The sequence below is a fragment of the Acomys russatus genome, chromosome 24 (assembly GCF_903995435.1).
Source record: "Acomys russatus chromosome 24, mAcoRus1.1, whole genome shotgun sequence".
Lineage (NCBI taxonomy): Eukaryota > Metazoa > Chordata > Mammalia > Rodentia > Muridae > Acomys > Acomys russatus.
Window position 1 is genome coordinate 14,892,392 of NC_067160.1, and position 144,179 is coordinate 15,036,570.

General features: G+C 45.7%; 1 protein-coding gene across 2 annotated transcripts; it reads right to left on the reverse strand.

The window, feature by feature from the left end:
• Positions 1-8,087: 8,087 nt before the first annotated feature.
• Itga6 (integrin subunit alpha 6) lies at positions 8,088-78,731 on the reverse strand. 2 transcript variants are annotated; one of them, XM_051167130.1, is made up of 25 exons: positions 78,507-78,731; positions 48,928-49,052; positions 47,236-47,315; positions 44,716-44,971; positions 42,394-42,525; positions 39,162-39,372; positions 38,053-38,246; positions 37,822-37,910; positions 36,774-36,892; positions 29,422-29,520; positions 29,100-29,161; positions 24,863-25,023; positions 24,564-24,707; positions 22,561-22,676; positions 22,272-22,461; positions 22,103-22,186; positions 21,908-21,987; positions 21,689-21,766; positions 21,499-21,601; positions 20,082-20,255; positions 17,692-17,790; positions 17,488-17,598; positions 17,293-17,391; positions 14,109-14,234; positions 8,088-8,515 (listed from the first exon to the last, which is right to left on the reverse strand). In XM_051167130.1, the coding sequence occupies exons 1-25, from the start codon at positions 78,686-78,688 to the stop codon at positions 8,354-8,356; spliced, it is 3,276 nt and encodes a 1,091-aa protein (XP_051023087.1). In that variant the 5' UTR covers positions 78,689-78,731; the 3' UTR covers positions 8,088-8,353. The 2 variants fall into 2 exon arrangements, with proteins under 2 accessions (XP_051023087.1, XP_051023088.1); XM_051167131.1 differs by lacking the exon at positions 8,088-8,515 and adding an exon at positions 10,926-11,206.
• Positions 78,732-144,179: the final 65,448 nt, after the last annotated feature.

A 144,179-nucleotide genomic window follows, 5' to 3' on the forward strand; every position in this document is an offset into this window, starting at 1 on the left:
CAACAAAGAAGAAACACACACACCTACCTTAAGGTTTTGGCTGTGTAAATGTTGTTAAATCCGAGGTTTGGTTTGCACAGATTTTTATTTCTTCTTTTTCATTGAGTGAGTTCTGTATTAGTTACTTTTCTCACTGCTGTGACCAAGGACCGGACAGATTTCTTTTGGGTCGTGATTTCAGACAATCACAGTTTACCAAGGCAGCAAGGTGAAGGGGCTGAGTTTGAGGTGGTGGCGGCTTCCTCACGTAGTGGCAGACAGAATCGATGACAGCTGCAACCACCAGGGCATCTCCTCCACATCCTCAAGCTCTCACAACTTCCCGGGGACCCAGCATCCAGAACACGGCAGCTGAGAGCACTGTGCATTCAAACAGTAGCAGTCCCTAGTTGCTTGTTTCTGTAATCCACTCCCTCAAGAGCTTTCTTAGGCCATGCCATCGAGACAGAGCAGAGACCCAGCGCTTAGGGTATTTGACTAGGAGTTAACTGCTAAAGAGTGCTTGCTGCTCATCCAGAGGACCTGAGTTTGGTACCCAGCACCCACATCAGGTGGCTCACTACCACCTGTGAGGGTATCCAACATCAGGGGATGTTCTCTTCTTGCCTGAGAGCACACGCGTGAGACATACACTCACAAAGACACATGCATAAAAATAAATCTAATTTTTTTAATATAAAAGGATTCTTAAAAGATTTATTATTTATGCACGTATGAGTGTTTTGTCTGCATGTATAATATATGTATACCGCATGAGTGTCTGATGCCCTCAGAGGCCATGTTGGAACTCGTAGAACTAGAGTTATAAATGGTTGTAAGCCACCATATAGGTTCTAGGAAGCAGCAAGTGTTCTTAACCCCTATACCATCTCTCTGGCCCATTTAAAAAAAAAAAAAATCTTAAAAAACAAACTTCATCAAGCATGCAAAAAGGCATTTTAAAAATACATTTCTATCTCAGAAAAAAAGAAAGCAGGAAGAATCAGCCACGGCAACCCAACCCAGGCATGATTATCCTGGCACACTGACTGTCATGCATACCCAGAGCCTAACCAAGACACACATTATGGCCACTATCTCAATGGAAAGGTCAATATTGATGTTCAAACTGACTTACATTGATAAGTTTGAAAAAGAAGCTCCTGGTTACCTTTTTTTTCTTTCTTTCTTTTTGAGATCGATTTTCCTTATATTGCTCAAGATGGCCTTGAATTCCTACACTCAAGGGCTCCTCTTGCTCAGCCTCTCCCATAGCTAGGATTATAGGCGTGGACCACCGCATTGGCTCAAGTGTGATTTTTAGATAGTGGAAGGCACCTGGGTTTGTGGGTCAGAGCTTCCACAGTCAAGGGTAAATCATGGGTTGATGAGGAGGAGACAAAAGGCTCTAGTAATAAAAACTAGCAGTGTCTCCCCATCTGAAAAGTGACACACATTTACCTTTCCTTCCTACTTGAGCATTTCAATTCTGCACAATATAAAGTGTAAGGAATAGTTAGGCAGAATTAATAAGCACTTCCAAATGGCCACACTTCCTGTAAGGACCTCTGATAGGAACTCTTATCAATTTTACAGAGGGAATAACAAGAGCCCGGACCTATGACTACAACCCCACCCAGAGGCACACTGTAGGAGGTGAAGCTGACTCACCCCAAGTCCGGGCTCTCAGGTGCCACCCACCCGTCGGCACTGAGGGTGGAGCTCAGCCTTACGAAACAAACAAGAGGTACTTTTATTCCACTTGCAGAGTGCTGTTTGGTTTTTTTTTGTTGTTGTTTTGTTTTGAGACAGGGTTTCTCTGTATAGCTCTAGCTGTCCTGGACTCACTATGTAGACCAGGTTGGCCTCAAACTCACAGTGATCCACCTGCCTCTGCCTCCCTGATTGCTGGGATTAAAGGCGTGCGCCACCAACGCCCCAGTGCTCTGAATATACAGAGCACACAGTGCTCTTTAAGGCAGCTCCCACTGTGGCTTGAATTTAAAACATTTGCAGGCTGGGATTACTCCACCCAGAAAGGTGCCAGGCAAATTAACCTTATTCAATTCAACTGCCACTATCTTCACTCAGGGCTTTAACTCTGCTAATTATAAAGTTAGTTCAGGGCTGAGATTGAAGCACAATTGATAGGACGCTCGCATAGCAAACATGGAGACCCACACTGAGTAAAACAGTGTAGCAGGCATATGCCACTTGTCCGAGCACTAGGGCTATGGGGACACTCGTGAACGTTCATGATCGAATGTTTGTGCCATCCTTGGTTACCTAGTACATTCAATGCCAACCTGGCTCCATGAGACCCCATCACAAAACACAAAACAGCCAGCTCCCTTACATTTACTATCTTTTTGTTGTTGTTTTGAGGCAAGGTCTGGTTTGGAACTCTCGATGTCATGCAGTCTGGCCCAGAACTCAAGAGATCCACCTTTGTGTCTCCTGAGGGCTGGCATTAAAGGGGTGCCACCATATCTGCCTAATACCATCTGTCTTAGCTGATATTTCCTATAAAGTGTCAGAGAAAACCCTTAAGTGTAGGCTAGACTACATGGTAAGATCCCATCAGAAAGGTGGAGGTGGGGCCGGTAATAAAGAACAGGAAAAAAAAAGTCCTTTGGAAAGGTCAGAGTCAGGGGTTATTTCTGTGTATATCCTAGAGCCTAATTTAACATCCTCGTACACTGAAAGAAAGAACAAAACAAAGAAAGAAAGAAAGAAAACAAAAACAAAACCCAAGAAACCAAAAAACCCAAACCTTTCAGCTGGCAAATGATGGACCTTAATATAACACCCACCTAAATCTATCTACTGATTATTGGTGAATTGAACACTTATCACCAGGTCCTGAGATAACAAAAGCAGTACATTCTGACCCTATGGTTGAGGATTTGGGGCAGATATTTTAGAAGGACAGAGTGAGAAATTGTTATCTGACCTCTCCTCGCCTGGTCTGTTTCCTCGCCCTGGCAGAGCCAGCGGCACCGATGCATCAGGCCAGAGAAGCAAGATGAGGCACTTACGCTCTGCTCACAGCTGCAAAATTGCACTTGACTCCTTCACTCCTGCGTAACCACCACCCATTACCTGCTTAGTTTTGCCCTTTGAGTGGCCAGTGGCAGAGGAGTTAGGCCAGACCCAACTCTCTCGGTCTGAATTTTTTGTTTTGTTTATTTAACAGCTTATGTTCAGAGTACTTAGCCATGCATCTCCTTATGAATTTCCTTCTAGATGGGTCCATTGCCAACACCTCTACAGAGTTGGCCTCAGATCCTCATCAAGGGCACTCCCTACAAATAAAAAAAAATTTTTTTTAAAGGGCCAGCCATTTGTAGAAGAAGGGGCTGGGTGGGGTTGTTCCCAGCACTTTCCTCAGGTGACTCATAGCAACTGTAACCCGACAGACAGACAGACAGACAGACACACACACACACACACACACACACACACACACACACACACACACACACACAGAAGGTGCTTTGTCTCTGACCAGAATCAGGACCGGGGGAAGAACAGACTCCTACTAGCTTTGCAGAGCCACTTCTGAAGCCATCGGAAGTCTAGTCACACACTCTGAACAGTCTCTTCCTCACCGATAGGCCCGATCCTTTGGTTTTCAGGAACTGTCTTTAGATCATTTTTATGCTACCCTGGTGACTTGTCATCCTAGCCCCGAGAACACATGAGCTAGGATCTCGCCATCTCCAGCATTTCACTGCCCCTTTAAGACCCAGCTCTCTCTGAACTGTCTTCTCACACTGCCCTTTTGTGGGTGACAGTTGCGTTAAGACATTTCATTTTTTAGAAGCTTGATCTTAGCCCTGCTTTCCTGGTCTGGAGAGTTGAAAGTACCTCCCACCTACTTTCTCCCCACATCCATGCTGGAATACTAACACTTAGCTACAAGGGCACAGCATATAAACCATGGCTGTACGATGCATGACATCTGGGGCAAGCAATTTGCCACACAAACGAAGCGTTCCTGCTTGCAACGTTACCTCTGTGACTCCCTCTGTGGCAGAGAACCCTGCAATAGCTCTGTTGTTCATGGGCATTCCTGTGTGACATCAGGACCTCTATTCCATGTCACCCGTATCACAGAGCTAGTGACACCAGAGCTAATGACCGACTCAACGGCTACGCTGATTGCCTATTGCTATGGTAGGTAAGGGTGGAATATCCACAGATCGGATATGTGAATTGAGGTTATGAAAATGCACTGGCACCTGTTGTTTTCAAAGACCCAAGAAGGGCAAGACTCAATACATAACAACTGCAATGGAAAAGTTCCTCAATAGGGCAGCAAACAATATACATGAGATTGGAAGTGCATTCAGGCCAAGTTTGCCATGTTGTCTAGACACTATGAATGCACTTCATCTTCTTGTATTGATTTTGATAATCCAGCTAGACAAGCTTTAGAAAACTGCTTAAATCTAAATGAAACGCCTTGCTCAAGAAAGTATTTTCTGACTGGTGGACTCTGTCAAACCAGCCCCGGGCATTAACTGACTGTGATGTCATAGCCGGACTATTCTCACATTCACCCTGTAGTCTAAGAAGGAAGCAACATGGCAAACCAGTCACTGGGCAAAATGCCATTGTTTCAGCCACTGACAGGATTCTGCCTAAAAATGGGCAAGCTTGGATGCAGGCAGAGTCGACGGGCAAACTCTGCCAAGTCCTCAACAGTTCCTGCCTCACAAATATGTCTGTCAGATATACTAGGCCAGAAAGCTGAAGATGATGCTCCACCATTATAGAGTTTTGGGTGACTGTTCAGGCAGCAAACTGTCCCTGACATTTTTTTCACTTTGGAAGCTGCTAACCTGTACTTTTGGTTTACTCGGGTAATTAGTTTTATTCCTTCTCAAGTCTCTGATATAGTTGAAGACCAGATAGTTTAGTTTTACAATTAAGCTTAGCTGTTTAGGGGTTAAGATGTTTTTAGGTCTAGATAGATGTTTTAAGTTGATAAAGATGAGATATGATAGATACTGATTTACATTCAGAATTTTAGGTGCACCGAGATAGGAAAGATGTTTTCTTCAAGGCTGCCAAATACAAACAGCCAAAACACTAAGAATGTAACATTTATATAATTCTTGATTGTTTCATGGTTCTTCTTGCTGTAGGTAGTTTATTATATATGTGTAATAATATAAATGTATATGTAAATAAACAAACAAAATCTTCATTTTTGCCAGGCATGGTGACTCACTCCTTTAATCCCAGCACTCAGAAGGCAGAAGCAGAAGGATCTTTGTGAGTTCAAGCCAGTCTTGTCTACAGAGTGAGCTCCAGTACAGCCAGGGCTATTACACAGAAAAATCCTGTCTCAAAATAAAACAAAACAAAACAAAACAAAACAAAAAACCAAGAATCATTTTTAAGCCGTAGTATTATTGCTTAAGTTTTTGAAGTGGGGTATCAATGAAAAGAGACAGCTCCCAGTTTGTAGGTATCTTGACTAAACCATCTAAAAGACTTGTTAAAAAAAAAAAAAAAAGACATGCCATTAGCTAAATAAGAGATTCAAAAGAAGATTAAAAACAACGGCATCCTCAAACAACTCCAGGGCCAGTGAGATGGCTTGGCTGGCACTTGCTGTCAAGCCCAAGAACCCGAGCTTGATGTGTGTGGGTAGCACATAGTAGGACAGAGAACCAACTCCCAGAAGCTGTCCTGTGACCTCAGCATGCACTGCAGCACATGTGCACTCACACACATGCAAGCATACACATTAAATCAATAAAATTAGAACCCTTCAATCACATTTATATTGTATCATTGTAGGCGCCTTTGGCTCTTCTGAAATTATATGGGACACAAAAAAATATTGAAAAGTTTACTTTGGCTTGATGAAATACAAACAAAGGCAACCCAGGTCGTCATTTATAATTTTAGAGTTTGGTTTCACATACACAAGGCTGTGTTACAAGCTATGGACATGTTCATAAAAAATTTATTTCACACTTTTATACAAATATCCACAGGTATTTTCTAATTATGAAATAATTTTACAATGCTAGTTAGTATAAAAATCCATCGAATGCAAACAGACCAGTGACTTGACTTGAGATGACATTTTAAACAACTATAAATTGAAACAACATGACATTCTTGTTTCTTTGTTGTTGAACTCTCTCTCAACCCTTTCCAGGACATTCAGTTTTTACAACAAAGGTCTACAAATACTGTCAAGCTATCAGCTTTCTTGCTGTCTTCTTTCAAGCCAGTGTGCTAGGCTCCAAGTTACCTAAGCAAGAAACTGAGACTTTAAACACTATTAGGACCTGTGCTGGAGAACTCGTTGTAAACAAGGTATCATTTGTAAAATTATTTTCGAGTGAAAATGCTGATGCAGAACCAGGATAAAAGTCTTTAATATCTTAAGGGCATAATGTTTAATAGGGTGGTGGTGATTAAAACTCCAAAGCAACAATGGCACATTTAGCAATGTTTTCTATCTTTTAAAACACAGAGAAGTGGTTGGGATCTAGTTCAATTGGTAGAGTGCTGGTCTACCTAGCATGCACAAAGCCTGGGGTCCGTCCAAAGCACTGGAATAAAACTGAGCGTGGCGGCACACACCTGCAATCCTAGCCCTCGGGTGGAGAGGCAGGAGAACCAATCAGAAGTTCAAAGCTATCACAAGCTACCTAAGGAGTGCAAGGCCAGCCTGGGTTACTTGAGACCCAGTCTTAAAAAAAAGATAAGAGGACTAACTGCTTATACAATATCCAGCCAAATTAGCACCTGTTTGCTATCGCTACCCATATAACTTAATTATATTAAAGCACAATTAAAAGCTCAGCTTTGATGATATGTTCAATCCTTGTATTTCTACAAACAAACAAACAAACAAACAAAAACCAAGGCTGGCCCGGGCATGTTAGGCAAGCACTCTAAGCAATGAGCTAACCCTCCTGCTCCAGGCCTAAAGGTCTTGTCAAAGTAGTCACAGGCCATGTGAAAGAATTTAGATTGGGGTGAACAATTAAAAAAAAAAAAATCAAACATGGGCTCGCTGGTTGAATGGTTCCGGTGATATTTAAAGAGCTAAGCGCCGCGGCACTCTGTCTGTGCCTTTCTGGTGTGGCCACATTGGCGGCTGATGTTCTTCAGTAGTCTCAAAAACTGGATTGATCTGGATTGGTCCGGATCCACAGAGGTACTCACTTCAAGTCCTGAACATGCAGTGTTGGCAGCGGGGAGTACACAGATCGCGGAGTTCAGTGAGCAAACTCACTGCCTCTCAGAGTTCTGAAAGTTACAGCACGAAGTTCAGAAGTTTTCACACAGGGCTCAAAACCATTAAACACCCAATGCTGGGTAAAGATGAAACACATCTTACAGTTTAACCCCCTTCGTCAATCTTTCTGAGCTGGGGGAGGGCCTCCAGAAAGGAGATGGTCTCACTAACAGATAGGTTTAAGTTATTAAGACGACCCTTGCATGTTTATAAAGAACTTTTCTTTTTGTGGTAAATAATTAAGGTCAGAACAAAGCAACGACAACACCAACGACAACACCAACACACACACACACACACACACACACACACCAAAAAAAACCAAAACAACATCAACAAGAAAAACCCAAAAATCTGACCTTCCAGGCTCGCATTTTGATTTCTTAAACCAACCTGAAGCATCTTTGGCCTATTAGTCAACAGCAAGATGGCTTGAGGAGCAAAGTAAATATCCTATATAAACACTTGTAACTAGCATTCAAGTCTGTGGCACCTGTGCTTTAGCGACGAGGGAGAAGGGAACCTCTGTGCATCTGGCATCAGCAAGGATCCTCACTTCTAGGAATCGGAGAGAGAAGGCAGAATGGCAACGTCGCCTTCTATTGCACATTTAAGACACAACGTTCAACAGAGACATAGCAATCCAATGGCAGAGTCTTGAGCCAAGGGGCGATCAACCTGCAGGTTCTCCAATCTTAAGAGATGGATGCTTGTCAGGGCAGGCTGGGATGGGCAGTCTATTAGCACAGGTGATGGTGGGGGGACCTCCCTCCAGTTGTGCTATTAGGAGAGATTGTCCCAGCAGTACAGATGGGCAGGCCCCAGCCCCAGCATGCCAAGTCAGGCAGCCACACCAAAAAGCAAAGGCAATCCGGAAAGTTAAATTAAGGCAGTTAAAGAAAAATCCACTCTACTAGTCTGAATTTGGCTGTGCAAAACAGGAGCCTTAGGTGTAACAATATCCACAGTTGAAACTGTCGGTCCGTTATGTGTCGCCAGTCTGAATCCTTTCCAGGGGCCGAGCAGGCTTCGAAGCCACCTGGGTTTCTGAACTGGGAAAGATAGAAGGGACTGGGTGGTATGAGGCTCGCCTGCGCCCCTCTATGAGTAACTTTCATTTGCATTCCACTTTGTGATCCACTGTTTTTTTTCGAGGTTGTCATTGTGTTTTTCATCTTTGATCTCGCGCTCTTCTTTCCGGATGCGCACAGCATGGTATCGGGGAACACTGTCATCGTACCTTGAGCGCTTAAAGAATCCACACTGGAGAAGGGGGTACAGAGACAGAAGATGGACGTTAGTTCATCTAAAGACCAGACATCACTAGTTCATCTAAAGACCAGACATCGCTAGTTCATCTAAAGACCAGACATCACTAGTTCATCTAAAGACCAGACATTGCATCAAGTGTTCAGTTCAGCCAGGTCTACCTCTGGAGTGCTGGGAGGACACTGCTTTCTTTCAGGGGGAAAAAAAAAAAGCCAGTGGGACTAGTGGAAAAGTCAATTGTCATTTTACAACTTCGGCTATTTCTTGATTAACAATTTAAGAATTCTGTAAGACAGTGCTTTAAGTTTTTTGTTTTTTGTTTTTAAGTAAAAGATGTAATTTTCATATTATTAGATCATTATAAAACAACTTGTATGTGTGTGTGTGTGTGTGTGTGTGTGTAAGAAACAGGAGCTTGGCCAGGCGGTTGTGGCGCACGCTTTTAATCCCAGCACTCAGGAGGCAAAGGCGGGTGGATCCCTGTGAGTTTGAGGCCAGCGTGGTCTACAATGCGAGTCCAGGAAAGCCAAGGCTACACAGAGAGACCCTGTCTCGAAAAAAAAAAAACAAAAAATAAAAAGAAAGAAAGAAAGAAAAACAGGAGCTTGCTAAGTAGCCAAGGCTTGCCTCAAAGGCAACATCCTTCTGCCTGAAACTCCATAGTGCTGGGTAATAGGCATGTGCAGACCACACTCAGCTTAAGTAGCGTTTCTCTAAGGGTATAAAGAAAAAAAATTACTTTCCATTCCTTCCCCATTAATAAACTGCAAATAAGATCTCAAGTAATTTTACAATACTATTGGCATGCCGTATTCTTTATACATTTAATTTTTTTTTAATTTTATGTGCATTGGTGTTTTGCCTGAAGGTCTGTCTATGAGAAGGTGTCAGATCTTGGAGTTACAGACAGCTGTGAGCTACCATGTAGGTGCTGGGAATTGAACCTGGGTCCTTTGGAAGAGCAGTCAGTGCTCTTGACCACTGAGCCATCTCTTCAGCCCCAGCATGCCGTGTTCTAATGGGCCCGTTTAAGACTAGTCTCTCCTCCCAGAACTCTACATCAATGCACTGGGTAGATGTGCTGGGGTGCTTCCAATTAAGCTGTTTTGCTAATGAGTTACAGAGTAATTGTGTTATGCAATAAAATCAGCCAGCCAGTCATGAACCTCATAGGACTCTGGGTAGTTTCATCATACTCAATTTTGGAGCATACCCCATTTCTTTGTTTGAAAACAAGAAGGAAAGAAAACAGGAGGGACATTGGGGAGGGAGGGGAAAAGTGGAGAAGCCAAATTACTGAACCAAAGTACATTTTTAAAATATACCTAAAAATTTTGAACCAGGTGAAAATTATAAACAAGAATGTACATGCTTTTCTTCTTCTTTTCTTTTTTTAAGGGAAAATTTCAAATTTAGAAATGCAGTTTAGAAGAGAGAGCTATGTGTAATGGTCAGTTAATGTCTTTATTTTCTGACAGCAACAGGAACCAAATATTTATACTAAATGTCATGTTATAAAAATAACATAAGGCAAGACAAAAATCACAAGTCCAATAGCCCAAATGGGCCTAGAGTTCTGTTTAGGCCATTTCTCTGTGGACTCACTTGTTATTCTATGTGGAAAAAGTCAATACACTTTTTATAAACTATGACTGCTCTCTGCTCCATTTGAAAACAGAAAGAAATGAAATTTGACATGTAAAATCAAAATGGCCATGCTGGGATCACTGTGTCAGCGCCATGGAAAAGAACTGTAGCAATAATTGGATCTCCTCTTGCCCATAGAAAAGAAAGAGGCATCACCAGCAATTCCTGCTTCTGTGGGCTACAAATTGTAGGAGAAAAACAAGAACTGAGAAGAACCAAGTTGAGATAAAGTGGCATTGAATGCGAAACACAGCCAAACTCCATTGCAACGTGTTGAGGTATAAATTACCCCAACACTTTGGTACTAGACTTTTTTGCATGCTGACAGTGGTCTTTGCGTGCTTAGCGTAGAACCCCGAGCCTGCCCCATCACTCTAGAGCAAGGACGACAAAATGACTACAAGCGGAAGAAGCCCTCTTCCCAGCAGAGACACGGGGTCTCTCGCATGCAACAGGTTAAGTGCAGTCGACAGAGCTTCTATCCCTGGGAAATTCCAAAGTGGACGAGAAATCTGGGCTGATCTCTCATGCACCTTTGAAATTCCGAGTGGGACATGACATAACAACACATGGCAAACTGGGCTGCTATGGAGCTCTTACAGCCTAATTAGACAAACGGTGTGACTGTATTCTTTGCTGTGGTGTTGTTTAACAAGAGCACAAAATAACTCACCTGCAATGGAAGAGTCAACCAAAAAAAAAACAAAAAAAACAAACAAAAACAAATCAAAACAAACCAATTGAGCTTTCAAGTGAAATAAATAAAATAAATCCAAGCAAGGCAAGCCAGTGGGAACACTTAGAAACAGCTGTTAATGGGACACACACAGCAAGCTATCGCTCTTAAGTTAGCCACCACAACCACAGCAGGTCCCACAGCTAGCAATGCAAAACACTGATCAATTACCAATTATGGAAGGTAGCTCAATACTAGGCATCGGAAGTAAGCCTCTCTTTATCAGATGGCTGAGCATGGATCTCAGCCTTGTGATAGGTGGCATCGTAATGCGCTTTCTTATTTCTCTTGAAGAAACCACACTACAAGGAAGCAAGGTATTTAGTCAACATTACACTTCTGTGTTGAAAAGCTGAAGAAAAGAACACTTCAGATTTTAGCCTAAGTGAGCGGTCACTGCACTGTCACTCTGTGCCAGCATAACATAGTCTGTCACTCTGTGTCCCTGGATGAAGATGACACACACCGACTCATTGACTTTTCTATTTGTAGCAGAAATATCATCCTAAAGGGAGAATGCACACACAACTGATTGGAACTTCAGGTGGTTTTTTTTTTCTTCCTGTAGAACAGACTCTAAAGAGTCAAAACATTCACCTCTGTAGTCTAGTGAGACAAAGGATGGAAAATAAATTCTGTAAAATTCAGCACGAGTTAAAATAAGACATAGATATAATGTAGTTGTCTGCTTTTAGAGTAAATTTTATGGAACAATATTCTTTGCTGGACACCTCTGGACCAACGGGTAGGGTAAATCGCTGAATAAACTTAAATGAAGGAACAGTTGCTGTTGTTTTCCCTGAATTCTGAACCATCATGCAACCCTTAAGTAAAAGGAACCTATGTTCCCCAAATTTGGTCACTGTAAATGAGTATAAAAGTGTAATTCCACTTTTTGCTATTATTCATTCAGCAATGGAGAACTTTTCCTTTTTCCTTTCATCTAGTTCACCGGCTGTGGGGAACTATCTTTTGAAATTACACTTGGTCAAATAAAACTCCTGGCAAGATCATGCCTCTTAAGTCTAGCAACTCATAAAGCAAAGAGATCTAGATCTGCCTGTCCCAAGGAGGGGGCCACCAGCTAAACCTGGTGATGTGAATTTAGACACATTTAAATTGAAAATGCAACTCTTTCCACTGTACCAGGCAAAGGTGACTCCTGGTTATCAGGGGACGGTGCCATTCCAGGACACTTCCATTATTACAGAACTCTGGAGTGGGATGCACTGACATAGCCTATTTTCTCTGTGCAGTCTGACTGTCCTGGAACTCACTCTGTAGACCAGGCTGGCCTTGAACTCAAGAGATCAAACTGCCTTGGCTTCCCAAGTGCTGGGATTAAAGCCAACACCGCCCAGCAAAAATGAATAGTTCTAAAATTCCCGAGGACTTTTGTCTTTTACTTCTAAAATAACTCCTGTGGTAAAGCCATTATTTAAGAAGCAGGTAAAGGCAAGATTCCTGTGGCTAAAGCGGAGCTCTCCATTGTAGCCTTTGACACCAATGCAGATGGATGGAGCTCAATTTAAAGACTGAACTAGAATCCACCCATCCTCCCTCCCTCCTTTTCTTCCTCCCACAGTGCTGGACCCAGAGCCCCACATATAGTATAAAGCTGCCTTACTGCTATGCTATACCCCTAAACCCTAGAATCCTTTCTGATCCCAAAATTCCATATTTTAAATACAAATAACTTTGTTTACAAAGAAGAGCACGAAGTAACAAGATTGTCTTCCATTTAGAGGTTACAGAAGATTTCCGATCATTTTAGAATCGACCTCGGGGTCTGTAAATTAGAACCCAGTGAGATCTTTCAGTCTGATCCCATTACTCAGCAACTGAGTCCCAGGGGGATGAAATGATCTGCCCAACATTATACACAGCTCAGGTATCTTGATCCTGCATCTACTGCCATAACTACACAAGGATTCAAAACTACCAGTAAGATGCTCTCAGACAAGACTGACCTTGTGACCTCTTCCAGAGAGTGTAAGACCATCCTCAAGTATCAAAACCCGAAATTAAGTTTTCAATATCAAATAACTGTACCAAGATCTCTAATATTGATTGGCTGTATTTGCCAGTCGAACCTACTGCTTGAGACACAGTTGAGTATAATATTAAAATCCATGCATCAGGAAGGCTACTGGTATGGACAGATACCAACTCTCGCATTCTCTCAGTCTGGCAAAAGGCAGAATGGTGGGGGGCTGGGAGGAGACTGACTCCAAGTTGGAAAGTCAGAGCATCCTTTGTGTGGCAGATTTTAGGAAACAATGGAAGGAAAAGGGCAGTTTGACCCTAGCACCTTCTTACTTCACCCCAAACCCTGTGGAATAGACACATCTGGGAAGTGTTATACACATAATGGCACTGCAATAAGAATGCTGGTGCTTCTGCAGCGCAACTCATGAAATAAAACAGCGAGATGTAGATATTGTCTCTCCACATCATACTCAGTTCTACTGAGTCAGTCACCTAGCTTCCAGTTTCCAGAGATTTCTGTAATATGGAGTTACAGGTAAGGACAGTGGACCTCCACTATCCCCTGGGACTCACATAAGACCAACAGAGGCTGTGATCTCTATAAACATACAGAGGTTGACAAAAGTTCCTAACTATCTCCTACCCAGCCCTTTGAGGACACAGACTCTTTAAAGCAGGGCAAGATTATCGCACAGTGCGCACAGTCAGAAGAGCATAGTCTAATGGTGTCACTCTGAGCCCGGACGTTTGTCATGTTTGTCACAGGCTGAGAAACGCTGAGATGGAGTATCTATCACATCGTGTTTTTCTGCTCCTGATCTAGATATAAGGGCGAGGGTTCCCAGTGACTGTCAGGGAGGATTCGTTATCAAGGGAGAAATTAGCAGGGATTTATGTCCAGATTAAACTGCTATCTGTCAATTTGGCTTAGACTTAGAGTTTGATCTTAGGTACAGAAAATGCTAAAGTAGTAAAATTCAAATTGTTATTTGCCAAACAAGCTGAATTACGTGTAAGTATAAATAAAGAACCTTTAAATATAAATTATTAGGTAGATATACAGGTTTTTGTTGTAAAACTCAAGAGTTGCTGTCTATTTCATGATAAAATGTTGGAAAAAAGAAACAATAAAAAAAGAAAATGCAAACATGTGTCAGTCTCAATCCTCATTTTTTTTTTTAAATGTGTAGTTTACTTCCAAAATTCATGACTTACCTTCCAGAGTAAAAACACTAGTAGAGCCAGCATGAAAATCCCGGCCAGGACAGCCAGGAGGATGATCCACCACGCAATCCCTGAATACTGAGCCACTGTCTTGGAGGGAAACACCGTCACTCGAACCTGCAGAGCACAGAAGAGAGACCACTGTAAACCAGGTGTCCTCTCACATCAGGCATCGATGGCTTCAGTCCTGCTCAAAAGCACATGGACAGACAAGTCGCTTTCCTGTCACAGCTAGTCCCTTTCTCTCAATAACAGAATACTGCTTCAACAGGCTCCCCCCCCCAAAAGGCCTGGGTTATATTTCTTCGCTAATTTAACTCTTAAATTATGGGGCGGGGTGGGTGTGTTGTTGTTGTTGTTTAGAAAAGCAGAGAAAAATATACACTGAATCACCAAGCATCCATCGTGCCCCTTTAAGTCTGAACTACCAGCAGCCAATCGAGTTTCATGATTACTTATTTTCTGTTTTGCTTTGTTTTGTTATTTTAATCTTGCAGTGCTGGGGTCAACACACACAGTAAACACCCTACTTCCGAGCTCCACCTCCAGCCTCTAACTTGTATCCTTTTGGGAATCATCTCCATCCCTTTTCGTCAGTTTTCAGCAATGGAAAAGAAAGGGTCAGTTCGGGTGCAATTGCTCTACGAACCTCGGATTTCAAAGATGCTAGAAAATAGGGGCGAGCCTCGTAACGGAGAGGGGCCATTTACCTTTTTTCCTTAGGCTATCAAACTAAAGACCCTCCTAACAAGACAATTTCCTAAAACAATTGTTTCCATGCCCTAAACAAACACATTTAAACCCAAACCAAAAACCACTCGGGATACAGAGGCCAGGCAGATCTCTGTGAGTTTGAGGCCAGCCTGGTCTATAAACAGAGTGCCAGCCCAGAGAAACCCTGCCTCAAAAAACCTAAAAATAAATAAACAAATAAAATGTATGGACAAATCAGGTTCCTTCAGATGCATCTTAGACCTCAAGCCACAGCAATGAGAAGTTTAAATTCTAAGCATTTGATCCCTGGCAAACACCCATGAAAAACGTGTCTACCCTCAAACCTAAAACCTTGCCTCAGCAATCTTTAAAAACTCAAAGGAAGTGTCTCTAGAACTCTTAACAGTCCTAACAACCTTTTCCTTTGATTTCATTAAATGTTATGCATTTCCCTGGAGGTAGCTTTGCACAGGTACCTCACTCATCATGGGCAAAGGCAGGAAGGGCTCTCGGTCTACCGGTATATAGTTCATCACCAGTGATCAGCACGGAAAGCACCTCAGCTTGACAGCCACTTTTGCTTCCGGCACCATAGTACAGGGACGGCACCATGTTTGAACAGGTGCTTGTCTGCCACGTGGATTTAATTTAACTGATATCAAAATACAATCATCTTACCTGGCTCAATTGTGTGATTTCTGCTTTTGCTTGTTATGACACTGTCTAGATTTAAAAGGGCCTTGTTGAATGGCAAACACTAAGCTCTTGAAATTGGGCAATAAATAAACACAAGATTTTTTTTCTAGTTTTCTTTCTTTCTCTCGGCAGGATTAGAGTATAAAAAAAAAAAAAAGACTGAATTACACAATCTATCTTGCTTCTATTGCCAAAGAAAATGGTCCTCAGACTAGAAAGAAAGGAAAAACTGAGATGAGGACCAAAGTGTAACCTATAATAAGCGAGGGGACGAAGAAGGAAGGCCTGATGCTCAAATTAAGCTCCAATATTCAGGCTGAAACACTGCACCTTCAGATACACAAGGAAAGTACCAGCCCGAGGCCTGAGCTGTTTGTTGTAGCCCAGAAATCCCAAAAAATAGGAGGCAGTGACAGACTAGTGATAAGAAAATGTCTCCATGTTCAAAAGAAGTGGGTTCTACATAGAATCCTTCAGCCATTCACAAAGGGCTAAGCCAAGCAGGACCATGTAGAGACTCCATCTCTGCCAGGAGACTGGACAAGATAAACGCACAAGACGAGGACCTTTCTCTGTAAACGGGCAACCGGACTTGGTATCAGGCCCTCAGTTCTACCACCTTGCAGAAAAAGAAGATCTGGTCTCAGCTCTCTGGATGGTCATGGGACAGTTAGGGAGAGACCACCTTCATCTACAGCTGTCCAAGCAGACAGGACAGTTCCTCTGTCATTAGAAAGGCTGCTACTTGGCCAAGGCTTGTTCCAAGGGACACATCAGGGCCGTATTTTTAAAAAGTCAATTCTAGACTAATGGACAGATTGATTCACTCATTCACAGGGATTTTCAGATAGGGTCTCACTGTGGTCTGTCTTAACCTGGGCCTCACTATGTAGCTCAGGTGGCCTCAGAACTTGCGGCAATCCTTCTGCTTCAGCTCCCTAAGTGCTGAGTTTATACATGTTGCTTGGCTTGGCTTCTCAATTCTAGATGTGTCAATATCTTTTCTGGTAACGGCCATTGGCCACACCCAGCACCGGCATTCTGAGAGTGGCTGCAGCATCAGGGGCGTGTCGACTTCATTCTCCACTGTAAGCTCAATCCCTATTGCATGGCTCCCCAGTGCTCACCCTGACCGTAGCTCTGCTGAACGGCGGACCCTAGGCCTCCTTTTGAAGGTATGTGTGCAGCACACGGGATTGACCGGAGGGCCTTGTGCGGCGGCAGAAAGCATGGGCTATGCATTAGCCTCTTTTAAACTTTTTTATTTGGAATAGGACTTCACTAAATTGCTTAGGCTGGCCTTGAACTTGCTCTGAAGTCCAGACAGTCTAAATTAGTAATCCTCTTCAGCAGCTTCCTGAGTAGCTAACAGATCAACAGGCCTGTATTACTAGGCCAGCCTCAGGTTTACTTTTTTCTGTTTTTTTTCTTTCTTTCAAGATTTGTTTATGTATATGAGTGCTCTGCTGCATGTACAGGCCAGAAGAGGGCATCAGATCACACTACAGATGGCTGTGAGCCACTGCAGACAGTGCTCTTATCTGCTGAGCCACTCTCCAGCCCTTTTATTTTCAACAGTTGTATTAAAATACACCTTCATGTGGCAGCACCTCAGGCTGTCTTTTAAGGAGCAATAGGTCCTGAGGGGTGTGAGAAACAAAGAATGACCTCAGGTTCTGGCCATGGTGTAGAGAAGTGGCCAGCTCTGAAGTCTGAGGGAACCAGGAAGTGACCAGGTCTGAAGTCTGAGGGAACCAGATCTCACCTGAGTGCCTGCGTGAGGGAGCTTGATGTTCTGAGCGGCAGCAGTGACATCAATGGACGCCCGCATGAGAATGTCCAAGTAGTTCATTTTGGAATACTCCTGTGGAAGACAAGAGGTGAGTTAGCAAAGTGACCAATGTCCTTGGCGGTAGCAAATTCTGCCGGGGAGGGGGGGGGGGGGGGCGCAAAACCATACCTCTAGAAACGTGCTGTTCCACAGCCTGGAGCGTAGAACAAGAGAGGCCTTGCTGTCTAGTCCTTGCAGTGGACACCTGATGTTCACACAGTGCACGTTGACACTGCAGTTCTGAGGAGGAGAGTGGTGGTCAGGACCCATTGCTCTGAGAAGCCACTCCCTGATTACACACGGAGCACATCCACAGCCCAGAAAAATACTCACGAGGGTCTGGTATTTCCTCTCAGAAAATAAAGAAAACTTCCTGCTGTCGTCTATCTGTTTTTCAGGAATTTCCCGTTTCCTTCTTGAGTTGTGAGACTCCTAAAACACGATACCCAAAACAGACGAAGAGTTTGTGTAAATTCATCACTGGCATAAGCCTCCCCAATAAAGCCAAATTTACATCATCAATAAATATTCACTTTCTGTCTTAGCTTCTTTTTCTTTTTCTGTCCTGTGATAAGACACCCTGACATGACCAACTCACAGGGAAGGGGCTTATTTTGGTTCATAGTTCCTTCACGGTGGGGGTCGGGTGAAAGCTGAGGAGCTGAAGGCAGCTGGTCACGTGGCTGGTCACATGGCATCCACAGTCAAGAAGCAGAGAGCAATGAATGCCTGTGTGTGCTCAGCTCGTCTGCTCCTTTCTATAGAGTCCAGGATCCCGGCCCAGGGATTGGCACCGCCTACTTTTAGTGTGGGTCTTCCCATCTCAAGAAACCTTATCAAAATAATCCTTCACAGCTATGGCCAGAGGCTAGACAATCCCTCTGGGCGTGCTTGGGGGTCCCTGAGGTTCCAAATTCTGCCAAGGCTACAGTTAACCATCACACCTTCTCTCCCACCACCAAAGCAGAGAAAGACAAAGCCGACAGGTATCTCGGCCATTTTAAGTATGTCTCAGTTGACTCATACGTAAGTCATTTATTCCTAGCGTGATACTGAAACCCATGGAAAGAGTTTCTTGTGTCTCTACTGAACCATGAGCACCCGGCATCAAACTGCCAGTCTCCAGAGACACAGAGCGCTTGGCTCAGTGTCTAAGGCATGGGGGATGGGGGACAGCTAGCCCATATGGAATGATGAGATGACCCAAAGAACGCCAGGGAAGCATGAGACCCTTTTTACGATCAGCTCCGAAAGGAACATGGAAAACCGAAGGCAGGTAAGAGCTTTTACTATCACGTCTTCCTGATATGGGTTGAGTCTCACTTATTAGACATGTGCTTGAGGCTTTAGAGCATTTTGGATACAGGATTACTGGAAAGGGATGGTCATCTGGCCCTTAAGAGTAGTAGTAACGGTCCATCGGGCTTTCCAATGCTGGTGAGTCAAGGAGCGTGCTGTAAGCCTTCAACTGTGAACACCCATAATACCCAGAGGGCTAAGGATGCAACTGCACTGGCAGAATGGTTGCCTAGCATATATGAAGCCCTTGGTTTGAGCCTAGCATTGTCTAGCATGTACCAGGTGTGGCAGCACATGCTGCCAATGACAGCACTTGTGAAATAGTGGTTGGAGGATCAAGACTTAAGGTCATTTCTGGTTACCCTGAGTTCAAGGCTAGCCTGGGCTACATAAGACCTGCCTCAAGCCAGGCGTGGTGGCACACACCTTTAATCCCAGCACTCGGGAGGCAGAGGCAGATGGATCGACCTGAGTTTGAGGCCAGCCTGGTCTACAAAGGGAGTCCAGGATAGCCAAGGCTACACAGAGAAACCCTGTCTCAAAAAACAAAAACAAACAAACAAAACATCTGCCTCGAAAATAAACAGCCAAAGCTAGGCACAGTGGCGCACACCTGTAATCCCAGAACTTTGGAAGGCAGAGGAAGGCCAATCGCTGTGAGTTCGAGGCCAGTCTGGTCTACAAAACGAGCCCAGGACAGCCAAGGCTACACAGAGAAATCCTGTCTCAAAACAACAACAAAAACCCCGAACAACAAGAGCAAACCCCTAAGAATTTAAAAGAAAACTAACAAGCATACATGGACAATGCAGCCATTCTTAACATTGGAACTCAAGTCATCTAGTTATGTAAGTGTGTTGCAGGCTTTGAAATCAGTGGGAGCTCAAGTGCAGAATTTTCCACCTCTTAACAGCTGGGCCATTTTGAGAAGGTCACTATGTCTCTGATTATAGAGCCGGGGATAATAAAAATTATCTCACAAGACTGTCAAGAGAATGCACACAGTGCTTAGTCCAGTACTGACACAGTGAGGAACTCTATGAGCACTTACTATTAATAAGAATGAAAGTGTTCCAGGTCATTTGCCTTGGTACAAAGGCCTTTGTAGGCGCCTTCCTGAAGCTCCTTGCAGTCTATGCCCGCTGGTTCATCCCCAGGGGAAATCTTCCAGTTTTCCTTACATATCTTAGTGGGTTACAACACTTTAGAAAATGTCCTTCTCAGCGAGTGGACGCTCCTTAATGGTCATTTCTCATCAAAGATGCCTTACCCTGACCAAGTTACTCAGTTATGAATGAGAAAACTGTGACCACCACAGGAAAAGTCAGCGGGCCACAGTACAGCTTCCCAGCAGAGGCAAGTGTAACCCCAAAATGCAGCAGCTCACACTCACCCGGGGGAGGGCAGGAAACCCATCGACATACCTTCAACTTCAGGTAGTTTATTTCCTCGAGAGGCTCACAAGCGATCTGCTCCAAGCCTTTGGATTCTACTTTCACCAGATAGAGCAACCATTTGCCATTGCTAATTTCCTTGGGCCACTGTATATTCAAGGTCGCTGTGCCGAGGTTTTTAAGAGGTTTCCCTAGGTTAATCACCTGTCAGAAAAAAACAACACATAACCGCTACAATATAATCCTTTTAAGGCAAAAAATTAAGTAGCACTTCCTACTGCCAACAGGCTGACTGCTCAGCCAAATCCTCCAACAGGAGCACAAATCCCCTGAACGGATCAGGAATAGGGTGTGCAAAAAAGACAGTTGTGCTTAGAAGATTCTTGTCATAAAAATAGGAGGAGGAAAGAAAAAAAAAAGGTCAAAAAGAAAAGACTGCTAGTTCAGCGCCAAAGTACTGTATGTAACCAACCCTATAGAACAGGCACAGAATGTTCCCGGCAGCACAGAGACAGTCCTGGGTGCAGTTGTGTAGTGTCCAGCGAGCACCCCGCCTGACAGATGACAAAGCCTCTGCTATGGCAGCAGCAGCCATATATCTCCTGCTTCTGGAAAACCTCCCTACTGTGAAAACGAAGTTGACTCTGCCAGGAGCTACACAGGGAAGGCTGGAGAGCCACACAGCGGCTCAGGGGGTTAGTGCTGGGAGCAGAGTAGCTTTGTACAACGGGGCCGAAGAGTGAGAAAGCAGAGCGGCCTGCCTGCACTACGGAGCACGACTCTAGAACCTCAGCTGACTGACACACAGAGCTCGTGCCAGCCGGCCAACATTTCCTGAGAGAACTCGCCTCTTTAGAGTGCTGTATTAGGGCCAAGTCCGTTCTTGTCATTTTAGGCTGCAATCTCAATGCTCACCAGCATTTTAGGAACTCAATTTGCAATGTGGGCCCAAACCCATGAGGTGTAAGTGTGTAAGGTATAAACATCACAGTCCACGTTCGAGTTTGTTACACTGGACCCAGAGTGGCTGTGGTCGCCTACCGTGAGCCCATCGTCTATCTGCCTCCTTTGCTGGCAGACAGTTTCTAACAAAGAAAGGAATGAATTACACATTCTAAGGTCAGCCACAAAGAACTCATAGCTTTTTGTTTTATAGGCTCTGAGGAAAAAAAATAAATTATTACTTTGTATCTATACTACCCGTACTTTACAGTTCCATAAGAAGAGCAAGCAGAACTCCACTTAGAGCCAAAAGTCTCTGCTGAGTGACAGTTGTTCGTTACTTTGGAGGATAAAGTTTCCACTGTTAAAAACCAGAAAGCGTTTTCAACTAAGTATTTCCTTAAGATGTTTGTGACTGATCGATTAACAGGACACTGTTCATCAATAGTCAGTCACAAATCTTGACATATCAAGACTGGATCTAGGAACTGCCGCTCTGACTTACCCTGAATTCATACTCTATTAAACTCCCTACGTCATCTTCAGATTTCATAGCTTGCTCACCAACAACTGCACCTCCAAAATACACCTGCGAAGGTTTAGCGACTCTGTCAAATTAAAAAAACACCCGTTTTAGTGAGAATTATAAACGGTTCTTTCAAACGTTGATTTGTTATGCCAAACACAACACTTACCCAGAGACCGATAAAAGCAATTCAATAACCACTTTTGCTTTCGCTGTAATTGGAGCCAAATTATCCTGATTGCTTGTTCTGAAAATGAACGGGGGAAACAATGGGGTTTTATCTGAACAGTCAGTTTTCTCATTACAATTACATTTCTTTTATGAGTTAGATCAGTGCCGATTCAGTGACTCTAGGGTTCTCATGAAATACATCTGAAGTTCCTCTTACGTTTCCAACTTTAGATTAATATCCAGATCTGTGGTGTCAAAGGTGACCTCAGTTGTACTTAAAATCAGATAAAAAGTAACCTAAAAAAAAAAAAAAAAAAAAAAAAAAGATACATATGAACAATTGTCACCAAGGGCCAGGTCTCTGGGCACTGGTATTCAGAGCAGGAAGACAGAGTGCAGAGGCATCACCTACACTGGAATTTCTCTTGAAAGGATTTCCGAGCTCACAGTCAGCTTGGGAGCCGTTCTGGTTGGCGACACAGCTCAGCTGCTTCTCCTGTGGCAGAAAAGGCATCGGGTCACAGTTTGTTCACGGGCTCTCTTGGTCTTTCCCTCCCCGCTGGTTTCTCCGACATACTCACAGGGAATGCCCTCAGTTCTCTGTAGGCGGAGTACGTCAGCGTGTCTGGAAACGTCGCGATGAGTTTGGCTTCGTGAGCATCGTCGCCATCTTTCCTGGGGTTCCTTGGATCAGAAGGGCCGTTGGTCACTGTTATTTCCAGAGCTATATCCTTCTGATCTTTTAGGACTAATTCTGGGACGCCTTTTTGACTATTACAAAAGAAGGAAGGAAGGGAGAATCTCAATACATGTTTGGTTCCCTTGGCAACCAAAGCCTGGAGGACAGTTACTTTTGCTTGTGAGTCTTACATTGGAAGGTAAGAGAATTTGTCTTGATTTCCTTCTCGGGTACAAAACTTATATTCTAGCTTAAGGTTGCTGTTACAGACATTGTCGTCTCCACATCCCTCCTTTAAGAAGTGTACCTGCGAGGAACCAAACGCAGACGGGTCAGATCCTAAAGGTCTTCACTTCCCTGTGCTCTAGCACCCTCCTTGGCCGCACACTAGCCTCCTGCTCTATCAAAGTGACTCGGACCAGGTCAAGGCAGTAGGTTCCGTGCAGCCGGAGTGTTGAGCCCTGAAGCCACGGAGAATCCGAGTTCCAAACCTGCCTCTGACATTTGCTTAGCTGTGTGGCACTAGATAGACAAGGCACTTAACTTTTCACTTTAGCTCGGTTTCGTCACGGTCTCGTGTACAAGAGCACCGCTTTACTACCAGGGCAGCTTCCGTAGTGGCCTGTGTTACCTAAAATGCTTCAGGGGATTTTAACTCACTTACCCCTCAGAGCAGTCTGGGGAGAACCTATCGTATTGAGCCCCACTGGACAGATGATGAAAGCTCAAGATCTCCATTCCTGTTACATTTAACTTGGCTCAGGTGTTGGGATTGTACACAAGGATTAGTAACACAGTAACAATGCATGATGTCACAGTATAGGAAACCATGACTGATTCCAGCTGCTGAGTAAAACAACTGACAAAGCAGAGTTAAACTGAAAGCGGCAGGTTCTTCCTCTTGCAAAGCCACCTGTACAGCACCGCACCAGGAGCCTCAGACTGATCGCTCCATCCACTGCTGGATTTGTTTCCCGGGTTTTGTGAAGATAGGATGTCAGGTAGCTCAGGCTGGCTCAACGATGGCCTTGAATTTCTGATCCTCCTGTCCCTGCGTCCCAAGTGTTGGCGCCAGGGGCATGCCCACCTTGTTATTTTTATGTGGGGCTGGGGACCGAAGTCAGGGTTCTGCACATGCTAGGCAGGCACTCTACCAACTCAACCACATCCACACCCCACGCACTGGACTGTGACAGCTAGTGTGTAGTGTCAGCTCGAAAACATGGAAGCCTTTGTGAGGCCCTGGATCTAATTCATAGCACCAAACAGTAATCAAGATAGTAATCATAGCCGGGCTGTGGCGGTGCGCATCTTTAATCCCAGTACTTGGGAGAAGGAGACAGGTGGATCTCTGAGTTTGAGGTCAGCCTGATTTATAGAGCAAGTTCTAGGACAGTTAAGGCTACAAAGAGAGATCCTATCTCCAAAAAAGAAAAAAAAAAAAAGTAATGCCAGATCAAGATATCACACATCGGCCTCACATGGCCCCAACAGGCCATAGAATACACATTTTCTTCCTACAATGACCCAAGCTGCATTACCACTCAAGCATTCTACTGTGGGGGAAAAAAAAAAAAAAAAAAAAAAATATATATATATATATATATATATATGTATATATATAAATATATATATATATATATATATAAATAAATATATATATATATAGCTAAGTTTTACTAGTCCTTGATTTTAGTGTTTTAATAACATATTTATCACACTGTGTTGTTCTCTGTGGTAAAATAAAGTATGTCAACTACAGGAAAAACAATAGGAGAATGAAGTTTGGCTAATTAATAGTCTCAGTAAGGGGTGGGGAAACAGAGATAATGACAAATAACTCCTGGCCCCTAAATCCCATCTCATAGGTTTCTCTCTTTACTGCTAATTTGAGAAACAACTTTTCAGAGGCGAACTATGTATAAAGAAATACATAGTACTTTTTTTTTTTTTCGGTTGGTTTTTTTCTTAGACAGAGTCTCACCTTAAAATCTGGTTGGCCTAGAACTTGCTGTGCAGACCAAACTGGCTTTGAACTCACAGATATCCTCCTGCCTCTGTCCCCTGAGTGCTAGAACGAAAGGCGTGCACAACACTACTATACACAGCCATAAGGAAGTGGTCTTCAGGGACAATTCAGTTCAGCATACAGATATGGCAAACCCTTGCAAAACAGAAGCCCAGGAAAGCTTACATCGGTCTGGACTGTTTTGGCTTCGTTCGAATTCAAGATGGGAAGAATTTCGGGAAGGGAATTCACCCTCCGGCGAGAGCTGGGCTCCTGGATCTCCACAGAGGCCGTGATGGGGATGGGGCGCAGCTTGTCTCTGATGTTGTCCTGTGGAGTGTGCGGCAACACAGGTAAGTGTGGTCCAAACGCAAGTGGGTCTCCAAAGCGATGACAGTGCAGTGCTGTTCAGAAGCCTAGGCACCCACCAAGGCCACCCACGTCCTGGTCTCGTCACCATGGAGATGACGGGGCTGCACACTCACCTGCAGCCAGAGGGTCTCCTCCATGCATGCTCGCTGCTTCTGCCTGTTCAGGGTTAGCTCCTGAGTAGACTTCGGCTCAGAACCTTGGTTTCGAAACTGAACTCGTGAGGACAACCCAGACTTTCTTCTTTCTTTTTCAGCTTCAAGTATACCCAAAATTGCTGGGTTGAAATGAACAAGATCGTGTTAGCTTAAAGTGTATCTTCTTCACAAACCCTGAGCTACAAATAGGTTTTCTCTTGCAGTATTTTAAACTGCACACAAGAGCACTCTGGCCCATAACCTTTGTTTCTTTTCATATTTCCTGGTAGGGGACCTTCTACTGACTGAGAGGAGGGTTTTTTTTTTATCCAATTGTTCTTCCCAATGCTGTTACTATTTTAAAGTTAAATTCTCACTGGACCACCTGGGGGAGCTCGAGAACAAGCTAGAACCTTCTGCAGCAGCTAGGAATCAATATCTAGCGGAATTTCAGGAACCCAGAGTACTAAAGACAACTAGAAATGCCCAATGCTCCTGCCTTGGGCCTCTGTCAGCCTGTGCCTCATGACCTGAAGTCCTTGTTATTTGAAAAGGTGTCTGGGAAAGCAGGCTCCTGCAGCTGAGCTGCTATTTACATTTTAGCATTGCTACGGAAAGGAGGCGCATACATTAAAGAGAAGTCCTTGAGGACAGGGCAAGAGATAGGTGTAATCCCTGCTCTTGGGAGCAAAGGGAAGAAGGATTGCTATGGATACGAACGAACCTAGCTTCAGCTACAGTGTGAGTCTGTCTGAAAAACCACATAGATAGACGGACAGACGGATGGACAGACAGGCAGGCAGACAGGTGTATGGGTGATAGATAGGTGGCAGAAGAAAAACAGACACATTTGACTGACATTTCTTTCAGTAGCTGGAAGCCAGTTGGTCAGCCTAACACAGCTCTTATACATAAGTCTCCAGCCTGCAGCAGAGGTGGCTGGCTGCTCACTGCCTCTGCTAACGCAGCTTGGAGGCAGGCCAGGGTGTGGACCAGAGAAGCTCACATCTAGACTCTGGGATGCGTTCTTCACTGGGTCACTGGATGGGGCTGCGCACTGCTTTTCATGGGCCAGTACTTAAATTACTTACATTCATTAAGCACTCCTTAAAACCTAAAACTGAGAGGAAAGAAAGCATGTGAGCATGCGCAGAGGGTGGGGGGAAGCTCTGCTCAGGGAAATGCAGAAAACAAGCAACTTATAGTCTATAACTATTCATGCTACGGTGTGAAAGAAATGTTCGTTTAAGACAGATTTCTTTTTTTGTTTGTTTGTTTGTTTGTTTTTTCGAGACAGGGTCTCTCTCTGTGTTAGCCTTGGCTGTCCTGGAGTTGCTTTGTAGACCAAGTTGGCCTCCAACTCACAGGGATCCACCTGCCTCTGCCTCCCGAGTACTGGGATTAAAGGTGTGTGCCACCACACCTGGCCTTGAGACAGATATCATGTAGCCCAGGTTGCCTGCAACTGGCTAGGAAGTAGAGATGTTCTGAGCGGATTCTCCTGCTTGCACTTCCTGAGTGCCAGGACCACAGGCACACACCTGGTTTTATACAGTGCTATAACCGAACCGGTGCTTTGTAATTACATGGCACTGGGATTACACCAGGACTTTGTGCATACTAGGCAAGCACTGTACTAAATGCAGCTACCCACACCCCTAGCCATGAGGACGTGTGCTTTAATGTGCTCTTTCCAAATGAGCACACAGCAAGGGACAGAAGCCTCAACAGCTCTAAGTCTCCACCTGAAACACAGAAGCCGGCCGCTTTGTACAGATGCTTAGATGCCACGTCTCACTGCCCCTCCCACGCTGTGCTGGCCCCTCCCTTCCTCCTTCCCATCCTCCCCAGTTCTGCTTAACTAAACCCTGTTCCCTATTCAGATCTTGACCCAGACATCACTTTATAGAAAGCCTCACCTGGATCCTCCTGAGCCACTGAGAAAATTCCATCTCTAAACCCTCAGAGGCTACTGCACTAGCACTGCCTGGCTCCCACAGTGTAGAGGAACTCAGGGCAAAGACTGCATCACTCCTGTGCACCACTGGATCACTCACTACCCACCACCATGGCACGTGATAGAAATAGCATCCACAGGACAGATGAACTGGCTCCACGTCACTGTATGCACAGTGTGATGCGTGTGCATCTGCACACACAGTTGATGTAATTTTTGCACTGAAATGGTAGTTGTCCAGATACATAAGACCAGAATTTAGAAGCACTGATGGTCCCAATAGCAATTTCTCTGTCCGTCTGAAATATTCTTGAATGTCGGAGCTGCCAAATGGAACGCTCCTCATGTTTGGCCTTCTGTAGCCTTGCTACCATGCATTTATCAGTGACCTGCTAACTTCCCAATGAACCAGATGAAGGCTCCCATGCTGGGTGACCCTTATGGGCAGAAGTACAGGAGGATATGGGTACATTAAAACCGCTCATCTACCAAACCCACACTGACCTTCTGTAACCTCCAGACAACTCACATCATCTTAAAATCCTTGCAGGTCACCTGTGCTGACCTTCTGAGGATCAAGCCAAGAATACTCATTAGGGCTCAATTATAAATATCTGTGTGCCTGCAACATCGCATTAGAGGGCTGCCAAGTTAAAAACACCAGGGTCCAACAATAAGCTCTCCTGTGGGATGCTGGGAGATGTGTTACGCTGAGGCAGTTTTGTGGACATTCTGTCTTATTTCATTTTAAAGTTCCTACTACTGTGGAAGTGCTAAGAAAGAGTTCTTCAAAGTGAAGAGGCCCACTCATCTCAGGCATCAATAAATATTGGAGTAATGGAGTGGTTACGTGCTATAAAGGAGATACACATAGCACCAGACGTTGCATTAAAGCTGGGAGAAAGCTCTCTCTATAGAGGTAGTAGTTGGATGGAGCACACCAATGGGATCTGACACCTATTGTCAAACAATGGTTTGGGGAGAAAATGCAGACAGAACAAAAGATGTTTTCTCATTTCTTCTCTCTGCCCAAGAATCCAGTTTATTTTCTATTGTTTGAATTCGTAACAATTACAAGTAAAAGGCACCCAGGTGAGGGAGGTGTGTGTTTTCTTCTCATTAAATACCATGTAACAAGGGGTTGGATGAATGGCTCAGCTTATCAAGAGCCATGAAAACATGAGGAATGCGGACCAGTTGAGTTTCCAGACTGTGAATTTTAAAAAGCCAGGCATGGTGATCTGCCTGTCATCCCAGCACTAGGGAGGGAGAGATGGCTCAGTCCATAAAGCGCCTACTGTACAAAGCTGAGGAAGTGAGTTTGGATCCCCAGCGTCCACATGAAAAAAAGTCAAGGAAGCATGGCAGCCTGTGCGTGAAAGCCCAGCCCTGGAGCTCACTGGGCAGCCAGCCATGTAAGGAAAACACCTGCAAATGACTTCTGACTTCTACACATAGATGCATGTGCGCGTGCACCCACACTCATTTTAACAAGTGTGTGCACGTACCCATGCACATACATACACGCGTGCATGGAAATTCTGCTTTGTGTCCCAGAAAAAGAAAGTGGAATGATAATTTAAAAGGCTAGGAGCCTTCTGTTTGGCTTTCTCCTTGATCAGCTTCACAACCCTAGACAGTGATGGCGTAGAGGCACTCCTTTATTTGATAGGAAAACTAAACTCAAAGCCCAAAAAGACTCTTCCTTTGCTGCGGGCCAACCAGAGCTATGCTGAAGCCAAGAGCAGCAGCCAGGTCTGGGTCTGTCTGGACCAGCCTTGGGGTGCTCCAGGTCATGTACTTGGGAGCACAGCTTAGGCGATGGGGCTGGAGCCTAGTGGGGGAGGGGTGGAGTTGGGTGGGGTGCAAGGGCCAGCTGCAGCTGTGCTCTGGCTCCCGGAGCTGTCTTTCCACAACCGCCACCCACCACCTCACGACCTCACAACAACAGTTTTCCAAAAGGGAAGTTTCCCGAAAGGGAAGAAGCTGTTGTGACAGCAGAAAAGTGCTTTTCCAAGGCATTCTGTCCCAAACCATCTGCTCTGGAAAATTCAAGTGGGGCCCAAGTGGGCAGCCTTCATTCTCTCATGACGTTGTGGCCCCCTGATTAAAGGGGAGACCAGGATAAACGTCATCCCCTAGACAAGAATTTACGAGCTCACTTTGGCCACAGTGGTTTTGTTTTCCTGTTATTTATGCAGAACTTCCAACCTGGTGGAGAGAAAACGTTTTTTGTTTCTTAATGTACTAGGTACTTACTTATTGGAGGGTTATAACCAGCGGGTTTCGCAGTATATTCAAAACAGGCTTTAACCTTGAGGCTGCATGAAATCAAACACATTATTTCTTAAAAAATGCGTTGTGTCGGTAGAAATACCCCTGCCCCCTCATCCCCGTCCCCTCACCCTCTAATATCCCCACTGCCCACTGGTGAGGAAATAATATGTTCACTCAACAGCATCTCCACTCAGCCATTTCTCCAGAACATCCTTACCATTCCCTATGGCTCATCAGGTCAAAGTGAGTCATCATCATAGAGCTGAGAACTGAGCCAGCCCCACGAACCGCACAAGGGACTCACCATATCCCACTAGGTGACCCACACAGGGATTTCTGGCGGAGGTCAATCCTGCTAGGGTTCACTGTGATGGTTTTCTGAATGTTAATCACTGGCCGGGATCTGAAGACAAAAGGAGTGACGAACAGCCTGAGCCTTTTGCCATCTTTTGGGTCATTCACACAGTGGACACTATTTACAACAGCCCACTACATCTTAAAAGCCACAGGAGAATGAATGTGTGTAGGCGTGACTTCTTCCCCTACTGTGGGAGCAAATCAAACAGCTAATGGATATAAACTTAAATTATGCAATATTTAAAGCTGTACTATATTTAGAAACCAACAGACTTAATACATGCCATGTCTTCAAGCAAATGCTCTCTCCACCGTAACACACCCACACCCAACTCATCTTGTATGTGCCTTTCAGACACATTATCTGTCTATGTTTCTGTTACAAACACCACCTACTGTCAAATATAAATACGCAGTTTCAACTAAACAGGGGATTTTTATGTTAACTGTTCTGTGTAGAGGTATGTCTCATTTCTTAACCCTTGGGGGGTCTCCTCCTATCACATAAACATGATTTATTACCCTTCACTTCTGGGGATCTTCAACTCTAACCACACGATGGCCTCTATGGAATCAATATCACCAGCAGTCATGCTAACAACACTGTACGGAAACCTGTGTTCATGCTTGAGTTTACTTAAGAATAAATCCCCAGCTTCCAAGTCAAAGAACATGTGCATTCAAAACAGTATTGTGTTCAGGACACAGAGGCAGGAGGGTTGCTGTAAACTCAAGGCTCATCTGGCCTATATATGGAGTTCCAGCCCAGCTAAAGTTACACAGCAAAAACATGCCTCACTACATAAACAAATAGTCTTTGTCTTACTTAAATTTTTTTAAAACATTTTTTATTATGTATACAGTATTCTGCCTGCAGGCCAGAAGAGGGCATCAGATCACATTATAGATGGTTGTGAGTCACCATGTGGTTGCTGGGAATTGAACTCAGAACCTTTGGAAGAACAGGCTCTTAACCTCTGAGCCATCTCTCTAGCCCATTTTACTTAAATTTTAAAAACCGATACATACACATATAAAAAGTATACAAAACAGCCAGGCATAATGGTGCATGCCTGTAATCCTAGCACGTGAGAAGCTGAAGGCAGAGAACCACAAATTTTACGACTTCCTAGAGTATACAGCCAGTGCCTCATAGTGAGACCCTGTCTCAAACAGTATATAAATAAAATACATTGTGCACCCCATCTTGGTGGCACAGTCCTAGGTACTCTGGAGGAAAATTGCAACCTTAAAGCTTGCTTCAACCCAGTGTAAGAATACAATCAGCAGAAGCCAGTTATCTCACTGCAAGCACCCCTGGACACCCTAACTCAACAGAAACGTAAACTGGGGAAATGCTGGAGATGGAAAACTTAGGGAAGAAAACAAGAACTTCAGAGGTAAGCATCACCAAAAAAATACAAGAGATAGAAAAAGAATCTCAGGTGTAGAAGATACAATTGAAGAAACTGATATATCTGTCAAAGAAAATGTTAAATCTAAAAAAAAAACCTCAAACAAACAAACAAACAACACCACCACCCTGATACAAAACATTCAATAAATCAAGGATAATATAAAAAGATGAAACATAAGATTAATAGGGATAGCTGGGCGTGGTGGCGCATGCCTTTAATCCCAGCCCTTGGAAGGCAGAGGCAGGTGGATTGCTGTGAGTTCAAGGCCAGCCTGGTCTACAAAGTGAGTCCAGGACAGCCAAGGCTACACAGAGAAACCCTGTCTCAAAAACAAAAACAAAAACAAAAAAACAAAACAAACAAAAACAACAAACAAAAACTAATAGGGATAAAAGAGATTTCAAGCTCCAAGGCCCAGAAAATATTTAATAAAATCATAGAAAATTTCCCCAACCTAAAGAGATGCCTATAAACATACAAGAGGCCTATAGATTAGACCAAAAACCAAACAAACAAAAAACAAAAAACAAACAAACAAAACCCCTGCCACATAATAATCAAACTCAGGGCTGAAATCAATAACTTAGAAACAAAGAGAATAATATAACGACTCAATGAAACCAAGAGCTGTTTCTCTGGGAAAAAAAAAAAATCAACAAGATAGACAACCATTTTGGAAATCAATCCGGCAAGTTCTCAGAAAATTGAAAATAGTATTACCTTAAGACTGAGCTATACCACACTTCTGGGCATATACCTGAAAGATGCTCCACCATACTGCAAAGACATTGCTCAACTATGTTTACTAGTGGCTTTATTCATAACAGCTAGAATCTGGAAACAGCCTGCATGTCCTTCAGCCAAAGAATAAAGGAAATATGGTGCATTTACACAATGGAATACTACTCAGCTATTTTTTTTAAAAAGGGGGTGGGGTGGGGGGGGGGAGAACCATGAAATTTGCAGGCAAATGGGCAGAACTAGAAAGGATCATACTGAGCAAAGAATTCAGACCCAGAAAGACACACATGGTATATACTTACTTATAAGTGGATATCAGCCATACAGTACAGGACAACCATACTATAAATCACGGACTCAAAGAAGCTAAGTAACAAGGAGGTCTCAAGGGAGGCCCTCCTTGAATCTCACTTAGATCGAGAAATAGACTAGACGGTGGAAGCGGAAGCAGAGAGGGAACTAGACAGGAGAGGGCATCGGGAGAGAAAACGAAGGGAGGGGTGGGGGAGCAGACGTGAGGAGAGCCGGGAGGGGAGCTTTGAGTGCCTGGAGAGAAAAGGCAAACTGAAGGTGAGGCATCACTGAGACAAGCTGGGGACCTGTGACGGGGTAGGCCACAGGGAGGATACAGGGATGTCTCTAGCTGAGTCTCCTAGGAGTGGGAACAGGAGACTGAGGAGGCCACCTGCTAGTCAAGCAGGACCTATAGTGTTGGGAGGAGAACACCAGCCTACCTACAAAACCTTCAACCCAAATTTTAACCCGCCTACAAGATGTGTAGAGATAAAGATGGAGCAGAGACTGAGGGACTGACCCACCAATGCCTGGCCCAATCTGAGACCCAAGCCCAAGGGAGAAAATCAGCCCCTGACATCACATCGCTTTCCAAGATGGCCGAATGGATTTAAATTCCCACCAACACAAGCATTCCCTTTTCTCTACCTCCTTGCCAGTACTCATCGCCTCGGTCTTTCTGGTAAAAGCTATTCATACCAGAGTACGGCAATGAGTCCATTTTAATTCTAAATATTTTAATGGTAAATAATAACTTCCATAGACTTATACCAAGAGACACCTAACACTTGGCTGTTTTCAGGTGTCTTCCCTGCATGTCAATTTTAGGAAGACTGTCAGTCGATTAAGTCTCCATCTTACAAACATTTGACCTTCTTTATCTGTTGGGATCTTTCATTCCCAACTCTAAGAACAGACTAACATCTGGGTACGGTGGCACACACCTGGCATCTTAGCAACTGGAAGGCTGAGGCAGAAGGATTATGAGTTTGAAGACACCTGGGGCACAAAGTGGGTAAATAAGCCCCACAATATCCCTGCACACAGGACCGATTTCCCATCTCTGCCATGCTCCAAGGCCACAAACACTAGCCTAAGTCCTATCCTTTGGCACTGCTGAATGCATGACCACATCTTTTCTCTCCTTATGTTGTCCCCAGGCTGTGGGGCAGACAAAAAGACACCAGAGGCCTTTGTCTGAGCCTGTCATAGCCACAAGGAACCCTAGGACCAGGCAGCTGTGTGCTTGGGGGTAAGGGAGGCATGATGGAGAGATGCCAGCTCACCTCTCACCTTCACTGCTCCCTTCTAGAACTAAGAGGAGTGTACAGCTTCACCACCACGAGGAAGTCAGGACTTTGGTGAGCTTGTGGTAAACACTGACAAGGATGCCATGCATTTAATAGGAAAATGCCTCCCAAATCTCACACAGCTATCTTAACCTTCTGGAATCAATCTACTGGTAGCTGGAGAGGGTACACGATCATCCATGGGGAAGGCAGTCACAGTCGCCCTTTCTTCACTTTCCTTAATGACTGCACCTATTCTCCTGTTTCTGCTGTATATCCAGACAGCTGTGGGTTTCCAGGACACTAAGTGCATCATCCTCAGGAAGTTAAAAATCTCTGTCTTTGTCTTCCCACTCCTCCTTTCATCCTGGGCTCTGTGGAATCTAACTGGGCATAGTAATGTCGCCCCTGACCCTGTCCTGTGTCCTGCTTGAGAACTCCTTTGGGTTCCAGTTTCTCTGACAGAGGGAGGTAAAGCCCTCACTCAGCACCTAAGTACCTGGATACCTAACCTGGACCTTACTTAAAAAGAGAGCAGCCTGGGCTGGAGAGATGGCTTAACGGTTGGTAAGGGCACTGCCTACTCTTTCAGAGGACCTGAGTCCAGTTCCCAGCACCCCCATGGCGGCTCATAACTGTAACTCCAGCTTTTCCAGAGAATCTGGCACCCTCACACATACATGCAGGCAGAACACCAATGCACATAAAAATAAGTAAATCTTTTGACACCTGGGACCTCTTTGACCAAGAATAAAAAAGGAGGTTTTCCATGCCTAGCACTGAAGTTTTTGGTAGTCTTAAGATCTTGAAAGAAGTATTACCATCCCATGCGATATAATACATAAATAATATGCATATACACACATACATGTATATAACATACATGTATGTATACATACACATTATATATAGATAAGTCACATATTCACACTTCTTCATGGTACGCTTCTTTCTGTTTTTTTGTTTTTTTAAGAAAAGGTTTCTCCCTGGCTGTCCTGAATTTACTCTGTAGACCACGCTGGCCTCAAACTCAGAGATCCACCTGACTCTGCCTCTCAAATGCTGGGATTAAAAGTGTGCATACCGTGCCTGGCTTTCAAAACGTTCATTTTCAAATTAATGTAAATTTAATCAAAAGGTTAAGATCACTTATCTAGCAAAAATTAGATTCATCGTATTTAATACTGAGAAGTCTGTGAAAAAAATAACCTCTCGATGAATACGTATTAATGCAAGTAGTTGCTAGCCTATATCCCATGAACTCTAATTTTCCTTTTAAAAACATCATCTAGGGACGTATACAATGGTCCATATACTATCGTTTCTAATAAAAATTGGACACATTTTTTCATTAGTTTAAAAAATTAATTTAGCAGCCAGGCGGTGGTGGCGCACACCTTTAATCCCAGCACTCGGGAGGCGGGGGCAGGCAGATCGCTGTGAGTTTGAGGCCGGCCTCAGCTACAAAGTGAGTCCAGGACAGCCAAAGCTACACAGAGAAACCCTGTCTTGAAAAACCAAAACCAAACCAACAAAAATTAACTGAGCATGCTTATAACAGGCTAGTATTAAGCCATATTGCGGCACACATGTAGAGGTCAGAGGACAACTTGTTCAGGTTGATTCTCCTGTGCTTCACCACAGAGGACCCAGGGATGGTCCTCAACTTGCCAGGCTTGGTGGCGACTGCTTTGTAGGCCTAGTTGGCCTAGAATCTACTACATAAATCAGCCTGGCCTCAACCTCCCAAGTACTGAGGCTACAGGCATGATCCACCACACCTGGCTAGACATTAAATTTTTACAGAGCAGACTAAGGAACAGCAATGCCTGTGGTCTTTTACTGGCCCAAAAGTAACAGTGGACGTTGTTTTGAGGGAGACCAGAAGATTTAGGAACTTCATTTTCTATAAATTTGAATTAACATTAACAACAACAAAATCCCAAGATTCTTCTACTTAAAAATCAAACTTTCTAAGCCAGGCAGGCGTGGTGGCACATGCCTGTAATCCCAGCACTTGGGAGGGCCGGGCAGGCAAATCAATGTGAGTTTGAGGCTAGCCTGGTCTACTAAGTAAGTCCAAGATAGCCAAGGCTACACAGAGAAGCTTTGTCTCAAAAAACCAAAATACATAAATACATAATAATAACCAATAAATACATAAATAAATAAGACTTTCTAAGATGGTGATTGCCAAGAGTGACAGAGACAGCTAAAGAGACTCCAAGGCCCATTTTGCCTGGCTGCAGCCTTTCTGGGGGGTCTCTGAGTGACCCCAAATCAAGTCTTTAAATGCATATAGCAACTTAATCTCAGAAACTTATACTGTACGGAGCAGACTGTGGGGATGCACACCAGGAGGACTGCTACAGAAACTTACTGTCAGGAAACGGTCGAGAGCATTTTTGTACTATGGGTTGGAGGGAGGGTACACACTTTAAACTACCAACGACAATATGGAAGTGCATTAGGTAAAACTCTAAGTCATGGGGTTGGAGAGACGGCTCAGAGGCTGAGGGCACTGACTACGCCTCCAGGGGTCCTGAGTTCAATTCCCAGCGACCACAATGGTGGCTCACAACCATCTATAATGTGATCTGATGCCTTCTTCTGGCCTGCAGGTTTATGTGCAGGCAGAGTACTGAATACATAATAATAAATTTTTTTTAAAAATCCTAAACAAAACAAAACCCCACTAAGTCATTTATCCACAGCTTGTCACCTTCCATCTCAGAAAAGCATTCAGTGGCACAGACAAGCCTCCTAAGACCACACATGGACCAAAGCAGTTTACAAACAATTTGTACATCATGAGGTATTTGTGTATAAGCACGGGATATACAAGACCAAAACATTAAGAAAAAAAATTCAAAATTTGGAGTTTAATAATGGATAGTAAAATGAATTGAAACAAAAGGAAAAAAAATATGGTGAATAATAAAAGACTTTCTTCTTTATGTGTTCTGCTTTTTCATCCAAAGGAAAGCTTCTTTTAAAAACTATCTTTGCTTCTTTTCATGCGCATGTGTACAGTATGCATGTGTGTAGGTACTCGCGTAGGCGTGCGTACATGTGGAGAACCAGCACTGACTTTGAGCAGCTCAGAGATTCCTTGATCTCGCTTCCACTGTATTCGTTGAGGCAGGGTCTCTCAATTAAACCCAGAACCTTCGAAAGGCTACTCTCATTACAGCCAGCTGGCTTCCATTCCAAGGCTGGACTGATAGGGTTAGGGCCAACGCACCTACCCAGCACTGCCAGGCAAGTGCCTTGAAGCCCGGAGCCGCCTCCCCAAGCCTCTCAGAAACAGGTTTGAAAGATACATCTAGGCAGCAAAACTTTCCATTACTTCTGACACATTTTTACTCCAAATTAGTTAAATAGTAGCAAGATTTTTACATGATTCTTGTCACCTATTACTATAATACATCATCAAAAGAAAAGTCCTCAAATTCATACAAGCCTTTTGCCTCAAAAAAAAAAAAAAAAATCAAAACATTAGTTAGTGTAAGATCATTTTTGAAGCTTGTTTAACCCAAGATAAAGACAACACACACCTGAAAATAGTTACTGAGTCTGAGAGGGACCCAACAGCAACATCAGGGTAGGAATTCCTATCCAGGTCCATATTTCCAGCGATGGAATACCCGAAGTAAGGCGACGTGCCCTCAAGAACCTGGAATACACAGGGCGGTAGAGTGAACACTGGGCTACTAAAGAAGCCGGTGAGCTACACTCTGAGAAACACACAAAAGGGCAGTAGATGAAGCTCCGTGGTTGGCACAGCACTTCCCCAGCACGGCAAAGTGGGGCCTAAGATCCCTGTCGCCACAAGCAGTGAAAAAACAAAATAAAAGGGTTTATTTTGAACAAGAGTTTAAGTTTACTTACTAACAAATTATACTACACTATAAATGTACAGTGTCTACTACTTCATACATATTATTTCATAAAGGCCATCAGATTCACACAGTATTACAAAGGATGAAAGCTTATTATTTATTAAGTTAATCAGTATCCTTTAAAACCAAACCTAACTGCCCCCCATCCCCAAAAGTCTTACTTTCAAAACCTGTTTAAGGTTGTGGCATCCAAACTCTATGTTTAATTATAATCTTTTATCTGTTTGCTCAGTTTCAACTGAACATGCTGCTAAAGAAAACAAAGTCTACCCTCCCCACAAACTCTCAGGATAGAATGGTCTTCACTCTGGGTTGTATGGATTTCCTAAACTAAGACATTCTACAGTTAAACCAAGCAGGTGACCTCGTCTGTGTAAGTGTGTCAAAGCCATCTTCCAGTGATACTCTGCAATTCACACTGGGTTTGAAAGATAGCTCAGTGGCTACCAGCATGGATTGCTCTCCCAGGGCCCGAGCACTATTCCCGTCACTGGTATCAGAGGGCTCACAACTACCTGTAACTCTAGTTCCAGGAGATCTGATATCTCTCTCTCTCTCTCTCTCGCATGCGCACACACACACACACACACACACACACACACGTTAATTTTTAATTCATACTATTGTACATGCGAAACTGAAATGAGTAAAAGGATGCTTAATCCCACCTAGCTTACACTACTGTAGAGAGGTTGTTTGTTACCTGTGTCGGTTTGGTAATTATGCCAGTCGGGGATCCATGATAGATAAAAACCTTCCCCAGATCGTCGTACGGAGCTCCAACAGCGATATCTGTTGACATCACATTTAAAAAAAAACATTATTATTAAAAAAAAAAATACTCCAAGGTCTCAAAGTAAGAGGCCATAAGCGTTCATTAGTTACCCAACCAACCGCTCTATGGATGGGGACCTTGTCAGGGTCTAGTACCCACCTGGATAGCCATCTTGATTAATATCTCCAATATTTTTTACTGCAATTCCAAACATAGAATCTTTGGTCCCATTTAGACGAATTGGCTTCACATTATTCCATCTGCCCTGCTGGTTAATGTAGACATACACCGCACCCCCAACCTCACCATCTCTGTCGAAATACTGCGGAGCTCCGATAACTATGTCCTGCCACCTAAAAACAGAAAGAAGGGAAGAGCTGGGAACCACTGCCTAACACGCCAACAGGCTTAGGGAAAGGACTACAAGTTTAGGCTCCAAGAACACACAAACACAATAGGAAGGGACTCAAATCAAGGACTTACAGCTCATCAATTAGAACACTTAACAGAAGATCAGCAATAAACCAGGGGAAATAGTGAAAGGCAGTTTCTTGAGTCAGAGCCACAGCACAGGAGACTTCTTACAAGGCTCTGCTGCCCTATTACATTGCCAGCTGTCACCAAGAGCTGAGTCCTCTGGGCTCACTTCCTACTTTCTGTAAGACACGTGCGCGTGTACACACAGAGAAACCACAGAACAGTTGTGTAGCTAATGTCATTTTTCTGAGTATTTTTTTTTTTCCAATTTTAAGTTCTCAAGAAACTGTGAACCCGCCAGATGGTGGTGGCATACTCCTTTAATCCCAGCACTTGGGATGCAGAGGCAGGCATATCTCTGTAAGTTCGAGGCCAGCCTGGTCTACAAAAGGGAGTCCAGGACAGCCAAGGCTACACAGAGAAACCCTGTCTCAAAAAACAACAAAGCAAAACAAAACAAAACACCAAACAAGAAGAGAAGAAGAAGAAGAAGAAGAGAAGAAGAAAGAAAGACAGAAGAAGAGAAGAAGAAGAAGAAGAAGAAGAAGAAGAAGAAGAAGAAGAAGAAGAAGAAGAAGAAGAAGAAAGAAAGAAAGAAACTGTGAACCTCAAACATAAGGTAACCCTGTGCCACTGGGAGGATAAATGTTAGTTATTATCAATGATGATGATGTGACAGGATGGTAAAACATATTTTTTTAAGAATCAACCAACCCACAGTCCTTCTCTCGACCCACAGAAGCCAGTCAGTAGCAACATTAGCTGAATATGATAAGCAAATATACGCTTACCCATCTGCGTTGAGGTCTACCACCGCCACATCGTAGCCAAACGAGGAAGCCAGGCCTTCTCCATCAAATATGTACTCGGGGAGAAGATGTGCGGACTTCATGTCTCTTTTTAGCAAAACTACAGCCCCACTGTGATTGGCTCTTGGAGCACCAGATACAAACGTGATGTCATCTTTAGAAACAATACCCTTCCCTGAGTCCAATGAAAAGCCTGGAAGAACAACACACAGTCTCTCACATCTACCCTGGACACCGGAGTCGCAATTCCATTATTGCCTTTTTCCAGATCCCCACCCCGCTCTCCTCCTCCTGCCCCTCCTGCCCGCTTTCACATTTACTATGGGAGCCATTGTGCTAAGGGACTTGACAGGTCAAGGGCAAAGTGGCCGCTCCAGCTATTTGTCTGCTTTCTATGGATATTAAGACTTTTAAAGAACATTTTTAGGCTACTTAGCATTAAATATGCATATATAGCTATTTAGCTATATTAGCATACGTAGGCTATTAGCATATCCAACATGACTTGAATTGTAAAGCGTTCACCCATCTTAAGAATCAATCCAAATCCTATTCTGATATTAAAACTATGACAAAGGAAGAGAGCGAGCTGGATACTGAAGCCACCTGGGAATGCTACTCCATATACTAACTGCTGAGCCTAATTACAGGGTTCTACACTGACCAGTTGCTTACATGAACATCTATGCTTGTTAGCCTAGCAGGTAATGAGGCAAGAACAAATGTTAATCCAGGTAGACATCACAGGGAGCATTCTCCTTAACTTCGGCCCAACTCAAGTTCTCAAGACACAAACATGCAAACAAAACCATGCATGGTGACTTCAGGCATTTGAGAACCTCACGTCAACAACTGAGCCAACTGTCTTGGATCAGTAGTTTAATACTGTGCAAAGGGTCGACAACATTGGAATGTCCAATTATAACCGCACGAAGCAGCACCTCAGGCAACCAACACAGAGATTTGCTAGAAAAACAAGTGTGTGTATGCGTTGCCAAAACTCTGCAAATTATTCCATCTCTCTCGATATAAAGGGCAGTGCAGGATGGCGCTACATACACCCTTCTTATTGGGTTTTGTTTATAAAAAAGCGTCACCACTACTGTTGCAGTTCTCAAATTGTTGAGGCGAATCGAAAACACGATGAACCCCAAGTTCAGAGCAGGGTGATATAATTGAACCCAGGGCTGAAAACCATCTGGCAGCCGAGCTCAACCATGGCATGCTTTCTGTATGTGTTTCACTTGAAATGAAATGGAAAACAAGAAGATTTATGCTCTGTATGGATCAAAAAGGAATTTTTTTAAATGATCATGACCAAAGGCAATTTATTTGTCATCGCAGAGGTCACAAACCTAGGTAGCTATTCATCATCACCTCAGGGAACGTGTCAGGCCGCTCCCTGGGAGGCCGAGTTTTATAAACAAACTGATCGGGATCTGTATAGGAAATGCTGGTCAAAAACAGCAGGCCTGTATGTGTGAACCGGGTAGGAGAGATTGAAGAAAAATGATTATGCTTGATAAGAAGCTGGTTTGCAGCGCCATGTCCGACAAGCGGCGCTCCTTGCTGGCACCCACAGGCTCAGGCGGATCACCATACCCCACACCCACTGATCTTTTCAAATGAGAACCTCACAGCACAGACCAGAAAAATGTAACAACATACTGACTTCTTTCTCAGACATCTACTTTTAAGGAAACCCATTCTGAAAGAGGCAGAGGTATTTGAGAAAACAAACAACAACAAACCCTATACATCTCCCTATGTTCTACCAGCAGCTGTGTTTATAAACCCCAAGGGCATCTGAAAGACCAAACAGTTGGGTTTGTTCGCCAGAACAATTAATATTAAATAAAATAATCCCTAAATAGCACATATAAAAAGAGAGGTTGCTGGTTAGTATATGCCCACAGGACAATATCTATGTGTTGCTGTGTTCCTCGGAGACCCTGTCTCATCCCACAGGGACACTGCCAGACCTCACACACCTCATCTCATTTCCTTGAGTACTTCTCCTTGGTTGGGGAATTATTAATGGTGTGACCTTGAGCTGAAAAATTAAGCTCCCTCAGTAAACAAAGGGCGGGGTGGGTGACAACGATTTTTAATCGCACTGCAGATACGCAAAGCACTGAAGGCGGTTGGTACCTGACTCATACCCAACAGGTGTCTCATGAGCAGTTGCTGCTGTATGCGTTCTCTTCCATACACTCTTGTCAAGTGTACACAGGGGTAGGAATGGTGTATGAATCGAAAAGGGGCTTCTTTTTAAATGTAAACAGTACTATCCACGTGTATTTTTACACAGTGAGAATAACTTCATATATGTTTAGCATACTGTTTAGGATTCTTCACTTATCCATATCTGCTTTTTTCCCCCCTTTTTTTTATCCTTCCATTGTTCCAGTCATATCTCTAGTGTGTGCGCATTCCACCAACCCCCTCATTTTTAAAAAATAGGTTACTATGTAGGTTTAGAAGTTTTTTTTTTTACATTTTCCCCAAGAAATGTACAGTAATTATTCTTTATGTCAACTCGCACTAAGAATTAAAGCTTTTAAAAGCCTTTGTGTAATTACCATAATGCGCAGGAATAATTTAGGACACCATTAGCCATGCAAACAAGCCTCACAGAGTTAAGGAATTGGCACTTAAGACACAGTCTGGGTGTTCCCCAAGCTGCGTTAGCAGGTTCTGGTTGGCCTCCTCTGGGGAGCCCTGTGCCGCCCACCGGGCCCTCTGACATGGAGCCCCAATCCAGTCGTGGGGCCAGGCCTTGGAGAACAGCAATCGCCAAGGAAGGACCTGGAAGTCCTGACCCACCACTTAAAAATAACTTTGTAAGTGGAGCTCTTAAGTGTACATCTAAAAGAGGCCCTGAACACCCAGGCACTTCCTCATGGCTTCATGGAGGGCTGGCTGCGGGCTACACAGGCTGCCATCAGCTCACAAGCCATAGCTGCCTTCCCGACTGACCGGAGGGAGCATGATTTTGGGGAGACGGCAGATGCTGCCCCATTTTTTGCAAAGCTCAGGCCAGAAGAGTCCAGTCAGCAGGCAGCCTGCTTTCACATCACCACACTTACGGAGCGGAAGCAAATACAGCCAGGGCCCCTGGCTCCCGCCTGGCCCGTTCTCAGCCTGTGGGCCCTCGGAAGGAGCCTCACACAGCGGCTGAGAAGGCAGGTATGGCGTCTCTGCTTGTGCCTACCTAGGTAACTGTTGGCAGGGACGGGCACGAGACTCTCGTCATGGTCAGTCTCTCCGCCAACTTCATAGGGCCCGTCTTCAAAGATGTTCATGTCAAAAAAAGTGGTATTCTTTTGCTCTACACGAACGATCCCTAAAGGAATGAAATGGAAAACAACAACAACAACAACAAATAAAATAAAATAAAAAGATGAAACAAAATAAAATATAGATGGTTCTACTAAATGTTCCTCATGCTAACAAGGAGAACAGAAAGAGAAATCTGGAAGGAGAGACAGAGATGGAAGAGGTGATGTTTAAGACTGCTCAACATGGTCATATAAGTTTTTATGTGAAAGAAATTTGTTCTAGGAATCTTCAAACTCCTCAAATTCTCATGAACCTTCTTTATAACACCAAGAAGCTAGATGGAAGGTGGAATGTTTGTTTACACAACAACAACAACAACAACAAACTGCAGAGAATTAAATTGAATGACATGAACTTGACATAAACGATCATTTTGTTTTCTGTAATTCCTTATCAAGCTCCCTTTTCTGTAAAGTGAAATTATTAATATATCCATCTCTTCAAACTGCTTTAAATGAAAATTTCCTCTTTTCAAAATTCTACAATTCTTAAAAATATTTCAGTACATTAAAACCCAAATCACAATATGAACTTTGAAAAGTGACATACTGCACATCAGCGTTAGCAAGCCACAAGATATTATTTCCCATGATTAAAATGGACCTAGCTGGTCGGCGTTTTTAATGTTCTGTTTTACAATATAATGGTCATCTGCTCTTGCCAAAATAAAACTATTTCTAAATACAAAATGTTCTTCAAAGAGGTCAAAATAGCCTGATGGGTTTGGTTATATGAAAAGCTCCATCAGACATGACTGGGGACACAGGAAATGACTTCCCCAGTGTCATTTGGAATGACTTACAAAGGGCTCTCAAGAGCCATTCCCTCCCCCCTCCCTCCCACACCCCCCAGACAGGGTCTCTCTGTGTAGCCTTGGCTGTCCTGGACTCACTTTGTAGACCAGGCTGTCCTCGAACTCATGAAGATCTGCCTGCCTCTGCCTCCTAAGTGCTGGGTCAAGAACCATTTTTAATAACAGTTGAAATTACGAATGTGTGTGTGACGACATTGGAGAGTAATTGAGCCCAGGACCCCCCCACACACACAAGGCAAACCCTATATATTGGGCTACACCCCTGGTCTTCTCAAAAGTAAATTATTTTAGAGAGTTCTTTTTAGTTATGTGTGTACGTGTGTGTGTGCGCACGCGCACGTGTGCATGTGTATGCATGTGCACACATACACGCACAGTTGCCAGCAGAGTCCAGAAGAGGGTCCTGGATCCCAGGGAGGTAGACAGGGTTGCAGGTAGCTGTGAGCTGCAGGAAACCAAACAAACCGTGGGCTCTCTGCAAGACCAGTAACAGCTCTTAAGCACGGGGCCATCTCTGGCTCCCCCTCCACCTCCCATGCCCACATTTTATTCTGAGACAGGATCTTCTTAAAGTATCAAGGCTAGCCTTGAATTTTTGGTTTTCATGCCTCAACCTTCCACGTAGTAATCTTATTCTGGCTTACGGAAATACTATAATTTATTTTTAATTCCCCAAAAGTTTTATTTCCAAACCAGATGTAGTTTTCTCCGTCATAGATTAGAACTAGGTTGCCTTATGATATAGCACTTTGCTGTATACTGCCTCAATTTTTCAGAGAAACTGATGTTTATTAAAGGAATTGACCAGATTCATCTGATCACAAAATGTGGGTCATTTTCCTTTTTCCTTCCCAGCGCCTCGTTTTCTCACCACAATATAACACTGTCAACCAACTGTACCTCAAATTGCTTCCAATTTTTACCTCAAAATTCCCCCATCTGCCAGTCATCTGTTCTTTTAGCTTAGCACGTTATTAGTCGAACATGACCCATGACCTTCTAAGACATCTACAATGGAATGCCTGTGTTAACACAGTTCTTTGTGGATACCATTCACTACAACTCGGTGCTCGTATCACTGGCTTAAAGAGAACCGTTTTACCTTCAAGTAACAAATATAAAACAGAAAAAAAAATCCCTATTAATTATTATATTCTTAGAGAAAAAAATTAACCACTTCCACTTATATAAAAACACTAACAAAAGGAAAAACCCTCAACCCTAAAACATTTGCATTCCTGTTAAAATTCACAGTAAATTTTAATATTCCACCCCTTTAATAAATACCTTCTAGCCCACTTAAAATGTACTAATCCGTGGGGCACATTATAGAAACTTTATTGATATTCTAATGTGTCTCTGTAGATACTGAGGTCATACCTTTCCAGTTGTAAGTACCCGGGGCTCCGAACACAATGTAATGAAAGTCTTTAGTGAAAGTTGCTGCCACGCCTTGCTGACAAGAGCCAAATTTTTCATGGCCTCTCAACCGGCCATCACAGAAACTCCAGTCTCCTCCGTCCATGTCATCTTCAATCGCAAGATTCTGGCTCAGGACGTAACACCTTCCGAAGATGTCCCGAGACTCTTGCTTTGTATTAACATGCTGCCTTTTCTCGTATCGGTGTGCACACGTCTGCAAACAAGTGTGGATCTCTGTGAGTTCGAGGCCAGCCTGGTCTCGGAAAAAAAAAAAAAAAACCCAAAACCAAACCAAACCAAAATACAAAAAAACTCCACGGACCTGGGGCACTTAGCAATAATGGAAGAGATTGGTTCTAAATAGGACATTAAATGTGTCCTCACCCTGGGAGAGGATCCCAAAGCAAGCCAAACCCCTGCACAACCCCTCACCCCCACTCCAAGAGGCCATCCACAAGACAAATGACCCAGGACTTCAGCCATACTCTCAGGGCCTCGGTCCAAGTTATTAAAATACCAGTTCTTATTCCCAGGCGATTCATCTGTAAATTCACCTTTCACACAAGCAAAGGCAACACCATCTCACTACCTTTTCATAATTTAACTGGCTTTTAGTGGCTATAAGTAACTATGTTCTAGACAGAAGCATGGGCCTATTTTCTTAGGAGTAAAGCAAACACAGCTAAAATGAAGGCATTTTCTTGCAGCCAGTGCCATCTCCTTGCAGAGAGCTCCAGCTTATACTCTGTGCTCTCAAACTATTCCCTATCACTAAGAGGCAGAAAGAATTACTTTGTCAAGAAAGACAGACTGGTGCCATAGTTTGAGCAGGACCTCTGGGCCCAGATCTGCCCATCATAACGTTCTTCTTGTAGGTTTCTAGGACCATCTGGATCCTTCTATTTCCCCAATCTCCCATGCTTCTCTCATCCAGAGTCCCAATAGGATGTGCTCCCCTCTGTCCCACTTTCCTGGTAAGTGAAGACTTTCATGGGACATGCCCCTTGGGCTAGTGTGCAGATATAAGTGAGTATATACCATTTGAGTCTTTCTGCTTCTGGGTTAACTCACTCATTATGATCATTTCTAGCTCAATCCATTTGTCCACAAATTTCAGAAATTCCTTGTTCTTAATAGCTGAGTAGTATTCCATAGTGAAAATGTACCACCGTTTCTTTATCCATTCTTCTACTGAGGGACACTTAGGCTGTTTCCAGGTTCTGGCTATTATGAATAAGGCTGCTCTGAACATGGTTGAGCAAATGTTCTTATTGTGTGCTGGAGCATCTTCTGGGTATATTCCAAGGAGTGGAACAGCTGGGTGTTGAGGAAGCCCTATTCCCAGTTTTCTGATATAGCGCCAGATAGATTTCCAAAGTGGCTGTACTAGTTTGCATTCCCACTAGCAATGAAGGACAATACGTGCAGTAAAACCTCAAACACCTACCCAGATCTAGCCAATGAACAGGACATTCTCCACAACTGAGTGGAGAGTGGGGAATGACTTTCACAAGAACTCTGGCGCCCCATATTTGACCACATCCCCTGGATGCGGAGGCCTGGTGGCACTCAGAGGAAGGATAACAGGCTACCAAGAAGAGACTTGATACCCTATGAGCATATACAGGGGGAAGAGGTCCCCCTCAGTCACAGTCATAGGGAAGGGGAGTAAGGGGAAAATGGGGGGGAGGAATGGGAGGATACAAGGGATGGGATAACAATTGAGATGCAAATGAATAAATTAATAAAAAATATTTTTAAAAAAAGAACTTGAAAAAAAAAAAAAAAAGAAAGACAGACAGACAGACTAACCCCCGTTTTCACAGGGTCTTCACGGCTACCTTCCATATAAGCCAGTCTGGGAGACCGAGGACAGGACATCCAAGTCCATTTCACATACCGTGCTTGGTAAACGTGAGAACTCAGTGTTCACTAAGACTCTCAATGTCCTCAAGTTTCTCTACAAACTTTATTATAGCAACTAGACTGTGAAAGAGAGACAAAAAGATCACCATATTCCAGCCTGAATTGCTTCCAGGCCAGCCTACCAATGAGATGCCTTCTGGCTGAAGAGGTCATGGGTAAATGAGAGTAAAATTAATGGTTTTTCTCTACGATCATTCCCATGGTTTGCAGTAATTTTGTCTATAAAAGTCAAAAGTTTTAGACAAAAAGAGTTCCTGGGGAAGAAACTGTCTACTTTGGCTTCGCATTTTTTCAGGTAGTTTTAGGGATAGTCACAAAATGTTTATTTATTAAGTTCTTTGGCTCTCGACATTTTAAAGACACATAGGCTGCACAACCAACTCACAGTCTATCAGGCATTGCGGGAGAAGCAAAGCTCTGGCTTGTTCTTGGCACCAGGACCTGTGTTAGAGCAGGACGTTTGCTCAAAGGAGGTAAGACTTCTGTGTTTTGTCCGTTGCCATGAGCCCATTACCAGCCAACACTGAGGAGGGTGCGCCTTTCTACACTTACCACCACTTTGCCCCCTGGACCTTGACTCTGGACAGTGACTCCCATCCACTGGTCTTCCTTGCTCTCTGACAAAGGATCAGCTGCAGAGGAAACATGGGTGACACAGACGGTTAGAACGTGAGTGCCTGGAAGTCTATACAAACTAACAGGATAACAAAACCCTAAGGAGCTGTTGTCAAACTTCCCGGACTCCAAGCCCAGCTACTCAGGAAACTCAGTTAATACGGAACATTGATTTCTTATCTCAAGGACACAGAGAGACAGTTGAGCGACTCTTTCATTAAAAATTCTACACGTGAGACATTTGAAAATGGTGTAACTGAGAGGCAGCCTTCCAACATATGCCTTCAACAAAGCCTGTCAAATACAGCATCTAAACTAACAGGAAGTGGGCGCTGCCCCGCTCACTCCTCAATTTTGTATAGAAACAGTGTGAGGTCTTCTCAGCTGTAGAGAGAATGCGCAGAAACAGCACCACAAGCTCATTTCATTATCAACTTTAACCTACTAAACAACCCATATTTTCACTTTTTTTAATGAGAATCAAAACGTTAAGGCGATGGATGTCTATATTTATATATCTGTGTATCTGTAAGTTTTCTGCAGTTAGTTAACATGTCACACTTCCTACTCTCAGGAAGAACGCCACCTTATTCTTAAAGGACACAGACAGGACTATGAGCACGAGCCTGCATGGCTACTTAGGCCAATCATCAAATCTTGTTTCTTACAAGCTTCTTTTAACACTAATGGCTCTGTCCAACCTACGGGAAACCAGGTAAATTAGCTGGTGACACATATGGACTCCATTAGGACATCCTCCAGGCGCCCGGAGGCTTCCTAAAATGGGATATTAAAATAAAAAGGGAAACAAGTATGTCTTTCAGAGTTACCAGCTTTGGGTGGGGTAAGAGTCTGTGGTAGAACAGTGACAGTGTACAGGACTCAACAGTAGAACGTGTGACACTTCCAGCATCCCATGGGGAAAATGGTCACGTTACATTCAGTAAGTACACGGATTTCTAAGACTGGCCTCTCCTGAAGCTTTTCGAAAATTCTTTTGACTGCACCCTAGCTCATCAGCTTGGGTACCACAGTCTATGGGGGAAAGTACTCATGCTAATCAGTTCTTTCTGTAGAGCGTTCTCAGGGCCAGAGTTGTGGCTTGGGGGTACAGCATTCAATCAGGACAGCACAAGGCACTGAGTCAGAGTCCTGACATCATAGAAACAAACATGGGAGAATGAACGCACAAATAAAATAAAGAAGGCAAAAGTCTTTCTCCCAACTACTTTAACAGCGGGTGGTCCTGCTGACTGCTTGACAGGCACATATAATTTACTTCAGAGCTATGAATTCAACTTTGCAACAATCTCAATTTACCACTAGGTGGCAACATCAGCACACCATTTTAGTTAAACTGGGATTAAACAGAGGCAGCGAATTTGGCCCACTTCAGTGTTGATTTAGAAAGTAATTTCAGGACAAAGCATACACATGAACGCGCGCGCGCACACACACACACACGCACGCACACACACACACACATACACACACACACGAGTCAAGACTGACAAAATTAAGAGTGGTCTTCTCTGCAAGAATAAATGCGTGTATCCCCTGCCCTTGCTCGTGGCAAAAGAATCATGGTACAGATAGGCTGGCCAAATAAACAGTGAGGGCAGAACACACCATCGTTATCAAATTCAATCCGCGTGCAAGGTCCCCGGGAGGTGATGTCACAGCTGTACAGGCCCCCTGTTCTGTTCGCCCTCTGCAGTGGAAGTGCTTCTGCCCGAGGTGCCCCCACAAGCAACCTGGCAACAGAACAGAAAGAGTTTAAGGACCAGGATGTACTTTAACTGTCTAGCCAGAACCCAGAGCTATGGGCACAAGTCTCTGCCCTGCAGTTCTCTTAACTCTTCGGCGCTGAGGAGAAGGGAGGAAACAAGGGTAGAGGCTCTCATGCCTTTGTAGCACAGGCCTCACAGCTGAGGCAGGACGGCGGTGGTGGCCGGGTGCAATTGTGCTGTCTGAAGGACTCTTCGTAGAATGAGCACAGAACGCAAGACTCCACAGAACGATTCACACTTCCAAGGAAGGAAGCAGCCATCATGTCCCATGTAGTAGGCACACGTCAGTTTCCAACACTGGAACCCCACCTCCTCCCACGGGAGGTATCCTCCAGGGAGGCACTTTGACTACACCTCGCTTTGCAGCAGGTTATCTACAGATTCAAAACAGAATCCAACTCTTGTCTACAGCACAGCTCAACAGACTCCTGCAGCCTGCCCCACCACCCCCTTTTTCTCCATCAGCTTTATTCAGAATGTAATTGACAAGGAGAAACTGCATTTATTTAAAGTGCAATACTTGGCATGTCTTGTCTCACTGGTGGGCGTGATATAAGCTCCGCCCTATCTATGACCCAGTCTCCCTCCCACAAAGGATGTGGGATGAGATGGCAGCTTCGGGTAAAATATATTCCTCTTCTCTCCTGCTCCAGATTGCCTCTGAGGAGCGAGGGCTCCTAAGCCAAACTCGTGTTCCTCAAAGTTCTGTTATTCCTCCAGCAAAGGGGCTGGCTCCCCGTCTGCTTCACAACCTCTGGGGGTCAGCTTACCTAACGGACAAACAGTACAAGAGATGGAGAGAGAACACACACCTGACCACACAGAGAAGCAGAGGCCAGAATTTTGAGGTATGAGGCTGCAAGGGGAAAAACAGCTGGGCACAGAAGCCCATCCGAACAACGAACCCTCTGAAGGGAGATCAGGCCACACTTGGCCGCAAGAAGCCTGCAGCGTCAGGGGCCAAAGGAGGAAAACAAACACCATCTGAGCATCCCCACTGCCTCTTCCTTGCTGGGACGGGTCCCAAAAAAAGAGTTGATGTATTAACAGCTATGCTGTTGCAGGTGCAACGAGGTGAGGGGAATCCCATCTGCCCAGCAGAAACAGACACACAATGTTGCCTTCTGTAGGGACAAGCGGCTGCCTTTCCTCCCAAAATGCCTCTCTACACCCCCACCCCCCCCAGCCCCCCCCCCCCGCCCCAATCCCACAGTTATCACTGCCGGCTTCTACCTCCAAGTCTATCCTCCATCAGAAAAGATGAGACAGCACACACCGAGGCACAGGACTGAAGTGGAGATTTAGGGGAGTAAATTGTCCCCGGGTCCCCAAATTTCTCAATCAGTAGGGGGTATAGGGAGGCCAGGTAGCAGGGGTCTGGCTATTGGAGTACCACCGTCCCCATTCCCAGGAGCTCTCCAATACCTGGGAGATGAGATGGCCCTAGGCCGCAGGGAACTGCAGTGAATGGGTTTAGATGCTTGGCAGATGTGGGGACCTGCTGGGCAGCTGGAGGACAAGTAACCGAGCTGAGCCAGGGGCATAAACCAGAGCTAAGGAGCCCTCACTTTCTGATTCTCCACAGAGGTTAATTACAAAGCCTTTGGGCCTCACAGCTAGGTGTCAGCCAGGACAAAAATTACCAAGAAACAGTGTCTCCATCCCCGCAGGGCGCTTCCCAAGAAACAAAAACACTGAAAGACATTTAAAACTGGGCCAAAAGAGCCAACCTATTATACCAATGACATCTTGAAATAAAAAACTGCTGTGTGTGTTGACAGAGGTTAAGACTGACTCCCTAGAGGCAGAAGGGTAAAGGTAAGCCACCACCAAGGAGGCTCTGAAGAGCAGGCAGCTCAGACAACTGCACCTATTTCTCTTTAACCACTTCCTCCTCTACACACCCAAGGGGGCTGCAGAGGTGTGGCAGGCTGCTTCCTGTTTACCGCACTCCACTCCTCCATCAGCCACTTACCCCTTCAACAAACACTGCCCAGGGATGCCTAAGGAATGGCCTCCCAAGTAGCTCCCACCTCCTAAAACTCCAGTGTGGGAGCACCTGATCAGTATGTAGCTCATAAGAGGGCATGGGGCAAGAGGCGTCAAGAAAGCAAGCCCTTTGTGGAGGGAGGGCACCAAGGAAATGAGAGCTGATGTGGGGGCAGCACCACACAGGCAAAACTGGCCTTGCTTCCAAGGATGGAGTTAGCCCAGTGGTCCTCAACCTTCCTACCGCTGCGACCAACCCTCTAATAAATACAGTTCCTTGAGCTGTGATGAGCCCAAACCATAAACTTTCATTGCTGCTTCGTAACTGCTGTTTTGCTGGTTATAATTCTGATATGCAGGATATCTGATGTCAGATGTTTACAAACAACCCTCCTGGCTCCCCACTCCCCCCCCCCCCAAAAGGCCATTTGACTCCTGGGAGGGTCGCGACCCACAGGTTGAGAACCTCTGAGCTATAAGCATGTAGGTGTGTGGAGTTTGAAGACAGCGAGCCTAGTGAGAAGACTGGCCCAGGGGAGAGGTAACAGATGAGGCCTCACAAGGGCTTGAGTACACAGCCATCTCTTGAGCCTTTCTTGGTTCCTACATGGGATGGAGATGCCAAGGTTTCCTGCAACACGAAAGACCATGGAGACACTGGAGAGGTGGGTCAGTGGTCAGTGCACTGTCTGTTCTTCTAGAGGAGCAGAGTTCAGAGTCTAGCACTAAGTCTAATGCCTGTAACTCTAGCTCCAGGGTTTCCACCAGCCCCTTTCTGCCCTCCACCGGCACCTGTGCACATGAAGCATATACACACGTGACAGACAGGCTGATACACACATTTCAGATGCATCCTGGGAGGAATTGCTGGAGGATGGCACCTGGGTCCTTGGGCGGCTGCGGGAGGGCAGGCCGGCCAGCAGAGGGCGCCTGCTGCACCGCTCTGCGTTCCAAGGCTGCCCTGCGCTAACCCTGTAAGATGAAAGTCTCAGAAATGGGTGTGTTGAGGTCGCCCCAACACTCAGGAATTGGCGGGAGCTTCATTTTCACATTCGCCCTGTCTGGTTCGGAAATTTGCAAAAAGGTTCTTAATCTCACTTGTAATCGGCCTTGAATGTAGAAGGTCCCAGTCCATTAGTTGAGGCTATGTCTATAAAGAACAAATAAATGAGCAAAACTAGACCGGTATGCAAACAGTGACACCAGGGGACAACAGTCTACTTCAAATCTAAGTCACTTTAGGTCACGGTGTAGGCTAATGCTAAGCACATGTTGATTCTTGAGCTGCCAGGTCCCTGTAGGTGTCAGAGGGATAGCCCGTTCCAATGCCTCAACCCGTGCCAAAATCTGGTCCTCCCAGTAAGGCCTGGGTCCTGGACTGCCCAGGCGGTTCAGCCAGAGGACCCGTTGCTACGTGGGCACCACTGTGATGACCAGGTCAACACGGAGGACCAGAGCTACAGTCTCTAGTCTCTAGTTACACTGCGCCCCCCTCCTTTCCCTCTGTCTCTCCTCTCCCCCCCCCCATCCCCTCCCCTCCTTGTTTTTTGTCTGTTTGTTTTGTTTCGAGACAAGGTTTCTCTGTGTAGCCCTGGTTGTCCTGGAATTCACTCTGTAAACCAGGCTGCCCTCAAACTCAGAGACCCGCGCCTCTTGGGATTAAAGGCGTGCGCCACCACAACCTTAAACTACCACTCCGCATTCGGACAGACACGCTGGGGTGAGGGCAGGGAAATCAGTCAGGCCTGGTAGGGAGGGAAATGGAAGAGCATCAAAAAAGTCTATTCCGGTGCCAGGTGTGGTAGCGCAAGCCTTTAATCCCAGCACTCGGGATGCAGAGGCAGAAGGATCGCTGTGAGTTCGAGGCCAGCCTGGTCTACAAAAGGGAGTCCAGACCAGCCAAGGACTGTTACACAAAGAAAAAACCCCGTCTCGAAAAACCTTAAAAACAAAAGAAAAACAAAACAAAACAAAACTATTCCCCTATCGGGTCTAAAGAAGGAAAGTCGACAAACACAGGGTAAGCAACCTAGTTTGCGACTAGGAAAAGCCACTTTTTCAAACAGTTTGTCTCAGAGCCAGTAGACAGCTACTTTCTACTGAGTTTTATTATTTTCCTTTACTTGGATTTTTGAGGCAGGATTTTCCTCTAATTCACCATCTTTTCCCCTCAGCCTCCCAGGGCTGAATTAGACTTGAGCCACCACGGTCACGTTCCACCAAGTTCTCACACTGCACTGGAATAACTCCCTGAAGATTTCAACATACTGGAAAAAAAAAAAAAAAAAAAAAAAAAAGATGGGACTCGGGCTGGAGAGATGGCTCAATGCTTAACAGCAGTGGCTGCTCCTCCAGAGGACCCGGGTTTGGTTCCCAGTACCCACACTAGCGGCTCACAACCATCCGTAACTCCGGTTCCAGGGGACCCAATATCTTCTTTTTACCACCACAGAAACCAGACACACATGGTACACACTGTACATGGAGACCAAAAAAACAAAAAACCACCTCAAAACCTGCAAAATCATCTTCAGCAGTAAGAATAAACTTAGTCATCGTAAGGTATTGCTAAGAAGGATGGCAGGAACTCAGAATAAGACATAAATGGAGATCTTCAACGAAGACCGTGACTATAAGCTAAGGCCCCTGGACCCACCACCGCTGTCTGAACAAGCTGTTTTAAGTGAGCCAGGCTGCCATTCGGATTTTTCACATCTCCCCCAGTAGCTGCTCTACGTTTGTATAACTATTTCAACCAAATGTTCTACACACTGGGGTTCTCTTTAAATTTTCAAGACAAGAGCAGCGTTGCTTCATTGTCTTTGGCAGTAATTCATTTCCTTAAGGATTAAAGAGTGCACCTCGAGCTACTCAACTCTGTCTCGGAAAATGGGAACTATTGCTTCATTAGGACAAGGGCACTGTTATTGCTTAATTTAAAGCACAACCTTCCTAGTTCATTTAAATGAAGACCTGAAAAACCAGGAACCGGCATTACTAACATTCAAGCCATCTTCAAACTAAATATCTAATTTTTAGTAAAATAATAATAATAATAACAACAACAACAGTAGTTAAGAAAGAAAAAATAAAGAACTTAGCGTGGAAGTAACAGATCCTAAACTCATCACCAGCTCCAAAAATTGGGCAACTCTCTTAACTTTTATCCTAGATTTAACTTCTCCTTCAATACAGATTATGATGTTTATTTCTTGACTAGCCAATGTTGGCCCTGCCATCAGAAAGGGAAGCTATAAAAACCACTTGGACTTCTGGTTGTATTTGCCATGCTACATTTTAAATTCTTGAGCTTCTATTTTCTTCCTCCCCTAAGTCCATGAGATGACACTAACAGCTCTTCGATCCTTCCTCCCAAAGTGTCCCCTCCATTTTCCCAAGCCCTACCATCTGCCATTCTTCATACACAGTCAGAGCTGAGCCACCTCCTGTGACCACAGCTCATCTGGCACCAACAGACTGATATCAAAATCAAGCGTGGTAGCACTTGGAGATACTACCCACAGGGTGCAAGAATATTCACAAGTCACACCCTCATGCCCGATCATGGTCCTGGTACAGCAAGAAAACAGCTCATGCCTCCTGCACCGTCCGTAGCTTCCAGAAGGTCCAGCTCCACGCTGTCAAGGTGCTAGAGGCGCTCTTGTGCAGGGGAACTTTGCTGATATTGGTCACACTTCCTCCATTATAGAAAGAACAGCCTACCTGGCCATCAGTCGCAACAAAGAAACAAAGAGGTGGCTCTTGGCAGAACACGGTCAGGCGTATTCCCCCACTACGCCCACTCTGCCCACTCCTAGCAAAGTGACTGAGGCTTTTTCTGTTAACATTGCACAGAAGTGGGGAGGAAAATGACCTTTGGCACAGTCCCTCTCTTATGGTATCATTTCTGGGTTGGGGGAGGGGTTGTTACAGAGCAGGTCGATCACCCTCTTCCTTTAGCCAGGCCCTGCTCGAAGGGACCCCAACATTACCAGGTTCTTCCCTGTTAGAGGAAACCTGGGGTTAGAGAAGCCTGGCACAGGCCTGGACAACCAGCTTGCTATCCAGGGCCACGGGTGATAATGTACTCATTTTTGTATAGCCCAGGCTGTGCAGAACTCGCTCTGTAGACCAGGCCATCCTCGAACTCAGTGATCCAGATGACTCTGCTTCCTGAGTGCTGGGATTAAAGGTGTGCGCCGCCACTGCCACCGCCACCACCCAGCAATGCACTAATTTTGTGTATTATCCAGACTTTTTCCTTGATGTTGAAGGTCAGTGTCTTTCTCACACTGAGTGCACATCAAACACCTAAATGAATGCAAGTAGTGGAGAAAAACACCAAGAAAGGTGCCTTGGTCATCAATGATACGAAGCTCCTATGAACGTAGATGAAATAGTGAATTGAGACCATCTGATTGACCAGTAACTTATATAAGCATTTAAAAACATATTATGCTATTCATTATGGATAATTTTATTTATATCTTATGAATTAATTCTACTCAGAGTCATGGGCTTTGACAACACTTCAGAGAGTGCTGACTAGCCCAATTTCCTAGAATAGTTTATGTCCAAGGCCTATAATCATGGTGTCAACTCATGGGGAATTTGTGAGCTAGATCTGAACGTGAGCCTCCTCCTCCTCCTCCTCCTCCTCCTCCTCCTCTTTCCTTGCTCCTCCTCTTCCTCCTTTCCTCATCCTCTTCCTCCTTTCCTCCTCCTCTTCCCCTCCTCTCCTTCTCCTCCCCTACTCCTTCTCCTGCTCTTCCTCTTCCTCTTCCCCTCCTCTCCTTCTCCTCTTCCTCCTTTTCCTCCTCCACCTTCTCCTCCTCCAAGTCCATTGTTAGGTATTCATTTTGATTTAAAATGTTTTAAAAACCAAAGCTAGCTTCTACAATATACACAGTTAAAACTGACTGAGGTGTTTGGGGCTAATGCATTCACTACAAATGGAACCTCATGATTTGAAGTCAAGTAATCCTGGTGACGGTTGTGTCACAGACAAGTAATCCCAGCACTTAGAGCTGAGGCAGGAGGAGCTTGAATTGTGAGTTTGAGGTCAGTCTAGCCAATTTTTCTCTGAGAACAACTTCGTAGGACCTGGAGCAGAGAAATAATATATATATACAATAATATATATAAATTCTGCATTCTATTCAAGGCCAAAAGCAAAACAACTTTCTAAGACCTTTCTATGAGACTCCATGTGCAGACAGGTATGTTAGGAGGGTGGGGGACAGCACTAGGCCCTTCTACATAGGCCACATTGGGTCACCAAACTGTTCCATGCAATAGTTCCGTTCCTAGGCCTTACCATGGCTGGCTGTTATGTCCAGGTTTCACTAAAGCAGGCCAATACCCACCTCCCCCCGCCCACTTTTTTTTTCCACTCAAAAAATTCCCAGGTTAAAGACTAGTGATAGTCAGGCCAGCCTCGGACACAAGGCTGGCTGGAATGCGCCCTGTACAACATCTATTCCATAGCGAGCATTACGCCCAAGTCACACTGTGTGACGGCATTTGACCATGGGCTCACAGGCACTGGAGAGCTAGCTTTGCCCAGAAGCCCTGTGGCCAGGAAGGGTAGTCTGACCAGTCGCCAAAGCTCCCCAGGTCCTACAAGTAACCCTGCTTCCCCACACTGGGGCTCCTCATGGGGTCTAGCAACAGAAGGGCCAGTGGCTAACAAGAGTGAGCCCACTTCTTCACCAACCCCTGACCACTGTAAGTATATACAATAGCCTAATAAGATTAATGAGAAATGCTGTCTTTACTCACCTCTCTAAAATTAATTTGCTCCCCACCCCCACCATTTGCCCTTCTTACCCCGGAAGAAGTGCAGGAGGCACTAAAGCTTGCCCACGCCAAGCCATGGCTCCTCAGTGCCTGCTGTAGGACTTGCAGCTCACATTAGGCTTCCCAGCCACTATACCTATTTTTAATTAAACTTTTACTTTTAAATTATTTTTAAATTTAATAACTGGTTTCATGCTAACATTCTCACACGTATGTCATTTTTCCTTGTCATATTTTCCCTCATACTTTCCTATCCCTATTCCTAAGTCCCTTTTCTCTCTCCAAAATAATCCCTTTCCTACATAAAAATATATACACACATATATTTGTACACACATATACATACACTCATTTATACAAATGTACATATTCACATAGTTTTAAAAATCTAGACTCCACACTTCTTATTTTTAAAAAGGGCTATAAAATCATCATTTCTCCCATTTTGGTCACTATTTGGAGGTCTGAAATTACACCTGAGAACTCAGCTTTCACAGAAAGATGTATCCAACAGTACAGAGCTATGCTCAGCAAAACATTATTCCATTTAGTTTGTCCTATTTTATCAGTCCTAAGAAATTATTTCAAGAGGCAGGAGAGATGCCTCAGTGGTTAAGAGCACTGTCTGCTCTTCCAGATGTCCTGAGTTCAATTCCCAGCAACCACATGGTGGCTCACAACCATTTATAATATGATCTGATGCCCTCTTCTGGCCTTCAGGTATACATGCAGACAGAGTGCTGTATACATAATAATAAAGAAATGTTTAAAAAAAAAAAAAAAAGGAAATCATTTTAAAACAACTTACAGGGAACTAAATGCATACATATTGGCAAAACTTGAGTTTTCGTCCAGGGAAAAGCTATTGGTGCTCTCAACTATGGCGTGGGTGACCATGGTAAGACATAGCGCACAGGCCTGACCTAACCTCCATCGCTGCCCTCGGCATGAGTCAAGCTACCATGTATATTTCAAGGAGACACTGGAGTTGGGGCTAGGTGTGTAACAAGATGCCAGGAGCTAAGTGGCCAGAAACACACTATCTCATCCTTTATACTCTCTAAGCTGCCCACCCTCCTGGCCTTAGCTGGTCCTCCTATTGGCAGGGCCAGCAGTACAGTTTTAAATCCCTTTTGCCCCTTCTTCTCCAGTATGAAGGTTCTTCCCTGCAATCCCTGAACCTGTCTGGGTCATTTTTGTAATGGAAGGCAGCTAATCCGAGAGCATTTAACAGACCAAAACATTCACAGTCTAGGTGAGTCAGGACATAGACACAGCAGGAACCAGTCTACCAGCCTTAGCAGGAAATCTGAAGTGGCCCCTTTCTCAGATTCACGTTCAGTTCCACTCAGATACTAAGAACTTGAACTTTGATAATGATCTTGATTTAAAAAAAAGGTTGGGGTAGGGGCAGTTTGAGTCCTTCTAAAGAGCATGCTTCAGGTTGACTCGGTCCTTCACTCTGCACCCTACAACCACAGCCGGCTTGCCTCACACTCCTGCAGCCAACAGCTTTCTACCAACACAGCCCCTCTCTGTCCTGCACCCTCCAGCTCTATGCTAAAACCTTCTGGGCCTGCCCTTTAGCTCTCATGTACCTTGCCTTCATTGTAATGACCAGAGAGAGAGACACCTGACCACTGTCTTCCTCCCTCACCAGAAGGCCACCTTCACGGAGCTAGAAGCCATACGTGCTGTTCTCCTGTGTCACCCCCCCCCCCCCGCCCCATACACATACACAGCTGATTGTCTGGTACACAAAGGACACTCAATGAATAGCAAACTAAAAACCAAGTAAGTTACACAATTAAAACAGAGTCCAGTTTCAATGACTCAGACTTAACACTTTGAGGAGCCTTTAGAAGATCATCCTTCTTCTCCCAAGGGTGGCGAATCCCACCTGAAAACCTAGTGAAGATTGGCTTTAATGTCTAGATTATATAACTGGCTATGTGCCTGTGCTCAGATGCTGGGGGTGGGGTGGGGGATGGGGCAGACTCTTTACTGCCTTAGAACCGGGCGAAGCTGGCCTGACAGGCTATGTATGCTTCACGGAAAGTAGCAGTGCCTTCTCCGTATGTTTGGCTTTAACTATGCCAATTTAAATTTTCTGCGTCTAAAATGCTGCCTTTTACTTAAAGAAAGGCCAGGCCCATTAGTGTGGTTTATGTGCAAAATCAAATAAAAAAATTATTTTAAAAAAGAGAAAAACATTAGCACATTAGGCAGCTCAGAGTAGTGGCACGCCCCCACCCCCACCCGAGACAAAGCACGAAACAGTGGGCCACTGGTGAACCCAGCTGACGATGGCATTGAGAACAAGAAGTGTCAGGGCGTGGCTTCACTGCTGGCATTTCAAATGGTGACAGAGAAACATGCGACAGCACCCTTTCTATTCTCTGTCCCCTTCTCTAGTGCAAAGTCCCCCTAGCCGTCATGAGAATAGCATGTCTACTATGATTATTCCCAGCGGGCCCCACGAGAAAAGGCTTAATCCACACTGGAGAGGGAAGAGACCTATGGGTCTGTCCTTCGCTTCTCTGTGAGTTCAATTTGACCTCATAAACCAATTCAATTAAGACCTAGACTGGGTGGTGGAGGAAGGACATCAAAGTTGTTGTATATGTTAAATACTTGCCAGATTGGCCCTCATCCTAGATGGCACTGGCAGCCCCTCTTCCACTGGCCCTCACCCTGGATGGCACTGGCAGCCTCTTTTCCACTACCCCTCACCCTGGATGGCATTGGCATCCCCTCTTCCATTGGCTCTTACTCCGATGGCACTGGCAGCTGGTGTTCTATTGGCCCTCACCCTGGATGGCACTGGCAGCCCTTCTTCCATTGGCTCTCACTCCAGATGGCACTAGCAGCCGCTGTTCCATTGACCCTCACCCTGGATGGCACTGGCAGCCCCTCTTCCACTGGCCCACGCTCTCAGTGGCACTAGCAGCTCTCTTCCATTGGACAGTCTCTTTCCCTCAGGCCCTTCCTGCGGCTAGAGACGTCCACTCACCCATGATCCCATTCACCTGTCCATTTCTTTACAACCCAGAGCTCGCCTCTCAGATACCCAAACTCAGACACCCAGGAACCTATCACCCCGACTTGGCATTCCCTGATATGTCCAAAACAGATCTCGGCTTCTCCAGTTCTCCATGAGCTTTTCCTGGGGTAGTAAAGTCATCTACCCAGGCCTCAGGACAAAAGTCAGGGGCCAGTCTTGACTCACTTCCCCTCACATCAGCACATTCTGCATTTTACTCAGCATCTGGCCCCTTCTCAGTGGTTGCTCTGTGATGACAAAGACCCGAGCTAGCATCAGGTCATACCTGGGCTACAGGAGAGTGATTTGACCTGGTCAGTTTGCTTCCACCTTTGTCCCATCTCAGCTCAACATCCGCAGAGAAGCCTCGTCCTTCCTACACCTCCGTCCTATAATATCACCGCTCTGTCCCACCGTCCTCCCACAGCTTTCCACAGTGCCTTAAGAAGGCTTCGAGAAGGCCCAGCCCCAAGGGCCTGCAGTGAGCTTCCTGGCAGACCTTCCTCGTCCTGCGCGACCCACTGTCCTCATTTGCTCTGTAATCTCTGCAGTCGCTTCCTTCAGCTGAGAGCACTGTTGCCTTAGATTTGAGAGTTGCACTGTGTCCTTCTGTCCTCCTTTGGGTACCCCAAAACAATTCAAGCAACCCTCCTTCAGAGAGGATCCCTCCTTCATGGCTCTGGCCAGTCTCTCCCCACCCATACATACCCCTATATCTTCCTGTCGAATAAATCATCCCCACCTTACCAGGTCCTGAGATGACGCCACCCATCTTTCCTCTATTGGAATGCTATCAGTTCCGCGACGGAGGAACTCTTGTCCCCTGAATACAGCACCTAGGGTGGCCCTGAGCACTTCCCTGGCATCTAGGTATGTGCTGCTGACACACTTCCATATTTCTCTGGGCATGGCTGGCAGAAAGCCCAAATGATGCGCAAACTACCCACACGTGTGGGACATTGGACTACCACACGCATGCCCATGTCTACGCAGCTGCAGGGTAGCCGCCTCCATCTTCCAGATAAAGAACTCAAGACTCAGATATTCCTGACACGGGTAGGCATTCGAGCCCAAGGCCCTTCCCGCTGAGCCACACACTTTGCAGTAACAGGGAGCCATCACACCGTGATGGAGGCACACCTCGCTACCCACCCCAGGCACCCGGCTCTCTTCAATCCCTTGGCACAGCCTAGCAGTGAACCTCTGCTTGCTTCCTGCTTCCTGATGCGAGCACCCCCTGATACACACCCAGAGAAAGCTGCTTATTTCACCATCCCCAGGCCGCAGCTCCTAGCTTTACCTGGGAATCTGCCTTCCACACCCCACCTTGTCAAAGCGAATCTCACTGGGCCAGAGTCTCTCCCACCACAACTTATCTCACTATCACCAATTGAGGGCAGGAACCTGGGCCCAGTGTTTAATAACCCCTACGGCCAAAAGTAACAATTAAAAAAAAAAAAAGTCCTTTTTAACTACACTAACTGGCTGATCCAGTTGGACAAGTATGAGCTAAAAGTTCGTGGTAGAGTAAATCTGTCTACCTCTAGCATGTTTTCATGGTCACAGAGAAGCTGGTAACAGAGCTAAAGCCACAATCTCCACTCCAAACACCAGAAACCTCCCCCAAGAACAGCATGCCCACCTCCAAACAGGGCATTAAGCTATTGCTGCACTAACGACACAGGCTCTCCCGGCCCATGCTCTTGCTCTGCCCTGAACGCAGTGGACGCTCTCAGTACCGCCTCCTTCACTAATGTGCACCCAAGTTTAAAGAGCACGAGAACCAGCCCAGTCACGTGGCTGGATAGGTGACAACACAGACCTGTGCCCAGCATTCCCTGGCTCCCAGATCTTGCACCAAACCACTAAATCCCTAGTCTACTTCCTGCTTGGCTGGATAGCATCACTCAAAACGTCCCAATTAACCATTTAAAAGAATATTTTATTTATAAGAGACGATTATACTTAAGGCTTACTAAGTGCTTTATACTCACCAGGAGCACCAAGAAATTACTTGTTGTCTTTCACTAGATCACAAGACCAGTAATTTGGCTGTGGCCTTCTCAAAAATTCTCAAGAGCCTCTCCCCTGTCTCTGAGAAAGCATGCTGGAACTAGCCCTAGGTGCTGGTGACCACGGACCGCATCTGCCAGCTAAGCCTGTGGGTTCTGCTTCCTACCTGACCTGTGCAGGTTCCTACAGGCGTGCCTCTGACTAACAGCAATGGAGTTCAGGAATAAAGGGTCATCCAAGGCCGGACCTGTTTCTGTTAACTACAATACACGAATGCATGACTTCTGCAGCTCAGGAACTTCTACGGTGGGGCTGAGAGTCAGATCCCAAGCACTGACTCACAGGTAAGGGAGTGCCAGTGCAAGTGGTCAGGTCCTACCTACCCTGGCATCTGTTTTTGGTGTGCCCTTGGAGCACCGGCCCTTGCTGCTTGTCTCCCATCAGTAAGGACTTTTGTCATCCCTAGGGAAAGGCATATCAGCATCCTGTATAAACCTAAAACCAGTTCATTTAAAAAATAAATTGATTTACTGAAAAGCGTTCTCAGCTGACAAAGCACCTCAGAATGGCAAGACACCATCAAAAGCTACAATAAAAACACTGTCTTCTAGAGTCTGAAAAGGAAAAACAGTTAAGTTCCGAGTTGCAAGGACTGTCTCTAAGCAACCCTGGGATTTCAGATCCCGGAGTGGCTGCAGGAGCTTGTCAAACGTGGAATTTACTCATGTCCTGGATGTCTGACTTTTCAGTTCATGATCACATTTGTCCTTCACTCGAGTCCAGTCTTTGGATTTTCCTTTCAAGGAACCAGACTGGAAAACTACATAAGCTGGACCTGTGACCTTCACTCTTGACACATGATGGCTGCCTAGCAAATTTCTATTAAGGGAATATTTACTTTACAATTACTCATTATTTTTAATAATTTATAACCAGGAAACTATTTATAGGCCAATACATAGGAGCAATAGAATCAATGGTAACCAACTTTCTTAGCAGATGTTAGCAAACAGTTCATATTTCATTTGCAAAGGAAAAAAAAACTATTTTATTTCATCTTTTTTTTCAGTAAAATGTTTTTAATAAAACCAGGAAGAGATAAAGTATATCTAACACCCTCACACCCAGCTAAATGCCATACCCACTTGACTACCTTTTAGAAGCTTAGGAAATCCAAAGTTTTCAGTGTTTTAAAAAGGAAATTAATAGGATCACATAGCTTGTTTTCTAACTGCGATAACCAAAGCAATAAAGTTAGCAGCTGTGCCAGAGGCAGCTGGCCTGTGCCAAGTACAGGTTCCCTCTTTTTCCATGGTTAAAGGCTTTTAGCTGGACATAAGATTACCCAGAGGACAACTTCTCCAAGCCCTCCTTTTCCGGTGGACACAACACACTGGGTCCCGCTGAATGAGGAGTCTATGGTGGCTTCGGGAAGCTTCCTTAAGAGGCGGTATGGTAGACATGCACCTGTATAGCTTTATTCTTCCTTTCTTTCATCCCCTGCCCAGAATATACATGCTGCCATCTTGGATAACAAGGCTAAGGACCCAATGGAGGAATTGGTTAGATAGTGAGTCCCAATACCCAAGACCAGACACCCAATCTACAGTAGGCCAGGAAGGCATCAAGCAAAAATGAAAAATTCAAAGGGGGTTTTCAGGATTTTTTTTTTCATAATGGGTATCAGGCCTCGTACACAGTAGGTGAATGCTCTATCACCATGCTACACCCTTGGCTGGGCCTTTTTTTATTCTCGTAAGCCTAGACTTAGAAGTAGAATACTGTGACAAGAAAAGTGAGCAAACTTAAACTCCACATAATCGTGACAAGAACCAAATAATGTATCTAAACAATTATGTTACCCAATGACTCTACTGCACTTGGATATTTACAATATTTAGGGACCAGACTGGTCTGGGAACCAGTCAACTATTGCCCCTTTAGTTGCTGGGTGGGGGGAGTCAGGGTTTTCAACGCAAAGAGTGGACACAGCGGTGCAGAGGGTCAGGCAAGCTGTCTGGAGCAATATTTACTAGAATGGCAGTACTCCCCTATTTTCACACCTGGTACTACTGACTCACATATCCTGGGTTAGTCGTCTGCGGGCCTGTTATTACTGAGGTAACGTGGTACATGCCTGTAATAGCTACCATTTCCAGAAAGCCTGCACCTTGTCATCTGTACCGTAACTGCCAGGTAGAGCAAGGCCATAATCAGAAATAGCAAGGGAGCTCCTGGAGCATATGTGTGTTGTCAGCGAGGTATCGGCACGGACTGTATGAAAGTGGCCCAAACCTATTAGTGCTTAACGGTCAAGTGAGATAATGCCTAATCACCCTGCAGAGGGCCACATTTCAATATAAAGTACCCTTGGGGATCAAGGACACCCAAACCATTTTTTTTTTCAATACAGGAAACTTGTACAACAATGGCTGCCTCTAGGACCAGCAGGGTGGTATATACCCAGCACAAAAGTGTGACTTTGACTTTACAAACTCTTTGTGCCATACAGCTACAATAAATTACAAATGTAATTTAAAATATGCTGTCAGCCCGTAGACATAAGGAGTCACTGGAAATCTTGCAAAGAAAACAGCACAGGCCATAGGGGTAAACTTTGTAATTGCATAAGACAAGCTTACACATGCTATCTCCGTACCATTGGCTACAGGCAAAAAAAAAAAAAAAAAAAAGTCAAAGATTAATTTTTATGACCCATCCCAGAGGCATGACAAACCACTAAGTGCACGTAAACACACACCTACTCTGCACAGGCACTGTGCTGACAACCTGGCCCTAACAACGAAGTGCACATATAAAGCACAGCTTGAAAGACACTGAAAAAACAAATGCCGGTACTTTAAGAGGCAGGCGTCCCAATGGTGTGCCACAGTCAAGTGAGGCACAGTGCAATCCAGCACGGAAGAGAGGAACTCAGGAAAGTCTGAGGCCCCCAAACACCACTCTGGGGAGCAGCTCACCTGTAGGCAAGCATTCAACACAAACTCCTCATCCCTCATCTCCCCCTTTTAGGAGACTCAGACAGTTCAGCGAGCCCCAGTTCTTGGAGATAAAGCTTGGTGAGTACTTCCCTGTGGGATCTTAAAGCTGTCTTTGGAAACCATGGATACTGCCTGAGCTGCCTGTGTCATCACTTCTCATAGGAGGAGCTGAGTTTACCTTACCGAACACAGGGTGAGTCAGGCCCTGAGTCAGAGGCTTCACCTTTCATCTGATCTAAAGGAATTCAGGGAGGGGAGGGCTCCCTGATCAGGAAGGTAGTAAAAAGTGTGGGACCAACAGGACACCCCTGGGACGTCTGCACTTCTCATCATAAGGCACACCCATGCCTACCTCCTAAGTAAGAAGTGGATGACACCTCCGCAGCTCTCAAGGGGAGAGATCTGCTTAAATGTGTGGCACCATTTTATAAAAAACAGGGTATAGAGGGTAAAGGTGGCCCTGCTCAGGAATGAGGTTGGGGCAGAGGCCTGAGTGGGAGGTACAACAGGAGCAACACTGAACTCCAAGGGGACTGTGGGGGAACGGTTCTGTCTGTCGGGAGCTAGATTGACAGTTTCAAGAAACCTTAACCTGGTAGGACATGCCTTTAATCTCAGCACTCGGGAGGCAGAGGCAGGTGGATCTCTGTGAGTTCCGGGCCAGCCAGTGGTCTACAAAGCAAGATTCTCTGAGAAACTCTGTCTCAAAAAAGAAAAGAAAGAAAGAAACCTTAACCTCCCATTTCTACATCTATAAAACAAGGGTAGTGGCACTGTTTAAGAGTAGGCCTCAACTGCACTCACAGCTTGTGCAGCGGGTAAGTGTAATTCTAATGGTGACCAAATTCTCCAAGCATTTGCTGGGAGCAGCGCTAAACATACCCACCTGCTCAGTGTGCAAGGGGACACCTGGGTCTTGCACCTTAAGTTTCAATGAGTCTTAAGCTACATTTTCATTCCTGGAGAGCGGCAAGTGTCACGCTCGCTCAGCGGCAAGTGTCACGCTCGCTCCACGTTAAGGTTCTGAGGAAACACAAAAGCCAGAGCCCAGCCCATCTTCAGAGGCCCCACATTTTGGAAGCCTGGATGTTTTTCCTGATAGATCTCAAACAGCTTCTGAGAAATGAGCCCTTGAGGACCAGTGGGGGGGCGGGGGGAAGAAAGAAAGAAATAGAGACTCCTCCCAGGTAATAAATGAACACAGCCTAGGGGAAGCAGGGTGGGGCTGTGAGTAAGAGAGGCCTTTGCCAGAGGACCTAAAGACAGCTTTATGGAGGGACAGCTGCTAGTACAATTGGCAATCCCTGAGCAAATAGGTACTTTCTCTCGACCTTTGACCCCCAAATGCATCACTGTCACACTGCACCCCAGCTTAAGCATTCAGTGTGCAACTAAAGGTCCTCTCAGTTTCACTTTAAAGCTGCCAAGAGGTAGGAAGGCTTAGCAGCAAGATGTGAGTAACCAGCTGAGGTGGCCAGGCTTTTTGTCAATTCAATTTTCTCCTTAACATCTGTTAAACTTGTTAAGAACAAAAATCTCATTTCTCAAAGGATGCCGGGGGTCCTCCACAGGCAGGGCCAGGTACACAACTGGTGGCTTCAACCGGCACCTTTATCAACGTGGCAAGACACACTGTAAAGTACGAGACTGAATTCCAACTTCCACTGTATTAAGTATGATTGTACTTTCGATACATTACATACAGTAGCAGATAACAGGTAATTCAATCCCTGGTACTGAACTACGGCTCAGCTTGCCAACACCTTATGGCCGTTTATCATTTCTAAACGTCACAGAACAAGAAGTACTGGGGTGGGGGAGCTGGGAGCTGGCTCAGTGGGTAAAGGGCTTGCCACACAACCTCAGGGACCTGGGTCCTGATCCCCAGCACTCACATAGAAGCCATGTGCCGCCCATTCCACTAACACCCACAGTGGGGGGGCATGTAGAGAGACAGGCCCTGGTGGTTTGCTGGTCTGGATTACGTGGTGACCTCCAGGTTCTGGAAGGCCTTGACCCAAATCATAAGGTGACCAGAGACAGAAGGCACGCATGACAAGTTCTGTTCTCTACACGTACATGTACAGACCCACATATCTGCACATACACCACGCACGCATCCACCCACACAAAGTATACAGCAGAGTGACATCCATCTGAGCACTTAGAAATACTCAAGGCGAGAAACGTTTTGTCATCACTTTAACTAGGGTATAAGGATCATTCTAAAGATCTGGCCATCCCATTCCTATTTTCTAGGAATCATGGATATATATATGAGGAATCAAATCAACTCAAAGAGCCCTAAAAATACCTAGTTGAGCATTTATAATTAGATTTAAACCAAAAATCAACAACAGGCCTTGCCTTTTCAAGGCTCACAAAACTAAGGGTGACCGTATCCCTCCGGGACACATTTTTAGAGTACTGTTCATATACAGGGACAGGACAGGCGGGCAGTTTCTCTTCTGTGCAAACACAGGCTGTGCCAGCCTGAACCAGAGGAATCCTGTGAGTCAGCAGAGTGCAGTGGCCACTCGGAATCCTGCCGATCAGCAGAGAAGCGGGAGGGTTGCCTGCGTGTCTGCGCTCTCTGTTCTAGACCACTATGCAGGGAAATTTTAAGAACTAAGATGTTACTCTAACGGCGTGATTCACTCTAAAGACTGGCTCTTCCGTCGGAGGGCGGCAGGTGCCGATGGCAGTGGGTCAGGTGGAGGAGGCCTTGGCACCTGATGTCAAGGATCGTTACTGTCCCCCTCCTGCTACTCACTGGCTTTTGGGTGGCAAGTCTTCGTCTTCCATCTTTAGAGAAAGGTTTGACCGGTCAATGCTTCTCAGCTCATTTTATGAAAACATTCAACGACCTAATGATGAGGACAGGTGAACATGTATGGATGACGACAGCAAAAAGGCGACTGTCAAAATCTGGAAATGTCATGAAAATATTCATGTGTTTACATTTCTAAAATTCACATATTCGGGCTGGAGAGATGGCTCAGAAGTTAAGGGCACTGTCTGCTCCTCCAGAGGACCTGAGTTCAATTCCCAGCAACCACATGGTGGCTCACAACCATCTATAATGTGATCTGATGCCCTCTTCTGGCCTGCAGGTGTATGTGCAGCCAGAGCACTGTATACATAATAATAAATAAATAAATCTAAAAAAAAATTTCACATAGTCCATCCTACATAGGCTTTAAAAAACCAACAAACCACCATGCCACCTTAGGAAGATTGTTCCATATTTTGTGTCATACCCACAAGAATGGACACCAATATCCTGATTATTCATATTCATGTAATTTGAAGAGAGTATTTCTTTCTAATTACTAAAGGCCCATGTCATTTATTTCAATGAAGAGACTGAAAATGACAGTAAAAGGCTGGGTGTGGTAGTGTATGCCTTTAATCCTAGCATTCAGGAGGCAGAGGCATGCAGATCTCTGAGTTCGAGGTCAGCCTGGTCTATAGAGGAAGTTCTAGGACAGCCAGGGCTACCCAGGGAAACTTTAACTTGAAAAGTACTGGCTGTCCTCATTTTCCACTTCTCTGACAACCCAGTAAGGTCATTTTTAAACAACCATACAGATGCAGCTCCCAACAGCAGGGCAGGTAGATTTTCAGTATGCTAGGCAGCAATGAGTGTTGGCTACATTGGTTACATATAACTGGGCCACGAAGCTCAGGAAGCAAGGCCTGACCTGGCCACACAACACAGGGTCACTCACTTCCACAGTGCATAGTATGCGCCCAACACTGCACACTGGTACTACCTCGGCCTGAAGGAGGAACGCAGGGTACAGGCCAGACAGCAGCAGACTCCTCTGCAACTACCTCCGATCACAGATGCTCTCGCTACTCTTCAAATGAGTCATGGAGAAATCCCGCACAATAAAAGCTGTGGTTCTGTGTGGCTCACACACAACCTAAGGAAACAAAGACCTGCAAACATTTTTAATGTGTTCCTATTTCCTCCATCTTTCAAGTCCCATAGCCCCCCCCCCCGCCCCATACAAACAATGTGATGGTTTCCACTTGCCTGTGAACTCCTCCAAACTCTAGCTACATAGCCCTACATGGGGCAACATAACCTTTAACTTGATCCCCAAAGCCTCCCCCTCAAGAGGGGGGCTACACCTGTACTTTAAGGGAAGCACAACCGGGGGGGGGGGGGGCCTATTGTTTACCGGACAGGACAGGCAGCGTGAGAAGAACTCCAATAATCACACTCCTAGAGGCAGGGTGACTCCAGCTACAATTGATTGATGAGGACAAGTCAACAGACGTCAACAGGAGGCCGAGGAGCTAGGGCTGAGTCCCTGTCTATCAGCCTCTACGATGTGGTCTTACTCTCATCATTGTCCTAATTTGCTTTCTATTGCTGTGATAACGGTGGCTGGCCAAAAGCAACTTGGGGCAGGACTGTGATGGGGAGGGTGTGTTTCAGTTTATGGTTGCAGTTCACAATACTGGGCAGAACCCTGGAAGCAGGAACTAAAAAGCAGAAGCCATGGGGAACAAGGCTTATGGACTTGCTCGGCTTGCTTTCTTATACAAATCGGGACCACTGGGCCACAGGTAGCACTGCCTACAGTGACCTGGGCCCTCCCTCATGAACCATTAATAAAATGTCTGACAGCCTTTGCCTGTAGGCCAGTCTGATGGAGACGATTCCTCAACTGAGATTTCTTTTTCCCAGATAAATGCCTAACCTGAGTTGACAAAGACCGCCCAAAATGCACCAGACTTGCACGTAAGTACTGAGCAACCAGGCTCATGAAAAATCTGCTGAGCAATTCCAAGCCCTCTGCCTACCTGCCCCCTGTGCCTTTCACTCTCCTTTCTTACCGCGATGCGCCACTGGTGTTCCAATGGCAAGGCCAACTCCCCAACCATTGAGCGACTCCCCTACTGGCAGCCATCGCACATGGAGCCTGCCCTCCACGGGTCAATGTGCCTTTCCTTCTGAATCATCCCCAAACCTGCTCACTGTGATTTTCTGAAAGCAAAACCCCCAAACCCTCTGATATCACATCTCTGAGGCCACCGGGCTTTGCTCCCCCGTACAGCAAAATCTAGTACTGCTGTCTCAGGGAGCTCTCCTGTCCCTCAGACCTGCTCTAGGCAGCGGCCACCCAGACCTTCCTCCCCCCTCCCCGACTTTCAGATTCATTCAGCAGGCCTCCGAGTAACTGTATGTGCTTATAAACCTCCAAGCCAACACGTCTAAGCCCAACTCGGTTGGGACCCTCAAAGTCCATCCCTCCCCACACCTTTACACAGCCTCACTCTCCCAGCTGCCCACAAACCTGAGATACCTTCTCCCCAGTCTCTGTCTCTTACTCCCATAGCATCCACATGAAATCCTGCAGTCAACTTAGAGCCAGAATCCAACCACGTGGGTTTGTTTGGTTTTCTTTGTTTGTTTGTTTTCCTTGCTGTGCATCCCAAGCTAGCTGCAAACTTGCAAATCCTCCTGCCCCAGGCTGCTGAGAGCTAGGACTACAGGTATATGCCACCCTGCTCGGCTCCAACTGTCTCTGTCTTCACTGTGACTAGCCTGTCGTCTTTTATGTATTATTACAGGCGCCCTCCTAATTAGTATTATTTACTTCGATCTTTGTTTTGTTTTTGTGATTTTGAATCAGGGTCTCTCTGGTCCAGGCTTCCCTTCAATCACACGGATGCTCCTGCCTCAGCCTCCTGAGAGCTGGGATTACGGGTGGCGACACCCTTCAGTATCACCATCTTTCCTCTGGCTTTCATCTAGACCACACTCAAGTTAGCAACCAGAGATAATCACTGAAAAACCCACAGTCAGAAGGCTAAATGGCTGCCGACTTTACAAGAGGAAACTGACTCCTAAAGTCACAAGATAAGCAGACTAGTGGGTCCCCCGGTCTTTCCTGAACACGCCAGACATGTGCCTCTGCCTTTGTTCGCCTCCCCACCCCCAGCTCTTCCCGAGCATCAGCTTCGCAGTGACGTGGCGCCTGGCTGACCTACTGCCAACCATTCCCCACTGTAACCTCCTTTCTCCACTTTGTCATTTACTGCCACCTATTCATGCCGTCTATTGTTCAACTTCTCCATCAGAAGATACATACATGGGGACTTTTGTCTATTTTATTTGCCTTGGCATCCCCATCACTAGACAGTGCCTGAAACACATTAAGCTTGATGTGTCTATCTGTTCAATGGGCCACAGCTTTGGGAAAAGCAGCATAGGTTAGCCATTATCTCTCTGACTGGTCCAGAGTGTGGTCCGTTCTCATGTTCAAATGATGACTAAAAAGCCCTATGTCTTTTAGACTGGAACAGAAAACAAATGAGAATCAATATATATGTGTGTGTGCACACACACACGTGCGCACACACACACAACCTTACTGAGCTCATTTTCTTATCCTGGGGCACTGAAATTTTTCCTCAGTAAGTCTTCTGCTAACCTGGGGGTGGGGGTGAGGAGTGAGGGGGAGGGGGAAGAAGATAAGAAGGAGGGGTGTATGGGAGATGAACCAATGTCTTTCCTGCTTTCCTCCTGGGAGCATCCTCTGGGGGGGGGGGGAGTAAGGTACCTCTCCAATCCTGCAGTTCTTTCTCAGAAGCAGCCTAGGCCCTTTCTAAACACAGTATAGGCATTTGAAAGGGCTTTTCTTTCTAAACAGCCTTATCGCACAGGAATCTGAGATGACCTTACCATGTCCTTGGTTTCAGGATGCCTCTCAGATATCTAAGAGGCATTCTGCTCACCTTTGGACTATCTATTTCTGGAAAGGTGTCTGCTCTAGAAGGGCTCGTCCCAAGCTCATGGCTTTTTTTGTCATCAGCCTGACAGGTACAGTTTGGATGGTAAATGGCCAAAGGCCCAAATCTCTCTCTCTCCTCTCTATCTTCAGTCTCTTGGTAGTTTTGGAAAATCGCTTCAACCCCTTCATTCTACTGAAACAAGCATGGGATTCCCTAGAAGCAGTAGGTTAGGCCAGCATCTGACGGATACCCAAGCAGCAGAAAGGCTTCGCTTCAGGGAAATGGATGAGCACAGGCTGGCAGTCTCAGGCCCACCCCACATTCCACACGTCTGCCTACCATCATGTGGCTGAGGGCCTCTGGTTCATTTTATATCACGATGAGTTAGAAGAACCATAAAGACAGATCTTAATCAACGACAGTGTGTCCTAAGGAGAAGGGCAAAGTAGGTACTTAGCTCAGGAGTCTTAAGTGACATGCTACCTACCCCTCTGGGTCTGAGTGCTTATCATGTCTGTTTGACACTCAGGCACACAGATAGTTAAGACAATCCAAGGACCAATGAATGGTCTTGTCAACAAGAAGAAACCATAGTGACCTGGGTATCAGCAGCAGAGCAAGCAGATTTGGCAAACAGACAATGCTTTGTGCATCCTTTGCTCTCCAGGTCACTAACCCATGTGCTCTCTTTAAATTACTTGTAGGCTTGTTTTTCCCTGTCATTCTTAGGCTTAGAAGTCATATTTCTCTAAAATGTTTTTTCTTATACTGTATCTGGTGTGGGTTTTTTAGTTTTAAGTTTTAGATTGTAGGGCATGAAAATATAGCCACACAAACAGCCCTCCTAGTCCCCCATCACTTGCTCTGGCCCTTTGCACAGCCCTACCCCTCTGCACAGCCCTACCCCCCTGAACTCAGAACAGTTTTCTTTCTTTAAAAAAAGAAGAAAAAGAAGGAGGAGAAAGAGAAGAAGAAGAAAAGAAGAAGGAGGAAAAGAAGAAAAGTTTTCTTATCAGTCTTTTTGCCATGTGAAGGTTTAGAAACAGCTTTGGTCGGTTAGGGATGTAATGACATGACCAAAGACTCAACCCTAGAACATGGCATGAAGGGGAGGTGGGGAGAGAGGGTCTGCTCCCATGAGAACCACTGTCCTGTGAACACATCAGCACAGGATCACCATGGAGATTTGCCCATCTTGCCTTATGTATATAAACAGAAGAGACGGACAGCAGCAGATGAAATGCTGGCTGTCCCATGCTGCAATAAGGGGGTCAGGGACTGAGACAGACACCGGGGCCCATAGACCTGCCCCACTTGGTAACTCGTTCACAATTAGCCTCTCACGTCACTTCTATGAGATCACTGCCTGCAAGCACCAAATGCCGGGCTAACAAACCTCAGAAAATGCTTGCTGCTTCCTCGCTTTCCCACCCCATCCTTCAACCTCAGGTTGACAACAATTAGATGCAATTTTTACGCAAGCTCCTTCCTACCAAACATTAATGATGAATGAAGGACTTTGAAACATAAATCAGCTCGGGCAAGGATGAGTGTCAATGTCTCAGGACCTCCAGCCCCTAATAGGGAGGGGGCTCTCACAGGCAGCTGTCTGACAGTCCTTACTAAGGAGCCCACCCCTATGACTGGCCAATCCAGCCTCCAACGGTGTACTGGCTGCACTGGAGCCCTGCACTCCTTTCCATGCATCTGCCCACTCATCTCCTAGGAATACTGAGGCCACACAGGGACAAGACTTCACAGCTACAAGACAGCTCTTCAGAGATGAACAAGGTAACTGCTGAATGGAAGCAAAGGGAGCTGACCACACAAGCCACGCCAAACCAGAGCCAGGAGAAGGGTGCGTGCTCACCCCCAGAAGATGCGGCATTCAGAGCAGCTCACCCTCACAACCTGGGTTTCCAGAGTTATTTAACAAACACAGCCAGAACCAAGTTCTGGGGCCCGAAGTTATCCTTGTTGTTACAGGAGAGAAACTGACACAGGTTCAAACTCCCACACAAGGCCAGAACAGGATATGATTGCAGCTGGCCCGAGGTTTTGTTCTTCCCTAATCACTACACCTCACAAACTACATTCAAATGCCAAAGGAAGCGTCTCTAGTGCAAACCTGTAGCTCTGGGAGAGCTGGGATAATCCCAGGATACTACTTGGTATAGAAGAGTAGTTGGTCCAGGAGTTAGCCTGAGGACCAGATATTTAAGAGCCTCTAAGTTCCTTCCAGATTTAGTTGTTTGATTCTGAGGCTGACCACGTACCCAATTCGCACAGGACGCAGTCCTCCCCACTCATCGCAGACCCAGAAGGCAGTGTCAACCAAACCCCAAGATTGCCATTGCCCCCCCCCTAAAAGGACTAAGAGGAAGTAACTGCGCTCCTAGGGAGTTAAACATAACCAAGGCTGCTTTACTCTCTCCTCGTTATCAATTCTCTAGTGCCCCAGAGGCATTCCCACTTGGTCCCCAGCTGTTTTCAGGAGCTTGATTCTAGTTGTGTGTCTCTTGCTGGACAACCATTGCCTGGTTGTAACCCGTCCTTGACAGCTCAGGGCAGCATTTGGAGGTTAAGTTCTAAAGTCTGCCTTCAGGGCAAAAGACAAATGTAATTTAAAAAAAAAAAAAAAAAAAAATCACTCACAAAAATCCCTTAGCTGGGATTTGGTCACTAAGGTGGGGAACCAAGAACTTACATGTCCCTTTGCATCATGCCTATAGCTTCCCTTTCCCTGGGGACTGCAGACCCCGAGTTCTGAGCAAGAACAGCAAAGCAGACTGCTCTCTCACTTTCTACCTTTAGCTGGAAGAGTTGATCTCACAAGTTAAAGTGAGTGTATGATTTGACCCCTTTGTACTGAAAGGCATAGCTAAGTGCTCTCTGGAAAAGACAGGCCTAAGGTCCCTGCCCTCACAGAACCTGTAACCCAGTTGGAGATTACATCATCTCCTGAAGATGAATAAAGTTTAAACCTCAGAACTGCCAGACATGTGCTGCCCTCATTCAAGGGATGAGGAAATTGCTCCAGGGTAGGATAGTTCTTGGGACAGGAAGGCTTTTTTTGTTTTGTTTTTCAGTGTTCTGTGCACACCTGGAAAGCAAATAATAGTATTTGGGGGGGGGGGGAGGGTTAGCCCCACTGTTCCTAATTAAGATGCAGAATTCATTTATCCATATTTGTCACAGAAATATGCTAAATCCAGATCCTTAGGCCCACATACCATAGAATTTCAGGACTTCCCAACTGTAAAAAACTCAAACAGTAATGTATTGTTCCTAATGTTTCCTCTAAGTCTCCTTGCCCAGTGTGGCTTCTCTTCCCCACTCTTGGAACTCAAGGTGACACAGCAGTTCTTAGGAGATGGCCACGTGGCACTTTAATGCAAGGAAGCAAATGCTTGAGTGCACATCCCTTGACCCCTAGGTAGAGACAGGCACATCATTTGACTGTCAGAGGGAGCTTGATCCGTGGCCAACTGGAATAAGGCTAAAGAGATAGAGCCTATGTCCTGATGTTTAAATAGATAGCCCTGACCTATATGGGAGGCAGTTTGATGAATCAACACATGAGAATACATTTCCAGAACTCAGCTGCTTGCCAGTTCCTCCATATCTGAAGGACACGTCTGACGTATCCTCTTACCAAGAGCATCAACGGGAGCCAGAAATGCCACCTTCAAATCCAGATTTTGAAGCGTATGCTTAAGTAGCCATAAGACTTTCGGTTAGACACTTCACGACCCTCGGCTTCGTCGCTCCGTCTCTAAAGGGACAAATGGACCAGATGACCTTGAGTTACATCTTGAGATCTAGTAAACCCAACGAGCAACACCAGCGGGGAACAGAAGCAGCAGTAAGCCTGGGAAGCTTCTGGAGAGTGAATGACCAAAAGGGGAAAAAAGAAGATTAGGAGTGAACATGCCTCCTCCCAGGTTCTGCCTTGTGACCATCTATCCTCACATCCACACCTTCCCAGAAGGGCTGAGTGAGTCACAGGATGGATGTGCCCAGTCATCACCACGTACCTTCCTCCTCTAGTGGTGACTCAAGCCCCCTACCGAGGAGACGGAAGATTAAGGTGTTCACAACCAACCTCAGTCACTAAGCTGTCTGCCTAATAATCTCTGGGAGTCTCGTGTAATTTCTCTCCTGGAAACCTGGATGAAGTTTAAATTACCTAAGTCAATGTAATAGGTCCCAAAGCTTCAGCAATACCCAATGTGTTCTGGGCGCTCAGAAACAGACAGTGTGTCTTAGAATCACAAAATGCTTACAACACCTGTATAGTACCTGGCACCTAACAGAGCAGGGCCCTGGTTTCTACTTTTACATGCATCACCACCAGCATTTTCCATTTAACCAGCAGGTGTCCACGCTGGGCACACGCTGAGCAGTGTGTGTTCTCTTAATCTTCACAACAACCCAACCAAGCAGAAACATCTCCACTGTACAGGTGAAGAAACCACAGCCCCAAAGCAGCTTACATGGCCAAGAAACCCAAGTTCAGCTTTCTAGCCCCTCCCCCTACCCACCCAGGTCCCTTAGACGGTCCCACCAAGTTTGGAAACTGGGTCCAGAGTCCCATAGGTCTCCCTGGCTCTGTCACTTACATCCTTCTCTGTAAAAGGAAGCAATAGGTATATGGGCTGTGTGGGCTGACTCTCCTTAGAGGATCAATGCTACTCTTGAACCTGGGATACTTTATGACAAGCTGATGAACCCATGGCCTCCTGGGATACAGTTTCTGCCTTTGGACTCAAGGATGTGTGACACAGTGTCCCTTACAGTGGGTCTCTACTCATCTGAGGTCTGACCAGCTACTCCCCTCAATCAGCCTCTTTGGCAGTGGTTCTCAACCTTCCTAAGGCTGCGACCCTTAATACAGTTCCTCACGTCAATGGGAACACCCACCATGAAATTATTTCATTGCTACTTCATAACTAACTTTGCTACTGTTATGAATCGTAATGTAACTATCTGATATGCAGGGTATCTGATACACAACCCCTGTGAAAAGGATAGTAGACTCAGGTGTCACAACCCACAGCTTGAGAAACACTCCTCTGTGGAGTTTCCAAAAAAGACATCAGGCGTCTTAGTCTCGGGAGAACCTGTAGCAGCTGTAAGAGCAAAGAAGCCCGGCGGTAGCGACAAGTTTTAGCAGGCCCAAGGCTGCTCGCCTTAATGACAACACAGATTCCTGGCTAAAGGCAAAATTTGAAATCTCTATCCCAAGGACATTTCTTGCCCCAGTGATTCCCCCATTACAATGGCTGCTTGGACATGTCCGTCCAGGATGTCAGTCTCTGTGATCTCTGACACAGAGAGAATGCCAAGGAGGAAAGAATGCTTTCCCTCTTGTTGGCCTACCATCACGTCTATATTAACAAGTTCAAGTCCTCCACGCGGGTAAGTATGTGTCTGTCGCAGGGTTTTGAGACATGAAATGTCATCCATTATGTTGACAAAAATCAACTTTCTTTTCCTATTTGCAGCTCACCAACAATTATTTTCGAGAGAAAACAGAGGCTAGTCAGGCCTGTAGACTCAGAGCGTCTCCCTGCCTGGGACAGCCCCTCCCACTGTCTATTTCTCTGCTTCACCTAGAAGGTGTTATCAGAAAAAAAAAAATCTGACCTTAAGATTCTAAAGTCCACAATATGCACAAAAATCCAAAGTTGTTAAATAGCTGAAATCGTGGGGGGGGGGGGCTGTCCCCGTACACCTCTCCCCCACCTCCAGCTTAAAAATCATACGGGCCTCTCTTTCCCCTTTGGCTGCACTCTGTGCTCTCTGGTCTGTTGGTCCTGGCAGGACCTGGGTTCAACTCAAGGCCTGGACGGGGAGGAGGACCTTTTGTTGTCAGAATGAGCTTCAGGAGCATGGATCAAGAATGCAGCCCCACTGTCATTGAGGCGACTAAGCTCCAGAAAATCTTCCCCAATCAAAAGAACTCGGTCATGTGGGCGCCAACACAGTTTAGAAGGTAGAGGCGGTCGCTCTCTCCTGGACTCAACTCACTTGTGGGGCTGACTGTCACTTCCAAACCTTCTTTCCTAAGCCCCTGCTCAGTAGGGGCACTTTGCTCTAACTCCTCGGTGGGGTCGACCCAGTACTGGGGGGTCCAAGGATTCTTGGGTGTTGCGCGGAGCGATCAGGGAGCTGGGAGGGGGTGCTAGCACAGCACTCGGAGAATGCTGTTTTCACAGCTGATCTAGTCCTGAGGAACAGGTGCTTTTAGAAAAGCATGTGAAAGTATCTCCTGCAGGAGAGCCCACTCTGCAGGGAAAGCCACACAGGACAACGAGAAGTGGCTTCCCAACTTCCGCGGGGCGCGCAAACCAGGGAGGGGACAGGACGGTCGGAGAGTTTGAAAAAGGCCTGGATCTCCTCGGAAGGCTTCCCGCAACCCTCCGTCCCACTACCGTCCCAGGCGCACACGTGAGGCTCAGCAAAGCGTGCCACCTGCCGGGGTCTCTGCAAATAAGCCCAAAGAGGGGAACCGCGGAAAGCACTTCGCAGAGTAGGGGAGTCAACTTTCCCGGGACCCGGCCTGGGGTCTGCCCCATCGGCTCTCTTCGCTCCTCGGAGGCGCCGGGCGCAGGGCGCGGCGTCCGGGTCTTGCAAGTCTTGGGCTGGGGAAGTGCGAACGGGCAGGGCCGGGCAGGGCCAGGCAGGGCAGGGCCGGGCAGGGCTAGCCCACGGATGGGCTCTGGGCACGCGGGACAAGAGGCAGCAGGGCGCGCCCTCGCTCCCCCTGCTGAGGCGCGGCACCCGGGTGGGAATGGGAAGAATCGGGGAACTCACAGCCGCTTGTCCTCTGGCTGCAGCTGCCAGTGCATGGCGAGCGAGAAGCCGAAGAGGCTCCCGGGATCCCCCGATTTCCGGATCACGTTCCCCTCGCGGGTGTCCAGGTTGAAAGCTGAGCCCAGCCGGGCCAGAAGCCCAGCGGACAGGTAGAGCAGGCACAGCCGGCCCGCGACCGCCATGGGCGCGCGCGGCGGGAGGGACGCGAGGAGCTGCTGCGGCCGCCGTGCGCGCGGGCTCGGGACCTGGCTGCCTGGCGCGCCTCTGCGGCCACTTCGCCTGGGTCGCCCCTACGTGCAGCCCCACCCCCGGCCGGCTCACGCTCTTGGTCCGGCTGCTCCCCAGCGCCCGGAGCTAGCAGTCTCTCAATGAGCCCGTTGTTCTCTGGAGACTCTCGGGCGTTTTATCAAGTGACGAGGGCGCCGGCCCCGCCCCGCCCCGCCCCTCCCGAGGCCCCGCCAGCCTTGGGCACCTTCCCTGCTGGCTCCGCCCCGCAGCGGCGCTCCCGCCGCAGCCCTCCCAACGTCCCGCCACCTGCCCGGAAGCGCCCCGGAACCCGGGAAGGCTAGCCACTTGTCTTCCTACCTGTCACCGAAGTGCGGATCGCGGCTTCTGTAGCTGGCAGTTGTGAGAGCTCTTGGCTGACGTGAAAAGTACTTGGCTCATCCATTCTCCAGGAGTTCAAGACGCGCCTAACCGTGCCCAGTTTGGGGGGATGGATTGATGCTGCATACTTGCTGGCTCCCAGGGACCCAAGTGTAAAAAAAAAAAAAAAAAAGTTGCAGTAGCACACACTTCGATAGTGCTGCACTAGTTAAAAACACAGCCGTCTATTCGTCTATTTCATTCAATCCTAGGAAGTTGGTTTCTCTTTGCAGATGAGAAATAAATTGAAACTCAGGTTTGCTGGGAAGAACCCCTAGGTTGGGAACGCTGAGTCCTTCGGCGGGGCCCTGGAGTTCGGCTATTGTCGCCTTTTCTTACCCCCCAAATTTCTTGGCCTAGTTAGAACTGGCTAGATAGAGCCAGCTAGAGGTCCTTAGGGGGTGGCTAAGAAGGCTTGTGCCTTCTGGGCATAGCATGGCTTCCAGGGAGGCATTAGCTTTTGAGGCATCCCTACTTTAGGATAGAAAAACTTGTTTCAGGAGCATTCAGAAATCTGACCGAGAGCAAAACAATGTCTTTTTTTCTTTTTTTTTTTTTTTTTTTTTTTTTTTGGTTTTTCAAGACAGGGTTTCTCTGTGTAGCCCTGGCTGTCCTGGACTCCTTTTATAGACCAGGCTGGCCCCGAACTCACAGCGATCCACCTGCTTCTGCCTCCCAAGTGCTAGGATTAAAGGCGTGCGCCACCACCCAGCTAACAATGTACATTTTAGTGCCCAGTTTTTATTACCCTTTAACATTTAGCATTTTTTTCTTTATGAATGTAGGCAGTAAACCACAAAGGCAGGAGAATACGCATCAACAACCCAATTGTCAATACTGTTTTCTCCAGGACATTTGGTTGTTGCAGTTGTTTCAAATAACAATTTTTATTATGTAACACTTCTGCTTGATCTTGATGTGTGTTGATGTATCACTTTGGCAAAAAATGTTAAATTTTGACATATTTTACTATAATCGGTTATCTTCTTAAAAGTGTGTATGTTATGCATGGGGTCTTGGTTTCCAGTGATTTACTGAGGGGGCTTTGTTCTAATCTGTCTCCTATCGCTGTGATAAATAAAATATTCTGACCAAAAGCAACCTGAAGAGGAAAGGGTTTATTTTATCTTACATTTCCAGGTAATTGTCCATCACTGAGGGAACTTGGGGCCGGGACCTGGAGCAGAGAGAATCCGTGGATAAAAGCTGATTACTGCTATGCTCCCTCTGGCTGTGTTGAGCCAGCTCTTATACAAGCCAGGACCAACTAACTGCCCAGGGCTGGGTAACACCCACAGAGGGCTGGGCACTCCTGAAGCAGCAGAGGGGCCTTTCCTTGGAACCTAACATCCACGAATTCCAAGTGGAAGCAGGGTGCAGTCTCAAGGGAGACCCAAGCATCCTTCTACCTCTGTATCAAGAGAGCAGCTCCAACCCTTGGGAACAGGTGGCAGGTCTTCACAGATGGCAGCAGATGTGGCATTTCCCACCCATCAGTAATCTCAGTCAAATCTAGCCCACAGTGGGGTGTAATGGATCCTAATGCAGATGATCTTGAAGGTCACACAGTTTGAGCAAACACATCTGGAGGACGTTGAAAAACTGTTGGTATGGTTTTTTTTTTTTTTTAAAATACATGTCAGGCACAGACTTTCTCTTCTTTCATGTTTAGCACCTACTACTAGCCCAGAGAGAGACAGAGAGCTGGGCTCAGTAGTGCATTGCCAGTAATCCCAGAACTCTGGGAGGCAGAGGCAGGTGGATCTCTGTGAGTTCAAGGCCAACCTGGTCTACAAAGCAAAGTGCAAGACAGCCAAGGCTACATAGAGAAACCCTATCTCAAAAAACCAAAATAAATAAATAAATAATAGCAACAAACCCCCCCGCCAAAAAAAACCCAGAGTTCAGTTAGTGATGATTGAACACAATGAATCTCACTGCAAGGCAGTTCTCAGCCAGGAGCCGGCGATGTAGCTGCCATGTTGCTGAAAACACTTGTACCCTGAGCTCCCCAGCCCAGCAGCCCCACCCACACATTTCTAGGGACCATCAGTTTTCACTCAAAGTCAAGCCCTGGTGCTTGAAGCTGTAACTTCTTCAGAGGTGCAGTTGCTCGTTCTGACTGGTTGCACTGACGTCACACCAGTCACTCGCAGTTCTGAGCATCGTCCTCGTCACTTTCTCCCTTAGACATATTTGGCAAGCGGGACATGAATGACCCTTCTTACCTTCTTGATTTCAAACACCAAATTCTCCTCGAGTTGACACTTAAATTACATTAAATTTAAATCATCACAAATGCACAGTGCTACGAAATCAAGTGATGCTTGTGGAGACGAAACATCGTACAAAGAAGGAAGAAGGATGAGAGGCTTGTTCTGAAATATACCTGTATTGGGCGAAAAACTACCGGCAACCTACCAGTCTTCCACCGGCTTCTAGCAGGCCAAACATACCCAGTGTTGAGCTGGAACCCTCAGACTCCCAGCAGAATCTCTTTGAAGATTGTCATTGCTTCCTATGGAAATCACAAGACTGCCCTTGAACTCCACAGATAGCTGAGGATGACCTTGAACTCCTCATCTGTCCTCAGGACTCCATGTCTGAGAGCTTCAGTTACAGGTGTGTCTGTCACTATTTCCAGTCTTTCTTTCCTTCTTTCTTTCTTTCTTTCTTTCTTTCTTTCTTTCCTTCTTTCTTTCTTTCTTTCTAGCTGTCCTGGAACTCAGCCTATAGACCAGGCTGGCCTCAAACTCAGAGATCCTGCCTCTGCCTCTCAAGTGCTGGGACCAAAAGCGTGTGCTGCCACCAGCTGGCTTATTCCCAGTTTTTTAGTTAGTCTGAGATTCAGTCATTATTTCCATCCTAAAACTGAATTGGTTATTTTACAGAAGTGTATTATAAACTAGAGGTTAAAAAGCTGTTCTGTACCCGCTGAGGACGCTGCAGTCACTGGGGCCAAAGCAAGGGATTAAATTAATTCAGTTAATTTAAAATTAAGTTTTAAGTTTAAAATATGAGGTAAAAACATAGGGAGGGAAGCACACAGTTTTAGTGGGAAAAAGTTGAGACAGGAAGGTCTGCCACTGGTTGCTTATTGATTTAGGAGTGGCCAGCCCACTGTGGATGTCACCATCCCCTAGGCAGGTAGTCCTGCATTATATAAGAGAGCTGGCTGAGAGAAAGAGACAGACACCTAAAAAATTAGATAGAAGTGGGAGGGTGAGAATGCAAACCTAGTGATAAAGGCTGACTAACCATCCAGGTCAGTGCATGTGCGTGTGTGCGCATGCACAGTGTGTGTGTGTGTGTGTGTGTGTGTGTGTGTATGTGTGTGTGTGTGTGTGTGTGTATGTGTGTGTGCAGAAAACATGCACGTTGCAAGAAGGAGCTTTGTAAATTTAGTTACCTGGAAAAACTACTTTGCTTAAATGAAGGCTTAGGAGGATTCCCATGAGTTGGAGGCTAGCCTGAGCTACACAGCATAAGTCTGTCTCAACCCCTCCTCACCTCTAAAAAGGCTTAGAACACAAAAGGAATTATGAAAGTCTAACTATAACATCTCTCTGAGGAAACTTTTACAAACTGAAAATCTTTACTGGGAAGGCAGTGAATGTTACTAGTGGAGGTGTTTACTCAAACAAGAATTTTGGAATTTTTAGTTTTACCTGTATACTTGCCAAATAAAATTTTTGTTTATTTAATATCTTATAGTTAGTAAGGACATTTTCAAGTACTGGTTGCCCATAGACAAGAATGAGGAATCTGTGTATATTCAATGTTTTCCACTTTTGAGGACTTGAATCATTTTGCTATTAGAGACTACCCTATTTGCTGCTTTTTGGGTTTTTTGATATTTTTTGTTTTTGTTTTTGTTTTTCAAGACAAGGTTTCTCTGTGTAGCTGTGGCTGTCCTGAACTCACTTTGTAGACCAGGCTGGCCTTGAACTCATAGCGATCTGCCCGCCTCTGCCTCCCTGAGTGCTGGCTGGGATTACAAGGGTGGTCCACCCCACCCAAACTATTTGCTGCTTTTATGCAACACAGAAGCCCTTGCATTTTGGTGAAGCATTTAACCCAGGCTTACGTTTCCTGGGAGCCCTTCCAAGAGACGTGTGTGTCAGAGGTTAGCACAGTTTGTGGGATCTTGTCCTTGCCTCACATCCTGGCTCTGCCTTATACTAACCACGTGGTCACTGCATCTCTTCATTTTCCCAGCCCTGCAGTGGCAATGACATCCCACCCCACCCCCACCCCAGCACCCCACTCCCAAAACACCCTCACTCCTCACCCCACCCACCCCGCCCCCACGCCGACCTCGCCTTGCTATAGCAGGGATTAACAGAGCTGATGAGATATAAAATGTGCATAATGTTGCACTAGAGCCGACCTCTACTCTAGCTCAGATTTCCCCTCTGACAGCTTCAGGAGCTAGGCATTCTGACCCGTGTTATAGCTTTGTGAATGAAAAATAGACATTGAGCTGGGTATTGGTGGCGCACTCCTTTAAACTCAGCACTTGGGAGGCAGAAGCAGGCGGATCGAAGCCAGCCTGGTCTACAAAGCAACTCCAGGACAGTCAAGGCTACACAGAGAAACTCTGTCTCGGGAAAAGAAAAAAAAAAAAAAAAAAAAAAAAAAAAAAAAAAAAAGACATTGAATGGTTTCAAATAAGGCCACTCTGAATGATAGATGTTTGTAAAAGAACAGATTTCCCATGATACCTTTTTTTCTCTTTCTGTGTTAGGAAGTTTTTTCTTCCATACTGAATTATAATACTTTTTTTTTTTTAAGTTGTTTTATTCTAAATCACAATGTATTTGACTGGGGCAAACATCTCTTTGGTTCAAGTCAGAAGAATCCCACTGCCAGCTGTCCCTTATTTTAACACCCAGATCTATTTTAAAAGCAAATTGCATTTGAATGTTTCTAATTCACTTACAATGAGGTCATTAAAATGTTGTAGACTGTACAGTGTTTCATGGTGCCATTTTAGGAAGAGATTTTTTTTTTTCCAGAGAATTTTTCTAAGCCAGAAAACCACATTTTGCCATCCAGAAACAAATTTAAACATTAAATGAATCTCATTCAACGTAACAGTGAGTTCCTAACTCTGAGCTGAGATCTCCTCCTGGCAAAGTTGGTTCTCCAGCCCAGACATTATTAGAAAGAAACACAAAGCCATGTGTATCTCATGTCACACATTATTTTAAAATTAATTCACTGAAAGGAAAAATTACTTGCTGTGTCAGTCAGCCTCTTGTCTCTGTGACAGACTGAGCAAAGAGCTTGAGGGAGGATTTATCTTGGCTCACCAGTTAGAGGTTTCAGTTCATGGTCAGCTGGTGTCACTGTCCCTAGGCTCTGATATGCAGAGCATCATACTGGAAGGCTGTGGGAAGCAGAGCTTTTGACTTTGTAACTACCCAGACGTGGGACAGAGAAAGGTCCAGAACAAGAAACAGCCCTAAGGACAAATGCCCAAGAACAACCTCCTCCTCCTCCTCCTCCTCCTTTTCTTCCTCTTCCTCCTCCTCCTTCTTCTTTTTCTTCTTCTCCTTCTCCCTCTTCTTCTTTTTGTTTTTTGAAACAGGGTTTCTCTGTGTACAGCCCTGGCTGTCCTGGAACTCTCTCTGTAGACCAGGCTGGCCTGGAACTTAGAGATCTGCCTGCTTCTGCTTCCTGAGTGCTGGGATTAAAGGCTTGCATCGCCACTGCCCGGCATGTTTTACTTCATATTTATTTAAGTGTATATATGTATGTGCACCTCATGTGTGGAGGTCTCTGTGGAGTCCAGAAACAGTGTCAGGTCTCCCCCCGAATTACAGGGGCTTGTGAGCCCCCTGCTGTGAATACTAGGACCTTAACCCCCTCTTCTACAAGATCAGGAAGAGCGCCTAACCCCTGCCCTATCACACCAGCCCACCAAGACTCAGATTCTAATCTGTACAATGTTCCAAATGCATACCTCACCAGATTGTGAGAGAATTAAGTAAGATTACATATGGGAATTTATGTGTAGCCCAACATCTTACTAAATACTCACTGAATAAAGCTGTAGCTACGAAAAGGAAGGAGTTGAAAGCACCGTAGAAAAGAAAGTAAGATACTTCAGGCTCCAGGCATTGAACCCAGAGAGGAGATCACTCAGATGCATGGTTTACGTTCTCTAAGTGGACAGTAGAAATCATTCACTGTGGTTAGAGCTTGCAAATAGCCCCTGTTTCTCAGTGCCTGAGGTTGAGTGGCAGCAAGCTCGTGTTTCTCTCTGATCTGGGCAGTTGCCCCACTGCCAGCGTTTGGAGAAGCAACAAGGCACACTGAACTTGGCATCCTAGCTGCAGAAGAGACAAACAGCTCAGGGGACCAGCTGGCTGGGAGGCCTGGTGGGAGGAAGGCTTGAAAGCAGAAGGGGCTTTTCCGAGTACTGGCTGGATCTTCCTCTTTTCACAATCGATTTGCCCAGGGGAAGAGTTTATGCGATGCGGCACTCACTGCCAACTGGAAAAATCATCAGTTTTCTTTGGAGCCTTATGTTAATTATACATATTGTTGTAGATATTGAAGAAACTTATGATACTAAAAGAACATGCTATTGGACAGAGGAATCAGACCTTACACCTTAACAGTCCTTCAAAACCTTTGAATCTGGAGCTGGGAACAAAAAACATAGGCCTCAGGTCCTAGCACTCATGTGGTGGACACAGGAGAAACAGATTCAAGCCTGGCTTCAGTAGATAGTGTGAGGCCACTTGGGCTACAGGAGAGCCTGTCTCATAAACAGAAATATATATATAATTGAATCTGGAAAGCAAGCCACTTTCTTGTAAGTCATTGAACGCTGGTTAGATATTTATTGGATTTCTTCTGCAACACATTAACAAGACATTCAAAGAAAGCGCAACGGATTCTGCAATGTGGACCACATAGAACAAATAACAAAGAGAAGAGGGAAGAATGAAGCTGAGCCACTGACTAGCTAAGCATGTCCCTGTAACAATAGCTTTGCTGTCCTAGACCACATGACCAAAAGCAAAGGGCCAAGCATGTCTATATTAGATGGTGCATTTCTGGGCATTCCCTGGTGACAAAAGAGAAAACTTGGCTCATTGGTGTTTATATCACATTTTAGTTCCAAAAGATCTGTACAAGTCAGGGCGTGGGGGTGCATGCCTGAAATCCTAGCTCCTAGAAGATGAAGGGGGCAGAGGGGGAGGGGTCAGGAATTCAAGGTCTTCTTTGGCTATATAACAAGGCAACCTAGGCTAACCGGTCTCAAAAGCAAAGCAAGGAACAAACAATCTATAGAAAGCCCCCAGGCAGAAGAAGCCATTGTCCTCAGTCTATGTCCAGAGACATTGGAACTGGAACTTTTGGTAAGTGAGACTGCCCTGTATCTGACCAAATTAAGAGCCAGGATTTCCTGACTTCCCATTTCATAACAGAGACCGCTCCCTCAGGCGAACAGTCCACTGAGACCCTATTTCCTGTTTCCAAACAAGGAATTGTACCCGTTTCCCAAGTGTGATTTGTGATCCAGTGTGTTTTCTGACAGGGGGCAGGGAGCCACCAGCAGCATGTTTGGTTGGGATGTTTGTACATAAACATAGGCTTCTCCATCTATCTCCCTGCGCACACTTAGGAAGCCCACCAGAGACGTGTGCCGTCCTGGAACCAGAGGGAGATTTTTCAGCCTGGGACAATCCTAGGAAAGAGAGCTTCCAGAACTTTACCTTCCTCAATAAGCACCCCACCCCTGGTTGCTGTCGGTTGCAGAAACCGTTGAATAAATGACTCATCTGTTGACATGGGGTTAAAGTACTAGAGACAGAGACAGTTGCCTCTTTGAGTTTGATGGGCTTTTAGAATTTCCTTATTTACACTCTGTAAGAAACCAGAGTGCCATGTCCTTCTCCGAGTTTTCCTAAGGGGCTATGGTAAGCTAAGGATAGCTCTAGTGGCTAGAAACAATTTCTATCTGGGTTTGCTGTGTTTAGGTTTTTGAGACAGGGTCTCACTGTGTAACCCAGGTTGCCCTCAATCTTATGACCTTCCTGAACCTTCACAGTGCTCAGATTACAGAGTGTAGGAGTACTGTCAACATGCCTCGGCTCAATCTATACTTTTAAAAAATAATTAGCCAGGCGGTGGTGGCGCACGCCTTTAATCCCAGCACTAAAGAGGCAGAGGTAGGCAGATCTCTGTGAGTTCAAGGCCAGCCTGGTCTACAGAGTGAGTTCCAGGACAGCCAGGGCTACACAGAGAAACCCTGTCTGGAAAAACAAAACAAAAACAAACAAACAAACAAAACAGAGGGGTCACCATGTCTGCAAATCCAGAAGTCCTCTGAACAAAGCAGTGGGATCTTGGGGGGGTAGGGGGTGGGGCAGTGTTTCAGTCTTGAGTCGGCCATCCCAGAGGGCTCAGCTCTTCCCTCATCACCCAGAGAACTCACAGAGACACAGTGTAGGAAGGGAATGGTTCCAATAATGGGCCCCTAGACATCCCTCACTGATAACCGCACCCAACAGGAAACTAACCAGGCTTGTTCTACACTGTGCTCAGGCCCTATCCCAACTGCACAGGCCTAAAGGGAAGGAAGCTGGGAGAGTGTTCCTGGAGGAAGACGCGGTGTCTCAGAACGACGCTGCTGAGGTCTGTGATGCACTGCAGATGACACTTAATTGCTTCAGTGATGAGACTCACAGGAAAGGATGCCACTCAAAGCCACGGCTGTAGTTTACATAGGATTCTAGGGACCCACGCCATGAGTGTGGTGTGGTGGGCCATGACGGAAAGACTGAGAAGGGGATGCAGTGTGTTAGCCTCGGAGTTGAAGCTAGGCTCAGCCTTCTTGGTGACTCGCTCAGGGCCGATAATAACAATTGCAAACAAGAATTATCTACTAGAAAGCTGTGTGGTGACTCTGAGTCACGGAGTTTCCTTAATGGATCTTGCAAATGTTACTAAATATTATTAAGTCCTTAGTGTTTATCAGGATTAAAAGCCACGATGTCTGGAGAGGGGCCTCGACAGAGCCAAATTTAGAGCTTTTGTTCTCAGAGCAACTTAAACCGAGCCTGGCAAGGAATATAGGATCTTCTGAATAAGAAACATGCCTTTCCCCCTTGGGGCTATGTTAAGCATTCTTAAGAATTTCCTTCTATCTTTTTCCCATTAATGGGTAAGAGATTTGAAAAGTGCTGAATTCTTTTTCCCAGGCTTCGAGAACAGATTTGTAGCAATCGGGTTGAACATAAATGATATTTATGTATTGATTCTTTTCCTGAGTTTCTACCATTCTTTTTTTTTTTTTTAATCAGAACTGGCCTTGGTGGAGTGACCATGCAGATTTCCTTCTTTTTTTTTTTTTTTAAGACAGGGTGGTTTCTCTATGTAGCTCTGGCTGTTGTGAGACTCACTATGTATACCAGGCTGACCTCAAAACTCATAGAAATCAGCCTGCCTCTGCCTCCCAAGTTCTGGGATGAAAGGCATGTACCACCACACTCAGTTGGTGGAGGAGATTTTCAAGGCTATAATGTAAAGGCCTTAAAACTTACTCCTAGGACTCCTAGAATACTGATTCTTTTTGTTTGTTTGTTTGTTTGTAGACAGGGTTTCTCTGTGTAGCCTCGGCTGTGCTAGACTCGCTTTGTAGACTAGGCTGGCCTCGAACTCACAGTGATCCGCCTGCTTCTGCCTCCTGAGTGCTGGGATTAAAGGCGTGCGCCACCACTGCTGGGCTACAACACTGATTCTTATACTCCAAAGCAACATCTAAGGGGTCCACTTCCCATGAACGAGTAGCCATGAACTGTATGGGAAGGGAGAGGCCCCACCTAGCACAGCTTACTACTTGGTTATGCCGGGATCCTGGCAATGGAGCTATCTTGGACCCCACAAGTGTGTGTAGCTCCTAGCTAAACAGCACTGAGTAAACACAGATGATACTAAATGGAGCGGAAGAATCACTCATCTCTCTGTGGGGCATTATCAGCCTCCACTCCACTGGCCACTTCCTCTGTCATCTTCACAAGAGGGATCAGGTCCATAGTGCCAGGCTATCGTAGACTGAGCTATTGAACTATGTTTTCTGAGAAATGACATCACTCACGTGGTAAAAAGTGACTAAAAAGAGTTTGGCCATGGTGATCATGGCTGCATAACTAACAGCCTGTGCTGATGGGGTAGTTTTTGTTCAGTTTCCCTCAGTCTCTAGCTTAGGGTTGGGTGAGAGATCTGGGGACAGAATGCCACTGTGCTTCTTGCTATGTGGTTGGTGATGGCTTCCACTGACTCACACAGTGCTGCCCAAACTATTTCATTTTGAAAGAGTCCTTTCTTGCCCTTGTTCTAGCCAAGTCAAACACACCCATGATCCCATCCTGGGAAGATGACTCAGCCAGTAAAGCACTTGCCGCACAAGCATGAAGTCCTGAGTTTGAATTCCCAGCACCAACATAAAACAAGTATTATGGCGTATATCTGTAACCCCAGTAACCAAGCAGGCTGCAGACGAGTGAATCCCTGAGGTCCATTACCCATGCAGCCTAAGTCAAGGGCCAATGAAAAGCCCTGTCTCAACAAGTAAGATGGACAAATTGGCACATGCCTTTAATGCCCAGGGTGTTTGTTTGTTTTGGGGGGGTTTTGAGCCACGGTCTCTCTGTGTAGCCTTGGCTATCCTGGACTCGCTTTGTAGACCAGGCTGGCCTTGAACTCACAGAGATCCACCTGCCTCTGCCTCTGTTGAGTGCTGAGATTAAAGGTGTGTATCACCATGCCCGGCTTCCCTGGGGTTTATGAGGCCTGTGAGTTTAAGGCCAGCCTGGTCTTTGCATAGGACGTTCCAGGACAGCCAGCCAAAGGAAAATACTTAACATCAAACTCTGAAAAGTCCGGCACCGTGGCTCATACTTGTAATCCCAGCATTCAGGAGGCAGAGGCAGGCGGATCTCTGTGAGTTCAAGGCCAGCCTGGTCTACAGAGTGAGTCCAGGACAGTCAAGGCTACACAGAGAAACCCTGTCTCGGAAAAAAAAAAAAATCAAACGCTGTTCTTCACATGCATTCACACTCATGGCACCCACACATATACAAGTAATACACACACACACACACGCGCGCACACACACACGCGCACACACACACGCACACCGCACACACACGCGCACACATACGCGCACGCACACGCGCGCGCACACAGGCGCGCACACACGCACGCATGCGCACAAACACACACACGCACACGCACACACGCACAGTGCGCGCAATCCTATGATTACAAAGCATTAAGTTTCCATTGCAGACTAAGTGGTAAACAAGAAGACAAACGCCCAAATATCATTTCAGCACCGAAACCAAGGATCCCGGCATGGTGCAGCCTTTCAGAAAAACTTCAATGACCCCACAGAAGCCTCCCTCTTCATTAAATGACGTGTGTTTCTCCCCTCCTCCTGCACCCCCCCTCCCACTCTGACTTCATTTTGTGAAAGGGTTTGCTGCCTTCTGTGCCATGAGCAGACAAGCTTATCGAATGAACTGTAAATCTAATCAGTTTGGCACAGGGAGTTCGTGGGAGCCATGGACACAATAGATGGAGCTGTGTTCAGCTCCACTGACTCCAACTGATTCCCAGTTTGGCTCATTTGTGCAGAACAGTTGGAGATACAGAGCCAAGCCCATTCACTTGCAGAGAGCAGCTCTACCAGAGGAATGAGCTGTTGGTCCCCAAGAGGTCTGCTGTCCAGGCTCCAACTTCGCCTTTTATTTATGATCAGGCAACTCCTTAGGTTACTCAATTCCCTCCCTGTTTCCTCAATATTCTGTATTTATAAGGAGACTCTGGCAACCATCTTTGAAATTCGAATTCTACCGGCAAAAGCAGCAGAGAACTTATCCAAATTCCTACATCCCCCAAAGTACTGATGAAAGCATAATCCTGGATTGCATATTCATGAAGTGATGGGCTGTTTATTTTTAATGCGTTAGACCCCAGACTAGACCTGAAAAGTGGACTTCCTTTTAGTTCTGTTTCTCACCTACATACACCTACAAACACACCCAGTTTAGAATGTGAACGTCACTCTCAAGCCTGGAAAGTTGAGGCGCGTGCCGCACCGGAGTCTGTCTCATCTCCAGTCTCTCGAATGCACCCCCTTAGCTTCCAAATAGAAAAATGAATGAATGTTCACCACAGCTCCATCCATCAGGGATGCCAACTTCCCATGGTTCGCTGCCACTGGGCAACGCACTTAGAATGTTCTGTTAATTCAAGGCATCTTCTGGCACTGTGCATCTTGTATTTACACACTTGCTGAAGCCGTAAGTGGAAGAGAGCGGGCCGATAACATTTGCCTTGTCCCCGCCCTTTTTTTTTTTTTTTTTTTCATGAGAAGGGAGAAAGCACATGTGCTTGAAATAAGCAAATGTGAAAACACTTCTCACTAATCAAAATGTTTACCACCAGTTCTAGAAGCTGCCTGAGTAGAGAGACAGCGAACCTGCTGTGTAGCCTCCGCGAGGCAGATGTATTTAGTGTGACAGAACCAGGGAGCAGAGTTTTTGCGGCCAAGCCCTAGATGACCGCTAGACATGCCACATTTTACTGCGAGTAGGCTGTCGACAGTTCATAAACTTGAACTCAAGAATTCGTGCTGTATCTATTTTGGCACAGACTTTTCCCACCAGTAAACTAAGCTGACAGCTTTCAAGTCACTGTCTCTAAAAGTAATGAGTGTGTGTGTGTGTGTGTGTACTAAGAACAAAATCACTACAAGATTCGAAACATTTGCTTTGTAAAACATTTCATATTGAATTAAGGGCATTTTAACTGGAATAAATGAAATTAAGTCTCCACTACTATGGAAGACAATAAGAACCATGCAATTGTTCTCAATTTGATCCCAGGCAGTTGAAAATATTCATAGTAGGAAAGTCACAAATGTGTGTTATGTGTGTGTGTGTGTGTGTGTGTGTGTGTGTGTATGAAGTTGACAGAAAGTACAATGTAATTCAGTAGAGACCTTGGCATTAGAGCCATCCAATTTCTTTTCATAATAAAATTAGGGCCACATAGATTGGCAGGAAGTGACACAGTAGGGACAGGGAGATGGCTCAGTTGAAAACTTGCTTGCCTCACCAAGCATAAAGAACTGACTTTAGATTGCCAAAAGCCGTATAAGAATCTTGATGTGGCACCATGCACCTGTGGCTTGCAAAAATGCATCACCATGTCTGCTCTCTTGTGCTACTTTCTGTGTGTGTGCTACATAACTACGCATTCAGACGTGTGTGTATGTGTGCATGTGTGCAACCTACCTATGTATTACCACGTGTGCATATGGAAGTCAATGGCGGGTGTCCACCCCAATGGTTGCTCATCTTTTATTTTATTTATTTATTTATTTATTTTGGTTTTTCAAGACAGGGTTTCTCTGTGTAGCCTTGGCTGTCCTGGACTCTTTTTGTAGACCAGGCTGGCCTTGAACTCACAGCAATCTGCCTGCCTTTGCCTCCGGAGTGCTGGAATTAAAGGTGTGTGCCACCATCGCCCGGCACACTATATACTCTTAATGGCCTCATCTTATACATTAGAGAAGTGAGGAGCATCAGGGGTATAAAAGTCTCCACAAGTCCCACAGTTCAGAAATGCTGGAGGTCGCACACAGCTAAGGTATCATTTGAAGGAAATTGAATGTCCGCGTTTGTTTCAGGAGAAGCTCGAAGTGTGCCATGTCTCTCAGCTCTCCCATATCCACCCCTGTAAAGACACTCAGACGTTGGCCTATCATGTCACACTAAGATAGATACATGTCACTATCCAGCTGCCCAAGTTGTATTTATTCAGATTTTTGTTTGTTCTGTTTTTTTAAGGATGGCAAAGTAATTGCATGATACTCGTGGCTTAACATTTTTGAGTATGGGGACTCTAGAGACTGGAGAAATTTCGTGCTACCAGAGACCTGGGAGCTAACACAAAGTGCTGTGTGTGTTGTCTCCAGGAAGCTAAGGCCCTTAACGAATGATGAGCATTATCAAGACCAAACAGCCCATCTCCTTCAGCTCAGCCAATGTCTCCTCCAGAAAGCCCAGGTAGGACAGAAGTCACCTGCTTGCTTCTCAACACCATCCCAAGCCCCTAGAGCCCACTGGGTCCCGCACCACCATGGATGTGCCCGCCCAGAACCTGGGAAGCTGCATACCAAATGCTTGGTGGAGGTGAGGCAACTCGTGGGCAGCATTTGGGCCTCCTGATGAGGGCTGAATTCTCTGCTTTTACAGGGCACAGTGACTGAGTTCCTTGCCAGGCAATGTACTGTAATACTTCCCAACTCAGGGGTTCAGATAAAAAGAAACACAAAAATCAGCCTCCCTGTTTGTAGACAGAGCCTGTACCTGGGTTGCATTCTCTGTCTCCCCTAGTGTCAATCAACTCAAATCAACTTATTCTAAAGTGCTTTGAGTCATATCTACTAATGGTACAAGGGTGAGCCCAGTTTAATTTTTTTAATAAGTGGGTAAAATTGCTTTAAAGGAAAACCATGTTGCTTTGTAAGACATGAGTCACAAACTCGTTATTAAACAAAGAAACTTGGACAATAGAAGTGTATGAAACAGAAAGTGACATTTTTCTACCATGTCCAATACCACTCCCTTGAGATAAGCATTGTTAGCTGTTAGGTTTACATCCTCTCTTTTGTGCACGTCAGAACATATTTATAAATATTTAGCTTTCCAGTTTTGACTGATGCCAAAAGGCTCCTCGCCTGAAATAGTAAGTCAAACGTCTTCCTTACAATGTACTAAACCCCACTTTGGGGAGCCTAAATATACAAACAGTAAGTACAGGATGTGGGTGAACTGGCTAGGTGTCTGCAAATCACCTCAGTCATGCAGACAGCTCAAATCCGACCACTTAAAAGCAGGACTCTAGATCTTAGTAATGTTACTAATAGGAGCTACGGAATGTTCTTCCACTTCCGGTTGGCTGAGTTTGGGAAGAGCCTCAAGCACAGGGAAGCTCTGTGTGTGTGTGTGTGCGCGCGCGTGCACGTGCATGCATGTAGGTGCACGTGTGTGTGCACACACGTGTGCGTGTGCACATGTGTGTGTGCTCAGTACTCATTATCATCTTATTTAACACTCACAAATTAATTTTGCACAACTTCTCTGGTGTCCTATACTCTGGTGATTTCTTTTGGTTAGAACAGTAACTATGAGAGCCGGGTGTGGTGGCACACACCTGTAATCCCAGCACCCTTGAGGCAGAGCCTGGTGGATCACTGTGAGTTCGAGGCCAGCCTGGTCTACAAAGTGAATCCTGCACAGCCAAGGCTACACAGAGAAACCCTGTCTCAAAAACCAAACCAAACCAAACCAAACAACAACAAAACAAAAAAACTGTAACTATGGCTAAGGTAATGTTTTCTTGCTATTTAGGGAGGTGGCTAGAACTTGGTATAATCTGAAAAAACAACAACAACAAAAACAAAACCAACTTCTCCAGTCTCTCTATGACTAAGACAAGTTCCCACCCAGATACCTGAGGGTTGTGCCTCCACATGCCACAGCTGAGGCAAGGCATCCCCAGGTGCTCGTTATCTGCAGGGCTCCATAGGCTGCTGAGGGACAGACATACTTGGGAAAGTCCAGAAGCTTCCCTTTTGTGGGCCTGTAATTAGAAGAGGTAACACTTTCTAAGCTGAGGACTTGGCTCTCTTCAGTTTCCACTTAGTTGAATAGGGCATTTGGGGTGAGGTGCAAATAACGTGCATTTAGCACAAGTCCCAGATGACACTCTTCTCACTATGGCCCCAAATACCAAGGAGTTTGCCCCAGCCTTCCCCTCCCTCCCCCCGCTCCAACAGCCCCCTCCCCCTCCCCAAAAGGCAAAGTCAAAAGGATGGTTAACAAGTTAAAGGCTGGGTAGTTTCGATTATTGCACTCAATACACCATCTTGGACACAACTTTGACCACTGACTTGGATTTCATCACCACTTCCGATGCCCCCTGGAGTGCTGCTGTCTGCCTCAGTGGATGCACCTGCTGCATAGGGTCAACAGCGTCTGTCCTGACAGGGGAAGCATGCCAACGATTGGTGCTGAAATGCAGATCAAATCTCAAAGTCTCATTTGGAACAACTACAAAAGGGTCCCCAGTTTCTGCTACTATATTAGGAAAAACAACAACAACAACAACAAACAACAAACAATTACAACTTCAAATAAGGTAGAGTGGCATTTCTCAAACCAGGCTGAATACATTCTGAATGAGAAGAAATGTAAACCTGGGGCTTTCCTTTGGACTGTGATCTAAGAAAAAGTAATCCAAGTACGGTCTAGGCCATCAGGATGACCAGCTTGTAGCCATATGCTGCCTGGACTTCATTATCCACACTTGTGTTTCAAAGGGGAATTGTGTTAAACCGTTGGTGCCACGTTGTACATAGTGCCGTATACAGGACATGCTAAGCTGACTGGACAACTAACACAGCAGATCAGTAGATAAAAACAGAATATAGGCACTGACAACAAGGAAGAGTGCAGTAATGGCCCATCATACCCAAGATCAAAAGAATCAAGTCGCCAACTCAAGTGCAAAACAGACACAGCAGCAGCCTGTTGTTCAGCCCCACATCAGCAATTTAGATGTCACAGGATACCATCTGCCACAGTTATGTGTCGCTCATTTGAATGTACTGATCCTAAACTTAATGAATATTTAAAATAGATTTTGGCACTATATCTGAGGGTCAAAAAAGCCAAGAGATATGCAGCTAGGTTCATGTTTACTCTTAAGTAATGTTATCCATAAAATGATTTAGATTGCTATGTGGGCTAATCAGGCTTGTTTTGACCACGTCGGAGAAACACTGAAGGCATCCGCTGGGGATTTAATCTTATTTAATAGATGTTGTGCTAACTACTTAAAGGAACTTTCTTCTCAAGCAGCTGGACCGGAGGCACCACTCAGCAACTTTCAAAAAATATTTATGTTTATTGTTCTATTTGTGTGTTTTGTGTGTGTGTGAGTGTGTGTGTGTTGCATGTGTGTGCATTCTACATGTAAGTGAACCCACCAGTTTGAACACATTTGTATGTGCAGCACATGGAAACCCAGTGTTGGTGCCAAGAATCATCTTGGCTTCTCTTGCAGCATCTTCTCTGAGGCAAAGTCTCCCAAACCCAGAGCAATCCATCTGGATATGGATAGTTTGGCCAGCTTGTTCCCGGGATCCACTGTCTCTGCCGTGGGATCTGTGATTATAAGAAGGCTGCCAAGCCCACCCAGTATTTTGTGTGAGTTCTGGGGATCTGAACTCAGGTCCTTACGCTTGCCAAGTGCGTTCACCTTTAAGCATCGCCCCCCCCCCCGCCCCCAGTCATCTAAAATGTATTTTTAACTAGTAAACATGGTAATATGTTTCCTGGTGCGGTCAGTTGCAAACTAGTTCCGTGGTTGGGCATTTGGGTTGGTTGCTACCCATCTCCTTGGTCACCATCCCTCACCATACCCATGCCCCCTACCCCCAGAATTCTCTGTTCTATCATCCTGTAGTCTCCCCCCCCCCTTTAAGATTCTTTCTCCTTCTGTGTCATAGGCTCCTTTCTAGTTTCTTAGCCTCCATTCACATTTACGCCCACATAAGTACACACATGTAACAACCAGAAGCAGGGATCTGCATATGGAATAGAATATGTAATTCTGAGTTTCCTGGATAACTTTTCTTTCAAGACAGGGTTTCCTCTGTGTGGTATAGCTAGGTCTTGAGGTAGAGCTAGTCCCACTTTTCTGAGAAATCACCAGATTGATTTTCAAAGTGGTTATATAAGTTTTCACTCCCACCAGCAATGAAGGACTGTTCCCCTTTCTCCACATCCTCACCAGCATGTGTTATCACTTGACTTTTTTGTTTGTGTTTGATTTTTTGGTTTTTTGAGACAAAGTTTCTTTGTGTAACAGTCTTGGCTGTCTGAGACTCACTTTGTAGACTAGGCTGGCGTTAAAGTCACAGAGATCTGCCTGCCTCTGCCTCCTGAGTGCTGGGATTAAAGGCGTGTGCCACCACTCACGGCCGGCTGTCACTTGAGTTTTTGATCTTAGCCATTCTGACAGGTATAAGATGGAATCTCACGGTCATTTTGATTTGCATTTCCCTGGTGGCTAAGGACGTTGGGCATTTCTTTAAGTGCTTCATGGTATATACTTATTTATAAGCAGATATTAGCCATATAATACAGGATAACCACACTACAATACACAGACCTAAAGAAACTAAATAACAAGGAGGAGCCTAGGGAGGATGCTTAATTCTCATTCAGAAGGGCAAATAGAATAGACACTGGAAGCAGTTGAAGAGAGGGAATGGGATGGGAGCCTACCACAGATGTCCTGTGAAAGACTGCCCAGCTGGGGATCGAAACAGAAGCTGAGTCTCACAGCCGAACTTTGGGCAGAAGACAGGGAGTCTTATGGAAGAGTAGAATTCTAGAAGGACCTGGAAAGGACAGGAGCTCCACAAGAAGACCATAAATCTGGGCCCAGGTAGGCCTTCAGAGACCAATGCACCAAACAAGGACCATTCGTGGAGAAGACCTAGCGCTGGAGAAGACCTAGCGCCCTCACCCCCCCCCCCCACCTCAGATGTAGCCAATAGGCAGTTTAGTCTCCATAGGGGTTCCCCAATAAGGAGAACAGGGCTGTCCCTGCCATGGACTCTGTTGCCTACCTTTTGATGACTTCCCCCTGGTGGTTCCTTGCCAGGCCACAGAGGAAAAGGATGCAGGCATCCCTGGTGAAGCTTGGTAGGCTGAGTCAGTTGATAGGGGAGAAAGGCTGCCCCTCTCTGAGGACTAGGAGAGGCGTATGTGGGGGGGGGGGGGGAGAAGGAGGGAGGGTGGGACCAGGAGGAGACATGGGAAGGAGCTACCACTGGGACGTAAAGTGAATAAATGTTAAAATAAATAAATAAGTTAAAATAAAAAAGAACCAACTAAACAAAACTATAAAATAGCAGGCATTTCTTTTTCTAGAAGCTAGAGAATTCAAGACCACGGCTTTAGCAGGTTCAACATCTGGTGAGAAGTTGGCGCTCACAGGCAGTGCCTTCTCACACAGTGGAAGAGACTGGCTTCTCTGGGGGTCTCCTTTTTGTTTGGTTTTGTTTGTTTTTTGAGACAGGGTGTCTCTGTGTAGCCTTGGCTGTCCTAGACTCGCTTTGTAGACCAGGTTGGCCTCAACTCACAGAGATCTGCCTGCCTCTGCCTCCCGAGTGCTGGGATTACAGGTATGCACCACCACCCCCAGTTTTGGGGTCTCTTTTCTAAGGTCACTAATCCCTTTCACAAGGCTGGAACCATCAGGACCTGGCACTCAGTCTAACTCTATCAAATTGAGGCAAAGCATGGAGAGAGAGAGACAGACAGAGAGACACAGAGAGAGAGATAGACAGAGACAGACAGAGAGACAGAGACAGAAAGATAGAGAGAGACAGAGAGACAGAGACAGAGAGAGTTCCTATGGATAGATCTTTATTATACTTTATTTCTTTATATATAAACAGCATTTACTGGCATAATTATTGCATAACCAATCCCTCTAGATGCTTTTTCGTGCTGATAACTGGGTACTTAGAGTCCTTCTCACTTGAATACCATTAGTGGCCAAAGCCATTTTAAATGATGTCATTTGCCCAGAAAGTTTTTAACATTTATTTTGGTAACACTTTGATTCAATCTTTTAATGTAATGTTTGTCATATTATAACTATCTAGAGACACATTCTGACTGGTGAAGCTGCTACCTTGGAGTGACATGCTTGCCTGTCTCCCATGACATTCATCCTAATGTGTCACATATATAGTTTCTTGGTTGCTTCCCTTGGTTTAAACAACCTTCTAACAGCCTTCTACTTTTTTTTATAGAAGGAATTATTGTAAAAGTAAATATTTGCATCACATAAATAATACTGTGCTTTAAAGCAGGAACGCCACTGGCTGGCAAGCTTTACACTGTACTGGCTCCATCAGATGTCCTGATTAACTTTCTGTTCAGTGATAGCATTGAATGACCGTGGGCTGTCCCTATCTCCAAATAGAAGGCTCTGGTTGCTAATCTTCTGCGCTGGTGCCATGCTGAGCTCTTAGGTTTTGGAACGCTGGATGCAGCATTTTTGTTCCCTTTGCTCACTGCTTTGGCCCAAGGAAATGAATTGGATGATTGCCCTCGTTTTTTGATTTTTTTTTTTCTTCAGAGATGCCATAGATTAATTTTAAAGACTTTCTTTCATCTACATAGCAGAATGAGTTCAGATAGCCTTTTAAGCTATTATTTGCACTTAAGAACTATGTGCAGGGGGGAGGGGGGAGGAAAGTCAGAGCAGCCGCACAGAAAGGGGCCTGTTAGGAACACTGAACAATGAGAGCTTGACATTTTTTTCCCTCCTTCTGCCTCCAGAAAAGAACCAAAGCAACTATTTTACTGCATTTATGTATTTCATAAAGGAATGTGGGGTTATATTTATATGCCAGCAAACTGCATGGAAATGCCCAAACGAAGGCATTTATTCTAGGGGTGGGGGTGGGGGTGGGGATACTGTTAATTCTTGGGATCCTTTTTCCCGTTGGGTTGCACATAACTTTGTGTTCTCTTAGGCACCCAAACTGCACACTTATTTAAATGTAAGAAAAATAAGCCTTATTCTATAGGCAAAGAGCATCAGGGAGGCAGACATTATAAACGACATGCAACGGATTTCACGTTTTTGGCTACAACATGATCAACAGACAAAACAAAACAAAAATTAAGAATTACTTTGCTCTTGCATGTAAATGCCTCTTGGTTACATTTTGGTTTCTGCTTCCACCCTTGACTTCATCGATTTTGGTTGAGCATGTGTGCACATTCTTTGAATAGAAATTGCTTTAATTAAAAACCGCCTGAGCCAGAGAGCTTGCCCTGGCTCAGGAAGCCATGCTCTTAGCTTTAGCAGAGAGAAGAGTCCGTGGAAGGGTTCCATGTCCGGCTTGCCCTTCCAAAGGCGCTGCGGCTTCTCCAGGACAATCTCTTCTTTGAACCCGACATGAAAACACATTAGTGCTCTTTTCGGAACAAAGAAATATACATAGGAAATAAGGACATTGTTTTTTTTTCAAAGCCTCATCTTCTACGCTGACGTAAGCTGGCTGGAAATGAAAGCATCTCCTTCCGAGAGGAAGGTGGCTTGAGTCTGGTTTCTCCACACTTAGAACTTATACTCAATCTACTGGACTTGAGAATGAGTGGAGCCTGGACTCATTGCTTCCTTGCTTGGGTTCAACCCAGTCCTTGCTACGACTGGCCCCTCCTTTGGCAGGAATGGTTGCCAGGTGACCAGAGTTTGGGCTGGGCCCCTTTATCTGCTGCACGTGACGTGTTTAACCAGATTTATTGAAATGGATTCAGCCTCCAAGTGAAGAGGAGTCTCCACTGTTGAGAGCTGGGGAGGGTCAAACCCCGTCTCGTCCTATAAAGCGTTCCCGAGGCTGTCTCCATGGCAGTCCTCTGACACAGGTGGCGTGTTTGATGTTACCCTCTGCCTGCCACTGCATCTAGCTAAGGGGGCAGCTACTTTCTGTCCCGGATGATCTCCCTACTCCCACAGACTCAGGTGAAGGGGAGAATCGTTGACAAGACCCTCGCTCCATCCATTGCCGGAAGTGTCCTCCATCATCCCCTTCCGGGGCACTCTTATTTCTTCTCTCTTCTGGATTCCTTTTCTGAATCTTTCCCTACAAGTGTGTACTTTGTTGAGGGAGGGTCTTGAGCACTGTGTATACAGATGCTGATTTCTGTGCCCAGAGATCTGGGTGTGGCGTTGTCATTATCATTGAAGAATCTCCTGTCTCAATGCCAAAAAACAAACAAACAAACAAACAAAAATCGTTCCCCGTCATCTCTGAATGGCTAATAAAGAGCTGACCAGCCTATAGCAGGGCAGGAGAGTTAGGGCGGGACTTCCGATCCTAGAGAAGGGATCCCAGGTAGAGGAGAGAAAGGAGACTAGAGAGAGTGGAGAAGGAAGAGGTGCCCAAGAGAAGGTTGCCATGAGGGAGGTCACCATGGGGGAGTCGCCACGAGGACACGGATGGAGCAGGAGCAGCCAGGAAGAGTCTAGATGGCAGGTAACGGGGCATGTGGTTGGGAAACAGTTCAGACCAGCAGAGTTGGGTTAGAATAGATGAGTAGCTACTAAACTGCAGTGCTTTGAAGTGTATTAATAAATGTAACAGGTGTCTGCGTCATTACTTGGGAGCTAGAGCAGGCATAGACAAGCCCATACTATTATTTTTACAAGACCTGATGCCATTTTTTATCCCCACGCTGGGACCAAACACTAGCCCCATTCATTTGTATCGCCACTGTGAGGTTTTGGCTTCAAGTCTCTTTCCATTCTCCAGCGAAGACATAACTCAGAACACAACAGGACTGTGAAATACAGGAGGCACCCAGACTGTGTTCACTGACTCTGCGTTTGCTCTCCTAATCTCAAGAGCAGGAAGCCTGGTTGTGCTATTTCATCATCTGGAACCCAAGGATATTTAAGGACCATCCAAGCCAAGTGCTGACAGAAGTCACGTGGCTTTAATTAATCTTAAAAAGAGCCAAGCTCTTCAGGAGACACAAACAAAACAGCATGTAACAATCTTCCATTCAAAAGTCTTTTAAAAGAGATGCAAGTTCACAGATCTTCTTCTACACTCAGTGAGCACCTACTATGCATACGCCAGGCATTGGATTAGGTACCTGGTAACAGAAATTAATAAAGGCACAGTCAGTTACCACAGGAACTTCACAGTGGAAGGAGGAAGTGAGGCATATCCACAGATGGCAATGGGACGCTAAAAGATATGAGTGCCAGGGACAGTAGGGGCCTGAGGAGCATTTCTTGGAAACAGTCTATATTCTAAACACTAGGAACAGAGCTGAAAAGATCCTTGTGTTCAAGCAGTTTCCTAATTACAAGGATAGCAAAATGGCTAACAGGTACATGATAAAAATGTGGCAATGGGCCGGGTAGCGGTGGCACACGCCTTTAATCACAGCACTTGGGAGGCAGAGGCAGGTGGATCGCTGTGAGTACGAGGCCAGCCTGGTCTACAAAGCAAGTTCTGGACAGCCAAGGCTACACAGAGAAACCCTGTCTCCAAAACAAAAACAAAAACAACAACAAAAAAAAAAAACCCACAAAAATGTGGCAATGGCCAACAGGGATCATATGGGTACAGTGAGGCTCAGAGTCGGGGTTCAAAGCACAGGTGACACTCAAGACTGCCTACTGCCCAACAAGACCTGACTCGCACAGATTACACAGCCCCCTAAATGGTTGTACCATCTCTAGTCAGTGTGGACAACAGGGAGCTTCCTGGGGGGAAGTGAGGTCTGGTTAGACAATCGAGGATAAGTGGAACCTAGCAAGGCAAAGGCATTTCAGACAGAGATAGCGGCACAAGAAGATGCTTGGTGACTTGAAAGTCTCAGACACATCCTAGGGACACAGCAGTCCTTGACCAAACACCCCCGGGGAGCACCCAGGGGGCTTATCAGAAGCAGGCCCCAAAGGATTGACATGTGGAGATAGCTACAGCTCAAAATAACACACACACACACACACAGAGTTACAAACCAGGAGCACAAGACACACCCTGAGCACTGAGTGACGTGAGAAGATGAGTTAGTGAGAGGGAATGAAAATGTGACCAGGACAACATCACAATCAGGAGCTGATGGTCCCCTTCCATGAGGGAGTCTTTCTTTAAAGGAATAAGGGCAGAATGTGCAGGACAGGTACATGTGACTCGCTTTTCCTATGTCATCAGTGTGAGATGGTGACTGAGGCCAGCTGGAGGACCCCATTCCCTTCAGTCCTGTGATGCATTCGCAGCAGAGCACATGGCTTAGACTCTACCCATCAGTGGCTCTCAGGACCTCCCGTTGGAGCTGTACAGAGCCACTCTTCTTTACCTGGCTTGCAAGGCAGGGCCGCTGTGTGCCCTGTCAACTACTGTCTCCATCTGTGAAAAAGGAAGGGCTCCTGGACGTCCCTGTTATTTGAGCTAATTCCAATTTTTGCTTTGGCTGAAGTCTGTCCAAAAGATCCTGATTAAGTCAACAAAAGCTTTCAGCTACTAAAATAATGGTTTCGAGTGACAGGCATTCTGCTTGGTTACTAAAGACTTCCTTATATGGCCAGAGCATGCATATGCATATATGTATATATATATATATATATATATACACATACATATATGCTGAACTCTCACAAATAGAAATATCGTTAGACGGGGCTAGTTAGCTTTCACAGAAGGCACTCAGTTTTGTCTTACCAAGGAATTTCTGGCACAAAGTTCATGCTAACAAAAACAACTAAAAAAAAAAAGTGTCTCCCAGAAATATTTTACATGAGCCAAAAATGTTGCCCAATTTCTTCTTTTATTCCAGAAACGTTTATTGAGCAAGTCCAGGCCAGGCACTTGGTTCCACTAGGGAGAAACAGCTAAGCAACATCCCTGCGTGAAGAAACTCACAGTCCCTGGGGATGATGGACAGGAATAGATGCACTTGCAGAGAACTGTGGGCCAGGAGATGGGAGGTGCCCGGGTAGCCCTCAGGCAAGCAAGCAGCTGCCTTCAAGGAAAAGGAGGAGCAGGAGCAGTCCTTCCAAGTCAGGAGAGAACACCTCTGCTGGTGTGCCTGTCCACAGTCGATTGCACATATGAACCAAGGTGAAAAAGATTCCCAGAGCTTCAAGGCATTTGCATACTCTGGGGCAGCAGAAAGCAATCCTACGTGCTGGCTGAGTTTTGATCCTATGTTAGGCATTGTTGCTTGCTCTATATTAACTCCAAAAAAAAAAAAAAAAAAAAAAAAAAAAAAAAAAAAAAAGGCACATCCCTAGTCAGGGCTGGTAGGAAGCATCTTTTCTTTTCTTTTTAAAACCTTTTTACCGATCCCTTATGAATTTCACATCATGCAACCCAGTCCCACTCATCTCCCATCCCCCTCATATCTGCCCTCCACCCTTGCAACCTTGCCCCCAAAAGAAAGAAAAAAATCTCGTGGAAGCTGTAACGTGTCGCAGTGTGTGTACCCTTTTGTACACACGTGTTTGCTTGCAAATGTTCATTGCAAGCAAATGAGCCATTGGTCTGGTTCGAGTCCTTTGACTTTTGCTACGCTATCAATACTGGAACCTCACTGGGACTTCTCTCATATTCTGTTTTTGCCCTGTGTCGCGGAGATCCCATAGTTTTGGATCTGTAGGCCTGGCCACTTCACATGCTGCAGCAGTTCATAGATGGGGTAGATGTTGGGGTGGGTCAACCCAAAGCCCTGGATCTGGGCCTGGGAGATATCTATGTGAGCTGTCAGCCCACCAGCTATCCCGAACCCATACCACTAGGTGAGTTCTCTGGCACTGCCCCGGCTAGCTCACGCCACTCCTGGCAAGGGGCAGGACCAGCTCTCCTCTCAAGTCCAGCTTACCTGTGTCCCCACCACCTGGGTCATCTTTACTATAATGCCCAGGTGAGGTGCAGGACCTGCTCTCCCAAGTGCTACAGCCAGTAAAGGACAAGAACAGCTCTTCTGCTCTCGTGACTGGCAATCCCACCTGCCATAGGTGGCAAGGGGCAAGGGTTGGGGACGGCTTTTCTTCCTAGCCCACCTGCCAGACCAACCCCCCCGCCCCCCACCACTCACGCCCTCGGAGCTGGCTCACCTATGCCCCCAACACCAGGGTCAGCTTTACTGTGCTGCCCAGGAGAGGTACAGGACCCGCTTTCACAGGTGCTGCAGCAGGTGAGGGGCAGGGCCAGATCACCTGCTCTCATGACCCTGGTGCCACACTGCTTCCTCACGCTGCCTTAGCTGGAATATTCTCTGTTGCTGAGGGAGAACCTACATATCTTTGGAGACCACCTGTGTGAAGGTTTTCTTGAGCTCCCAGATTAAATGACTGGGTTAAGAAGTCAACTTTTGGGGCTGGAGAGACAGTTCAGTGATTAAGATCATTTGTTGCTTTTGAAGAGGACTCAGGTTCAATTCCCAGCATCCACCCGGCAGTTCCCAGCCATCTGTTAACTCCAGTCATAGGCGTATTCTTAAACTCATCCAGCAAATCTGGTGCGCCAGCTGCACTCTTTTTCCCCACCATGTTATCCACCCATCTTGGCAGTGAGAACTACCTCATTCTCCATGGTTCCCCAAAGCTTCCCCTCATGTGGCTTCAGCAGACAGAAAATGAAAGAAGTTGCGTAGACACTCCAAAGCAGACTGCATAGGCCAGGGAAGCATCTTTAGTCGCCAAGTCTTCTCTCCAACCCTTATTTCTTGCCTTGCTATATCAAGGAATTACTTAAAGACCACAAAACAAAGCTGGCGGGAGCTCAGCATCATCGCAGCCAAGGGAATTGAAGCTAGTGGTGATCTGAAAGCTATCATGATTCTTGTACCAACTGGAACCCTTCCAGAACAATTTAAGTCCAGCTAGTGTGGGAACTAGAGAAAAAGTTCATTGAAAAGCACGGAGTCTTGATTGCTCTGAGGAGATTTCTAAGCCAGCTTGAAAAAAGCCATATGAACAGTACGGCACATATACCCCAGGAGTTGCACCCTGACTGCAACACATGACCTGTCTTTGAGAATTTGGTCTTCCCGCTTGAAACTGTGGGTAAGAGGATCCTTGTGAAATTGGATGTCTGCCAGCTCAAAAAGGTTGGTTTAGACAGAGCACCACAGAACAACATTGCACACAAGGTTGAAACTATTTCTGGTGTATATAAGAAGCCCACAAAAAGGACATTAGTTTTTGAATCCCCAGGGTTTCAATTATAAACAGAAATTACTAAAGTATCATTAACCGTTTAAAAGGGGGGGGGGGAACCCCTACTAATACAAGTTTTTAGGTCCAAGAAAAATTTCTGTGTATTTAACTAGGCAAGTTTTCATAAATTGTTTTTGTTTTGTTTTTTTTGCATTTGATTTAGAAGGTAGAGGGCTTCTTGGCATTGTCTGGGATGTGTGTTGGATGCCACTTTGTTATCTATGTGGAAAAGTAAAAAATGCTGGCATTCATGTGCTACATAATATAATATGTGTGTTAGCTCACTAGAAAACAGCTTTGTTTTAAATAATAAAATTCAAAAAGCTAAAAGGTGCTGGGGGTGGTGGCACACTCCTTTAATCCCAGCACTGGGGAGACAGAGGCAGGTGGATCGATGTGAGTTCAAGGCCAGCCTGGTCTACAAAGCAAGTCCAGGATAGCCAAGGCTTCACAGAGAAACCCTGTTTCGAAAAACAAAAACAAAAACAAACAAACAAAAACAAAAAGCTAAAAGGTATTTTATAATCCTCTACTATGGAACTTAAATATTTATAGGGAGACAGGGAACATGATTTAAGCAGTTTAAGCATTGTGTGATTACTTCAACACAGGAGGCCTTGAAATCTTATTTGTAAGCCACAAAGCTAATTTAATCAAAACTGTTACTAGTCCAGCAACAAAAGTTAACTCCAGCTCTGAAGATGGAGTTCAGTGCTTTTTCCCTAAGGGCTGCCTTAATACCGCATAGCTCTTTTCACTATGACCCCAGTGGTCTCACTTTTCCTGGAAAATGACTAAAAGTCCACGATGTAGTCCACACAGCAGCTATTCAGACAAAACCTGCAACGTGCTAAGAACTTGACACTGGTAATTGCCAAGTGCATGAGAGTAAGTATGGCACTGTTTGGCCCTTCTGATAGTTACTAAGCGAGAAGTACACAAATACAAACAGATGCTCTTCCTCTTATAATGGAGCTGTTGGCCAGTAAAATCATCATTAACTTGAGCCATTTTTAAGTCAAAATGCATTCAATATGCCTAACCTTTCTTTTTCTTTTTTTCTCTTTTCTTTCTTTTTTGTTTTTTATTTTGTTTTTTTGTTTTTTGTTTTTTGTTTTTGTTTTTTTCCCTTTTTCTTTTTTTTTTCCCTGTTTTTTTGAGACAGGATCTCTCTGTGTAGCCTTGGCTGTCCCAGATTCACTCTGAAGACCAGGGTGACTTTAAATTCAGTGATCCTCCTGTCTCTGCCTCCCAAGTGCTGAGATTAAAAGCGTGGGACACCACGCCTGGCTTCGTTGTTGTTGTTGTTTTTGAAGACAGGGTTTCTCTGTGTAGCCTTGGCTGTCCTAGAACTCTGTTTGTAGACTAGGCTGGTCCTGAGCTCACAGAGATCCTCCTGCCTCTGCCTCCCAAGTGTTGGGATTAAAGGTGTGCACCACCGTGCCCAGTATTCTTAACCTATTAGAAGCCTCGTTTACCCTTGCTCTGCTTACAGTTCCCAGAACATTTAGTCTATAGTTGGACAAAATTATCCAACATAAAGTCGTTTTATGATAAAGTTTTATGTAATTTATTTAATATTGTATTAAAAGTGAAAATAGAATGGTATGGGTATGCTGTCATACTGTCTTAGAAAGAACCATTGGCAGTCGAACCACTACAAGTTAGGGGTAACCTACTGTTAAAATATACTATGGCTCAGCGGTTAAGAGCACTGGCTGTTTTCCAGAGGTCCTGAGTTCAATTCCTAGCAACCACATGTGGCTCACAATCATCTATAATGAGACTTGATGCCTTATTCTGGTGTGCATGAAGACAGTATACTCATATACAGAAAATAAATAAATTAATTTTAAAAAAGAGTGCATATTGCTATTTCAGAGGACCTAACCTGGTTCTCATCACCTATGTCAGATGGCTCACAACCACGTGTAACTCCAGCCCAAGGAATCCAACACTCTCTTCTTGCATGCATAGCTACTTGCACTCACCTGCACATATATGTACACACACATATATAATTAAAAACCTGTTCAGGCTATATATTGTCACTTATATGTGTGTTTTCAGAGTTGACCATTTGGGTGTGTGTGTGTGTGTGTGTGTGTGTGTGTGTGTGTGTGTGTGTGTGTGTAAATCAACAATTAATGAAAAAAGGGCCATGAACTGGAAAGAAAGCAAAGAGGGACTATGGGAGGGTTTTGAGGGAGGAAAGAGAAGAGCAAAAAGATGTCATTATAATCTCAAAAATTAAAAGAAGGGCTGAAGAGATGGCTCAGAGGTTAAGAGCATTGGCTGTTCTTCCAAAGGTCATAAGTTCAATTCCCAGCAACCACATGGTGGCTCACAACCATCTATAATGAGATCTGGTGCCCTCTGTGCATGCAGGTGCATCACTGTATACATAATAAATAAATATTTTTTAAAAATTAAAAAACATCACACAACATATATATTATGGTACATGGCAACAGAAAGGTATACACAAATACCAATACCATGGAAACAAATATGTATTTTTTTTTCCAGAGACAGGGTTTCTCTGTATAGCCCTGGCTGTCTTGCACTCCCTTTGTAGACCAGGCTGGCCTTGAACTCACAGCAATCTGCCTGCCTCTGCCTCCCGAGTGCTGGCAAGGTGTGTATAAACCATGGTTTCTAGATCCTCCACATTTTAGAAAAATGTAGAAGGCATGTCATTATAACACTGGAGGATGAGCTGGGCATGGTGGTGCAAACCTGCAATCCCAGCACTCAGGGAAGCAGAGGCAGACGGATCTCTGAGAATTCAAGGCCAGCCTGGTCTACAAAGCGAGTCCAGGACAGCCAAGGCTACACAGAAACACCCTGTCTCGATAAAAACAAATTAATTAAATAACCCTGAGAGATGTTTTCAAACTATCAACACAAAGATCTATAGCCAAGTGTACAAGTGGGAAGGGGATTGTTTGGAAACCCTTCCAGGGAGTGGGATTAGCACACTCTTGAAAGATGTCTCTATTAGCCCTGGCATGCGAGGCCACTGGAGTCAGATGGCAGAATCAGTCACTGAGGCAACAGATTTCAGAGCCAGCTGGGAAGAACTGGCTAGGTTCCTCCTCTCTGGAATGGCCTGGGAGGGGCACCCTGGCCAGGCATGCAGTCTGCTTTTTCAGTTGGTGCAGTAACACTTTCTGGCCGAGACTGGCTATACCTGTGTCCTTTCCAGGTATGCTGAGAGAAATGACCTCCCGAGTATACTGTGCCAAGGAAAAAACGGGGGTAGGAACAGAGGACAACAGGAAAATCCCCCAATGAGTTAGGAAATGAATTCTCCATCTCACTAAACCAAAGGGAAAGTCATTTTATATACCAAGCTTACACCTAGGAGGAAGCGACTTCTTCACAATTAGCCCTTTCTTTCTGCCAAATCTCCATGAAAGAAAAGAATGACGTCTGCGTACGGTCAAGTCGCTTGGATGCTGCCCGCTACCATTCTTTCCAATCACTGTAATTAGTTCTCCCCATAATGTTATTTGAGGGTTACTGACCTTCACTAATGAATAATTTGATGGACTGTAAAAATATTGTTCGAGGAAGGTAGGTATCCAGTCATGAGAAATCTTGACTTTATTTCTCAAGTCGACTGACTTGTCCCAGGTTACATACATGTAATGGCAACATAAGATTTTTTTTTCTTTTTTTCTTCCTTTCTTTCTTTTTCTTCTTTCTTTCTTTCTTTCTTTTTTTTTTTTTTTTTTTTTTTCTTTTTTCTTTTTTTCTTTTCCCCTGAAACAGAGTTTTTCTGTGTTGCCTTGGCTGTCCTGGACTCCCTTTGTAGACCAGGCTGGCCTCAAAGTCACATCAATCTGCCTGCCTTTGCCTCCCTCCCGAGTGCTGGAATTAAAGGTGTGCACCACCACGCCTGGCCTAAGATCTTTCTCTCTCTCTCTCTCTCTCTCTCTCTCTCTCTCTCTCTCTCTCTCTTTCTTTCTTTTTGTCTTTATTGTTTGTTTTGAGACAGGGTTTCTTTATGTAACAGCCCTGGCTATCCTGGAACTCTCTTTGTAGACCAGGCTAGCCTGGAACTCACAGAAATCCACCTGCCTCTGCCTCCTCGAGTGCTGGGATTAAAGGCGTGCGCCACCAGGTGCAGCTGCAACAGAAGATCTTGAAGAAGACCACAGTCGAACTCTGGATTCCTTCCTTGTCACTGACAGCTTCTTATGTATGCCATAGCTCTCACCCCAGCCAAACATACAAAGAACGAAATCAGTTCTACTTGTACAGATTTTTTAAAATGTTAATGAACTTCCAGGTACTTATTTCTCTTAGCAAAACAAAAGTCTATTGACCATCATCTCAGTTTCTTATTGTTCTTAAGTTTCTCTGCACTTGGACCGGGCATGATGGCGCACGCCTTTAATCCCAGCACTCAAGGAGGCAGAGGCAGGCTGATCTCTGTGAGTTCGAGGCTAGCCTGGTCTACAAAGCGAGTTTAAGACAGCCAAAGCTACACAGGGAAACCCTGTCTTGAAAAACCAAAAAATAAAAAAAGTTTCTCCGCGTTCTGGGAGAGCCACCCCATGACTTGCCTTGGACTCTATCAATCTACACCCACCTACCCCCCGCAGGATGCCTCACACATACTCACTGCCTGGAAGCGGCCCCAGGGCTTGTTCTCCTGAGGGAGGGGAAAGGATACCACCCAGAGAGCTGTGGAAGCCTCCATCAACTCCTGGTGCATCGCATCTGTTCCCTGCCCCTGGCAGAGACTACCACTGGAATTCGGCAGCAAAGCTGAGGGAAATTACTATTGCTCTGGGGCTGACAGCTGTTAAGGACTTGTGAGGGAGTGTCAGTTTTCCACAGGCAACTGCACTTCTGAGAAAAGAGCCTGAACTTGGGGGCGGGGTGGGGGTGGGGGTGGCGGGAGCAGTTATTTCTCTTTCCTGAGAACAAGCTGTTTAAATCTGAAGTGGCAAGAGAGTTCACAAACCCCTTGATTCCCCCCGCTCTTGGCCCATTCCACCCACCCTTGACTAAGAAGTGGGTCTGAACTATAAAATAAGCAGTTGGTAGACCTTCCCCACCCCTCCTCCAAAACACTTGCTGAGAATCTAGGGAGCTGCCTTAAAGATTCTGCACCTACAGGGAGTAAGGAGCGAAGAAACTATTCGAAAGATGAGGGCCGACCCGCTGTGGCACATGCTTGCATGCCCTTCTATTGTGTCTAGGGATGCTAGCAGATGCACACACAACGGCTGTACCTTGAGAGAAATGAAAGAGGTATCAGAACCTGCCCTGCTTATAAGGAACATATAATCTGGAATAAGAACTAATCCCTTGCCAACAATTAAAAACGGACACAAGAGGCAGGTGGTGTTGGCGGCGGCGGCGGCGGCAGCAGCGGCAGCGGCGGCGGCGGCAGCAGCGGCAGCGGCAGTGGCGGTGACGGCGGCGGTGGTGATGCACACCTTTATCCCAGCGCTTGGGAGGCAGAGGCAGGCAGATCTTCTGAGTTTGAGGCCAGCCTGGTCTACAAAGTGAGTCCAGGACAGTCAATGCTACACAGAGAAACCCTGTCTTGGAGGGGGGGGGGAGGAATTCTACTATGTACAGATTATGTAAATATATATAAACACACAAATACATATGTAAATTTTGTTATTGTTTCTTCTGTTCAGTGAAAATATGGGTATTTCTTCCACCCTCAAAACGATGACCTGAAAGCAAAGGAGAGATTACTAGGGAGTCAGAAAGGGAGCGGGGAGAGGGTTGGGAAGGGAGAAGGTTGAAAAGGTTGAAAGGGCATGATCCATGTGCAACATGTGTGTATGTATGAAATGTCACAGTGAGCAATGTGCAGTGAGAGAGAGAGAGAGAGAGAGAGAGAGAGAGAGAGAGAGAGAGAGAGAGAGAGAGCACAAGTCCCACTCATATATATAACTAGTTTGTGTCAATAATTATGATTTTCAAAAGAAGAAAGCACAGCTATCCCTCCCTCCTGCGGGCAAGCCTCTCCTGCAGTGCTTCTGGTAGTGATGCTACCAGGTCTGCGAAGCCTGGTTGCCAGGAAACCCAGTCACTCCTCTCCACCCCGGTCAGGTTCAGGGACAGTCTGTGGTTTCGCTGCTGGAGCTGATATGCAAGGGGTTGTGCTGTGGGCCAAGTAGGGTCCTGCAGCTGGCGCTTATCAGCCACACCCTGCCACACACAGACGTGACCACCCTGACCTTCCTGGCCGAGGTCCTGTGGGAACTCTGAGCTTCCCATGGGAATGGAGGACAGAGTAGGGAAGCAAGCTGCTGTAGGTGGGATGGCACCCTGCCAGCTGTCTCGGTGCGAGCCTGGCATCCTACAAGGTCATTCTGCTCCTCGGTGTTTTTGGTCCCTCTGTTCTTCCCTCACCTCTGCCTCTACCCGCGGGCATTTCCTTTCCCATTCCAAGGAGGAAACATGTCAATTTGTGGGCACTCAATAAATATATGAGCAAACACATGACTTTTAGTTCGTTTACAGAGGAAAGGGTTCAGCTGGGTTTTCCTTTGCTTTCATAGATCCAGCTTCCGGTCTGGGAAAGGACATGGACTCTCTGCTGAAAGTCACTATTTTTGTTTTAGATGGCTCCTGCACCGTCACCCTTCAGAAACAAGAACGCCTCCATATACCTGCACTCCCAAATTCCATTTTTTGATTCTCCCACGTAAGGGTTTCAGGAAGAGCCAGCGTTTTGGTCTTCATGGCGTCTTGCGAGCACTGTCTGTAAAACATGAATGTAATTTTCCTAAGCATCCAGGTGCTTTCATCCTAAGAAGAAACACATCCCCATCCCCTTGAGGACATCTGCATTTGAGCTAAGAGGAGCGTTGCTTCGTTTGATAGAGAAGCCTGCAGGACCAGGAAGAGCCAGTCGTCTGCCTAGGCTCTAAGCTGCTTGAGGTTGGACCCAGTTCTTTGTTCTTCCTAAGCACAGAGTAGGGGCTTGAGAGCTTTGTTGTCAACCCTCTTGCTCTATGCTGCCACTTTCTTGGGACCAAAAGGTAAGCGAGTAAAGAGCATCCTGCATGCTTGGGTCCAGCGGCTTCTCCTCCAACGCTTCTGCTAGAAGGTCCTCCGTGAGAGTCCAGAAGCCAGCTCTACACTGACCCAACGTTACAGACCTATTTTTTTGAAAGTCTACTAACTCTGTCTCCCTTCACCAGCCCAAGCAGTCACGGAGAGGATTTTGCTCAAACTTTCCAAAGTAACTTCCCCTTTGGGCTGATACCAAGCATGTGCAGCCTCAGGCCAAGGAATACTGAGTTTATGAGGTACTAAAAATAGACAGTTACAACAGAAAAACCCCTCCTATGCCTGCCATGCTCCCCTACTGGCTACTCACAGAGACACAGACTCTCCAATGAAGAAGGGTGGAAAAAGCAGTCCACGCTCCAAGCTATGGTATCACCAGATGGGAAATAAATCTAAGAATCAGCAGTGCCATTTCAGCAATGGGCCTGACCCAAGTATTACTGCCAGAAGCCAGAAGGTCCATCGGTGCATTTCCTGGGCCTGGACTCTACTTCCCACAGCCAAAGGAGGACAGACACAAGAGAAATGGCAGGACTGACAGCCAAACTGGCAAGCCCAACACAAGTCTTTGCTTGACTGTAGACTCTCATCTCTTTGGGGGAGTGGAAGCTAGGTTTTCATGGTGTCTATTTGAGATCATTCCAGAATGAGTGCAGCAGGCCAGGCAAGTTGGGAAGGCCATTCCTTGTCTTCTTGTACAAGGTCTTGTTCCTGGCCATTTTGAAGGGTCTGTTCACTTTCTAGCATCTGGAACATAGCCAAGTGTTGTCCTTATGTTTCACTGTTCCAGGTTTCCTGCCAGGCATGGACCAGGAATCCCTAAGCCACACCTCACTGACGTTAAAACTTTAATGTCTAGATGTAGGCCAGTTCAGTGTCCACTAAGCTTTTTATAACGCTCTAAATAGCATGGAATTATTGACCACACCAAGAATGGAGTATCTAAGTGTTTATGAGCATATAGCTTTATGTTTGGTTAGCCCTGAAGCAAGTGGCTTTCATGGTCCTCAGCCTATGCAAATATGCCATAAAACACCTAAAGTTACACAAGAGCAACAAACTGTGAAGGCCTGAAGAAGACAAGGGATATCTTTTCCATCTGTTGCATCCAGAGGGTGGGTGGGGCTCTGACGTCACTCTCAGGATTCTGTTGTTCCCTGAAGGAACGGTTTCAAGCTGTGCCAAACATCGCCCGCCTATTTCCTCTACTTCCGCTCTGTTTTGTATATACTGCACTGAGAACAGCACACACTATGGGAGTTCTGTTCTTGATCTGAAGACTCCCAAGGGAGAGCAGAGCCTGCCTTTATTGGCCATTTAAGCAATGAAACTTCTTTTTTACATTTATTTATTGGCAGGGGAGGGGGGACACACAGCATTTCATGGAAATCAGAGGACAATTTCCGAGTGGTTCTCTGCTTCCACCATGTGCCATGTGACTTCTGGCAATTGAATCTGGGCCTTGGGTTTGCAAACACTCTTCTCTGATGAAGCCATCCCACCCACCCACCCCTTCATTTATAATGTCTTAAGACCTTTTTAAATTTAAATCTGATTGCATGGGTTGTCCAGAGTGTCTCTGCCTACTCCACCCAAACAGGATTTCTCTGTCTAGCCCTGGCTGTCCTGGAACTCACCCTATTTCAGGCTGGCCTCAAACTCTAAGATCCGCCTGCCTCTACCTTGCAAGTGCTCCAGGGTGTCTTATTTTATATTTTACCTTCTTATCCATCTGAGTCCTGTATCAATTCTTTAGCCGTTTTTCCCCCTGTTATGAAGCCATGATGCGTAGCCACCATTCATGAAATAGGACAGTAAAATGGTACAGCGCATCCTCTCTCTCCCTCTTTATGTGTGTGTGCATGTGTGTGTATATGTGCGTGTGTGCACACGCGCGCGCACACATGCATTTAATGGTTCTTCCTGCTCATTAGCTCATTTTGTTAGATGCATAAGCAGATATTGTTGTTGTTGTTCTTTCTATTTTGTATAAGAGAAAAGAAGTTGGAGTGAATTTCTCAGAATTAGAAATTTGTTAAGTAGGGAGACATAGCCAAATGGAAGTCTTCTAACTCTCACTATACGGCTCTTTTCGTGAAACCTTCTTACATTTCAGAAGGACCCTAGAGACTAGGTTTCTGTCCATCTGGATGGAAGGCCTCTCTCTGTGGTTCCTCCCTGCACCTTGGCTACCCTTGTGTCAGAGCGCATCAGGCATTCCATTTTACTGGTTTTCTTCCTCTTGGAGAGTGGACTTGCCCTACTCATTTGGAACTTGCTTCTTATGCAATGGCTTAGCCCTTCATAGATGATCGATGATATAGGCAGGATGAAGGAGTAAACTGAATGACCACAGAAGCACCCCAGAGATGGGGCTTATGCTGTCCAGCTTATCATTATGAGGGGCTAAGCTTGGCTGAACAAAAGGTACAGTCTCACAGGGGCTCTCCAGAACTGAGCCTTGTAAGTTGACACCTTTGTAAAATAAGCTTTACTTCCATATCACATTTGAAACAATCATAACATTCAAATTACAAATATGTACTCTGTGGTCATAAATGTATGTAATAATGATGCCAAATATTAAAACAAATATTAAAAAATACTTTTTAATGGTAGTCTCTATTATTCTCCATAATAAAAGGACTCTTCCTTTTCCTCAAACACTAACTGTCTAAATATATCACTACTTACATGGCAAATATTTATCCCTTACAATGATAGGTCATATTTTGGTCCTTACTTCCCACAGGAAAGGTGCATAGAATAAACCAGCTTAAGATGTGCAGAGTGTGGAGCTAGAGAGATGACTCAGTGGTTAAGACCACTTACTGCTCTTGCAGAGGGCCAGAATTCAGTTCCCAGCACTGACATGGTGGCTCATAACTGTCTGTAACTCCTCCAGTTGCAAGGCATCCAATGTCCTCCACTGGCCTCCATGGATAGTGGGGTCACACATACGTACAACTAAAATACTCATACACACAAAGTAGAACAAATAAACCTAAGATATTTTTAAAGGAACTTAAAAAAAAAAAAAAAAAAAGACAAGATCTCTCTATATACTTCTGGCTATCCTGGAACCTCGGCAGAGATCTGCCTGCCTCTGCCTCCTGAGTGTTGACCAAAGATATCAGTCACCGTGCCCAGGTAGAATTTAAAATAAGAAAAGACAAGGGCAGGTTTGTATGGCTGGGAAGAAGTGTAAGTTAAAATATTCACAATGAAGTAATTGGAGCTACTGCTCACATTGGACACCATGGGTTTTGGGGTGTTTTGTTTTGTTTATTGTTGTTGTTTTGTTTAGCTTTGGGGTTTTTTTTTTTTTTGTTTTTTTTTTTTTTTTTTGTTTTTTTTTGAGACAAGGTTTCTCTGTGCAATAGCCCTAGCTGTTCTGGAACTCTCATTGTAGACCAGGCTGGCCTCGAAGTCACAGAGACCTACCTGCCTCTACCTCCCGAGTGCTGGGATTTAAAAAGCATGCGCCACCACACTTGGCAGACACCATGTTTTAATCCAAAGACTTCTCATAGCTGGGAGAGCTCTGTTCCATCACTGTTACTACAGTTCCTTCCTTGAGAGAGATGTAGTGCAATGTCTACCCTTTCTTCAGAGTTCCAATGATAAACTGAGGCACAATTCTGCCAAAGGTCACTCGGGAGAACCAATGAGTTCATTGGGCTTTCTTGCAGAGCATAGGCAAGGGGTTACTTACAGGAGTATGGCATTCCTCCCCCAATAGGCGGAATCAAATAGAGAAGAGGGCTTTTCTGCAGTCGCATAGATGGACTCTTCCCTGGCCTCTGAGAACTTGTGCAGCCTTGCCAAGAGTAGGGAGTAGCTGGATACTCAGAAGAAAATCTCTGTGCCTATAGGTTAGAGTGGAAACCAGCAACCAACCAAGCTGGCATGGTCCTTAGCAATGGGGGCGCAGTGGAACTCCCCAAGACAGGGGTTGCTTGTTTCAGAGGACAATTATACTCTGTCAAATGGTTATAATCTTTGCTGGGGGTAGGGGTCCTCACTTGTCTACTCAGGCCCAGTTAGCCAGTTAGGAGCCAGCAAGAATCTGCATCAATGTCTTCTTACAGTGAAGGGAATTCTTGATTGTTTTTTGTTTGTTTGTTTGTCTTGTTTCACTTTTTTTTTTTTTTTTTTACAGGATTTCTCTATGTAGCCTTGGCTGTCCTAGACCCCTTTGTAGACCAGGCTGGCCTCGAACTCACAGCACTCTGCCTGCCTCTGCCTCCCTGAGTGCTGGGGTTAAAGGCGTGTGCCACCACTGCCCAGGTGAAGGGAATTCTTAAAAGCAAAGCTTAGTGTATTTAAGTTTTCTTCCTATTTTTAGTCACTGTGAAAGTGGAAGGGAGGTGTTGTTGACAATGTTACTGCTAAAGTATCATTATAGGATTAAGAGAGGAAAGAGGCAAAGGCTGAGTAACTGTTTATGTAATTATTTATGGCTTCTTATCTATGATCAAAACTTTTTAGGCCCTCAGAAGCAAAAGGGAAGTGGTTGTTTTCCTGTACACAAATGTGCTTTGTCACAGTCCCCAAGTTGAAGACCATAATAAGCCGTACTGGACGTGATGGCGTCTCCCCTCCAAGAGGGCTAACTCCTTAAAGACCCTGGCCAGAGCTAATTGGTCCCACGTTTCCCTCGCTGTGACCACCAGAGTGCTGAAAACACTCAAGGGAAGGAAAGCTTCGCTATTTCCAACGCTGGTGGACATTCAGACCTTAGTATAGGGAAACTGGGCTTTAGCTATCCAGAAAACTGATGAGAAAGAGCAGATTGCTGTAAAGCTAATGCCAGCTTGACTCCACATGCTGTCTCTCAGGCTGGGTCTTGTGGGAACTGTGTTCTGAGGAAGCGCTGAGGGTTAAAGTTCAGCAATGCTACATGGACAGGATTTGAAGTTCAAAAGTTTGGAAGGCACCACCCGGATCCACAGCAGTGCGTGAAGGAGGGGACACTGAGAAAGGGGAGGGGCCAGGAAGGCCAGTGTGACCTCGGCTCACCTTTTCAAGATGCTCTTTTGTTCAGCTCTCAGGCCATAAGCAACTTGGGACAAGATGTTCTCCGTCGGCATATAACCACATGACTGTGTATGGCTGCCGTGAGTGAGCATCCTCCAAGCCAATCAACCACCATCTTGGGGAGTTCCATTGCACCCCCTTGCCACGTCTCTGAAGGAACTAGATTTTCTTTGCTTCCTTCTGGGGCTTTCCACACATTTTGGGCCTCTGCCTGGAAGACACGCAATTTACTCAGAGATCACTTTTTATGGAAAGCTTTTCCAGAGCCATGCTACACCCCAAAGACTGGATTAGGTGCCTTTTCTCCAAGCATCCCCATAGAGATAACAGCACAGTGATTACTGTATACCTCGGAAAACCTGGATATGCTTTCAACCATCTAATTAGTGGAACACTTCAAAAGCATTCTTACTCAGAACCCACTGTAAAAAGAGCAGACGCTTTGAGCAAATGATGGGAAAAGAAGAGAAACTCAGTGCTAGATCCTGTCTGCAGTACACCCGCACCAGCTAAGATCCACAGGTTGGACTGCACACATATCCTTAGGGGAATTTCACTGTTTGTCAGAGTAGTAGGGGAAACCCAGAGGTCTGCACCCCAGGAGTGGGAATGGAATCTTTTGTGCGAAGGTCTCATATGTCAATTTTATAAGCCATATATATATATATTATATATGGGCATATGTATATACATATGTGTTTGTGTCTGTGTATACAAAGTGGCCTTTTAAAATTTGTCTACCAATATCTTTTGATCCCCAGGAGGCATATGGTGGAAAAGGAACTGACTTTTCCCCAAGTTATCTCCTCCCTCCACACAGCAAGCACATCCCCTTCCAAACAAATTAATGCGAACTGTAAATTCCTTCAGGGCTTTATTCCTGAACCAAAGACAGCACAAGGTATGCAATGGGGACAGATGGGTAAAGGAAGCCATCAGATCACACAGACAAGCAGCTTTGGCCTTAAAGGGATTAAGAAACTTTGGACCACAGACCTGGGCAAAAGCCTGGGAAATGGAGATTTCCGCCCCCCCTCCCCCAAAGAACCCAACAAGGGAAGCCCAGAATCTCACTGCAGAGTGTACAGGGCAGAAGCACACCATGGCAAGGCTGATCCCTGGCCAGAGCAGGGCACAGTTGGAGGCCCAGGATCCTCACAGAGACTTAGGGGAGGGGAGTGTGTGAATGCATTGCATACAGTAAGGTTTGGGGTGGGGGGGGGAGTGTCAGTGGAGGGACATTCCAAGCCTGACGCTTAGTGCTCCAAAGATACTTATCTGCCTCTGACTTGAGTGGCTTTCTCAGGCCAAAGAAAGAACACGAGCAATCTGAAACGAACTTAATTGGCCTAGACAGTGCCAATAGTAACAGACGTTACCATGGTAGCTAATGCACACACTCCTTCTCAATAAATACTACCTCCTTATCTGCCTCTGAAGAAAGGCTAAATGGAAAAGAAAGGGAGGCAAAGCCACCCGTCCTGCAGGGGATGCCCACTCACTTGTGCTGTTCCTCTTCTGGATCCTGCCTGTTGCCTGAAAAGCTGACAGGTAATTATTTGGATCCCCAAGAGCAAACAGCCAGCCCTCCCTGGATCACAGGGGCCGCCCGCGTCCTGCAAGGAAACGTTGCGCTTGCTCGGTTTGACTGCTAGAAGGCGGAGGGCAGTGTGAGGCTCCGGAGGGAACTGGGAGAATTATTCAGGATCCGTTCCTGATGTCGCAGGTAGTAATTACGGAAGAAGAAACGGAGATTCTGAAAGCTCTAGGAAATGAGTTCTGCCTTTAAAGGCAGAGGATGATCTTATCATATTTTACGGTGACATTGCATGTGGAGGCTTTTAAAACTTCTCTGGTGAAAGTGATCTGGAATCGGCACTGAAGATTAAAGGACTTGGGGGCGGGAGAGGGGATGAGCTTGCTTCTTTGTTTCATTGGTTCAGCTCCAGCCTTTCTCCTTCATAGAAAACAGACGCAGGGGGGAAAAAAGCTCTGAGGTCATCTTATGGATGCCCTGAGGGTCAGCAGTAGTCTATTCTCTGTGGGGCTGGGTGAAGTACTTCTTTCAGACAATTTTCAAAGGGTTTAAATAATGTGGCTCCCGCCACTTCCTTCAGCAAATTTTAGTATTCATGGTCTTGTGCAAAGATTTTTTTTTTTTTAAACGAAATGGCTGACTGGTAGATCGTGAGTAGCTGACTGTTGCTCTCAAGGCAGTGAGCTGTAGGCCCTACTGCTGTCACACATGTGACAGGGGCGACACTAAGAGGTGTCTTCCAAGACGGCACATATTAGTGGCATTTTTAGGTTTTTGTGGAGTAGTATAAAACTTGTTTGTTGTTGTTGTTGTTGTTGTTGTTTCAAGACAGGGTTTCTCTGTAGCCTTGTCTGCCCTGGACTAACTCTGTAGACCAGGCTGGCCTCGAACTCAGCAATTGCCTGCCTCTGCCTCCCAAGTGCTGGGATTAAAGGCATGAGCCACCACCACCTGGCTAAAACTTTTTTTTTTTTAATGTAAAAACAAAGGGTGTTTATTCTGCAGAAATAGCCTGCATGCAGGGGTCAGCCATCCATACAAAATGGCAGCGACCAGTATAAAACTTTGTTCACATGTAAATGCATGCAGCTAAAAGCCAGAAAGACAATCTTAGTTGCCATTTCTCTGGTACTGTCCACCTTGGTTTTTTGAGACAGGGTCTCAGGTTTGGTCTGCTTCTGCTTATAAGGCAAGCATTGTGAGAGCCAAAGTTACATTTTAGGTTTTAATTACTGTACCTAAGAGATCCATAAAACAAAAAAAATACCTGTAACCTGTAAGCCCCTTGCCCAGGGACAGATAACTCCTGAAATGCTGGAGGCTGTTTATGTTAGATAACTAGCCACACGGTTTCACTCCTCTAAACAAGTTTGTTTGACTCAACTGCCCTGGGTGTGGTTGATCACATGTGGGCGGGGTGTAAGTAGGAAGGAGATGCGTCAGGATGGACACTTGCCCCTGGTTGGATGTCAGTAGGAGGTATACAGACAGGAAGTACTTCAGGATATGTTTGCCCCAGAGTGGACCAGCTTTATAGGTTTTCCTATACAAGCCTCTGCAGGAATGGACCTGGCCAGAGTCCATCATCCTGGCCAGTATTTAATTAAAGCGTGCTTCAAATTTGGCTCAAGATTGTGGTAGTGGTCTTATTCTCACCGGGAGGGATTAACAACACCCTACTGAGTTACCACTTTTTATACTTTGTTATGTGTCCTAGAGGGAGCCATCAAGGTAAACCAGCCCACAGTTATCTGAGATTATCCTTCAGCCTTGCTAAGAGACACACTCTAGGTTGGTAAAGATTCTGCATGAAATTTAGATTGTCCATGTCAAAACAGGCCTCTTTTAGGGTTTCATATAAGGTACAGTGGATGGCAGGGCCCAAATAAAGCAAAAGATGTGGCCGGGCATGGTGGCGCACACCTTTAATCCCAGCACTTGGGAGGCAGAGGCAGGTGGATCGCTTTGAGTTCAAGGCCAGCCTGATCTACAAGTGAGTCTAGGACAGCCAAGGCTATACAGAGAAACTCTGTCTCAAAAAAAAAAAAAAAAAAAAAAAAAAAAAAAAAGAAAGAAAGAAAAAGAAAAGAAAAAAGCAAAGCAAAGATGTGAGACCCCTGAGCTGCAGTCACCCACAAAAAGCCACAACAACAACAACAACAAAAAACAACTAACCAACCAACCACAAAATCATGCAAGGTCGTGTGAGATGCAAGGCTGTTCTACTGATGGTGGGAGATTCTGGGAGAAGACCAAGAAAGGTGAGACAATTCAGACAGTCTAATGGGGGGGGGGGGGAGTCACTCAAAGGAAATAATCGAATAAGCCATGGAGAGAAATTTTACTGGATGGTTGTAGTTCATAACCCACTTCCTCTGCTGCAAGGGCCCCACATCCTCTATTCTAGGCTTCGCTGAGATGGTATCTGTTGTTATGTCAGCCATTAACACATGATGCAGCCCCAGAGAACCTACAACCTTGATCCCACACACCTGGGCCTGGAGAAAGAAAGGTCTAGTGGAAAAATCTCTGGACAAGGTGCTCAGTTTAAAACGCGAAGCTTTAAAACGCACTCACTTCTTCTTTGCAGTTATGAGTCTTCATTGCGGGTAGGGAGCTGATCTGCCTGATGTTCCTATGGCAGAACCACAGAGTCTGTTTCTTTCTTGCCCTAGACACATCCTGACTGTCACAGACCTGTTCCTCTGCCTACAGCTGGCTGTGTGGCCAGCAAAAGGCAGGCTGAGGGCATGGAGTGCTAAGTGTTTCCCCCTGGGCTGGGGCGGGTGAGGCTCTGCAGACTTAGTATGCTGGAATTGTACAAGCCTCTGAGGGAATGGGGCTGGTCATAGGGCCGCCCTTCCTGGTGGCTCTTTAGAAGGCTCAGTGGCCCGGCCTGAGCGGCAGGACACACACTCCCTGTGTGGCTGCAGATTCTGAGTCTACCCCTTGTTAGGACTCTGCTTCAGTCTACCTACCTGTGATGTCATAGCCCCCCTGCCACTGTGGTGTGGCCCTGCCCAGGGCTATATAAAAGGGTAGTTTTACCTCATCCCTTCCTCTCCTTCTCTTACTCTTCAACTCGCCTCTCTTCCTCTGTCTCTTTCTCTGTATCTCCCCCCCCCCCCCCCCCCCCCACCCTGGGTATCCCTTCTCCCCTTTCCTTCCCCCTTCCCCCCCCCCCCCATGCACATTTAATAAACCTCATATATTCTAACATCTGGTATCTGGTATCTTTATGTTCTCACCTTATATATAAACATAAAAAACCCCTCACCAGCTCCTTTTCCTGCCAGCTGTGCCACCCTTGTACTTCCAGGAAGTATTCCCAAGTTGGCCCCTTCTCAAACATCACCAAATAACCCTACTTACTCCTGCTTCCCCAGGCCATAACAGCCCAAGAGTCAATCATAATTAAGAAGCATATATCTTAGCTAGGCGGTGGTGGCAGCCTTTAATCCCAGCACTCAGGAGGCAGAGGCAAGCATATCTCTGAGTTCGAGGCCAGCCTGGTCTACAGAGTGAGTTCTAGGACAGCCAGGACTACACAGAGAAACTCTGTCTATAAAACAACAACCCAAACAAAGAAAGCAACATGCGTCTTAGAGCCTCCCAGGGGAGCGCTGGTGACAGTGATTTCTACTCCTCTCTCTTCCCTTGGGATCCGGGTTTTCTCTTTGATCAGAAGTAGGGGAGGGTGTTAAGGCAGAAATGCCCTTAGCATTTTTCTATAACAATCACCACCACTGGAATGAACTGCAAAGGGAAAAAAAGCAGGATTGATCACTTCAGAATCAAATGTGGAGGCTCCCACTCTGCCGGAGTATGTACGGTCAGAGAGAATGGAAAGGCCATTTGTTTGTTGAGCCTCTAAGGTCCAACTTCTGTGCTCAAAGCGAGCATCCCTTTATAATAGCAGACACTTGGCTGGCCGTGGTGTGCAATACAGGGGGAAGATATTTCAGAGTTGCCTTTCAGTTGAGACTTCTAGAATAAGCCATTTTACATGTTTCCTGGAATTTCTAGACAAAAAGTAAAAGGGGGGAAAAGAAGCGCCCCGCCCATCTCCTACACCGCAAAGACTGTTCTTTTGCTAAAAAATGAATTTCTTACACTCTACATACAATTTTTGGTCATGTGTTCAGGTAAGCCCATTATTCTGAACCTGCACGTGGGGTCTTTGTTGTCTGAGGAGCCGAAACCTACAGGTGTCATCCAGAAAGCTACTCTGTGCACAATCGAAAGAAAAAAAACAGATGTGCAGGTAGGCTCACTCAGGCTTGCTTCATAGAATTTGTGTGTGACTGACTTATCTGGTTCTCAAAGCCAAAGCCAAAATCTATGGAAAATGTCTGTAGATTAAAGTGACACACCCTGGTTCTGAAAAACAGGGAAGAAAGGGCACTGTGTTCTAAGTGAATGAAAAAAAAGAAATAAAAATTTACAAAATTTAAAAAGAAAGGAGATGACTGCTCCTAGATATGGTGGAGGAGAAAGTTTATTAAAGGTAAAAGGGAAAGCACTGAAGGAGAGATAAACATGTTTTTTTGTTTAGATCACAAGTGGGGGATGAGAAAAAGATTTATGAGAGAGCAGGTGGTGTTTATCTCCTTAGAAGCTGAACCACCATGTGGGGGGAGATTGGTTATAAACTAGCTGAAAAACATCCTTGAACACATTCTGAGAGGAGGTATAAATGTGAGCCAAAAACAAGAGGCTTGGGATAGTTTTGCGTGTTCGAGATGCTCTTAGAGAGAACTGCTCGAGGAAAGGTTTCGGGGCTCCGGGCTCTGGCTGAGGTTCCGGGTTCTGGTTACTCCAGGTTCCAGCAGAAGAAATCCTACTGGTTATGCCAGGAGAATCATTCCTTGGAACTGGTACACTTATGATTTCATTATTGTATCCTTCAATCTTCCTTCCCTATTGTTTCATTTAGTTGGGTTATAAGTGAGGTACTCTTGGTTAATAAGTTCGTAATAAAATAAGTTCGTAAGAAAACTGAGCCTCCAGAGCACAGCCTGAGGTAGGGACAGGGAAAGCCCAGCAGACATCACCAGGCTGAACTGGGCCATGTGGGGAGGGGTAGGGTGAAGGGAGAAGGGGGGGGGGGTGCGAACCAGGTGGAATAGCCAGGAGCCCAAAGATCTAAAAGGGGTGGGTAACCAAAATGTCTGCATTATACAGGGAAGAACCTCTGGGAGATGCACAGCCCGGTTGGAGAGTTCAGGCTACAGGGTGGGGTATGCCAGCCATATCCTGTAACAGGTAGGGACTGAGGCATGCTGGGAGAACCTGGAGGCCAAGTCAGCTTTGATATGTCAAATAGGTAGGTACCTCAGCCATTGTCCCTGCTTTGAAACATAATAAAGATAACCTTTAGCTAACCAAAAAAGAATTTTTGGCTGGAGTTTGTCCTCCTTCCCTACTTCATTAAAATAATAATAATAATAAATGAATGAGATGCTAGCAGATTAGGTCAATCGCTGTGTGTGTGAGGCCAGTCTGCTCTATAGAACGAGTTCCAGGCCAGCCATGGATACATGGAGGGTTTTTTTTTTTTTTTTTTTTTTTTTTTTTGGTTTTAACACCTCCAACAACATAAAAAGAAAGTAAGAGAGGAAATATGAGACACTCTGCCCTGTTGAAATGAAACTAGAGCTAGGAAGAGAGTGTCTGGTGCAGTTATTTTGGGCAAGCACCCCATTCGCTCCACCTCCACCCACCCCACCCCCGCCGCTGCCCATTAGCCACAACGGCTTTGCGACGCTTTCCATCCTCACACCTCCCTCCTTAGGCTAACCGCCTCACATTTTGCAAAACAGTGCCGCAAACCCCCTGCTCTCTTCCAGTCCTATTAGGATTCTAAGTGAGGATTTAAAACAAAGCGAGGCTTTCACCGGAAGCCGAGCTCTCTATTCTCTCTCCCGATTGCTATGTTAATGAATCCGTTGGGGGTCACTGTGACCTACAAGCTCCAAGCCTGAGGTTGAATCCAGATACTTTCCAGTAAGAAGAAAGGACCCGGGAAGGCCTAAGGGGATTAGAGGGCTTGGGGCGCTCTCTAAGACCCAGATCCTAACCGTGAGAAGATGTGACTGGCTGGTCACAGCCACCCTTGTCATTCCGAGTTAGAGATGGCCGGCCCGGCTGGTCTGCATTCCCAGGGATTGCTTGAAATACTGGCAGCCAAAGAGGAAGTGAGAGGCCGGTGAGAGTGTGACCTCAGGGACAGAAAAGTCATGTCGCATTGCTGAAACAGTTTAATGGCAAACATTTCTTTGTCTGGGGTTTGACTGTAAAAAGAAATGCTGACAGTGCTCGGCTGGAGCACACAGCCCTGTTGTGGGGAGGGCTTCCGGGGATTAGGTGAACTTTTATCTATTTTCAGCTATTAATATTTTAAAGGCTGATGGGCTTGGGAGTTAGAGGTGATCTGAACAGTCTCATAGATTTTTTTTTTTTTAAACTCACTCGTCCCTGAACATGAATTTTTATAAGCGGCTCAGGTGTTTGGATTGTCTCTTTGAGGTTCCACCCACAGAGCTGGTCCCAAACACTGTGGGCCCGAGTGGGTAAAGCAGATGTGGAGAGCACCTGGTATCAAGTCAGCTGCACACGTGTCCTGGTTTCCGCCTCCACTGCTCTACAAACAACGATAAGGATGGCTGAGCCCTTCCACTCTCCAGCCCATCTGAGGAAGTGCTCCAGGCTGCTATTTCAGAAACGGGATGTCTATGGACTCAACTATAGTCTTGGGGTGGGGGGTGGAGAGGATCTGGCTATGGGGAGCACTACACTGAGGAGTGGGTAGAAAGCAGTCTAAGGGGGCTGGAGAGGTGGTCGACTGGCTAAGGGTACTTACTGACTGCTCTTCCAAAGGACCTGGGTTCAACTTCCAGCACCCACATTGTTAAGAGTTCTTCAGTCCAAGCCGGGTGTGGTGGCGCACGCCTTTAATCCCAGCACTTGGGAGGCAGAGGCAGGTGGATCTCTGAGTTCGAGGCCAGCCTGGTCTACAAAGGGAGTCTAGGATAGCCAAGGCTACACAGAGAAACCTGGTCTCGAAAAACCAAAAAAAAAAAAAAAAAAAAAAAAAAAAAAAGTTCTTCAGTCTGCCTACCTATGATGTCATTGCTTACCTGCATGGGTTCGGGACCCTGCGCAGGGCCATATATAAGGACAAACTATCCACGTCCCCCTTCCCCCCACTTCTCCCCCTCTCTCTTTTCTTTTTACTCTTCCTATCTCTGTCTCTCTCTGGGGTACCCCTTCCCCTTTTCCTTCTTCACCAATGTTCGTTTATTTATTTATTTATTTATTGTTTTTTTGAGACAGGGTTTCTCTGTGTAACAGCTCTGTCTGTCCTGGAACTCGCTCTGTAGGCCAGGCTAGCCTTGAATTCAGAGATCCACCTACCTCTGCCTCCCAAGTGCTGGGATTAAAGGCATGCGCCGCCACCACCACCTGGCCCCCCAGGCTCATTTAATAAACAACTCTACAACATAATATCTGCTGCCTGGTACCTTATTACGTTATATCTTAATGCCTTAATTATTAAATATAAAACATATGGCAGCTCACTGTCTTGTTACCCAACCCCCAAGCTCCCACAAGGTTTCTCTGTGTAGCCTTGGCTGTCCTAGACTTGCTTTGTAGATCAGGCTGGCCTCAAACTCACAAAGATCCACCTGCCTCTGCTTCCTGAGTGCTGGGATTTAATTCCAAGATCTGACACTCTCACACGACATACACAGAGGCAAAACACCAATGTGTATAAAATAAAAGCAAATAATTGAGCTGGGTGTGGTGACACGCCTTTAATTCCAGCACTTGGGAGGTAGAGGCAGGCGGATTGCTGTGAGTTCAAGGCCAGTCTAGTCTACAGAGCGAGTCCAAGACAGCGAAGGCTACACAGAGAGACCCTGTCTTGAAAAACCAAAAACCAAAAACCAAAAAAAAAAAAAAAGACGGGGGAGGGGGAGGACACGGGGGATGGAGCAGTAAAAGGCTTTTGACTGCTAAAGGGCATTAGCCACCCATGGACTGCGCCAGTGGAACTTCATCTTTCATACGTTGCTTTGAACAGGTCATTCTGGCTCCTCCATGGCATTGGTCATTCGTGGGCTTTTCTCCTCTTCCTCTGAGTCTTGGGAATTGCTCTGTGCCATTGTTTCCTTACAGGGAATGGTCTCCTATATAGTTTGAGCAGAGGGCAGGGCTTGGCTGAATCATTACTGTTATATATAAAAATTAAAGACAGATGACAGATGATAGAATACAAGGTACCAGACAGATATTATGTTATACAGAGTCTATTAGATGAGCGTGGAGGGAGAAGGAAAGGGGGGAATGGGTACCCCAAAGAGAGAGTGAGGAGAGGGAAGTAGAGAAGTTGTGAGAGGTAGAGAGAGAGAGAGAGAGAGAGAGAGAGAGAGCGCGAGTGCACATGCGTGCCACGTGGAGGGTGTCTTTTACATGGCCCAGAGCAGGGCCACGCCCCCATGGCAGGTAAAAGCAGTGACATCACAGGTAGGCAGACTGTAGCAGAATCCTAACAATTACAGTTTAAATGCTGTGTTTTTTCAGCCCGATTTTGTTCGCACACTCCCCCATGGGATAAGGTGCTTTTGATGGTCATCAGGTGGTGTATGTCTGTGAATCTATGTACAGTTATATGAGTGTGTAGATCCCGTGGAGGTGGGGAAAGGTCTCTTGGCTGCCACTCTTTCTATTGTTTCTCTTTCTTTCTTTCTTTCGTTTTTCAAGACAGGGTTTCTCTGTGTTACAGTCCTGACTATCCTAGACTCGCTTTTGTAGACCAGGCTGGCCTCGAACTCACAGCGATCCGCCTGCCTTTGCCTCCCAAGTGCTGGGATTAAAGGCGTGGGCCACCACGCTGGGCTTTGTTTCCTATTTCTAACAGGTAAAGAAAAGCCAAGATTAAAGTTCTGGGATGAGTGGATGGATCTCTGGGGACACGAGAGAGAGCAACTAGCAGCAATTCCTGTGGAGTTCACATGACTCATGTGCTCTGTCTTTAAGCAGGGACCTAGTGACCCAGCCTCACTGTCTGCTGCTGACCTTCTGGTCCCTGGCCACAGCCTACAGGCTGCCTCGCTTCAGTCAGCTGCAGAGGCCTGCCCACCTAGCTTGTTGCAATGCTCCCCTGGAAGATCAGTTCTTTTTTGGACAACAGGTAGACTGGTAAGTGCAGAACCTGAGGCAAGAACAGATTTTTCAGAGGCAGCTGGCTGGACCACAGCCGTCATAGGCAAAGCAGCAGAGAGGAGGAGCCGCAAATCTCAGAAGGGTGTTTGCAGATGGCATCTGAGGCTGCAGGATGTCGTGCCTGTCATAGGCAAAGCAGCAGAGAGGAGGAGATGCAGATCTCAGAACGGTGTTTCCAGATGGCCTCTGAGGTTGCAGGATGTTGTGCCTGGGAGCCCTTCACGGGAATTCTGCTCCAGCAGTCAAGAGACCCTTTCATCACTTCAGGAGACAGGAACGTTATTCTGGGCAAGCTTTCCTTGGGGCTTGCTGCCTTGGTGATCAGATATGGGAGAATCTCCAATCTCCAGAGTGCCTAAATTAGAATGGCTGACCTTCCCATCCCAGGCATTTGCCTCTGACCTTTGGATTGCCAACATCCTTCCAGCATATTCATGGGGCAATATGGAAGCCAAACACAAAAGGAAAAGCCTGGGTTCAGGCAAGGCTGGGACTGAAGGAACCTGGCTTCCTCCTAAGTTGGTAGATCATATTCAGGCTTCAGGCATTTGGCCTGAGTACCTTAACTAGAAAGGGAGTTAGTTATTCTTTCAAAATCCATACCATAATAAGTGCTTTTGTTTCATCCCCTGAATGGATTTAATTCAAAGTCATTTACTTATTGCAGTGAAAAGATTCAAGCTCAAAGATACTTAATTATGCCCAACCTTTATCCCATTAAGCAGATTAAAAGTCTTAACATATTGGCTGGCCTCCTGTACTGCTGGTCTCTTCGATATGCCCGTTCAATTGCAGTTTGCAAAAAGCAAGAAATTACATCAGCCTTAAAACAGTATTTATTCAGGATTTGGTTCCATTCTGAGCTTATACTTGGCTTAATTGTACTCAGCAAGGGAATAACATTACAGTGACAGCCACTGAATTCATAAGTACATTCCTGTTAGCAAGAAAGGCCGAAAGAGTCGACCAGTGTAAATTATCCTTGGCTACTGAGTAATTACTCTTTCAAGGACTTGGGAAATTGTCAAGTCTTCTGGTGCTGAGCCAGCAGTGTTCTTCAATGTGGAGTTGAAGGAGAGAACAGCACACCTACATGGACGAGTCTCCCATAATATAGAATTTCTTAAAAGGGAGCAAGAAGAAGTCTAAGTATCATGGTGTCTAGTAATGATATTTTACTTGCCACAAAAGACAGGCAGATACATCTTGGAAAAAGGTTGTAATTATGAATGATGTGTATAATACAATATTTTGATGCATGACCAAGTTGTCCTTGGCATCTTGTGCTGAGACATAGAATAAATGTAGAGCCGTCTATGTTTAAAAATATCCAAGAGGCTTGGGGTGGTAGTGGTGCACGCCTTTAATCCCAGCACTCGGGAGGCAGAGACAAGCGGATTGCTATGAGTTCGAGGCCAGTCTGGTCTACAAAGCAAATCCAGGACAGCCAAGGCTAACACAGAGAGACGCTGTCTCAAAAAACCAAAACCAACCAAACAAACAAACGAAGTTATCCGAGAGGTGTACATTAGGGCCTGTGCGTGCATGGATGTGTGTATGATGGTAAATGTTTAACAGCTGAAGCTGAGGAATCAAAGGCCTTGTTGTAGTGCTTGCCAGTCTCCCATGATGTAAATACTCCTATGATCAGTTTTAAACTACCAACGTGGATTTACTGAATTCAGAGCTGGGGAGAGATGTATAGGTTTTTGCTGTTGGTTGGTTGGTTGGTTGGTTGGTTTTTAAGACAGGATTTCTCTGTGTAGCCCTGGCCATACTGGAACTCAGTCTGTAGACCAGGCTGGTCTCGAACTCAGAGATTCAGCTGCCTCTGCCTCCTGAGTACTGGGGTTAAAGGTATGTGCCCCCACCGCCTGGCTGATTAATATTTACTATTAACATGGTTTATCTGCTGTTTACATAAATGCTAATAATAACTATGTTTAGGGTCTGGAGCCCCAGGCTCTTTAGTTAAGTGTTGGAGGAGGGTCTTTTGCGCTGTGTTTTCAGATGCAGATTTCAGTGCCCTGAGATCTGGTTAGTGCCCTGCCACAGGCATTGTCATGAATGTTGAACCATCATATGATGTAAGGAATGCTCCCCAATTATCCCTGATCGGTTAATAAAGGTGCTAAAGGGCTGGAGAGATGGCTCAGTGGTTAAGAGCACCGCCTGCTCTTCCAGAGGTCCTGAGTTCAATTCCCAGCAACCACATGGTGGCCCACATCCATCTATAATGTAATCTGATACCCTCTTCTGCAGATAAAGCACTCATATGCAATAAATAAAATAAATACATCTTTTAAAAAAGGAGAGAGTTGCTGAAGCCTGTGACTGGGCAGAAGAGGGGTGGGGCAGGGCTTAGGTTCCCAGGCTTTGGAGTCTCTGAGGGAGGATGAGAGAGGAAAGATGTAGTGGGCGAGGAGGAAGCAGCTTGATGGCTGGACAGGATTGACTAGGAGCTCATGTGTCACGAGGACAAATTGATGCCCAAGCTGCCCAAAGGTCTTCATATAGGCTTTTAAGTGGGCTGCAAGGGTACTAGGATTAGAGTAGTTCAGAATCTGCCCAGCATAGTACCTACAGACGAATAAAAACTGCGGCCCTATTAGTTTCTAGTATTAATTCATATTTACAGAATAATTAATCCTTCTATAGTTAAGAGCACTTGATGCTCTTTCAGAAAATACCCAAGTTCAGTTTCCATCCTTCACATAGCAGCTCACAACCGTGATGACGCCATTCCGGGGCACCTAACGTTCTAACGTCCACCAAAACTGCATGCCCTTACAGCACGCACTTACATCCTGGCAAAACATGCATACACATAAAATAAAAAGAAATAAATCTCTAAAATAGTAATCACTGTTTAACTGCTAACTTGCAAACCTTAATCCCATTAGCACTTGCGGAGCAGATTCAACGTATTGATATGCTGTGAGTGTGTGGGCACACATGAATGCACAAAGAATTCACTGATATATACGTGTCTCCAGGCCAAGGAAAGTATGAACACTAGAGCCTCTTCCTTCGAGTAGAAATGAATTCCAGAGCAACTCAGAAGAAACCCCAAATACAGGCTATAAATTAAGTTATGAATTCAAGAAGTCCTAAGAGTTTGGTGGAAGCAGCATTAATTAATGCAAAGCTGCACGTTATAAGATCAGACAATCGGCACAATCTCTTTGGAGAATTTACTCAAAGAATATTGTTTGCCCCTACAGTACTTGAGTTTATAGCAACTGATCTGTTTTTATCCTTATGTTTTGAGACAAGGTTTCTCTATGTAGCCTTAGCTTTTCTGGAATTTGCTCTGTACACCAGCATGACCTTGAACCCAGAGAACCACCTGCTACTGCCTCCCAAGTGCTGGATTAAAGGTGTGTACCACCGTGCTCAACTTTGAAGTTGTCCTTTCTTTCTGAAGTCCTTATTTCTCTACTCGCTGTATGAAAATGTTCAGAGCTTCCATAAAGTGCCAGCTTAACCGTCACCAAGGAAGTTGGCCTGGAAATCTTCCTGCAAGGAGCTCCTCAGTACATGATTGTGCCTTAGAATATGTTCGCACCACTGCTGTTATGATAACCAGGGAAAATCTTGGACATTAGCGCCCCCTCCGAATTTGCCTCCTTGGTAACAACACAATCACTTGTTACTACTATTTTGCACATCATTTGGTGCATTTTAGGTACAGGGCATATTTCTAAATGGATGATTATATGGTTGAACTAGAGAGGACAGCAGATACTCTTTAAGCGATTATGAGGTGCTACATACTTCACGTGGATTGTTTTCTGTTTTTTGTGGTTCTCTCCAGAGTGTCATGAGAAAGATACTATTAATACAATTTACCCACAAGGAAGTGAAGACTTAGCTTTTGGAGTCACACCCAAACGTCCTACGGGAAACAGTGATACATCCAGTGTTTGGCCCAGGGCAATTGATTCCTTCTCTCGTTCTTGTACTAAGCTGCCTCCCTACACCATCTGCTCCGGGGATTCTGTCACTCTTTACTCACTGTCTGTGCTTGGGTTCTAGCCTGTCAGCTACTATTCTGGAAGTTATTCAGGCAACTTCGGACACTTAACCCACTATCCAGGTAAGAGTCTTTGCTGAGTTTTGGAAGGAAGAGCTGTCTAACCTCAGCTGAGAGAGACATCTATGTGAAGGAAGAATGGGCCCCTTCCCAACTCCCCAGGACAAAGAGCTTTGGGAGAATTAATTCCTGTCCTTCCATGTGGGGCTTTTCAATGTCAAGAGCTAGTCTCTTAATTAGATCATTTCCCAGCTAAGTAAATATTAAACTTAAGTTCCACTACGCCTTTGGTTAGCAAGTCACAGCTTCCCTGCCTCTTCCTGGAATCTTGGTGGGAAAGAGGGGATGGGAGGGCAACGAAGGTAAGGAGAACCCACGGACCAAGGAATGAGGGGACCCCACAAGTGCTGACAAAGGAGACACTGTGCCAGCTTATGCTGCGGACCCATGAAGCCCAAACACAGTACCCCTTCCAGCAGTTAAATATTAATCAGTGGCACTGTTCCTTCCGTTGGGCATTAATCAGACCTTGTTTAAACAAGTAGTTCTGGGAGTTGCCTTCCAGGAAGCCTACCTGAAGCATGGTGAGGGTTTCTGCACATTGGGGGAGGCAAAGTCCATGGCTTGAGCTCGCTCGTGCTCGCTCCCTCCCTCCCTCCCTCCTCTCTCTCTCTCTCTCTCTCTCTCTCTCTCTCTCTCTCTCTCACACACACACACACACACACACACACACACGCTATAGACCAATGTGAAGCTGGGACTGTCACTGGATTTGATTGGGTGGAATTTCACCTGAAGGACTGGAATGAATCTTGCAGTACCTGCTTAGCAACACAGCCACCTCCCTCTAGGGCTCAGGAAGTTGCCGGGCTTCCCAGTGACTTGACTTCTCTTTATGTGTTGTGTGCACAGTTGTGTACTTAAATATCACAAAGACTTGAAGATTGGAGGCCAGATGGGCTAGACAGACATTTTCCCAGAGCTAGTGAATGAACCAGTCTGGGTCTTTTAGAATGCTCTGGGTTCTAACATAGGGAAAGGTGGACAGACAGTAGGAGATTGAAGGTAAGGGTTCCCTGAAACTGGAGTGACAGATGGTTTGAAGTCACCATGTGGGTGGGACTTAGGGTTTGGTTAGATGAGTCCCTAATTATTCCAGAGTAGATAGATATTTTGTGTGCTCAGACACACTCTCATTATCGCTGTGAGATCTGTCGTCATGCATGAGCAGAATGACACATAAAAATGTGCTCACCAACAGATTTCCCTGCTCTTTAAATTCAGCATACATTGGTGTTTACCCAGCGGGAAGCCTGTAGCTGTGGCTTTTGTTTTGTCCTACAATATGAGGACAATGGCTCAATAGTCCACTTTACGGGTTTTTCAAAGCAACGGATTTCTAGACCAGACAGGGCAGACAGCTACATCATAGTCTTTGTTCATTAGTTGTACTTAGGATGATGAAAAAGACAGAGTCAAGACCAGACCTGTTCTATGAATGAAGTTTCCTGGACAGCCTTCTGGTTAATCTCCCCAGGGCAGCCCGAGGCAATGGTACCTGGGGGTAAAGAAAATGGGAATTCCTACCCGTGTGAGTCACCGGCTGCAGTCCCTTCGGTAACTTGCTGAGCCACCCAGGGCTAAGATGAGGATGAGGAAACAGGACACCCAGCGCATAGATAATTCTGAGGAATGAAGGAGAGATCAGTGGCAACGTCTGAGGGATTACGAGAAGCCACAAACCCTTCTTTGGCATGAACGTTCATAATCAGAAATGTAAATGCGCGTTGTTGCATATATTCTTTCTAAGATCTTTCTACAGAGGCCAGTGAGGTGTTACTGAAGGCATTTGGATTTTAAGTCACATACCATTAGGTGACAATCACCCATGTCCCCCCACCCCTTGCTGCCTCTGAAGTGTCTTACAACTTGCACATGGCTGAAGATGAGACTTGGATTACAATTCTTAGTTAACTATGCATGCATTTCTTTTCTCAGTAGGTATACGGACACCTACCTCCTTCATCCAGTTGACCTGAAGAAGAGACATTTGATGCCGGAACCCTAAATCTTCCCCAAGACTGACTTGCCAGAGGCAACCAGCAGGACTTCTTGACAGCAAGAGGCGTCCCAACAAAGCTCGACCAGTGCTCCGATGGGCCACACAGGAATGCATGGAGTGCCCCAGCCCACATGAAAGGATGGGAGAGTACTCTGCAAGATTGCTGGGAGAAGTGGACCTGAGACCAATAACAGCATCAATACTGGTGCTTCCTGGAGCAACACTGTGAAACAGAAGATCTCTGCTAACTGCCCCAGAGTGTGGAAGACTCTTCAAAAGCACCTACTGGGTGCTGAAGAAATGATTCAGTGTTTAAGAGCATTGACTGTTCTTCCAGAGGACCTGGGTTCAGTTCCCAGCCCCCGTGTGGCAGTTACCTTCAATAATTCCAGTTCCAGGGCACCCAACACCCTCATCTGGCCTCTGAGGGTACTGCATGCCAGCGGCACGTTAAAATAACATGCAGGAAAACACATGTAAAATAAAGTCTTTATTTAAAGACAAGACAAGGAGCTGGAAAGGTGTCTTCAATGGTTAAGAGCACTTGTTGCTCTTGCAGAGGACCTGCATTCGATTCCCAGCATCTACATGTAGGTTCACCACCCCCTCAAGCACCAGGCATGTATGTACTGCTCAGGCACACGTAATAATAATAATAATAATAATAATAATAATAATAATAATAATAATAATTATTATTATTATTATTATTATTATTATTATAGTAATAATAATAAATATAATAATAATTATTATAGTAATAATAAATATAATAATTATTATAGCAATAATAAGAAACATAATTATTATTATTATTATTATAGTAGTAATAATAAATATAATAATAATAATAAAATCTAAAAAAACAAAACAAAAACAAAAACAACCAAATAACTCCACCTGTTACAAAGTCGAATGGAAGGCTGTGTGGCTTAGGGAAACGTCCTACCCTGTACGTCTGCTTCCTCCTTGTAAACGGTGATGGTACAGACAGCATGTGAGTGTTAAGTGAGATGCGACACACGAAGTGCTCAGAACGTGCCCAGCCACAGCTAGAGCGGCACCAATCTTTTGCTCTTCTCTCTGTTTTGCTGACAGAATCCTGGACACAGCTCTGGATCCATCATGGAAGTTCACTGGCTTTGTGGCTAGTAGATTTCACCGACATTGTCTCTACTTCTCCTTTGAGTTTGCTTGCTTTGCCACACTCTTACTTTCTGCCCCTGTCTTATATCCGTAGCCCAAGGGGGGGGGCGGGAAGGGGCTCCTGCCGGCTTAGCAAGTTCCTGTTCTTTCCCTTTATTTGGGAAATTGTCCAGCCTATGTGGTGGGCCTCTCTGGTCCCATCAACTCCCACACATACTAGAACCGGCAGAGTGAGAGGCAGGGAACCAAACCTCAGGTCTCACCTAGCTGGGTGGGACAGTGATTTCCCAAGACAGACAAGGTCCAGGGTTCCCATTGCATTGCGGCAACCATCAGCCTCTAAGAAGCCGACCCGTTTTCTCGCAGTTCCTCAGCTCCTATCCAGAAGCATGATAGAACAGAACTATAGCCTGACTCCACGGATCTCCCCGCAAACCCTTCGCGCAAGCGCTAATTGACAGGCTGCGCGTCTCCACTTTGCGTCCAGGCAAAGCTGTGGGCACATTTCTATCAAGGGGGACCGTTCCCAAACATTCGTGTCGAGAGTGAGCTTTTCCTGAGGAAAGCAACGTGCTTAAACGGAGTATTGTTTTGTCCCCATTTTCTTAATTTGGCTGCCTTTAGGGTACCGAACGAAGGTCAGGCAGTTGTATAAGGACGCAGAGGATGAGTTCAGTAATCTGAGTAATTACATCCGGACTTCATGCTTACTGTTGCAAACACAGAGACATCTGTGATTTGTCAGCCCCTAAGTGGGGCAGGCGCGCAGCAGCACCTGCCTGGTCAAATTCTTTCAGCTCAGGGCCATCTGGGTGTGGGTTTTTGCTGACACCACATAAATCTCATTTCTCTGTAAAAATGCTCTCCCTGTGAGGAACAAACACAGCACTAAAGACGAGGAAACCACATAAAATGTGGGTTTCAGCTTCTGTTAGCTAGCGTGAGGCGAGGGGCAAGCAGAAACAAGAGTCCAGGACAGAAACGACCCTTCCTAACAGACTTCTCAGGAAACGGGGCTGCCGTACCTGCATAACGCTAACTGAGGGGTTCCGCCAGCAGGCCGTGGAGGACATCACCCTGAAACAGCAATCTCCTTGTGACAGGGTGCATTAAGATATCTCTGCTGCACTGGGGAGTCAGAGGCAGGTGGATTACTGTGAGTTCGAGGCCAGCCTGGTCTACAAAGGGAGTCTAGGACAGCCAAGGATACACAGAGAAACCCTGTCTTGAAAAACAAAACAAAACAAAACCAAAAAACCAAACAAAAAAGAGGTATCTCTGCTGTTCAAGAATTAAGCTGTTGACATGGCAAGCCCCATTTCTTAGCTGAGGGATCCTTCTGGGGTTCCAGTTAGTTTCTGCACGGAAGCAAGAAGCTAGTAGGTGGGGAGAGTATGTACACACTGCTGGAAGAGAGAGAGATTAGAAGCTTGAGTTGGGGGAGGGGGAGGTGCAGAGGCTTAGAACAAGTGTCCAGAGGTTTCTTGAGGCCATGGGAGTGAGGGTCATGTCATGTAATGGGAACTGAGGTCACAGAACTAGGCTGCCTCACCATTCCCAAAGATGAGGGGAAAAAAGGTCAGGGTACAAAAAAGCCCACAATCAACTCAGTTATGAAACCAATGCCCTCGCTGGGTTCCACTTTCTTTTCTGTGACAACATAAAAGTCACAAAATTCTATCAGGCTAGGAAGGACAGCCAGGTGAACCATTGTGCTCTTTCAGTCACCTGAAGAGCTGCGCTAGGCCCCCAGTTGCACCTGCTTGCCCTCTGGCACCATCTAGGGCAGCGGTTCTCAACTTGTGGGTGGCTCCCTCCGGGAGCTCCAACAGGAAACAACCCTTTCACAGGGGTTGTCTAAGATTATCGGAAAACATAGATGTTTACATTACAATTCATAACAGTAGCAACATTACAGTTATGAACTAGCAAGCAAATAATTTTATGGTGGGGGCTCACCACAACAGGAACTGTATTAAAGAGTCACAGCATTAGGAAGGCTGAGGACCATTGTTCTAGGACTTTCCAGACACACTGGTGCTTTTTCCATACATGATCCATAGCTGTGAAGCCCTTCATGTCTCTCCTTTTTATGCATATGTTGTTGGTTTGTTCCCTGCCTGAAATGTCTTTCTTTCCTTTTCTGTCTGGAAAACCCTACTCGTCCCCTCAAGCCTCAGGTCAAGTGTTTTCTTTTTTTCTGGGGAGTCTTTTCTGATGGGTCCGCTCACTCCTCTGATCAAGGCCTGTCTCACAGCATTTGCACGTAGCAGATTCGGCTAGCCATTCTCTAAGACCTGGTCTCTTTTTCTTACACACGATAAAGTGGTAGCTAAACGTATGGCCGCCCAGCCAGAGATCAACTCCCCCAGTCCCACCAAATCCCAGCTTACACTGTGTGTATCTGTGTGGGGAATATGAGCTCCCGTGAACTTCCGAAGCCTTCCTGCAACATATATCTGTCCTTAGTCCCCCTTCCTGTAAGCAGGAGTATGAATGTCATAAACACCATGAGCCAGCTTTGACTATTTTTTACCAGTGAGCTATTATCACTAGGTAACCTGTGACCTGTTAACCATGACAAAATGCCCAAAAGCGTCAGCTTAGTTACAAGGAAGGAAGGTTTAAGAAAGTCTATAGTTGAGCCGGGCGTGGTGGCACATGCCTTTAATCCCAGCACTCGGGACTCAGAGGCAGGCAGATCGCTGTGAGTTCGAGGTCAGCCTGGTCTACAAAGTGAGTCCAGGATGGCCAAGGCTACACAGAGAAACCCTGTCTCGAAAAACCAAAAAAAAAAAAAAAGAAAAAGAAAGTCTATAGTTGACTGGCTCCACTGTGGAACTCTCTATGACAATCTCATTTGAAAAGCAAGACTTGCCGGGCATGGGTGTGGTGGCGCACGCCTTTAATCCCAGTGCTTGGGAGGCAGAGGCAGGTGGATCTCTGTGAGTTCGAGGACAACCTGGTCTACGGAGTGAGTCCAGGACAGCTAGGGCTCCACAGAGAAACCCTGTCTCAAAAAACCAAAAACCAAAAACCAACACACAAACAAACAAACAAAACCCAACCCAACCCAAGCCAAACAAAAAACCAAAAACAAAACAACAACAACAAAAAGCAAGACTTAAGGAGGTGATAGAGCATTATACAGCTACATGAAAGACAGTACTGCACAGAGGAAATGGCAGAGTGGGACACTCCTTCATAATGTTGGACCTACATACCTACTGCCTGAAAGTAGCAGACATTGAATTTCCCCCCAAAAGACAACTAATATCCAGATAAGTTTTACCTCTGGGGTCTGTACAGCCTGACTAGTCAACAAATGCTGTAGCAACAGGTTTCTGTGGCTGCCCACAAAGCTGAGAAACCCTTGCTGCAGACGTGACACTTGGCATCCTTCCCTAAGCACCTCTGTGAATAGCAAGTGTGTTGAGGAGCAATCTGGGGCTTAGAGCTTTCATCCAGGGATAGCCCCCGGCTCACCTGTCTGCACTCCCACACAGACCAATTTGGGAAAATCAGAATCAAGAATTACTCAACCTGCCAGGCAGTGGTGGCACACACCTTTAATCCCAGCACTCGGGAGGCAGAGGCAGGTGGATCACTGTGAGTTCGAGGCCAGCCTGGTCTACAAAGGGAGGCCAGGACAGCCAAGACTACACAGAGAAACCCTATCTTGAAAAACAAAAGCAAAACAAAAAAAGAAAGAAAGAAAGAAAAGAAAAAAGAAAAACCAGCCACCACCACCACCAAAAACTCAAACCAAGTCCAACATATATGACTCTTCTGGCATAATTCTTAGGAACTTCAGACACATGCTCTTGCCTCTTCCATGGCAAGGATGGGGGTGGCACAGGAGAGGAAGAGAGGGCACACCGGACACCATTCATCCTGAATCTCTGAGTATATGGGCCACACATGTCTTCACTTACTATGCAGTTCATTTGCCTGGCTGCCCCACCCTCATCCCCACCCCATTCCTCTTTCTTTTCAAAGGAAGACCATGGATGTGTTTTCATTCTTGCTGTTTTAGTGGCTTGTGAATCAGCAGAGAAGAAGTTTCAAACAACGAAAAAATTAAGAGCTTCTGAACAGTTTGTCTTCAAACAGCCTCCTGAGACCTATTAACTGATTAGAAGGGAGGAAATGGGAGTTAGAAGGTGGAGTTGGTGCAGCGCACCCCCCAGCCCCTACCCGCCTTTTTATAGGTTCTAGAGGAGTCCGTGGATACTGAAAGTCAAATGCACAGAGATAATTACCTTTCAAGCTATCCCTATAAAAACATCATCAGGACTGGTGGGTCCCAGATGTGGTAAATACCAGTGCAGGAATTCGGGGAAGGGTGAAGGGTGTGCTTCTATTCTGGATCCCGACCTGCACGCTAGCTGCTGTTGGAGATTCTTCAGCCCTGTGCCAGTCACTCTCCAGGCTCTGCGCCCAGAACCAGCCTCTCCATTCCTGAAGGAAGCAGCCTTGCTGCTTGTCATGAATTAACCTAATAAATGGTCATTTTTATTTGTCCTGTCAAGTAGCTGTGGCTCACATTTTTATTCATCTTGTACGATAGACGCTATGCGATTCTGAATGCCAGGAACTTAATTGGATTACAGGAAACCGTGACAAGGCCCAAAGGTTCGTGCTAGATATTGCGCTGAATTTCCCTAGGGTCGTATCAAAATAGGAAAAGTGGAGGCTGTCTTTCCTGCTCCAACTCAGAGAAAGGGTCAAGCAAGCAGCGCCAGACCCTCAGAGACCCTTCCTGATACAAGTTACTAGAAGGCCTTTCAGATGCTCTCCTACCCTCCAGGTCCTTTACATTGGGAGGGAAAGAATGGGACCTCACACATGGTAGGCAAGTGCTTTACCATGGAGTCACAGCTGTATCCCCTCAATTTAATTTTAAATAAAGAGCAGGCATATCATAAATGTGACTGATGCGGGTTAAGCACACCTGTCAAGCTGAAGAACATTACGTCATCTCCCTCTCAGTCTAGTGAGGAAAGGGCCACCATGGGTGTCTATGTAACCCCATGTGGATGCATGTATTATACACACACAAAGAGATGCAGATCTAAACAGATAGCGTCATGTACATCTCTTTTAAGAGGCAGTAACAAAAGCAACACACTGCACTTGCTTTACGGTCCAGAATAAGACAGCATCAGAGTGAAGAGGAAAAGTGGTTAAGACCTATTCACATCGAAGTGGCCATGCCCTTAGCTTAGCTTTCACCACCTTGCCTGTAAACTCCTCTCCAGCAGACAGCTGCTTGTAAGAGGAATGCTACTTTTTACAAAATGTTCTGTGTTCCCATCAGCCTGTGTTATCCAAAACAAACCCTTTTCTGCTGGCAACAGTGAGTTAGCTGCTATCATGAAACTGGAAAGTCCTGATGTCTACAAGGCATATGGGTAGTCGTCTCGCAAGTCTGACAAAGCTCACGATGACATCCAGACATAAATATGGCAATCACCAATGAACTTGATGAACAGCCATGCCAGCCACGACACCGCAAGCCATCTTGTCTGCTGGCCAGGCTGTCTGCACGCTTTTTTTTTTTCCTGGTTTCTTTTGCTGTCAAAGGTGGATGGATCTCTGGTACCAGGCATGAAGAGGGCTTCATCTTCTTTGAAAACATCTAGAAGCAGAGACGTAGGTAAGGCGCACAGGGATGGGAAATTGTGCATTTGCAACAGGTGTTTATGCTGTCTGTCTGTCCTGCATCTCAAATACATGTCCCACTGCTTTGCTACTGTTCCTTAAGGACTTGCTGTTATGGTTAATAAAAAGAAAACAAAATGATAAGATAATAAGATGTCAAGCAACAGATATTATATGAGGTTTATTAAGTGAGCATGGGGGGAGGGGTACCCCAGAAAGAGAGAAAGTAAGATAGTAGAGCAGGTAGAGACGGGAGAGAGATAAGAGGAGAGAGAGAGGGGGGGGGGGAGGGGTAGAGGGAGAGTAGAAAGAGAGAGAGAGAGCGGCGGAGAGTTAGAAGGAGGCAAGAGAGGTAGAGAGAGACCACGTGTAGGGGTTCTCTTTTATATGGCTCTGGGCAGGGCCCCGCCCCTGTGGCAGGTAAGCAGTGACATTACAGGTAGGCAGACTGAAGCAGAATCCTAACACTTGGCGACTCTGTCAGAGAGCACACTGAGGGCAGGGACCTTTTCGTCTGTATTAAGTTCTAATGCACCCACAGAGTCAAACCTACCGTACTTCATCAGACGCAGAAAAGGATTCACTGGCACCAGGCTGGAACAGACCCCATCCCACTGGGTGGCAAGGTGGTCACCCTTTCCCCTCTTGTAAACAGGAAAAAAAAAAAAAAAAAAAAAAAAAAAAAAAAAGCCACACACCTGTGTTGAAGAGTCTACCAGACCAAATGTCTGACCCAGACTCTGGAGAGTTAGAATGTTGCAGGTCAAAGTATCTAGAGCTATTTTATTCCCTTTGAAAGCCATTTCTGCCCTAACATCCTGGTCTTAGCAGACCACTAGCTTCTGCCACTCCAAAAAAGCCAGGCCTGTCGTCAGATAACATCTGCAACCTACATCAGCACTTACTTGTGGTCTCCACAAATGTATTTCGTATTGGATAAATGCTTTATGACTTTCTTTGTTCTGTAACTAATAAGCTATCTGTAACCACTTCTGTGGTGGAATGTGTCTTTTTGTTTGTTTGGTTTTGGTTTTGTGTTTTCTTTTTTCGAGACAGGATTTCTCTGGGTAGCCTTAGCTGTCCTGGAACTCACTCTGTAGACCAGGCTGGCCTCAAACTCACAGAGATCCACCTGCCTCTGAGCTGGGATTAAAGGCCAACACCACCACGCCCTGCGGAATATATCTTTTGAGATAAGCAGCACCTGTGTTTTCAGGTCATGGTCATTTATGTTTAGCTTCCCCTATTCCCTTGAGGTAAGGCCTAGGATTTGCATCTACACACTCACACTGGACCCCACAGCCTGACACTGTCGGGGCTGGGACACCAGTCTTGCTCAGCTCCATACTGGCCTAATGTTTTGGTGGCCTGTCTTTTTCATCTTGTTTGCAGCTACTGCTGCCTGGCTCACCTCTGCTCTGGACAGCTGCAGGAGGTACAGGTGCAGGTGCAGGTGCAGGTGCAAGTGCAGGGATCTTTCCCAGTGGGATCTTCTTTCATCTCTAACCATGTGCAGAAGAGCTAGCTACTGGACAAAGCTGAAAACACAGTGTTCGTCAATTTGAAACTTTCCAGAGAATCTTAGCGCAAGTCACGCAGCCATTGATATTTTTATCAATTTATTCTGAAATGCATGGTGCTTGCCTCTTCCAGAGTCTTGCTCTTTAAGTGGCTATATTTAAGGTCAAATAATTGTATCTCTTCTACAGGCTCAGAACAGATGGAATCCCAAGCGTTCATTCATTTGTGCAGGAAGTCCTGCGTGAGTTCCGCAGCCAGTCCCCCAATCACACAGCCACCCAGGTGCTTTGCTGCATGCACACTCAAGCTTACTCTGGTTGGGACATGGGACCACACAGCAGAGCATACAGGACAGAGCATCTCTCACTCCTCAGGAAGGCACAGCTGTGGTGGCGCCTGAAAGGGTGGCCCCAGGCTGCCTGCTCCTTATCTCAAGTGTGGGCCTTTTCCTTCATCTCTGTTGTTTCTTTCTTAAGAGACTCCGGGCAGCATTTGAGCCTGCTGGCATTTTCTGGTTTGTAATTATGCAAAGTGGCTGTTTCTTTCGGCTTTTTGATCTCCACAGATGCAGTGAGTGTGCCTCCTGTGTCTTCCTTGTAACTTCTAGATAAGGAATGCTGCCCAGATGTCAGCTGACGTCACCCTGTCCTTTGAGATTTAATAAAGTTGGCTGGAGCCTGTTGGTACACATTCCACAGGAAGCCAGCTGGCCTAGGGTTTGTAGTCACCTTGTTCCATGGCGGTCCTCTACTGACCTGCGACTCGCATGTACCCCATGCCCACAGGTGCTCTCTCTTAGCTGGGGTTCATGGCCTGTCCTTGGCCTTAAAGAAACTATTCAGACCATTTGAGGGCATGGTAGATTTTGCTCTGAAT

What these genes read in the sequence shown, in the direction of transcription:
- Itga6 (XM_051167130.1), bottom strand. Translation starts at nt 78,688, where the DNA reads ATGGCGGTCGCGGGCCGGCTGTGCCTGCTCTACCTGTCCGCTGGGCTT. An exon ending in CCCTGCCAACAGTTACCTAG is followed by an intron (nt 39,373 to 42,393) that starts GTAGGCACAAGC and finishes TTGTTCTTCCAG; the next exon opens with GCTTTTCATTGGACTCAGGG. An exon ending in TTGCTTTTATCGGTCTCTGG is followed by an intron (nt 21,602 to 21,688) that starts GTAAGTGTTGTG and finishes TTAATTTGACAG; the next exon opens with AGTCGCTAAACCTTCGCAGG.